This window comes from Podarcis pityusensis (assembly GCF_964106645.2).
Source record: "Podarcis pityusensis genome assembly, chromosome: 13".
Taxonomy (NCBI): domain Eukaryota; kingdom Metazoa; phylum Chordata; class Lepidosauria; order Squamata; family Lacertidae; genus Podarcis; species Podarcis pityusensis.
In genome coordinates this window covers 36332609-36474165 of record NC_138038.1, presented here as the reverse complement: position 1 = coordinate 36474165, position 141557 = coordinate 36332609, and the positions used below count along the sequence as shown (strand labels likewise).

Genomic DNA, 141557 nt, shown 5'->3' with positions numbered 1-141557 from the left:
TTTAATCTTTGTGGGAAGCCGCCCAGAGTGGCTGGGGAAACCCAGCCAGATGAGCGCGGTACAAATAATAAATTATTATATTATTAATATTAATATTGTTCTCCAAAACCACGAACTTAAGCTATTCTTCAAAACAAAATGGGTGTTTCCCAGAATTCAGAATTTTTCAGCCGTCGCCACATTGAAAGCTTGCATGGAATTACAGAAGACTCAAAGCGCTGTATTAAGGCCGTGGACACCTTAAGGGATGATTAGAGAAATCCTGCATTCAGTTAGTAAGATGTTGGAATGAATTCACGACAGACGAGTGGCAGGTGTCATATGAGAGGCGTCTCCTCGAGCAAGCCCCGAGAACTCTCTTTTATTGAATATTACAACCTTTCCACATATGTGCTTGTTGCTGATTGGTTAACAGGAATACAATGTAAGGGCATTAATCATGAAGGTTGGGAAAGGGAACACATGATTACTAATGACTGATATTGCATGACTTGAAAGAAGATAACATGAAAGAATACAACAATCACGTTCCGTAGATGTGGTCAGCAATGCATTAAGAACAGGTCAGGGTACACTGTTTCATGAACTCAATGGGAACTGTTCAGAACATTCTCAGACTCATGTGCAGAGGCAAAAACTTCCCAGCAGTAAGATACACTGCTTTAGCAGGTGGACTTTTATTATTGTTGTTGCTTAAAGCGCAGGTGGAAAACAAGTGGCCAGAAATCTTCGGGCAGTTCTGAAGTCGGATGCATGTATCAGGTGTGGAAAATGGCCATTTAGGATTGCTAAATTATTATCTGCAAAGGTTTCTGTATGGGTTTTATGACAGGTCTGCAGAAAAGCAGTAATTCCTTGTAAAAATATGGTTAGTATGCCAGCCTTTTGGTATCTATGGCTCTTCTTTATTCTAATATTATTATTAGAATTTTTATCGGTTTTACAATATTTTATACATTTTAACTTTAACCATTTCTTAAAAGACTGGAGTAAATACTGAATTTATTTTAAAAAATAATTGTAAACAGTTAAAATAATTGGCAGGTCATTGGTAATGACACTTGAAATGTGGAATTAAGTATGGTAACTCTAGATATTTAATAGATGGGTAAAGGCTCTTCCTTATTCTTACTCAGGCGGGGCAAGTCCCACAGGAGAGGTGCAATGCTACAAGGAGGCAGATAAGACAAGGTGTACTTTTTCAGGAGTCCTGCCCACATTTCTCAGAACACCTCTGAGACTGGCTGCAACTTAGAGCGCCAGCTTAATTCTTCCCTGAGACCTGCATTGCCTTCAGACAGCTCGATGGTCAGATAACTCCATACTCTCCAACATTTCTCCAATGTAAATAGGGCCATCCTACCAGGAGGGGTGCACTGCTACATAGAGGCAGATAAAAACAGATGTACTTTTTTCTTGAGTCCTGCCCACATTTCTCAGAACACCTCTGGAGACTGGCTGCAACTTCAAGCACCAAGTTAATTTTTCCCTGTGACCAGGTGAGAAACAATGCTGAGGGATCTCTTTGCTGACTGTGTGTGTGTGTGAATGGGGGGGGGGGGGGACACATGCAAGAAGCAAGACTAGGTGGTGGAGAGATGGAACAATGGAGGGGATGGAGAAGCAAAGGTCACTCCCCTCTCCCCACCACGAGCAACAGAACATGGGAAAGTTGGATTCTTTGCTGGGAACTGGATGTACAGGTAGAATAGAACCAGATATCAAGGTGTTTTGTTTAGTCGTTTAGTCGTGTCCGACTCTTCGTGACCCCATGGACTAGGGCACACCAGGCACTCCTGTCTTCCACTGCCTCCCGCAGTTTGGTCAGACTCATGTTTGTGGCTTCGAGAACACTGTCCAACCATCTCGTCCTCTGTCGTCCCCTTCTCCTTGTGCTCTCCATCTTTCCCAACATCAGAGTCTTTTCCAGGGAGTCTTCTCTTCTCATGAGGTGACCAAAGTACTGGAGCCTCAGCTTCACAATCTGTCCTTCCAGTGAGCACTCAGGGCTAATTTCCTTAAGAATGGATGCGTTTGATCTTCTTGCAGTCCATGGGACTCTCAAGAGTCTCCTCCAGCACCATAATTCAAAAGCATCAATTCTTCGGCGATCAGCCTTCTTGATGGTCCAGCTCTCACTTCCATACATCACTACCAGGAAAACCATGGCTTTAACTATACGGACCTTTGTTGGCAAGGTGATGTCTCTACTTTTTAAGATGCTGTCTAGGTTTGCCATCGCCTTTCTCCCAAGGAGCAGGCGTCTTTTAATTTCGTGGCTGCTGTCACCATCTGCAGTGATCATGGAGCCCAAGAAAGTCAAATCTCTCACTGCCTCCATTTCTTCCCCTTCTATTTGCCAGGAGGTGATGGGACCAGTGGCCATGATCTTCGTTTTTTTGATGTTGAGCTTCAGACCATATTTTGCACTCTCCTCTTTCACCCTCATTAAAAGGTTCTTTAATTCCTCCTCACTTTCTGCCATCAAGGTTGTGTCATCTGCATATCTGAGGTTGTTGATATTTCTTCCGGCGATCTTAATTCCGGCTTGGGATTCATCCAGCCCAGCCTTTCGCATGATGAATTCTGCATATAAGTTAAATAAGCAGGGAGACAATATACAGCCTTGTCGTACTCCTTTCCCAATTTTGAACCAGTCAGTTGTTCCATATCCAGTTCTAACTGTAGCTTCTTGTCCCACATAGAGATTTCTCAGGAGACAGATGAGGTGATCAGGCACTCCCATTTCTTTAAGAACTTGCCATAGTTTGCTGTGGTCGACACAGTCAAAGGCTTTTGCATAGTCAATGAAGCAGAAGTAGATGTCTTTCTGGAACTCTCTAGCTTTCTCCATAATCCAGCGCATGTTTGCAATTTGGTCTCTGGTTCCTCTGCCCCTTCGAAATCCAGCTTGCACTTCTGGGAGTTCTCGGTCCACATACTGCTTAAGCCTGCCCTGTAGAATTTTAAGCATAACCTTGCTAGTGTGTGAAATGAGTGCAATTGTGCGGTAGTTGGAGCATTCTTTGGCACTGCCCTTCTTTGGGATTGGGATGTAGACTGATCTTCTCCAATCCTCTGGCCACTGTTGAGTTTTCCAAATTTGCTGGCATATTGAGTGTAGCACCTTAACAGCGTCATCGTTTAAAATTTTAAATAGTTCAGCTGGAATATCATCACTTCCACTGGCCTTGTTATTTGCAGTGCTTTCTAAGGCCCATTTGACTTCACTCTCCAGGATGTCTTGCTCAAGGTCAGCAACCACACTACCTGGGGTGTACGAGACATCCATATCTTTCTGGTATAATTCCTCTGTGTATTCTTGCCACCTCTTCTTGATGTCTTCTGCTTCTGTTAGGTCCTTTCCACTTTTGTCCTTTATTATGGTAATCTTTGTACGAAATGTTCCTTTCATATCTCCAGTTTTCTTGAACAGATCTCTGGTTTTTCCCATTCTATTGTTTTCCTCTATTTCTTTGCATTGCTCGTTTAAGAAGGCCTTCTTGTCTCTCCTTGCTATTTTTTGGAAATTTGCATTCAATTTCCTGTATCTTTCACTATCTCCCTCGCATTTTGCTTGTCTTCTCTCCCCCGCTATTTGTAAGGCCTCGTTGGACAGCCACTTTGCTTTCTTGCATTTCCTTTTCATTGGGATGGTTTTAGTTGCTGCTTCCTGTATAATGTTACGAGCCTCCATCCATAGTTCTTCAGGCACTCTGTCCACCAAATCTAAATCCTTAAACCTGTTCCTCACTTCCACTGTGTACTCATAAGGGATTTGACTTAGATTGCATCTTACTGGCCCAGTGGTTTTTCCTACTTTCTTCAGTTTAAGCTTGAATTTTGCTATAAGAAGCTGATGATCTGAGCCACAGTCAGCTCCGCGTCTTGTTTTTGCTGACTGTATAGAGCTTCTCCATCTTTGGCTGCAGAGACTGTGTCACACGTTCTCCTGTCTTGTTCCCTATATAAAGATCTCAGGGACGAGACCATCACGCCACTCCTATCTGCCATCCCGGGCCGCTCTTGTGAAGCCAAATTGTTCTCACTCCTAGCCGACCAGAACAGCTCGACAACAGAGAAGGTTGCTAAATTTTTCGAGAGAGCAATGAGACTGAGAGCTGCTATCTGAATGACATCAGTGTCGTCACCCGGATTCCTCGCCTAGGATCTTATCATTATTATCCTTATGTTTTATTATTAGTATTTTATTATCTCTGCTAAGTTTTAGGTACTGAGATTATTAATTTATCTGCATCTGGTTATTATTATCTTTCTCCCTGTCCTGACGATTTATATTTATATTCTTTCAATTTGGCTGGTCTATTTACTTAACCGACCTGGAACAATCTACCAGAGAAAAGGCCGCCGCCCATGGGACAGAGGGTCATTGATGAATGATAATCCAGCTTTTACCTAGGGTTTTAATAGGCCATAAGATTATACAGTAACTATATTTGTAATGTATTTTTGTCGGTGTTTGTCCTTTGATGCTATGGCCTATTGGCTATGCAAATAAAGTCCTTGTTGTTGTTGTTGTTTGGCTGTGGAGAATATAATCAATCTGATTTTGATGCTGCCCATCTGGTGATGTCCATGTGTAGAGTCGTCTCTTGTGTTGTTGGAAAAGAGTGTTTGTGATGACCAGCTTGTTCTCTTGGCAGAACTCTATTAGCCTTTGCCCTGCTTCGTTTTGAACTCCAAGGCCAAACTTGCCAGTTGTTCCTTTTATCTCTTGACTCCCTACTTTAGCATTCCAATCCCCTATAATGAGAAGAACATCCTTCTTTGGTGTCATTTCTATAAGGTGTTGTAAGTCTTCATAGATCCCCTTCATGGATCACTGCCTTGCCGTGGCGAAGGGGCTTGAATAACTCAGAGAAGCTATGAGCTATGCCGTGCAGGCAGTGGCATAGCGTGGGTTGTCAGCACCCGGGGCAAGGCAAGTAATTTGCGCCCCCTAACCCGTGGATTTGCGCCCCCTAACCCCTGGATTTGCACCCCCTAACCCTAACCCCCAGATGTTGCGCCCGGTGCGGCCGGCCCCCCCTGCACCCCCCACGCTACGCCACTGCGTGCAGGGCCACCCAAGATGGACAGGTCATAGTGGAGAGTTTTGACCAAATGTGATCCACTTGGAGCAGGAACCGGCAAGCCACTCCAGTATCCCTGCCAAGAAAACTCCATGGACAAAGGCAACAGATATCAAGGTACTATGAAGCAAATAAACATTTGTGGATTAGGCAGCTGTTCCTACAGAAACTGAGAGGATCTCTTCATTTATTTCCAGGAGCTGCCAACATCACAGAAGTAGAAATGATCATGATGGAGAAAGAAAAAGAAACAGGGGAAATGATTGCTCACAGAACAATGACAGTTTTATATCCTGGGATAATCATAAAGGGTATCTGGCTCCTTATGAATCTCCCATTGCTTCAGAGACCAAAGAAGAGGACTTTAACTTAGATGGACATCTAGGATATTGTGACTCCTGGGAATTGAACCGTGTTGCAATATACCCGAATGTCATCAAAAGTGGCAGAATACTATCTTAAGAACAAGGAAGTGAGAAGACAGGAGGCCTCCCTTTTTGGCATTTACAGTTAAGAATGTCTTTAGTTATGCAAATAAATTAGAAATCTTAGGGAGAAATTTAATTTCAATGCTAATTCCAAGAAATCAGCAACAATGAGTTTAGAGACTGAGTTGATGTAAAAATGCAGAAATTTCCAAAAACACGGTTAGACTACATATGTGAGGAAATGGGAGAAGGATTTGTGAAGTGCAAAGGGTGGGTTTACTTTAAGTATCTTTCTAGGCATTTGTGTGGCGGCTTTCAGGCTTATTAATTCAATCTGGAACTTGATACACATTTACCTGGGAGTAAGTTCCATTGAAGTTATGGACATGTATGGCATAAAGGGTCACAGTGCCATCTAAGTCACTGCTGATGTACAACAGTGGTTGTGTTCTGCATGTTGATCTTACCTGTCTTTTCACCCTACTTTACTCTTCCTTTAGGTGTTCCTATTGTGCAGCTATGGATCTCCCCCAAAGATGTTCCTTCAGCCAGCCTGCCCTCTTATTCTTTTTGTACTTCTTTGGCTTCCTGTCCCTCTCTACATTCTTGTACTTGTCTGAAAAAATACCGTATCAGCAGTGGAGGATCAGCTTCAAGAATGCACGCAATTTCCCAAGGATGGGAGCTCCTGTTTCCGAAACGGCCACCACCACTTCTTCTCAGTCATACTATAACACCACTTCTTCCAGGTCATCCTCTGAGACAATGGATAGTGGTATGTGGACAGTGAAATCTGATGGCCGTTTGGGAAACCAGATGGGGGAATATGCTACCCTCTATGCCTTAGCCAAGATGAATGGACATCAAGCCTACATCTATCCTGCCATGCACCAGTACCTCTCACCAATATTCCGGATCACTTTGCCTGTGATCAATGCTGAAGTGGCTAAAAAGATCCGCTGGAGGAACTTTGGTCTGCATGACTGGATGTCAGAGGATTATAAACACATCAAAGGCAAGTACGTCCGGCTGACGGGCTACCCATGTTCTTACACCTTTTATCACCATATCCGCCAAGAGATACTTCAGCAGTTCTCCTTCCATGACCACATCAAGGAAGAAGCCAATCAATATCTTCAGGAGCTACGGGGGCAGCGCCAGGAGGTGACATATGTTGGCGTGCATGTCCGCAGAGGGGATTATGTCCATGTGATGCCCAGCTGGAAAGGTGTAGTGGCTGACAGAGGCTATTTGGAGAAAGCCATGAACTATTTCAGAGAGAAGTACCCCAATCCCATCTTTGTGGTGACCAGCAATGGGATGGAGTGGTGCAAGGAAAACATCAATGCCTCCAGGGGGGATGTTTATTTTTCTGGGGATGGGCGCGAGTCCTCTCCAGAGAGGGATTTTGCTCTCCTTGCTCATTGCAACCACACAATAATGACGATTGGCACTTTTGGCTTCTGGGCCAGCTACCTGGCTGGTGGGGAGACCGTCTACTTGGCCAACTACACCCTCCCAGACTCTCCCTTCCTTAAGGTCTTCAAGCCCTCGGCAGCGTTTTTGCCTGAATGGATTGGGATTCCAGCAGACCTTTCCCCTCTGCTGCCCAAGAATTCTTCCCAAGTCCAGAATCCAGAAGCTTGACCAAATAGTAGCTGATTCAGGTCAAATTAGATAATGTTGGAAGGAGTTGTTTGGCACTGATTCCACGAAGCATGTATGTGAGAGTGGTCACCAGCACTCCTGACAGGGGGTTCAAAGACCTAGCTTGGTCAAACACATTGATTCCACCTCTTTTAGACCTCACTTTGCAGTAAGGTGAAGAGGCTGGGTTAAAACCATATTCTAAGCCCTTCCACCACCAAGCACTTATCAGCAATATGTACACAGGCACCATTTATTCCCTCCCTGGTTCCATTGCAGAACTTTATCTCGCCCCTTATTAGCTCTCTATTTATAGGCTTTGGGAGGAGTAAGAGCAGGAAAACGTTCAATACAAAGCAAGGGAGATGTTTTGCTTTGGTTTCTAGCCTGGTCAATTGTCAATAATGCGCTCAGAGAGACCCACTTCCAGAACTCCCTACTGCTGCCTTGCTTCTTAGTGCCCCCTATGTAATCCGATTGCTTCCCCAAATTCTTAACCCCCCACCTCCGAGTTTGATTGAAGACATCACACAATATCATGCCTTGGGAGTCTCGATCTGGTGGATTGCCATGACACTGGGGAATCATGTGAGCATCCTATGATATTTGTAGGCCACCATGGACCAATAGGCAGAAGAAACTGGACATGGGTCAAAATGGAATATCCGATGCGACCGCTCTATGATGACAGTAGGTCATCATGGATCAAGAGCATGAGGTTTGGAAAGCCCTAGCCAATCAGGGGAGGGGAAATCTGGACATGTTGCAGACTGGCTTTTTCTTTTCTTTTCTTTTTTGGCATGCATAGTCATGCTGTGAGGAGTGGAAGAGACAGCAAAACCAGTCATGGTTCCTGTGGGTTTTACCTACTTTCCTGCTGATATGAAAAAAAGCTTCAGTAGTGTAGCAAGAAAGCGATCAGTACTAAGGAGCTAATCATTTTCCCCGAGCCATGAAGATTAAGCCTAAAAAGGGAGAGTCAGGGAAGTTTTAGACAATCTGTTAAAAGCTTAACAAAACAAGTATTTCTGAGCCTCCTCATTTTGCCCATGCAGCAGTTCCGGCCAAGCCTACCTGTCTTCCCTTTGACTGTCAGGTGCAGGAGAGGCAAAGCCTACAGCGCAGCCAAATTCAAAAGGAGGAATCTGGGGTGCGCTCTAACTGTGCATGCGCACTATGCCTTGAAAGCACAGGAAGCAGACTTCCCCACTTGAGGCCACCATTATTGTTGCCTTCTTGGTGTTCCGGGTAGAGCTTAGAAATAAGTTCATCAGCTTTAACTCCAGAATCTTCAGCCAGGGCTCAGAATATGGCCTCAAAGGCCTCGGCCGTCTTGCTGCGATAAAAATGAATGTATTGCCTAGAATGTTGTTTTTGTTTCAAACTTTGCAGATTGTTGACAAAATGGATTGTTTCAAGAGGTGGCAGAAAGATATTTCTAAATTTGTCTGGCAGGGCAAGAAACCCAGAATAAAATTTAAAATTCTAACGGATGCTAAGGAAAGAGGCGGATTTGCCCTGCCAGACTTTAAACTTTACTATGAATCAGCAGCCTTTTGCTGGTTGAAAGAATGGCTACTTCTTGAAAACATTGACATTTTGGACTTGGAAGGTTTTAACAATGTATTTGGATGGCATGCATATTTGTGGTATGATAAGGTCAAAGCACATAAAGCATTTAGAAACCACATTGTCAGGAAAGCGCTATTTAATGTTTGGATAAGGTATAAGGATTTGTTAGAAAACAAAACCCCAAGGTGGCTGTCACCAATGGAAGCGAAAGCCTTGAAAAAGCTCAATATGGAGGTCAAATGGCCAAAATATTGGGAAATTTTGGAACAAGATGGAGACAGATTGAAATTGCAGAGTTTTGAAAAACTAAAAAACAAAGTGCGAGACTGGCTTCATTACTATCAAATAATGGAGGTATTTAAATTGGACAAGAAAATTGGCTTCCAGGTGGAAAGATCAAAATTAGAAACAGAACTGTTAGAACCCAAAACTAAGAATTTGTCAAGAATGTATAACTTGCTGCTGAAATGGAATACTCAGGATGAAACGGTAAAATCGGCTATGATTAAATGGGCACAGGATGTTGGACATAACATTATGTTTGCTGACTGGGAACAGCTATGGACCACAGGTATGAAATTTACGGCATGTAATGCCTTAAGAGAAAATATTATGAAAATGATATACAGGTGGTACATAACCCCAGTCAAGCTTGCAAAAATCTATCATTTGCCCGATAATAAATGTTGGAAATGTAAAGAAACTGAAGGTACATTTTTTCACCTTTGGTGGATGTGCCCAAGGATTAAGGCTTTCTGGGAAATGATATATAATGAATTAAAAAAGGTATTTAAATATACCTTCCACAAGAAACCAGAGGCCTTTCTCCTGGGCATAGTCGGCCAAATGGTGTTAAAAAAGGATAGAACTTTCTTTATGTATGCAACAACAGCAGCAAGAATACTCATCGCAAAGTATTGGAAGACAAGAGAACTTCCCACGCTGGAGGAATGGCAGATGAAACTGATGGACTATATGGAACTGGCGGAAATGACTGGCAGAATCCGTGACCAGGGAGAAGAGTCGATGGAGGAAGATTGGAAGAAATTCAAAGATTATCTTCAGAAACACTGCAAAATTAAAGAATGTTAGAGTGATGTTGGATCGAAAATAAGTGGTTTCCAGCTGTACAGGTTAAAGTTATTGATAGACTAAGATTAAAGATTAGGATTAAAGATGTTTAAGGAAATGGAAATTTGGTATTTAAGAGGTAAAATTTTAATGCTATATTATATTAAGATTAAAGATTAGGATTAAAGAAGTTTAAGTATTATATATCATATTAAGATTAAAGACTGGGATTAAAAAAGTGGAAAAGAAATTGCTGGACAAACAATTTGGACTGGAATACAAAAGAGGGAGGTATGAGGAAGTCCAGAAAATAAGTAAATTCAAAAACGGAAACGGAAAAGTGATATTGTTTTTAATTGTTATGTTTCTTTTTTTATTGTTGTTTCTTGCTTTTTGTGTTTTTTTTATTTCTTTCTGGGATTTGTATTGTGTATTTGTGTATCTTTTTTATGTTTTTTCTGTTCAATTTTTGATTGAAACCTTAATAAAAATTATTTTTTAAAAAAAATCAAAGGCCTCGGCATATTTTTGGATATCATACGGATCAGGACCTTGACAAGACTAAACAGAGATTTGAATTGTTTTTAAGTTGCTTTGTATGGAAACCTATATTGAGTGAAGCAGGGGTGCCAACTTGAATCAAATATTGCGGGGGCCCAGGTAAGTCCTGCCCCATACAACTGATCACATGATGAAGTGCACACACTCAATTTGAATGGCAATGCCTATCAACTTGAGATCCAGTGTGGTGTAGTGGTTAAGAGCGGTAGACTTGTAATCTGGTGAACCGGGTTCGCTTCCCCGCTCCTCCACATGCAGCTGCTGGGTGACCTTGGGCCAGTCACACTTCTCTGAAGTCTCTGAGCCCCACTCACCTCACAGAGTGTTTGTTGTGGGGGAGGAAGGGAAAGGAGATTGTTAGCCGTTTTGAGACTCCTTAGGGTAGTGATAAAGCAGGATGTCAAATCCAAATCCAAACTTTGTGGGAGCCCAGCCCCCACAAATATTTTATTGTGGGGGCCAAAGCTCCCACAGCCCCTAGGAGTTGGCTCCTGTGTAATGAAGCCAGTAGGTTTTCATCTAACCTTGGCATATGAAGTGATCTGCTTCGCCAACTCTGTCTCTGTTGCACCACCACAAGAAAATCTGGAGGCAATTTAAAGCTCTTCCTCTCTGCTCATTGTATGGTATTGGGTACATATCTTTGTTACATTTTCATTGAAATGATATCCATCTTGATATAATAATAAAAATAAAAAACACTCTGGGTGGCTCACAACAGAATATTAAAAATACAATAAAACATCAAATGTTAAAAACTTCCCTAAACAAGGCTGCCTTCAGATGTCTTCTAAAAGTCAGATAGGTGTTTATTTCCTTGACATCTGATGGGAGGGCGTTCCCATCACATCAGGGTGCCTGTAAATATGAAATAGTATAAAACACTTTGACAAATCTGAAATGTTATTACACAAAGTAGGATGGTGCAACAGATAGTTTTGATAGAACTCAGTGTATAGAGACTATGTGTCATACAGGTGCATAGATCGCCCTCTGCCGGCAAACCCTGTTCCAGCAAGTTTGTCCCAGGAGACAGCCACACATGGGATTTGATGATGACCTGCACGTAAAGTCCAATGATCTGGATAGCCTGGTGGTGCCCCAGATTCTTTCTTCTTTGGTTTTTAGACCAGGCTCCCTTCCCTCCACGATTCCAAACACATACTTTCTGAAATTTAAAATCAGGTTCAGGCTATCTGAGATAGGCTTTTGTTATTAACATTCTTTATCAGTATTACCAGACCAACCAAAGACATTTTCGCACTTCAGGCAAACCACAAAACGGCATCTCCCCTGCCAGGGGGGAAAAGAATGACCAAAGATCTACATTGGGAACAAGAGAGGAGTGAATATCTATTTTCAGAAACAAGGCGATGGATCGAATCAACTTTATGCAGTGGTTGAATTGGAAATCAAAATCAAAGTGGGGGGATGGCATACCCTCCAACATTTCTCTGAGGAAAACAGGGTTGTCCCATTCTACAATGATAATGGTACTATATACCCCATACATCTTATTGGGCAGCTTCCAACATATGTAAAAACATAATAAAACATTAAACATAAAAACCCCTTCTCTATACAGGATTACCTTCAGACGGCTCAGGGGGGTCAGATAACTCCATACCCTCCAACATTTATCCAATGACAACAGGGACATCCTAAGGAAAAGTGGGACATTCCGGGATCAAATCAGAAACAGGAACGGCTTCTCTAAATTAGGGATGTCCCTGGAAAATAGGGACACTTGGAGGGTTTGGAATGGGCTACTCTGAATCATGTCAGGGAGGTGCAGACTCCAGAAGACCCTAGAGAACAGCTCCAACTGTTTCCTCTCTAGGGATGGGAGGAGACTAGCAGTACATCCTATTTGCTGAGAGGCCACAATACAGTCACCATGGGGGTCGGCGGCTGAGGAGGCTACAAATCCGGCCTCCAAGGAGAGTGCTGAAGCTGTTCCTGTCTCTTTGATGGTGGCAGCAGGTGGTGATGCGTTTCTTGTAGGCCGGATCTGCTGCCCCCTGTGCATACTGCCACACAAGATGGCCGCCTCTCCTTGCCTCATGGGTGGTTCATCTCTGTGGGCATGTTTCGTAAGAAGATATATAGAAATATATCGTGCTATGAATTTCCTTCACCCTTATTGCTTCATTAATACAAATGCATAAAAGTACTTTTCATGCAATATCTGGTTTCAGCGGATGAAATCCACCAGTTTTGTTGAATTTATTAAACTAAATAGTTTCCATTGGATTGTGATTAAATGTGCAATTAACTGCTTTTTATAGTTTTATTGTGTTGTTATCTTCCTGGGGAAACCCAGCCAGATGAGGGGGGTATAAATAATATATTATTATTATTATTCCTTTGCAGGTTGCGCAAACCACTATTCTGAATCATGCTTTTTAAAGGACAGGATAGGGGGCACTGTGGATGAATTTCTGGAACCGGGGGTGGGTGATGGGGCATGTGTGGCCTGAAATATTTGGGAACCATCGATATATACTATGGCTCAATTGCATTCAAAACAACAGTGGGGAGGAGAAACCTGCATAACCAAGTCAGCTGGGCAGCAGCTCCAGGAAAATACAAATATATGTATCATATGATATTTTTGCCAGGAGAGAGATGGGGGGACACACCTGCCCATAGTGATATATTTGGATTAAGAGTGAGTGGTGCAGAATGACAATACATCCTTTAAAAATAAATAAATGGGATAGTGATTCTGTGCCTTTAACAACTAAGGACATGCTGCTTTTTAAGGGACCAAGTGGCAGTGAGTTGAAGATAGTGAAAGCAGTTGAAGGTGGGATGCAGGAATGTCTAGAGCAGGTGTTGCCAACATTCCAACTCCCATCAGCTCTGACCAGCCTAGCCAAAGGCCAAGGATGATGGGACTTGCAGTCCGAGAACATCTGGAAGCCAACATATTGGCTAGCCCTGTTCTGGACCTTGGGGTATCATGGTGAGGAAAGACTTCACTTGTATTTCCCACTCTGCCTTTTCCACAGAGTCCCATCCCTGTCCATCATTCTCAATACTAGAGCAAATATTTTGCAGGAAGAAATTCCAACATTCAATCCATTGCATTCCCAGTTGAAACATATCTGGGATTAGGGCTAAGGCAGACTTTTCTCTGACCTGAAATGTTGCAGACCCACTGGCAGTCAGAGTAGATGCTCCTGGGCTCAATATGCCCACTTACAGAGCTAAAGTTCCCAATGTTTTTAGTACGAAAGGAAGCCTCTTCAAAGTGCAGTTATGTCCATGGTGCATGTGTGCATATTGTTCCCAAGTGCCTGGTGGTGGAAGGGCTTAGGATATGGTTATGTTCCAACCTCTTCACTATACTGCAAAGTAAGGTCTAAAAGAGGTGGAATCAATGTGTTTGACGAAGCTAGGTCTTTGAGCCCCCTGTCAGGAGTGCTGGTGACCACTCTCACATACATGCTTCGTGGAATCAGTGCCAAACAAGTCCTTCCAACATTATCTAATTTGACCTGAATCAGCTACTATTTGGTCAAGCTTCGGGATTCTGGACTTGGGAAGAATTCTTGGGCAGCAGAGGGGAAAGGTCCGCTGGAATCCCAATCCATTCAGGCAAAAACGCTGCCGAGGGCTTGAAGACCTTAAGGAAGGGAGAGTCTGGGAGGGTGTAGTTGGCCAAGTAGACGGTCTCCCCACCAGCCAGGTAGCCGGCCCAGACGCCAAAAGTGCCAATTGTCATTATTGTGTGGTTGCAATGAGCAAGGAGAGCCAAATCCCCCCCTGGAGAGGATTCTCGCCCATCCCCAGAAAAATAAACATCCCCCCTGGAGGCATTGATGTTTTTCTTGCACCACTCCATCCCATTGCTGGTCACCACAAAGATGGGATTGGGGTACTTCTCTCTGAAATAGTTCATGGCTTTCTCCAAATAGCCTCTGTCAGCCACCACACCTTTCCAGATCTTGGGCATCACATAGACATAATCCCCTCTACGGACATGCACGCCAACATATGTCACCTCCTGGCGCTGCCCCCGTAGCTCCTGAAGATAATGATTGGCTTCTTCCTTGATGTGGTCATGGAAGGAGAACTGCTGAAGTATCTCTTGGCGGATATGGTGATAAAAGGTGTAAGAACATGGGTAGCCCGTCAGCCGGACGTACTTGCCTTTGATGTGTTTATAATTCTCTGACATCCAGTCATGCAGACCAAAGTTCCTCCAGCGGATCTTTTTAGCCACTTCAGCATGGAGCACAGGCAAAGTGATCCGGAATATTGGTGAGAGGTACTGGTGCATGGCGGGACAGATGTAGGCTTGATGTCCATTCATCTTGGCTAAGGCATAGAGGGTGGCATATTCCCCCATCTGGTTTCCCAAACGGCCAATGGAGTTCACTGTCCATATACCACTATCCATGATCTTAGAGGGTGATCTGGAAGAAGTGGTGGTTGTGTTATAGTATGACCGAGAAGAAGTGGTGGTGAAGGAAGAAGGAGCTCCCATCCCTGGGAAATTAGATGAATTCTTGAAGTTGATCCTCCACCTCTGATATGGCATCTTGTCATACAGGTGCAAGATTGTAGAGAGGGACAGGAGGCCAAAGAAGTACAGGAAGAATAAGAGGGCAGGTTGGCTGAAGGAACATCTTTGTGGGAGATCCATAGCTGCACAATAGGAACACCTAAAGGCAGAGCAAAGTAAGATGAAAAGACAGGTAAGATCAACATGCAGAACACAACCACTGTTGTACATCAGCAGTGACTTAGATGGCACTGTGACCCTTTATGCTATACATGTCCATAACTTCAATGGAACTTACTCCCAGGTAAATGTGTATCAAGTTCCAGATTGAATTAATAAGCCTGAAAGCCGCTACACAAATTCCTAGAAGAATACTTAAAGTAAACCCACCCTTTGCACTTCGCAAATCCTTCTCCCATTTCCTCACATATGTAGTCTAACCTTGTTTTCGGAAATTTGTGCATTTTTACATCAACTTTATCTCTAAATTAATTGTTGCTAATTACTTGAAATTAGTCTTTCTGTCTAATTTTTTTCAATGTATTTGCATAACCAAAGATATTCTTAACTGTAAATGCCAAAAAGGGAGGCCTCCCCCTTCTCAATTCCTTGTTCTTAAGATAGTATTCTGCCACTTTTGATGACATTCGGGTATATTGCAACACGGTTCAATTCCCAGGAGTCACAATATCCTAGATGTCCTTTTACGTTAAAGTCCTCTTCTTTGGTCACTGAAGCAACGGAAGAATTATAAGGAGCCAGATACCCTTTATGATTATCCCAGGATGTTACACTGCCATTATTCTGTTAGAAATCATTTCCCATTTCTTTTTCTTTCTCCATAATAGTCATTTCCACTTTTGTGATGTTGGCAGCTCCTGGAAATAAATGAAGAGATCCTCTCTGTTTCTGTAGGAACTGCTGCCTAATCCACAAATGTTTGTTTGCTTCATAGTACCTTGATATCTGTCCATCCAGTTCCCAGCAAAGAATCCAGCTTTCCCATGTTCTGTTGCTTGTGGTGGGGAGAGGTTAGTGACCTTTGCTTCTCCATTCCATCCACTGTTCCATCTCTCCACCACCTAGTCTTGCTTCTTGCATGTGTTTTGGTGCGCCCCCCACCATGCACACACCCACACCGTGAGAAAAAGAGAGAGAGAGAGAGAGAGAGAGAGAGCAAAGAGATACCCCAGCATTGCTTCTCACCTGGTCTCAGGGAAGAATTGACCTGGAGCTCTAAGTTGCAACCAGTCTCCACAGGTGTTCTGAGAAATGTGGGCAGGACTCCAGAAAAAAGTGAATCTGGTTTTATCTGCCTCCCTGCAGCGTTGCACCCCTCCTGTGGGACTTGCCCCGCCTGAGTAAGAATAAGGAAAAGCCACAGGTATTAAAATGCTGACATGTTAACAAGATTTTTACAAGGAAGTTACTGCTTTTCTACAGACCTGTCATAAAACTTGTGCAGAAACCCTTGCAGATCATAATTTAGCAATCATAAATGGCCATTTTGCACACCAGATACATGCATCCAACCTCAGAACTGCCCGAGGCCCTTTGGCCACTTGTTTTCTGGCTGCACTTGGAGCAAAAACAAGAAGTCCTCCTGTTCAAACAGTGTATCTTACAATCTGAACACAGGAGTTATATAATTGCTTAGGATTGTTTGTTAAGATGTCTAGTAGCCCTCCACAAACATGTTAAATAGGCCATAGAGTGTTTAATCAGCCAAAGGCCTGCTTATAGAGAAACGTTTTGCCTGGTGCCTAAAGATATGTAATGAAGGTGACAGGTGAGCCTCCCTGGGGAGAGCATCCCACAACTGGGGAGCCACCACAGAAAAGGTCCATTCTAGGAAGATAGGAATCTGCCACATACTGACTCATTCCTCTGTTGTTTGCACTGGCTGGCAGTGACTTTCAGTGGTACACAGTGGTACAGTGGCAGTGGTACACAGCTCTTCCTGGAGATACCAGGGACTGAAAGACCTTCTGCGTGCAAATCAGTTCTTCTTAAAGGCAGAGAAAAAAATGAGGAGCGTGAGTGAGTGATTCAACATAATGAAATAGAAAGGAAGAAGTGGAAACTAAGAGGGTTGGGTCCATACACCCAGTGTCATTACACCCAAAGCTACCCAGTCATATTATCCTGAGGAACATAGAGATGGGGAAAAAATACACGCTGCCGTATTCATAGGGGAATCCTAACCAGCTCTTCCTGGGCACTCCCAGCGTAAGAATATGACCTTTCCCACTTTCCTCAGACTCAGCACAGTCAGCTTCTTCAAGGTGTGGGGTGGGGGACAATTACAGCACAGACCTTGCCAGTCTATATCCTATCATGCATAGGAGTCAACTCTTAGGGGGCGACGAGTCTTCGGGGGCCCCAATAAAATATCCTAGGGGCCTCCCAAAGTTAATGGACATTGCCACTCAAATGGTGAGCATGCACCATGTCATGTGATCAGTTATGTGGTGCGGGCTTATCTGGGTCCCCCCAATATTTTATTCAAGTTGGCACCCCTGCTGTCATGTGACCTCAGCTCTTTGCTGAGGCATCACGTCTCTGCAAGTTAGATAGGAAGAACTTCATAAAACTTTATAAAACTTAGGGAAGTGCTGGGTGAGATCCCATGGACAGTAATACTAAAAGGAAAGGCTGGGAGTTTGTTAAGAGGGAGATAGTAAAAGCACAACTTCAGGCAATACCAATGAGACGGAAACATGGAAGGTGCCTAAAGAAGCCAGGGTGGCTATCTAAAGAACTTTTAACTGAGTTAAGATTAAAAAAGGATGTGTACAAAAAATGGAAAAGGGGGGAAACCACCAAAGAGGAATTCAAACAAATAGCCAGCACGTGTAGACACAAAGTCAGAAAAGCTAAAGCACAGAATGAACTCAGGCTTGCTAGAGAGGTTAAAAGCAACAAAAAAGGCTTTTATGGGTATGTTTGTAGCAAAAGGAAGAACAAAGAAACAGTGGGGTCACTCAGAGGAGAAGATGGTGAAATGCAAACAGGGGACACAGAAAGGGCTGAACTCCTCAATGTCTTCTTTGCCTCAGTCTTCTCCGATAAAGAAAACAATGCCCGACCTGAAGAATTTGGAGCAAATGATTCAGCAGAGGAAACACAGCCCAGAATAACTAAGGAGATAGTACAAGAATACTTGGCTAGTTTAGATGTATTCAAGTCTCCAGGGCCAGATGAACTGCATCCAAGAGTATTAAAAGAACTGGCAGATGTGATCTCAGAACCACTGGCAGTCATCTTTGAGAATTCCTGGAGAACAGGCGAAGTCCCGGCAGACTGGAGGAGGGCAAATGTTGTCCCTATTTTCAAAAGGGGGGGAAGAGAGGACCCAAATAATTACCGCCCAGTCAGTCTGACATCAATACCAGGGAAGATTCTGGAGCAGATCATTAAGCAAACAGTCTGTGAGCACCTAGAAAGGAATGCTGTGATCACCAATAGTCAGCATGGATTTCTGAAAAATAAGTCATGTCAGACTAACCTGATCTCGTTTTTTTGACAGAATTACAAGCCTGGTAGATGAAGGGAACGCAGTGGATGTAGCCTACCTTGATTTCAGCAAGGCATTCGACAAGGTGCCCCATGATATTCTTATAAAGAAGCTGGTAAAATGCGGTCTTGACTATGCTACCACTCAGTGGATTTGTAACTGGCTGACTGACCGAACCCAAAGGGTGCTCATCAATGGTTCCTCTTCATCCTGGAGAAGAGTGACTAGTGGGGTGCCACAGGGTTCTGTCTTGGGCCCGGTCTTATTCAACATCTTTATCAATGACTTGGATGATGGACTCAAGGGCATCCTGATCAAATTTGCAGATGACACCAATTGGGAGGGGTGGCTAACACCCCAGAGGACAGGATCACACTTCAAAACGACCTTGACAAATTAGAGAACTGGGCCAAAACAAACAAGATGAATTTTAACAGGGAGAAATGTAAAGTATTGCACTTGGGCAAAAAAAATGAGAGGCACAAATACAAGATGGGTGACACCTGGCTTGAGAGCAGTACATGTGAAAAGGATCTAGGAGTCTTGGTTGACCACAAACTTGACATGAGCCAACAGTGTGACGCGGCAGCTAAAAAAGCCAATGCAATTCTGGGCTGCATCAATAGGAGTATAGCATCTAGATCAAGGGAAGTAATAGTGCCACTGTATTCTGCTCTGGTCAGACCTCACCTGGAGTACTGTGTCCAGTTCTGGGCACCACAGTTCAAGAAGGACACTGACAAACTGGAACGTGTCCAGAGGAGGGCAACCAAAATGGTCAAAGGCCTGGAAACGATGCCTTATGAGGAACGGCTAAGGGAGCTGGGCATGTTTAGCCTGGAGAAGAGGAGGTTAAGGGGTGATATGATAGCCATGTTCAAATATATAAAAGGATGTCACATAGAGGAGGGAGAAAGGTTGTTTTCTGCTCCTCCAGAGAAGCGGACATGGAGCAATGGATCCAAACTACAAGAAAGAAGATTCCACCTAAGCATTAGGAAGAACTTCCTGACAGTAAGAGCTGTTCGACAGTGGAAATTGCTGCCAAGGAGTGTGGTGGAGTCTCCTTCTTTGGAGGTCTTTAAGCAGAGGCTTGACAACCATATGTCAGGAGTGCTCTGATGGTGTTTTCTGCTTGGCAGGGGGTTGGACTCGATGGCCCTTGTGGTCTCTTCCAATTCTATGATTCTATGATTCTAGATAGCCCTTTTTTAAACAAACGTAATGGGATCCATTATATTCTAAATATTATTTTTGGTTGTGTGGGCCTTAATTTAAGATCCAGAGACACCCTCGTTATAGCAGTTAAAACAGTTTCCCGTTGTGTGGTCAAAACTGAGATCTCTAATTCTTTACAGTGGTACCTCTGGTTACAAACTTAATTCGTTCCGGAGGTCCATTCTTAAGCTGAAACCGTTCTTATCCTGAGGTGCACTTTCACTAATGGGGCCTCCCGCTGCACGCGCACCTCTGGCATGCGATTTCCGTTTGCATCCAGGGCCAAAGTTCACAACCAGGAGCACTACTTCCAGGTTAGCAGAGCTCATAACCTGAAGCATTCGTAACCAGAAGCATTCGTAAGCAGAGGTACCGCTGTATTCTTCTTTTTTTTAAAAAAAAAAGATATTTATTAAAATTTTCAAAATATTAGAAAATGAAAAAAGAAAAAATACAAAATACAAAATAAAAGTAGTTAAAAACAACTCAATCTTTCCATTACTTATCTTTCATTGGCTTGTTTCCCGGACCTCCTCGCACCTCCCTTTTTTGTATTCCAATTCAGTTTGTTAGTTCAGCAAATCCTCCCCCTCTTTGTTTATCCTAATCTTTAATCTTAAAATATTGTGACATTGAATTTTAACCTATTAATAATCCATTTTTCATATTCCCTTATAATATTACAGCTAAAAACCACTTAATTTCTATCCAACATCATTCTAACATTCATTAATTTTGCAATATTTCTGTAGATAGTCTTTAAACTTTTTCCAATCTTCTTCCACCGACTCTTCTCCCTGGTCTCGGATTCTGCCAGTCATTTCCGCCAATTCCATATAGTCCATCACCTTCATCTGCCTTTCTTCCAGGGTGGGTAGATCTTGTGTTTTCCAGTACTTTGCAATAAGTATTCTTGCTGCTGTTGTGGCATACATAAAGAAAGTTCTATCCTTCTTTGACACCAATTGGCCGACTATGCCCAGGAGAAAGGCCTCTGGTTTCTTCAGGAAGGTATATTTAAATACCTTTTTCAATTCATTATAGATCATCTCCCAGAAAGCCTTAATCCTTGGGCACGTCCACCAAAGGTGAAAGAATGTACCTTCAGTTTCTTTACATTTCCAACATTTATTATCGGGCAAATGATAGATTTTTGCAAGCTTGACTGGTGTCATGTACCACCTGTATATCATTTTCATAATATTCTCTCTTAAGGCATTACATGCCGTAAACTTCATACCTGTGGTCCATAACTGTTCCCAGTCAGCCATCATTATGTTATGTCCAACATCTTGTGCCCATTTAATCATAGCAGATTTCACCGTTTCATCCTGAGTATTCCATTTCAACAGCAAGTTATACATCTTTGATAAAGTCTTAGTTTTAGGTTCTAACAGTTCTGTTTCTAATTTTGATTTTTCCACCTGGAAGCCAATTTTCTTGTCCGAATTATATGCCTCCATTATCTGATAATAATGAAGCCACTCTGTATTCCAATCCTCCCTCAGTACCTGTATATCCAATTGGTTTGCTAATAGCAAAGATTTATATAAAAGGGCTGCCAGCTTGCCACTTGAAGTGACACATGTGTGCAGGTCTTGCTTCACTCTTGCCCCTTCTATCAGTGCTAACTAATCTGCAGTTTACCACAGTGCACATTTCCTTTCCATACTGCAAAGCAAGACAGCTACCAAAGTAAACGATAACGCAATCGCATTGACCAAGTGACTCACGTTCTGACTTGGAAGGAAAGAATGGAAAGGAGGTTATGAATACACAAATGTGGGGTTATCACCTGTGCTTTCCAAACTTATGTAAGCCACTCTAAATTACCTGGAACTATGCCTGTCTAAATAAGGAGCTGAGGTTCCAGGCTTACAAAGTTGTCTTCGGAAAGGAAAAGTCTCAGAAAGCAAAGGTGGCCTTCACAGGAATGTCTGATGGTTCAAAGGCACGTTTTCTGTTCACTTCCTCCCCACATGGGTATAATTATCAGCACACAAGCACCCCACATCTGCAAGGATAGGAACCAGAGGGGGTACAGTTGCATATATCTCCTATACCAATCTAGAGTTTGCCAGATGTTTTGGACTACAATGCATTAGTGAGGGCTGAAGGGAGTTTCAGCCCAAAACATCTGGATGACTCCAGGGTGATGTTGACTGTCCCATACCTTTATGGAAGTCAGAAACTCATTAAACTATTTGCTTTTAAAATGACTGCTCGGGAACAGTGCGTTTGTTACATCCAGTAGCAGCAATAAGCTTGCAGGAACAAGCTGTCTGGAGGAGGGTTTTGTTTATTAAAGGTGTGTGATCTATTTCAAGGTTTTTGAGAACCACTGGATAGCATCCAAGCTTTCCTCCAAAATTTGTCTGAAGATAAACAGCGTTTCCGTGCACTGCTCTGGTTCGCCAGAAACAGCTTAGTCATGCTGGCCACATGACCCGGAAGCTGTACGCCGGCTCCCTCGGCCAATAAAGCGAGATGAGCACCGCAACCCCAGAGTCATCCGTGACTGGACCTGATGGTCAGGGGTCCCTTTACCCTTACCTATATTATTCACAGTTTTAGAGAAGTGTGCTTAAGCAGGCTACTTTTATTCAGAAGGAAAAGCTGCCGAATGATGCCCCCAATCTGGAACGCACTCCCCATTTGGATCAGGGCACTGCTCCTCCATGGTCATACTGCTCTTTACCCTTGACAACGAAATCCTTTTTGTACCGAAAGGATACAAAAAGCAATATGAGCCATAGACCTTTTGGCAGAAAATTGGTGCAAGATCCAGATCAGAAGCATGTTCTAGATTGTGGTCCCATGGCTGTTTTTTCTTTAGAATAAAAATGCCTAGTTTATGCATTTTCTTTTTAAGCACGGATAATGTAAGGCGGGGTCTGTCCCTCAGTCTCCTAAAGCAGATATCATCGGGCAGCTCTCTTTGGTAGCTCTCTTTCAACCAAGTTAGGGCTGCGCCCGTGCACTCTGTCTTTCCAAATTCAAAGTGCCCACGTGCCTTCTCACTGCCTTTCCATTTCATCACCAGTTTCTGCTGAGCATCTCACTCCAAAGGCTATGAATCAGGGATGGGGAGCCTCAGGCCAGCAGGGCAAACGTGGCCCTCCAAGCCTTTCAATCCTGCCTTCAAAACTCTCCCAATGCCACACCCCCTCCTACTTTGCCATACGTGCTTCGCACCCTCCCCAAATGTTTTGGCCTGGCTGGAATGTGTCCTTGAACTCTTCTGGTGCATTTTGCTTGCCTGGGTGGAGACAGAGAAGTATGTGTGAAGACACCACCCACCTAAATACAAGTGAAATTGGCGTTGGTTGCTCCACCACCAGCAGCATGTGGCCCCAGAAAGTTGCCCAGAAGGAAATGTGGCCCTCAAACTGAAAAAAAAGACTCCCAACCCCTGCAACAGAGAGACATTGAGGATCACTGTCTCTTTTTTTCAGCCCCTGACCACCAACACCCACCAGTCAAGCAAAATCCTAGTGCAATAGGCCCATCTACACTCATCCAGAAGAAAGCCAAGTCTCGCCACACTTTCTCAACGTGTTGATTGTTCCTCTGAGATCTCAGTCCTCACCAGCAGCCTGCTCCCCACCCAGCGAGATTACATACCCATACTGCCTTTTGCCTTTCCATCTCAAACCCCCAGGCTAAGTTTATCTTCCTCCTAACAGCTGGGAGGGCTCTTGTTACACTGACATTCCAGCCTGGGAACAATGGAGGAGTGGGGAATGGGGTCTGCACTTGGCTGTTTCTATTCTCTGCTTGGATGATGCTGCCAGCTCCTCTCATTCTTTTAAGGGCCTCCAAATAGAAAGCTCTCTTGGTACACAGCAGGGCATTGTCACACAAGGACACTGCAATGGGCAAGCTTGTTTTGCCGGTATCCATAACTAAAGGCCCCACCAGCAGGGGCAGGGACCATATATGGAAGGTTAGGGAGAGGGCAGCGTTTGTCTTCTCCCACCCCACCCGCTCTCCCACCCACACCAATGTCAGATCATATGAGATTGTTCTTCAGACATTCCTGTAGCACCAGCCAGCTCCCTGTTGTGCTATCCCGCTATTAACCAGATACAGTCCGTATTTTGTGGTTCCTTCTGCTAGTGACGTGGGTGGCGCTGTGGGTTAAACCACACAGCCTAGGACTTGCCGATCAGAAGGTCGGCGGTTCGAATCCCCTGATGGGGTGAGCTCCTGTTGCTCGGTCACTGCTCCTGCCCACCTAGCAGTTCGAAAGCACGTCAAAGTGCAAGTAGATAAATAGGTACCACTCTGGCGGGAAGGTAATCGGCATTTCTGTGCACTGCTCTTAGTCATGCTGGCCACATGACTCGGAAGCTGTACGCCGGCTCCCTCAGCCAATAAAGTGAGATGAGCACCGCAACCCCATAGTCGGTCACGACTGGACCTAATGGTCAGGGGTCCCTTTACCCCTTTACCTTTACCTCTGCTAGTGAATCTGTGTGCAGCCGGATGCGAAAGAGGGCAGGACTCTTGCACCTTTAACAGTTGTTGTGTTGTTGTTGTTGTTAGAATTTATATCATGCCCTATACCCCGGGGTCTTAGGGCAGTTCACAGAATAAAATCAAGATATAAAACCACAAAATACCTAATAAAAATAAGACAGCAACCCAATACCAGGGCTCTTTTCCCCAGCTGGAACTCACCAGAACTCAGTTCCATAACCTCTCAGGTGGGTCATTAGAAGAGAACAAGGGAGGTGTTCATTGTGAGTTCCAGCACCTCTTTTTCCAGAAAAATATCACAGTGTAGAACAAGGAAAATCTGCAGGTGTGGCTTGCCTGAAAAGCTACCTTTGCTAATATTCTCTTTTCCACATAACTATTAAAGGTGTACGAGCCCTGTCCCGTTTTGGAACTGGGCCAATGGGCCCCAGTGATCTCTGTCCCCTCATACCTGCCTTCCTCTTTATTCGCAATGAGAGCTCTTCGGTGCCCACCTTACAAGTCCCAATGGTTACCACCTACCACTTACTTGGATGCCCTATGACTTCCAATATGTTGTTTCTAATTTGCTTTGGGGTAAGGCCTTAAAAATAGATTGGATGCTTCCCTTTCGCTGCATTAGTAAACTGACTATAAACAAGAAAAAAACTTCAGAGTCAGTTAACTTACTTAGCACAAGCTACTTCAGAAGCCGAAAGCAAGACAAACTACTGCAGAGAAAATGAGTACTTTCAACAACTCAGGTTGCCAAGTTTACCAACTGGCAACAATAGTTGTGCCTTTAATAAATATTCAATCTTTATATGAAAATGTTCAGCTACGTTCCGGGAATGTGCTCAAGCCGCAGCTATAAAGCACACAGGCTGGTTTAACAGCTGGCAACCCTGTTCATGAACTCTCTGGACTTTGTAACAGCGGAAGTGTTGGTTGGCTTACAGAGGTATGGAAAGTACACAAGACTGAGCCTCTTTTCATCTGCAAAGTGTTGGAGGGATTATCTGAATGACAGTCAGACAGAAACAAGTAAATGGGCTTATTTATCTAGAATGAATTCCAAAAGATCCATGTAAAAACCTCTTGTGCGTTTGTTTTGTTATTAAATGATTTTACTTTAATGTTGCCAAGTATCCAGAAGACTACCCAATTTAGGGCTCATCCGCACTTAACCTTTGCTCCCCATTTCTAAACTCAGGTCTGGGCTTTCTGGTCTGTGTGTTTTTCTTTTTGTCCCAGTACTTTCCCCAAGAAAACCCATGTTTTACCACCGAATTGGAGCAAATGGCAATCAGATTTTCCATGGATTATCATTCCCTCCAATTCAGTGGTAAAACATGAGTTTTCCCGAGGATAGGGCCAGGACAAAAAAATCTGCTTGAGCACCGAAGGACACAGGGGAAGCTTTTCAAAGCATAGCAATAAACAGAATCCCCAGTTAAAATTTGCATATCACACTGCTGCTAAAGTCACAGCTGCACAAACTGGCTAAAAAAGTTGGCCACTTTAAATACTCATGGCTTTCCCCCAAGAGTTATGGGAGCTGTAGTTTGTTTAGGGGACGTGGGTGGCGCTGTAGATTAAACCACAGAGCCTAGGGCTTGCCTATCAGAAGGTCAGCGGTTCGAATCCCCACGATGGGGTGAGCTCCCGTCGCTCAGTCCCTGCTCCTGCCAACCTAGCAGGTTTGAAAGCACATCAAAGTGCAAGAAGAGAAATAGGTACCACTCCAGCAGGAAGGTAAACGACGTTTCCGTGCGCTGCTCTGGTTCACCAGAAGCGGCTTAGTTATGCTGGCCACATGACCCGGAAGCTGTACGCCGGCTCCCTTGGCCAGTAAAGCGAGATGAGTGCCGCAACCCCAGAGTCGGTCACGACTGGACCTAATGGTCAGGGGTCCCTTTACCTTTACCTTAGTTGTTTAGGGTGCTGGAAGTTGTTAGGAGAAACCCTATTTCCCTCCCAGGGCTACAATTCCCAGAATTCCCTGGGAAGAGGTAGCGACTGTCAAACCACTCTGGGCAGGTTACAGCATAACAGTCAGCAAAAGTATATGGTGAGTGTCTTGTCTTTTTAAGGTTGCATTTAAATGAAATATTGTTTTGCTTCATTTTGTTTTGTTTTAATGTTCTCCCTCGCTCGGTGATGGTGTGAAAAATGAAGAGAAGTCAATAAATAATTTGAAATAAATAACAATAATAAAATTGCAGGAAGCTAAGAGCGAAACATTAAAATAGCAAGTAAACATTAAAACAGTCTTAGTAACATCACAGATAGGAACTCCATTGATTTGCAGTTGGCCTCCTGGGATCCATCCACTGAAAAGGCCCAAACAGAGAGCTATGTCAACTGCTGGCACTGAAAAGTGCATAATGTCAGCGGTAGTACCGTGAGGGAGGAGTGAGAAATCCAATCCAATTTGCATCTAAAGGCAAACATTCATCATTCATATCATTTCCAAAACAATACATCAACCAAAGCACAGCCATCCTCCTAAATTTGTGCTTCTCTGAATTTTGCAATGTAGTTCTCCAGCGAAGTAATGTGTGCAAAAATGGATGCTCTAGGATAAAATGTGCATAAAAATGTATGCATTAGTGAAAATAATATACAGAAATGCATTGCTTTAGAGAAAATGATCCCCCGAAAAATGTCCCCTTTTCAGGGCTTATGCTGGCTTAAGCACAACTGGGATGGGTTCAGCCAGCAGGCTGGGAGAGATACTCTAGCATATTTCTGGCTGAACTGAGGACGGGGAATTATGCTGGGGTAGCCCAGCTGTGCCCAGAACCTCCCAGCTCAGCAGGAGATCCTCTGGATCTCAGCACTGTGAGGTGGGCTAGGCTGAGAGGAAACAACTGGCCCAAGGTCATTTGGTGAGCTTCATGGCCAAGTGAGGATTTGAGCTCGGAAATTCCCAGGTCCTGATCCAACACTCTAAACCACTACACCATGGGTAGGCAAACTAAGGCCCAGGGGGCAGATCTGGCCCAATCGCCTTCTAAATCCGGCCTATGGACAGTCTGGGAATCAGCACGTTTTTACATGAGTAGAATGTGTCTTTTTATTTAAAATGCATCTCTGGGTTATTTGTGGGGCACAGGAATTCGTTCTTTTTTTTCTTTTCCAAAATATATTCAGGCCCCCCCACAAGGTCTGAGGGACAGTGAACCAGCCCCCTGCTGAAAAAGTTTGCTGACCCCTGCACAACACCAAACTGGCTCTCATTTGGTTAGTTCTCTACCTGAAAACTGAAAAACAGTGTACCCAAAAAAAGTTGCCCTGAGGAACATTGCTTTTCAAAAATTGTGCGTAATAGGCAAAATTGTATGCAGAATGTCAGGAGAAGCACACACGCAAATGATTACACATTTCTGTGCGGATGTTTAAAATAGAATTTGTGGAATGTTGTGGAAACAGAGCCTGTTGAACTTAATATCTGAAAGATGAGAAATGGAAAGAAAGCAGAATTGACCATCCATCGCCAGCTTGACTTGCCCTTTTTATGTTTTCATGTAGGGGTGAGGGACATGATCTGCCTCCAACTTCTTCATGGTCCTTAGAACAAAGGGACCTTCCAAGGACATGCGGGTGCTCCTTACAGGTGTCCTGCAGAAAGCGTGACGTTCAGCAGCAGGGTGACGTTCTGCTTTGGTGACATCCTCTGTTTCTCACACACGTTACTTTTGCCCCCACATGAACGTCTGAAAAGGGTTTCCAGCTTGCAGCAAAAGAAAATGTTGCTCACACAAGATTCCTCTGCTCATTTGTGACCGTGAACGTTCTGCCCCAGGAATGCAGAGATGAACTCACATGCCGGTGTCATTTTCCTCTCAGCAAACTGCATCCTCCAAATGTGAGAGGTGGGGTGGTGGTGTCTGGTTACCTCATTATAAGGCCTCACACACACATACACTTCGGCTCCTGCAGTAGCCAGTGCCTGTGGAGGGGAAGAGAGATCTCTGGACTGCCCATCTCCAGGTGAGGTCAGTGTGTGTGTGTGTGTGTGTGTGTGTGTGTGTGTGTAGCAGCCATGTTTGCTAGGTTTGATGCTTGATCTGTATAACTGGGGTGCAGGAAGGGCTGCTGAGACAGTCTGTGTTCTTATCTGACTCCTTTGTGAGAAACTAACAAATGTGATTGTTGGTGAGGTTTTTCAGTAGCAAGTCTGTGCTTGGAAGACTCATGCACACATGTAGAGGAACATAAGAAGCTGACCAGATGGCACATATCAACCATCTAGTCTACTCTGACTGGTATTGGCGCTCCAGGTTCTCTGGTAGAAAAAGCCCTGCTAGCCAAGATTCCTTCCAGATACAGAATGCCAGGGACTGAACCCAGAACCTTTCCCATGCAAAACATGTGGTCTTCCACTGAGGAAATGGCCTCAAGCCCCCGCTCCTTACAATTCATATCTTAATCTGTTTCTTTCCAAACTATGTCCCTCTTTTTCCCGATAATCTAACTCTTTCCCTCAAAGCTCATTGGGAATCATTTCCCAGTCCTTTGCCCGTGGGACCTGCTATCAACAGGACAGTCCAACCAATCATAAAAGATTAGAACACTGCTGAACATGTGCAGAGTGCCTTTTTTCACAGTGCTCCATAACCACAAAGTCCACGTGCCACTAGGAGTAGGAGGCAGGGCTTCCGGTTCACAGAAAGTGGTTTCTGGGCAAAGCATGAGCCCCACACAAACCTCTTCTGTGTAATTAAATGCAGCCTAAGCAGTTACTGAGTTCGTAAGCTCAGCCTCAAATACTTTCAGCCACAAACAATTGAACCTTCTTCCTCAAGCCAACAAGCAACCAGCCCATTTCATAGAAGGATAGCAGAGCGCATGGAACTGCATCAGTGGGAAAAGGCAACATGTTTGCTAATATTCTGCTATTATTCAGTGGGAGAGATTTAAGCAGAACTTTCGATTTGTGCAATTAAAAAAAGAGTATGATTTTTGTGGTTAGAAAAGTGATGGGAAATGCACTGAAAAGTATAGGTTGTCGGAATGAGTAATGGTTTGGGATGGGGGAGATATTGGATTATATGTGGATTAAAGGTGAAGCTACCTGATTTTCATTTTCAAAAACAATACGTGAATCAAAATGCAGCCACATCATGAAATTCGCCCTCCTCCAAATTTTGCAATGCAGTTCTCCAGCCAAGTAACATATACGAAAATGCAAATACCAGAGTAAAGTGTGCATAAAAATGCTTATAAGTGAAATTAACAAAGAAAGACACATTCTGTTAGGGGAAATCGCTTGCGGAAAATGTATATAATTAGGCAAAATTGCATACAAATGTGAATATTAGGAGAAATTCACACTAAAATTCTGGTGAATTTATCATCACACAAAAATCACAAAATGCTGTGGTAATGTGGATAACAGAAATTAAGAGTAGAAAAATGAGAAACTAGGAGAAGTTGAAATGTAAACACACTACAAGCAGATCAGGATGAACGGAGAGTGAGTGCTCATTGTAGTATCATCTCCCTGCAAATAAATCAAACCAAATACTTAATAAAGACCAGGTATAATCAGCATTAAGCTTCATGCAAACAAATCAGGATGAGTGCTCAGTAAATATGTCATCTGGGGGAGCCCTGGGCAAACATTTCTCCCATTCCTGATTTCATCACTTACAAGTCTTGAATTCTGAAATCCCTGTTTTAGTTTGACACCTTGTTCAGTCGGGGAACGAGTGGAGTTCCCAATTTGAGCTCCTTGCAGCTTACAGCAGGGTTAGCCAACATGGTGCCCCCAGGTGTTGTTGACCTACAGCTCCCAGCATGCCTGACCCTGACTCTGGCCATGTTGGCTGGAGTGAGGGAAACTGGAGTCTAACAATATCTGGACGGCCATGTTGGATACCCCTTGGCTCATAGTATCCAAAAGGAAAGTAGAGTTTGCTGGCTGGAACCCTGAACAGGAGCACTGTGATAAGGAGGTGAAGATACACCGCAACATTTTGCTGCAGATCGCCTTTCCCCCTCTTTACTGTTCCAATTTATGCATGTAATAATAATAATAATATTATATTATTTATACCCCGCCCATCTGGCTGGGTTTCCCCAGCCATTCTGGGCGGCTTCCAACAGAATATTAAAATACAGTAACCTATTAAACATTAAAAGCTTCTCTAAGCAGGGCTGCCTGTTATCTATGGGGTTGAGCTGGATGTCCTCTAGATACATTCTAACCGCTGCATTTTGGCAGCTCCAGTCCAGTCAGAGGCTTAGTGTCTGGTTCAGTTATCTTGTGTCTTTTGCACACAGGGAAGCTTGCCAGAGGTGTAGTTCGATATGTTTGCCTTTAGAGATGTAAGCAAACAAATTATAAAACAATTCATATACTTTTGCGCAGCAAGCATATGGTAAGTCAGATTTGCTTCCCGGATGCGGAAAGAAAGATATCATTCAAAACCATATCAGGGCTTTTAAAAAGGTGGCATGACTGTAAAGGGTTTTTTTCCGGTTTGTTTGTTCTTGAAGCTTTCCATTAGGTAGATGAACTTGCTTGGCACAGCAGTGATTCCTGTGAGGGAAGGTGAGGGAAGGTGGTGGCTTTGGGTTGGCAGGATACAGGGATGCCAGCCCAAGCTGGTCAAGGTTATTTAAAGATATAGTAGGAAGGGACTCAAATGGGACACTGAGAAACAATGGAAGGAGACTTCCAAAATATCTGTGACCTTTCACAACAGCTGCTCAGGACAAACGCTCCCACTGCCATCACCTCAACTGTGTCAAACAAAGCCCCAGCGGGCACAGGAAGGGCAGGGAAATTGTGCCCCAGAATGTCCCTCTGCGCAAGCCCAAACCCTGTAGGTTTATCACGGGACTGGCCCAAGACATTTTGCCACCTCAGGGAGAGCAGAAAACAAGACCCAACAGGTCAAGGCAGTGGTAGCTGGTGCCCATTGGGACTAGTGGGGCAAAAGGTAAGGAGGCCAACAGCAGGTGGCGTCAGAGCCAATGAGAGGCAGAGCTGCCAGGTGAGGACTAGCTGAGGGCAGAGTGAAGTTGGTGGGGCAGTGTCCCAATAGCCATCATGAATCAGTAGCCACTGAGTCAAGTGCTTGGTATCCAGTGCTGGCCAAGATGTTTTGGCACATTGGCCACTGTAAGAAGAGGATGTTGGATTAGTTGGGCCACTGGCCTGATACAATGAGACTCTTCTTAAGTTGCTGTGCCAAACAGAGCTCCTTGTAGATGGGGCAGAATAAAATGCCATGCTATAAACCAACCAACCAACCAACTAGAAAAGCAACTTGTTTGCATTCCAAATTGATCACCAACCGATCTTAAGTAATCCTCTCAGCAACATCTCCTGTTGACACTCATATTGGGGCCTGCCCTGCCATGTAGCTGTCTCGGGGGGGGGGGGGATATGTGAGGTACTTTTGAAGGGCCACTAATTTCTAAATACTTGTGCTTTTGTATTTTTAAATGTTGTATTTTTGTTTTGTTGGTCATATAAAATTAATTCAACACACACACACACGATTCAAAGCACCATGTGGATTTTTCTCCCTCAGGTGCCAAAATGTCTTGGGTTCAGGTTGTCTGTCACCCACCTGCCCCCGTCAGAAGTAGTAAATAGCTTTTCCAACCTTACACGTGTTTGCTCTCACAACAATCCTGTGAAATATGTCACTGTTGACATACATTTTACAAGTAAGGGAACTTGAGGTTGAGAGGTGGTGACTTGAGCCAGTTTGCACAAAGGAGCTCGTGGTGTGGCCTGTAAACATGAAGTAGTTTAATTGCCATGCCTTCTGTGAAAAGAAACCCGAGAACTGACACTTTGGGAAGGCATGGGGCATACATACCTGGTTTAAGAGTGATCCAAGGCTATATTGCCTTCCCCAACTTCCAGCAGCTGCAGCCAGCATGGCCGGGGATGATGGGAGTTGTAGTCCAACAAGAACACTGCACAGAATCACAGATGAGGGCGTTTCAAAGTTCATCGGGTCTCACCGTCTGCCGGTTTTACAGCATCAAATACTGGAATGTTACAGGGAGGTTGTAATGCTCTGCTGGGTAATTGGCACATTCATTTTGTGTTGCAAAAACCAGGGAGACAGGCAAGGCACTACTGATCTTAAACATACAGCAGGGGAATTAGCATCCACTACACAAACCCAACAAGAAGAGGATCCTCTTTGTACAAGGTGTTTCCTGTTTCACTTGCCGGTTTCCCATGACAGTCGTAGGGGAATCCAAAGTCTAGAAGCCTCATTACCAGTCAACCAAAGGATGGCAGTCTTCACCAACCATTATACGTTTGGAACTAGGCCAAGGATGGGGAGCTGCTGGCCTTCCAGATATTGTTGTCCTCCAGTGCCCATCAGCCTCTGCTAGCATGGCCAGTGGCCTGGGATAATGGGAAGAGCAGTTCAGCAGCATCTGTAGGACCACAAAATCCCCCCATCCCTGAACTACGTAGTTGCTTGAGCTTCAGACACCTCACGCCAGCCTGGTTTTGAATATGTCAGTAATATCAAAGGCAACACGATGACCAAGTACAACAATGCGATATCAATATACACTCTTTATATAATCTACACGGAACATTGAACAATATGAAATATGCACTCTCTGCAAATCATATGCATATTTCATATTGTTCAATGTTCCGTATAGATTATATAAAGAGTGTATATTGATATCGCATTGTTGTACTTGGTCATCGTGTTGCCTTTGATATTACTGATAATTGTTTGCAACATGGGTTTAATTGTTTGGTTTTGAATATGTGGCGCAAAAGTCCCTTATCGCACCAACGGGTTTACTTTGGAGTGAAGCCATTGGGGTTAAACAATTACGTACCTTTAGGCATGGATGTGTGCGGTGATATCTTTGCATCAGATCACTTCCTGCTGGTACAATGTTTCAGCATTGGCTAGAAAACGAGATTATAGCACTGTACTCACATCAATGCTTGTGGTGGCTTTGCAGCTGGAAAGGGGGTAACTAATCTTTGGGAAAGAGGGAGGAGGATATCACATCAGGGCCTCACGCCTCCTTCCCAAAACCCAGCACTTTGCTCTAAGACGGTGCCCCCTCAGCTCAGAACCCACTTGCACAGCCCTAAATCTACCCCCACCAGGATCCCTGATGGGAGCCACTGCTTCCTAGAAGGGGAATACCTTCTGTTCCCTTCCACACTGAGCCGTGCAATGACAATAGTTATAAATAGATAGTGATGGAAGGCTTGGAACTATTCTCGCCCCTAACCTTGCCCCCACATACCCCGCCTGCTCCAGCCTTTGATCACAATCCTTCTTTGTCTGTCCACTGCCCCTGCCTGCAGTTCGTACCATAAAAGGGAAAGGGATTCCAGATGGAATTAGGATGGGCTCTCAGGAGAACTGCCGGGGAAGGGGCTGGGATGAATGGCGATGACCTTTGCTCTGTGCCATCATCTCCTATTTAATTTTTGCCCTGATTGGGTACCCCTGAAGACAAGCCAGTGTGTTGAGAAGGGGGACGGAACCTCCAGCTGACCCAGTCAAAGATAGCCATATTTAGCTCTTTATTCACAAGTCCCCCTGCTGTTATTGCTGAAGCGTTTCTGAAATTTACCGTAACTCCACAATGCATCCCCCACCCTGGCCAAACCTTGAGAGTCTTTCTTCTCTTCCAGGTGAAACTCAATAACCGCCACCATGTCTGATGAGGAAGCTGAGTACGAGGAGTAAGTAATATCCAGACTGTGGTTGTTGTTGTCGTTTAGTCGTTTAGTCGTGTCCGACTCTTCGTGACCCCATGGACCAGAGCACGCCAGGCACTCCTGTCTTCCACTGCCTCCCGCAGTTTGGTCAAACTCATGCTGGTAGCTTCGAGAACACTGTCCAACCATCTCATCCTCTGTCGTCCCCTTCTCCTTGCGCCCTCCATCTTTCCCAACATCAGGGTCTTTTCCAGGGAGTCTTCTCTTCTCATGAGGTGGCCAAAGTACTGTGGTTACCCATGTGTAATTAAGAATGCACACAAGTTGGGGTTAGGGGTGGGTAAGAATTTCATTTGGACTTCCTTGTTAATTCATTGATGGTTTGGAAACTTCAGCTAGTGCAGAATTCAGCAGCCAAGTTGCTCACCGGAGGAAGACTGGTCTGACTGCACTGACTACCAATTAGTTTCCAGACCCAATTCAAAGAGTTGATTTTGATTTATAAAGCCTTTAATGGCCCAGGACTGCAATACCTCAAGGACCGCCTCTTTTCATATGAACCTACCCGGACCCTGAGATCATCTTCTGAGGCCCTCTTTCATGTGCCCAAGAGGTCCGGAGGGTGGCAACACGAGAAGGGGCCTTCTCTGCAGTGGCTCCCTGTTTGTGGAATGCTCTCCCCAGGGAAGTTCACCTGGCGCCTTTCATTATACACCTTTAGGCACCAGGCAAAAACGTTCCTTTTTAACCAGGCCTTTGGTTGATTTGATTGACATCTTATGCCCTTTTAAAATGTGGGGGTTTTTTGGGGGAAAACTTCCCTTCAGGGTACTGGTTTGCTGTTGTTTTTGTTTTGATTATATATTTTGTGGTTTTATATTTTGATTTTGTTCTGTGAACCACCCTGAGACCTCCAGGTATAGGGCAGTATATAAATTCAATAAATAATAATAATAATAATAATAATAATAATAATAATAATAATAATTGTTAAGAGAAACAAGATGATTTGTACATCCTGGACTAATACACAGATTGGAACAGAATTATCCTTCAGATTTTTCAGTTCTCCAAGTTCTGTGATATAGTTCTTGGCTCAAATAAAGTACCAAAATGTGTATTTTAGACTTTACCCCCCCCCCCCAAGTGTGTTTTAGGATTAAAATCAGATCAGAGATCACACTAAGCCACACCATGTCTTAGTTTGAACAACCAAACCTGTGAGTTCCTGGAGCAATTATCACAGCTGCTTTGCTCCTCCTGCAGTCCTGCTATTGCTGTACTTCCCAGGGCTATGCCATGTCTGAATCCAGGCTGAATGACAGGCAGAGCAACCAATTCTAGTTTTGCCCCATCTCCCTCCCTGCTGAGTTCTTCAAGGCAGCACTGAAACAGAGGAGGAGGAGGAGGAGGTTGACAGCAGTGCCACTCCCTGGACTGATTGTAGGTAGGAAAGCAAGCAAGCAGAAGCTGGGCGAGGTCAGGCCGGGGTTGGTGGGGCCGGGCCCCATTTGCCCTAAAGATCTATTAAGAAATTCTTCATGAGTAAGAGAAGAAGCTTCACATGCAATTACAAGGTGAAGTGGACACACATTTTCAAACTGTGTCGGAAGACTTCAGCAGAGATCTTGATCACACCTCACAACATCCAGCTTGACTTCAGGGGCGGACGAGAGGATGTCCACATTTAACAGACCAAAAGTGCTGCACAAAGGAGCTCGTGGTGTGGCCTGTAAACATGAAGTAGTTTAATTGCCATGCCTTCTGTGAAAAGAAACCCGAGAACTGAGACTTTGGGAAGGCATGGGGCATGCATACCTAAGATACCCACATGGACCAGCTATTCCTTGGCACATAAAAACACACAAAAAATGTTTGTCTCATTGGATGATGCCAAGGCCAGTCTAATCCAGAGTTCTGCTTTCAATGGCTGCCTGCTAAGTGCCTCTGGGCACTCCCAAGCACCACACATAGGGGTTGGCATTTCCCATTTGTGCCCAGCTGGGCTGCCCATGGAGTGAAAGTCCTGTGTTGATACCCAAATCACTAGGGATGGGGGAGAAATCTGATTCAGCTCTCATTTAAAAGCGAACCTGGTGAATTCACACTTTCCAAAACAAGGTAGGTAAAGGTAAAGGACCCCTGGACAGTTAAGTCCAGTCAAAGGCGACTATGGGGTTGTGGTGCTCTGCTCATCTTGCTTTCAGGCTGAGGGAGCCGGTGTTTGTCCACAGACAGTTTTCCAGGTCATGTGGCCAGCATGACTAAGCCGCTTCTGGCACAACGGGACACCGTTGGATGTCTGAATAACATCCAAAAGTACATTTCAAAATTGTTTCAAGACTATTTAACTGTATGGTGTTGAGATGTGCCCACAGTTCAACATCAAGGACGCATTAATACATGTCTCCATTGCTTTCTCTCCTTCTCTTTCCCTGCCACCCCGTTTCCCACTCACCAGGGAGCAGCAGGAAGGTAAGAGATTCCTAAGTCATCCATTAATACTCGTGATCAGTTGTGATCTTTTCCACAATCTTTTCTGGCTGTGGATGTTTTGCTTTTGTGTTTTTTAAAAAGGCAGTACATATATTTTATATACTGGCATCTGCTTATCAACAGATTTGTTTGTCTTTCCTGATGGCATTCCTAGGGTGCATCCAGGCAGGCAGCTCTTAATGCTGTCCATTCGTTGTTCTTCCCTTGTAAGCCACACCTGGCCTTCCACAGCTATGTGGGTGGGGACGGGGAGGGTATAATTCATCTGGGTAGCATCTCTCCCCCCCCCCCTTTTCCCGATTCATTCTTTTTTAAAAAAAATAAACAAATGACAAAGTTTTATCTCAGCTCCTCCAGGTTCCTCTCTGCCTGCCTCTGCCATGACCAGCAACCAAAATTGAAACCCACACCAGCTGAGGTGCAATGTCATCTAAGCTTCCCACAAAAAAAAAATCAGAATGAATGAAATAGTCAACTTCATCTAATCTCCCTCCAAACAAATTATGATGAATGCTGGGTAAACAGGTTGTCTGGAAGTGCCCTTAGACTGATATTTTTTCTTGCAGAGCAAGAAGTGAAATCCTCATTCTTTCCAGTCCTGAACTCTCGTGTGTGTGTGTGTGTGTGTGTGTGTGTGTTTACTTGTTTGTAAGAACTTTTTCCTCCAGCAGAATGTCTTACAGGGCAGGCCATTCTCCCACTCAGACCTTGTTCCCAAAGCATTCCCCTAACTTGCGGTAATCAGCAACCAATATCCCATATCTGTTGACACCACCCTTGCCGAACTGATAATCTCCCTCTGTCTCATTCTCTTTTTCTTTGATATCTCTCCCTCTCTCTCTCTCTCTCTCTCTCTCTCCCCCTCTCTCTTTCTCTCTCTCTTTTTCTTGAAGAAGAGGAACAAGCTGAAGAAGAAGGTGAGGTGATACCACACGTCTATTCCCTCCCTACTCTTCCTGCTGAGCATCCTTTGTTTTGTTTTGTTTTGTTTCAGGCCTAAGGCACTCTCACAGAGTTACTTAGTGGAGAACCAAGAATGCTCCTGACTCCCACGGTGGCTCCAAATCTTAGTGACTAAGATTCAGAAAAGTTGGGGTCAGGGCTCCATTTCTCTGGGAGGAGAATGGGGTTGTTTCAATTGGGAAAGGGGGCCTGTGTAAACACAGGATGTCCAGTTTCTCTCCCCCCATGCCTGAAAGGTTTGCCTGCTGTTATTCACAAATTTTCTCCCTTCTGGTTTTCAGCCTGGGATGACTCAGCCTCCCTTTGTTGTTATGAAATTCACAGGCCACTTTTTTGAGCGTCACATGTTGTCAGGATGCTGTCAGCAGCTCCCGGCTGGTTGCCCAGGAAAGTATAAAGACAAGGAAAGTTTATTACAGCCCTTTTTTATTTCAAGCTTTACAGAGAGAGGCTATAGAACTCAGCCTCTTGGATAATGGCATAGTCATGATTGAATCTACACCCTCCCTTCTCTCCCACTTCCTTATTTGTCACCATCATCACCTCCTCTATGGGTGCCGCTAAGTGCCCTCTGTCTTTGAGCTCTTTGCTCTCCTACTTTTAAGGCTCGCCGGGTTCTGGGAGGTGGTGGGTCTGGAATGCTTTCTAGTGACAATGTGTCAGCCAGCTCCTCCTCCTCTGCCATTATTTCCCAACTTTTCTCCTCATCTGCCTCTGAGCTGTGACCTCCCGCAAACCCCTGTTGTAAATCTAGACTGTCTTCCTCTTCCTCCTTCTACCTGGAAGAGTTAGGATGGGAAGGCAGTCTCCACCATTCTTCCTCCTCTTCCCAGTCCCTGACATATGTGCAATAACTCTGTCTCATAACTGGGTCCAATGCTGTTTTCTTTTTCTTTTTTCACAATCTGCATTCCACCTCCTAGATGCTTGAAGCCGGTCCCTTTATTTATGCTCATAACCTCTTTCTTTCCTTTTCAACCCGTTTGCTTAACCAGGCGACAATGCTTGATGGCGGCGGCTACTTTTGCCTTCCAGTTATAACCAAGCGTTATTTTTCCCCTTCAAATTTTTGTCCTCTGGTACCAATCCCTGTGCATCTGGAAACAGTTCTGAGGATCGTGTATTATTCTAAATGGAAGCTGAGCCATGAAGTGTAAATGGTTCTTTTCAATATTTTTGTGCCTCTTGGGAAATGGTTCCTATTCTTCTTGCCATTTTTTGTTAGTAGAAGGCATCCATTGTGGGGAAGAAGCAGAGAAAGAATGATGGCATCACAGTACCAATCAGGGATCACATAAAGTACAAAATGTGAAGGTGGCACCGTGTAGCCATTCAGATTTTGCTACATGGGGACATCGCTAAGGCCAAACAAACAATATTACTCTCAATTTGAATGGAGAGAAGTGGCCTACATATCATAGCTGTCAACTTTTCCCTTTTCTTGTGAGGAATCCTATTCGGAATAAGGGAATTTCCCTTAAAAAATGGGAAACGTTGACAGCTATGCTACATATCTCCGCTTTCCCCCTTGGCGAATGTCTTTTTTATTTTAATGACATTTCCCTCTCATTTTTATCCACAACCTGTAGATCAGGGGTTGGGAACCTTTGGCCTGCCAGAAATTGATGGACTTCAAAGCCTATCAGCCATAGTCAGCATGGCCAAGGATGATGGGAATTGGAGTCCAACAATGTCTGGAAGACTAGAGCTTCCTCACCTCTGCTGTAGATGGATTGATCTGCCTTTTCATTTCTCTCATTAATTGGGTCTCTACCCTACAACTTCCCTCTCTCTCCTTGCTCCACCTCATCCTTGCTCCATCTGTGTTCCCCGTCCTCCTGACCCCTGTGATATATGTTGTTTGCAGTGGCTGACGAACCTGAGCAGGCTGCTGAACAAGGTATCTTTCTTCTTCACTCCATTCTTCCTTTTTGGGGTGGGGGTGGGGACACATAACCAGGAGGGGGCAAGTCAAAACGTTACTTCCCCTCCTCTCCAGCAAAATCTGGCATGTCACAGCCTGGTGATGGGCAGAGCTAGGCCGCACAACCTCAGGCAAATGGCTGGAAAGAGAGCATAAACACATGGTCTCTGATGCCCTGCTCTACACATGATGAGGTGATAGAACAGGCTATATCTTAGAGACTAGGAAACCTGTGACTCTCCTGATGATGTTGGAGTACAACCCCCATCATTCCTGGCTATTGACTGTGCTGGCTGGGGCTGATGGATGTTGCAGTCCAACAACATAGATTCCTCATTCCTGATTTGGGTGAAGGGTTGCTTTTGAGTGCTCCCCTACAGAAACACTTATCTGCCATTATGCAGCTAAGACACCAGGCCTGAAGAGGTCCAGTTGCACTAGCTGTTAGTTAGTTAGTTAGTTAGTTAGTTAGTTAGTTAGTTAGCTAGGTAGTTATTTAGCTAGGTAGGTAGTTAGTTAGTCAGTCAGTGAGTCAGTCTGTCTTACTTGTAAAGAGTTGTTAATGTAGGGGAGCATTCATAAATGAGAACTGCTCTCTGCCATATGACACCCACAGAGGCAGCTATGTTTTTTTTTTACCCAAGAATATCCGAGGACATTATTCTCATGGGTGTTCTGGTCCAGGAAACACTGTCAGGAGAACGTGGGGAGCTCTGGTGCTTTTACAAGTTGCCACAAGGTTTTACAAAAGAGAATGGAAAAGACCTTGGCCGCTATGTCTAAATTAAGGCTAGCCAACCTTCTGCCCTCAGTCTTTGAGGGGGTTTTCTTTTTGCCCTTCTCACATGAAATACTAGGCCAAAAGCTCTGCCTCATTCTGATGCATAGTAGGCTTGGCTTGAGTGTGGTGCCGAGTGCACCACCTTTCTGAGTTAAATTTAACGGCTTACTTTATTTACATACGCACACACCTCTGGCAGCTCCCGTGAGGTATTTCTGACTTCCAAGAAGTTATCTCCCCAGCCATCCACACCCCTCAAAGCAGGAGGATGTGCACAGGTTCCTAACAGAATATGCCTTGTTGATATATTTTGTGGAGATATATCTACAGGCCTCTGGTGTTGTCCGTGTGCCACACATGTTCTGGATACATGCATGTCATGTGTTTTCTCTATGTATCTGTGTTGAGAACATGTGCACCCCCATCATGTCTATAAGGGAAGCAACATATCTAAGCCCAGATGTGGGTAAAAGATATTTTCCAGTACCTATGGACATGCCTGTGACCATGATCATGAAAACCGTCTTCTGTCTGGTGTCTGTCTGGACTCACCTGCCAACAGCCCTGAAATTTTGGATGGATTCCTCTAGGCCGACCCTGGAATATTTACCGGCTGTACAGCCAAGCGTTCTGCTTTCAGCTAGGGTTGAGCCAAAATTTCTCAAAAGAAAAAGTTTGTGGCAGTTGACTTTCTTTTTTTAGCTCCTCCTGAACCACTGGAGAATATCATGAGTAAATGAAAGGATTCATAAATGAATAGATAGATAAATAAATAAATAAATAAATAAACATCCCCTGAATGAGAATACTCCCCAATTTTGGGTTCTGTGAAAAATTTCACCATTCCTGAATTTTGGGTGCAACTTTGGATCTAGTTTAGGGTTGCATATTTCAAAAAGTGAAAATCCAGACACAAAAGTTGTTGAGAATTATTATTATTATTATTATTATTATTATTATTATTGGCCAGATGTGTATGCCAACATGGGTTGCATATATGTCCGGATTTTCCTGATTCCGACTGCAGTATTCTGGGTATGTCCACATGTACGGCAACCCTAATCTAGTTGTATTATGGTTTGATATCATTTTAATATCTTTGAAGAAAACAATGGACCACTCTCTTAGCCCCTTGCTCCCTCCACCCAACCAACCATATGAACTAACAGCAGAGTTTCATTCAAAATTAAATGAGATGGACATGTCTCAGAAGAGAGTTTTCTGAGAACTGTTGGAGAATTTCACCTTACTCCTCCCTCCCAAAAAACCCCCCCACAACCATTGACCCCACCTCCATTTCACCCCCACCAAACATCATGAATCATTTGAGGAGGCTGTTTTAGACCAGTCTCTTGCTGGGTGGGGCTGATGAGAGTCCTAGTGCAAAATGTTGGGAGGGCACCAAGATGGGGAAGGTTGACATGAGCCTCTGTGGACTATAGTCCACCCGCTACATCAAGTGTCATCCTCAGAGTTGCAGATGGATCGATAGGCAGAGAGACCCAGTAACCCCACTGCCATGCATCAACTCTTTCGTCACGACACAATTTCGGTATTACATTCTTCATTTCCTCCAGTTCAACAATCTATACCTTTCAAATTGACCTGCAGTCAGATACCGGTATACCGTATTTTTCCGTGTATAACACGCCCCCGTGGTTTTTTTGGGGGGGACTCCAAATTAAGAAAATGGGGGGAGATTGTCCAGACTTCTTGAGCTTTTTTCAGGGGGTGGCCCAGAGTTGTTCAGCTTTTTTTAGGGGGGATCGGCAAAAATCGCTCACCCGCCTGACCTACGCTGCCACTCGCACGCGTTGCAAAATCCACCTATCGTCTGTCCCCTCGCCGGCAGAAGCCGCCAATCACCCGCCCAATTGCCGCAGCGACAGCCAATCAACACCAGCCCTTGCCACGGCCACCAATAACATGCCCATTAGCCACTGACAATCTCCGGCTCGCGGCAGCAACCAATCCCACGTCCCCCCCATGCACTATCCGTGTTTAAGACAGCCCCTGATTTTTTACACAATTTTTAAATTAAAAATAAACCTTGTCTTATACATGGAAAAGTACAGTATATCTCTGTGAGAACGCAACGGTTTGTGCTTCACCAATGGTAGCTGAAACCCCACTTCCGCAGCTAGCTCCGGAGGGCAGCAAAGTCAGCCATTTCCTAATCCTGGCCAAGAGCCCACCAGCCCTGCAGGGGAGCTGTTCTCACTTTGCAGAGGGGGAACGCAGGACAGCTGGAGGCAGAACGAGAGAATTCTCAATGCGGGCATCTAATTCTTGGAAGCTAGGAGGGTCCCAGAGACAGTGCCTTGCTGACAGCTACAGGGATGTAAGAAGCTCCCTTATACCAAATCAGCCTATTGGTCTCTCTAGCTCTGTACTGTGTACACTTGTTGACAGGCAGCATCTCTGCAGGGTCTCATGCAGAAGCCTTTCTCAGCTCTACCTACGGACACCAGCTCCCCAACCCTCCTCCTGCCCTCCAGAGTTTTTGGAGCTGGCTGTCTTTGTAACAGCCTGTTGACTATTTGTTCTGCATCTATTAATGACCATTCTTTGCCTTCTCTTTCTCGCAGAGGAAGAACGCCCCAGGCCCAGGTAAGCAACAGGTATAAGGTGCTTCTTCCACAGAAGTTCATTGACCACAGGAGCATTGGGTGCTGATGTTCTCACTAGAGGGTGGAAGGAGCGGTGTGTACACAAAGGCAGAGTTGCTGCCATTCCCTCCCTCCCCCCCCCCGAGTCTCCTGCATCTTTGTAAGTGGCCTGACAGGCTGAAAGTCAAGAGGGTTTTCTGCCCAGGGTGGTATCATCACAGTGAGGGAAGGCAGTAATTATTGAATCACTGCCTAGAATGTCTAGTTTTTAAAAGGCCCTGAAACCTTTTGAGTGTTTCCCACCACCACCACCCCCTATAATTTTTATTAAATTTTCTGTTTTACATTTTAGAATATTCATTTAAACAACCCAATGACATCCCTTCTTCTCTTTCCATGGTTCATTTTGCTTAACATAAATCCCTGCACATTTTATGTAAACTAAACCATTCAGTACTCCATTATTACATCCATCAAATCTTATTTCCACTGCTGAATTTATCTTAATGCCGCCCACGTTTTCAAATGTACACAATTTCCCCCCATATATTCAATAAACATTTTCCAATCTTCTTTAAACATATATTCCTCTTGTTCTCTTATTCTATATGTTAGGTCCACAAGCTGTGCATATTCCATCAGTTTAAGTTGCCATTCTTCTTTAGCTGGGACCTTGCTCGTTTTCCATTTTTGGACTAACGAAAAACACAAACTGCAGTAGTGGCATACATAAATATCCTTTTTTGACACCTGGGAATTTCTACAAAACCTTCTGAGTGTTGATGGGCTTTGATTTTTATTTTTTAACTGTTGATTCTGTGGAGGCCTGATTAGATTAGCTGATTAATCTCATAGTGATCGTGTTATGTAGTTGGGAGGAGACGGTTTTTACAAAAAATAAATATGCTATGACTTTTTGTGTGATCACTAGAGCAGCTTGTTGTGACTGCACTGATGTTTTTACAATTAAATTCTAAATTTTATGTGCAGTTGTTTGTCCATTTGATATGCATTTCTTTTTTACTGTACGGTGCAAAGAGTGAGTTAAGGTGATGAATAAGTTCAGTAAATATTGATCCTTCTATAAGAAAAAAAAAAGGACAACCCAACACAAAATTGGCACTTGAAGATTCCGCTTTTTGATACACAAGTTTAAAAATTCTCTCTCCCCCTCCCCCAAAACAAAACACACTCACAGCAATTCATTTTAGCTCTGACATGTCTAATTCAAGGGAAGTGGTAGCAGAGATTTGTTTTAATTTTTGGCAGTGTTTTTTTGGGGGGTGGGGAGAAGGTCAGTAGCATTTTCATATATTAACTATATTTTTATTTCCTTGTCTGTATTTGCACACAAAGGCCGGTGGTTCCACAGTTGGCTCCTCCAAAAATCCCTGAGGGGGAGAGAGTAGATTTCGATGTGAGTATTCTGTTTTATTAAACTGTCCTAATCCCCGCTTTTTTTTTTCTTTTTTGCATCACTTCCCAGACAGCCCCAAGCCTTTCAAACAAACAGCCTCTGCCAATAGACCAGACATTTAGCCAACTAGCACAGATGCCATCCTCAGTCAACCTTAGTAATTAAATTGGTTCTCAGAAGACAAATTGGGGACCTGGTTCCTGGGGTTGCCTGATGCTCTGCTAGCAACTATACACACATGGTGGCAACAGCAGCTACATCTAGCTGGTGATAATACAGATCTTTTTTCCCCATGGGTGAAAAACAAGGTGGTTCTTAAGTGGAAAAATAGCTGGAAATGAAAATGTAACCATTAAACAGTCCTTTCTTCCATTTATATTTGCTTTTAATTTCTAAAGACAATGCCCGCAGTGTGTATAACATGTACTTTGGCCTTAACTTATTAGAGATAGTGGGCAAGCAGGCACTAGGAGACTTGTGGCCTGTCTCTGTGCAAGACCAAATGTCCTCCTGTACTGTTAGAAGTCCTGCAGCAACAAGTGGAATTTTCTTCGGCCATATACAGTGGTACCTCGGGTTAAGTACTTAATTCGTTCCGGAGGTCCGTACTTAACCTGAAACTGTTCTTAACCTGAAGCACTACTTTAGCTAATGGGGCCTCCTGCTGCCACCGCGCCGCCGGAGCCCGATTTCTGTTCTCATCCTGAAGCAAAGTTCTTAACCTGAAGCACTATTTCTGGGTTAGCAGAGTCTGTAACCTGAAGCGTATGTAACCTGAGGTACCACTGTAATACCTTTCAAGGGTCCGCCCTAGGCCAGCCCACAGAGACAGGCACAGGACTATCTGGTTGACTTTCATCTCCTTCAAGCTAACCTCTCCCTCTGCCTGATGGACAGGACATCCACCGCAAGCGTATGGAGAAGGACCTCTTGGAGCTGCAGACCCTCATTGACGTGCACTTTGAGCAGAGGAAGAAAGAAGAGGAGGAGCTCGTTGGTCTCATGTCAAGGATTGTGAGTTCTTCTTTTTTTTGTATATAATTTTAATTAGTTTTCTTTTCTAACAACAAATATCAAAACCATTTCCAAACATACATTCTTCCCCTTCCCGTTGACTTCCTTCAGTTTCCCCTCTGGTTTGTTACATTAAACGATACAATGTGCTATTCCTTATCTGTCAAAATGTTATTAAAGGATTGTGAGTTCTGGGCAGCAAAGGATTGTGTGTAGCTGGGAACAGAGGGGTGTCTGGTCAGTGTGGACACACACACACACACACACACACACCTGTGTATTGTGTGTAGACTGGCCCCCATTCATTTCACAAGGCTGTCCACACCTGAATAAATCCCCCACCAGTTTCATCTCTAGTCTTCCCCAATCTGATACCCTCCATAAGTTTTTGGACCACATCTCCCATTATCCCTGACTGTTGGCCATGCTGTTGCGACTGATGGACGTTGGGAGTCCCAGAACATCTGGAGGGCCACAGGTGTCCCCATCCCTGCATTGAGTGGCTCATTTGAAATTGGTCAGTGGTCCAACAGTTTACCTGCTCACACCACCTACTTCTAAGGGCGTCGTGGCAATCACATACAGTGGACGCTCGGGTTGCAAATGTGATCCATGCAGGAAGCACGTTCACAACCTGCAGCATCCGCAACCCGCAGTGCTGCGTCTTCTGTGCATGCGCAAAGCACAATTTAGCACTTCTGCGCATGCGCAAGCGCCGAAACCCAGAGGTAACCTGTTCCGGTACTTCTGGATTCGGCGCAGTGCGTGACCTGAAATCACGCAACCCAAAGCGACTGTAACCCAAGGAATGACTGTAGTGGTTTTTCCTTTGTTTAATTATAGGCATGGGAGGCAATATCCACTGTCATACATTTAAGGCACTCTTCCACCCCTTTGACAGTCATGGCTTCCCCCACTTGAATCCTGGACCCTGTTGTTTGTTTAAGGATGCTGGGAACTGTAGCTCTATGAAGGGTAAATTGGAGAAAACATATCGGTACAGATAGCTGCTTTTTTTAAAGAAATTTAAAAAGGCTGGCAGTTCAGGGATCTTCATTGCTATGCCCAGTTTGGCCCTAAAAGACAAATACTGGGTTGGCAAGGGGTACTGGGGGGGTGATAAGAAATGCTGGCGGCTAAGAAGCTGCCCAGAGGGAAAAGAAGTTTTTTAAGGTTACACAGAAAGGCAAATTTTTAGAATTGGAATACAAAAGAGGGAGGTATGAGGAGGTCCGGGAAACAAGTAAATGTAAGAGAAGTGATGAAAAGATGGAATTGTTTTTAACTGTTTTTTTTCCTTTTTGTACTTTGTATTTTTCCTTTTTTATTGTTATTTTTCTTATTAATGTAATCTTTTTCTTTTGAAATTTTAATAAATATCATTTAAAAAAAAAGAAAGGCAAATTTTTATACGAGAGAGAGAGAGAGAGAGAGAGAGAGAGAGAGAGAGAGAGAGAGACGCAACCTGTTCTTCAAGATTACATCAAAGGGTCTGATCTGCTTGATGTTTTTACAGGCGACTTGACTTGCAAGCGTATGTTGATTCACCCAGCAGTGGTGTAGATAAGGATCTGAGAGGTATTTTTAAGAGACATTTCAAAATGTGGGTAAAATGTATTCGTCCAGTTCCAGAGACATATGGGAAATGGCCTTTCGAAATATAAATTGGCACACTTTCCCCAGCAATATTTGAATCTTGTAGCTGCATCCTGTGTTGCAAATCATGTAGCGAGCTGGATGTTGAACGAAATAACCGCCAAGGTTCCCTTGCAAGCCTATTATTTCAATGTTTCAACGTTTCCGAGCACAATTCAAAGTGTTGGTGCTAACCTTTAAAGCCCTAAACGGCCTCGGTCCTGTATACCTGAAGGAGCATCTCCACCCCCATCATTCAGCCCGGACACTGAGGTCCAGCGCCAAGGGCCTTCTAGCAGTTCCCTCCCTGCGAGAAGCCAAGTAACAGGGAACCAGGCAGAGGGCCTTCTCGGTAGTGGCACCCGGAAACACGCTCCCACCAAATGTCAAAGAGAAAGACAACTACCAGACTTTTAGAAGACATCTGAAGGCAGCCCTGTTTAGGGACGTTTTTAAAGTTTAATGCTATACTATATTGTGTTTTTAATATTCAGTTGGGAGCCGCCCAGAGTGGCTGGGGAAACCCAGCCAGATGGGTGGGGTAGAAATAATAAATTGTTGTTGTTGTTGTTGTTGTTAACCAAACCCATTGGGTTGGCTTAGAAGAGCCATTCTGGCTGCCAAAAAGCAGGAAATACAAAACCATACATAGAGTGCCAGACTGCCAGGGACTGTACAGAGAAGGAATGGTGGAGACCGCCTCCCCCCCCCCAACCTTCCAGAGAAGAGGAAGACAGTATAGATTTACAATAGTGGTTTGAGGAAGGTCACGGCTCAGAGGCAGATGAAGAGCAGAGTTGGGCAATAATGGGAGAGGAGGAGGAGGAGGAGCGGGAAGCAGAGCTGGAGCAGCTGGCTGACACATTATCACTAGAAAACATTCCAGACCCCCCTTCTTCCAGAACCTGGCGAGCATTGAAAGTAGGAGAGCAAAGGGCTCAGAGACAAATGGCCCTAAGCAGCCACCGTAAGGTGGGTGGTGCTGTTGACGATTGAGGAGAGAAGGGGAGTAGAGTTTACTAAGCATTTCTAAGCCTCTCTCTGTGATTTTTGAATAAAAGACTTTGGTAAGAACTCTCCCTGTTGGTCTATTCCTGGTAGCCTACTGTGGGGGTGGGATCAGATTCCCTGAAGCCTGACACAGATGCAGCCAAGAAAGTCACAGCATGGAAGAATCAAGGTCTGGGTCTAAAGGATGGGTGGGGGAGCCTGTGGCCCCCCAAATGCTCTTGGAGTCTTCCAGCTCCCACCATGACAGAGAGCAAGGCCAACGCTTAGGGGTGATGAGAGCTACAGTCTGGTGAGATCCGGGTGCAGCGGTGTACCTAGGGCTCGGTCGTGTTGGCCCCCGCCAAGGTCCCAAGCACAGGGGGACACGAAAATCACGCCTCTCTGCTCTGCCTTGGAATGACTAGGAGCCTGTCTGCCCATCCACACACTGCCCAGGCCACTCCTTCACTGCTCTGGGTAGTCAGGCAATGTGTGCAGGTTCCTCTTCCAAGTGCGCAAGGGAGCTTAGGTGCACCTCTATCTGGGGATCCCACCCTGCTCTCAAGATATGCAGGGGAATAGTGTGCAGATTATGGTGCTGGAGGAGACTCTTGAGAGTCCCATGGACTGCAAGAAGATCAAACCTCTCCATTCTTAAGGAAATCAGCCCTGAGTGCTCACTGGAAGGACAGATCATGAAGCTGAGGCTCCAATACTTTGGCCACCTCATGAGAAGAGAAGACTCCCTGGAAAAGACCCTGATGTTGGGAAAGATGGAGGGCACAAGGAGAAGGGGACGACAGAGGACAAGATGGTTGGACAGTGTTCTCGAAGCTACCAGCATGACTTTGACCAAACTGCAGGAGGCAGTGGAAGACAGGAGTGCCTGGCGTGCTCTGGTCCATGGGGTCACGAAGAGTCGGACACGACTAACCGACTAACCAACAACAACAAGTGTGCAGATCTGCGCAGTATGAAAAGGCTTCTCTCTCTCTTAAACCACCACCTTCTCTCCTCTTTTGCTTTCACTCCTTTCATTACCTTTTTGACCCCCCCCCACCCTTTTATTTTATTTTCCCCTCTTCCAGGCTTAGCTATTTGGCCACCTCTTTGTTGGGTTCATGGAAATATGAACAGTGTTCAGATCTGCAAAAGGCTCGTTTAAAAAAATAATCTATAGGTTCAAACTTTTACAAACAGGTGGAGTCTGAGACAGATGTTGGCAGCTGGAAAGAAGGGGAAGGAGGGGGGAGAGAGAAGAAAAATGAAGTCTATGTTTGGGGTGAATGCACTTTGGAGATCTAGGATCTCTCTCTCTTTCGCTAGGGCAGCTTTGCTCCACCTTGCACTCTCCAGATGTTTTTGGACTACAGCTCCCATGAGCCTTAGCCAGCATGGCAAAAACACAAAGACAGACCGTGATGCAGGGAATGGTTGTTCTCTGCTCCCACCTAGTGGTTGGTTAGCTGTGTAGGCATAAGATCTTAAATGCTGAATCCGAAACAGCAATGGGGTTGCTCTCTTGCAGAATCTACTGAAGAACATTCAGATGTCGCAGGTTGTGTGACAAAAAGGGCGCTGGTCCACCAGCACTGGAAAAAGAGAAATAGCCATATACATGGTTATCCCAAGTGACAAGGGTGTTCCACGGGACCATTCAGGAAAGGAAGGGAAGAAAGACTTCATGGGTACCATGGCATTCACGCTCTCTGGTTTGGCAACCCTTGGACTGCAACATCCCAGATAGGTTCCGTGCCTGGTCTCCATCCGGCGAAGGAAGGCCTCCCATTTCCCAAGTTCTGTTGTTGAACAGCTCTTACTTTTCAGAAGCTTCTCCTGCCTAGTAGTCGGTGTTGTTTGCAAAGTCGCTTTCACGTTTCTCCTTGAGGACCGCAAAGGTCTGAGCCGTTTCTCGTGTCCTTCGGCAGGAACATCGGCGGGCGGAACGTGCTGAGCAGCAGCGAGTCCGGACTGAGAAGGAACGGGAGCGGCAGAACAAACTGGCCGTGAGTATTGCCATTGCCTGGCAGCTTCCCATTCCAGCTCACGGGTGGGGGACCTCAGGCCAGGAGCCAAATGCGGCCCTCCAGCGTTCTTGGCTCGGCCCTGGGGACTCTCCCCAAGCCACACTTCACTTCATATGCTCATATCCTGGGGACAGCCCCCAGATTTACAAATCAGTCCCGCTGTGGGTTAAACCACAGAGGCTAGGACTTGCCAATCTGAAGGTCGGTGGTTCGAATCCCTGCAATGGGGTGAGCTCCCATTGCTCGGTCCCTGCTCCTGCCAACCTAGCAGTCTGAAAGCACGTCAAAGTGCAAGTAGATAAATAGGTAGCACTCTGGCGGGAAGGTAAACAGCGTTTCCATGTGTTGCTCTGGTTCGCCGGAAGCGGCTTAGTCATGCTGGCCACATGACCCGGAAGCTGTACGACGGCTCCCTCAAACAAAAAAGCGAGATGAGCGCCACAACCCCAGAGTCGGCCATGACTGGACCTAATGGTCAGGGGTCCCTTTACCTTTACCTTTACCCCATACAAAATCCATTGAAGTTAAAGTGTCCCCGGATTCATTGAAAAAAATCTGGTAACCTTACATTAACTGTCCCACTTTAAGTGGGACATCCTAGATTTACTAGCTCCCAGGATGTCCCCTTTTGGCTCCCACGAGAGAAGGGCCCCGAAAGATGCACGTTTTTGGGGGGGTCATGATCTTGTGCGAGTTACGTGGCTCCCACGGGAGTGTAGCCCTGAAAAATGCACACGCTGATTTGACTTGGCGACATATTGGAGAGTATGAAATGAGCCCGCTCTAGAAAAGGTGAGATTTACATTGGTTGCTTCGCCCACATTCCCCCACACACACCACTGTCGTGTGACTGCTGGGTGGTGGCCCAGTTGGGAATGTTACCCTTAATCTGAAAAAAGGTTCCCTGCCCCTCCCTGTTCTGTCATTGGATAATGGATTCCACACGGTCGCCTTGTGCAGGAAGAGAAGATGAGGAAGGAGGAGGAGGAGGCCAAGAAACGGGCAGAAGATGATGCCAAGAAGAAGAAAGTGCTGTCCAATATGGGGGCTCATTTTGGCGGGTACCTGGTAAAGGTAAGTTGCTGGGTAACAGTAAAGAGGGATTTACTCTTTTGGATAATCACAGTCTTTGCTTTGCTTTGCTTTGCTTCCTAATATTTCAACCACTTGCATGCCATCCAATTGGACCTGCTCTAGAGGTGTACAGTGCTAGCTAATTTCTCACTGCAAAACCATAGATTCATAGTAGAGGACGTGCTTTGCACGGGGCGAGGAGTGTTGCTATAGGATATTTGGTGCTTATTTTTTCCCTCTTTTTTGATTTTTCACCTTTTTTTTTTTAACCAATTTTTATTTGATTTTTCAAGTGTAGAATTATAACAATACAAAATACATATCCACACTTAGAGATTTCTCCGAATCTCTGGACTTCCCACCTTCCATTCCATGGGTCCAATTGTCAACCTTTTCGACTGCATATTATCCCATTATCCATATTTTATGTCACTCCATTTTGTAGTATCTGCTACATTACCAGTGTTATTGCAATCCTGCTAATGTTTTCATCTGCTTACAGTGGTCTCCCAGATAAATTATAATTTTTTCCCATTCTTTATTAAAGTTTGGGGGATACTTGGTGTTTCTAACAGGGAAAAGGAGATGTGGGCTGAACAGTCTGGAGACACCAAATTCACCCTAACCCCAAGTAAAACCTGATGTCCACCATATCTAATCAGGTTCATCCTCTGCAACGATTCTCAAGCCTTTGAGAATCTGCTTCCCACGTGATCTTCAGGAAGGGACTGAATATATAATAGCACCGCGATGCCATCAGGTGGTTCTTTTCACAATTGCAGCCACCATCCCTTTGCTGCGATTCAGTCTGTCGGGGGTAGAGAGATACCTGTAGCCAATCCAGATGTTTCTGGACTCCCAACTAGGGCTGGAAGAATCTGTCCATCTTGCTTCTCTCCTTTTCCCCATTTATCCATTCTTCATTTTGGTTCTTCACACTGCAGCAATTTGCAAATTATTTTTGTACATATGAGGCGGGGGGAGGGGGTTCCCAATGAAAATTCTCCAGCATTTTACTACAAATTTCTCCTAATGAATTTTATGTTATTTTCACCAATATATTCATCAATGTGCACAGTTTCCAAATACATGCATTTTTGTAAACAATGTTTGGCTGGAGAACTGCAAAATTCAGATGCCAATTTTTGAAGGGTAGCTGTGTTTTGGTTCACGGATTGCTCTGGCAAGTTTGTAAGCAGCTTGCAAACACAGTAAAAATACAACAAAATTCCCAGTTACAGTAAACACAATAAAAACCTAAAAAAACAAAAAACAAAAAAAAAGCTCTCACAGATCCTTCTAACACCAAAAGAGGCCGCAAATACTTTAAAAGCCTTCAAATTAAAGGTCAAAATCCTGGTTTAAAAAGTTTTCCCTAGGTGACTCCCTTTTGTACACACTTCCCACCTGGTTTCTCTCTCTTAGGCCGAGCAGAAACGTGGCAAGAGGCAGACAGGCCGTGAAATGAAGATCCGGATCTTATCGGAGCGAAGGAAGCCGCTCAATGTAGAGAACTTAAGCGAACAACAGCTGAGGTTGATAACAGAGTGGAGCTGCAAGACTGGCACCAAGGGTCCCCTGCAGGGTTCAACCATAGAAAAGTCCCCTTGACCCTGCCCCTCCTCACCATTGCAGCTGGCTCATTCATGTGCCTCACACTTTGGCCCTGTTATAAGGGGGGGAAACTGCTCCTTTTCCCTTACGGGGTATTCCAGAGCCCGTATAGAGTCCTTAAGTGGGTTCCTTATCGGCAGGAGAAATAGCAGAAGCCAACCAGAGTACAGCCATACCTTGGAAGTCGAACGGAATCCGTTCCGGAAGTCCGTTCAACTTCCAAAACGTTCGGGAAGCCACAGAAGCCGCAACGGATGTTCGGGTTCCAAAGAACATTCACAAACCGGAACAATCACTTCTGGATTTTTGGCGTTTGGGAGTCAAAACGTTCATCTCACAAGGCGTTCGACTTCTGAGGTGCGACTGTAAATTGAAAAGCAAAGTGGCTAGTAAGCCTGATCTTTATTCAGGGAACAGCTGCAACAGGGTTCCACACTCACCACATGCAGGAGGGAGAAGAACCCAGAACATTGGTGCACAAGCCCTTATATAGACTTTTGAAATTGCCCACCCTGTAGCCCAAGACCACCCCCCTGAAACATCATACATACATCACAGAAGGAGGCGGTCTCCAGCAGAAATCTTGCCTGCCTGGATACCTGATAATGGTCACTGACTGCATTACCTGGGCAGCCTGGCCGTTCTTTTGTGATGGTTAATACTTTAGTTCCTGAGTCCAGGTCACAGGCTCATCCTATTCATACACAAATGCGGCCTTAAGACAGGATTTGCAAGCGAAAAGACAATGGGAAGGCTTTCCCCATTTGCCTCCCTTACTGCAGAGGAATACTTGAGGTCAATGGGTGAGTCAAAATGGCTTCAGGATTGCTCTCCCATACTATTCCAGACACATGGTTCATATATTTCGATATGTGTGCATTTATGAACATTTATTCTATATTTGAGACCTTAAAAGTCTTATAACAGCCCAAAGGGCAGAAGCAAGCAGTGGCGGGGAGGGAGATACTGCTGCCTGGTTGCCCCTTGGTTCTGTCTGGCAGCCAAGATGAGGCAGAGGAGCACCATCAGTCAGTGGCGTAGCGTGGGGGGTGCCAGGGGTGCCGGCCGCACCGGGCGCAACATTTGGGGGGGCGCGTTTGGCCGGCCCTCCTCGAGGAAGCAGGAACCCCACTGTCCTCGGACCTCCTCCGAAGGCTGGCGGTGGGGCGGAGAGACCTCCTCCCACCGCCAGCCTTCGGAAGGCTGCTCTGAAGCCTGGCGGTGGGGCAGAGAGACCTTCTCCCCGCACCAGCCTTCGGAAGGCTGCTCCGAAGCCTGGCGGTGGGGCGGAGAGACCTTCTCCCCGCACCAGCCTTCGGAAGGCTGCTCCAAAGCCTGGCGGTGGGGCGGAGAGACCTTCTCCCCGCGCCAGCCTTCGGATGGCTGTCCTGAAGACTTGTGGTGGGAGCAGTGGCGTAGCGTGGGGGGCCTGCTGCACCTGGCGCAACATCTGGGGGGGCGCGGAAGAGACTCGAGTGCTAAAATCCATGGGTTAGGGGGCGCAAATTACTTGCCTTGCCCCGGGTGCTGAGAACCCACGCTACACCACTGCCATCAGTTGACAGCAATGGCAAAGAGGAGGGAGGGGACCAGGGAAGGTGGCTTGGCCAAAGCCCCCACCATAGCCACCAGCAGTTCTTGGCACTGTTGAGTGCCTGGCCAGGGAGGGGCATGAGGGATGTTTGGGGGGGGGGTTAATCAGAGAAGTCCCCCAAACCCCAATACAATTTGCCTCTCTCTGTCCAGGGACACAGCCAAGGAGCTGCATGACTGGATCCATCAACTAGAATCAGAGAAATTTGACCTGATGGAAAAATACAAATGTCAGAAGTATGAGGTAAGGAGGGAGAAAAAGAAATATACTTTTGGATACGGAACTTTCCCTGCTGCCAAAATGATACTAACATCAATTTCCCTCTCTGTGTTGTGTGTTTTCCCTTCCTTTCCAGATCAATGTTCTTTACAACCGCATCAGCCACGCCCAGAAATTGTGAGTGACCTTGTGGTTCCAGCAGCAACACACACGCACAAATTACTCTGGCCTCAAATCCCATTACCCACCCACCCACCCACCGCATGTTTTATAGCCACAAAACTTGTGCATTTTCACAACTAGAATCCACAGTGTGGAAACGGCTTGAGGAACAGGTTCTAGTGTTCATGTGGAACTGTTCATGAATTCATAAAGTCCACAACTGCCAGGTTTATAAAATGTATTTAAAAAATCCTCTTTTTGGCACCTGCTAAGGACATTTTTGTTCAGACAAGCTTACCCAAATGCTTAGGAATTTGGGGTCATTTTAATCTGTTTCAGCATTTTAGTATTTTAACTTTTGCATGTTTTAAAGTACAGCTGCAATTTTTTTCTTGATTTTATTGTTATATCTTTATGTAAACTGCTTTGGGGGTTGTTGTTTTTACAATCAAGCGGTATATAAATTTTCTGAATAAATAGATAAAATACTATTTGGGAGAGCTGGAATCCAGGTCACCAAAATCTCAAGATCTGCACCAATTGGAAGCTGAAATTCAGCTGTAGCATTCTCTCAAACTTTAACATTTCATATTTGGAAATTTGCTGTGTCATATTTTGGTCTTGTGACTGCTTAGCTTTAGTTTCCCTCACAAAATATATTTCAGATACATACTGTATATATGCAAGCAGTACACAGAGGTGGGTGTGAGTCTTCTTGGATGGATAGATAGATAGATAGATAGATAGATAGATAGATAGATAGATGGTGAATGTGGATATTTTACAACTTGTACATTTCTTCCTTGCAGCAAGAAAGGTGCTGGAAAAGCCAGACTTGGTGGCCGCTGGAAGTAAAAAAGACGACACCCACCCGCCTACAGTTCATGCAGAGATCTGGGAGCTACTGTTGATTGCAGCATCCCATTGCTTCCCCTGCCCTGTTTTATGTTGAAAGCTGACCAGCCTGCCCTTTGTCCATTCTTCTTCACCCCTGTCATGTGTGCCTGTAACAAGCTCTTTGTCACAAGCCAAACCCAATAAACCAAACTCTCCCCTCAGTGGTACCTCCCCAGTGAGTACAGCCTCCCTGTGTTTTACTGGTGGAAAGAATGTAGAATCTCTCTATCTTTCTCCTCGCTTTCCAGAGAAGCTGCTTTATACTGGGTCGCACTTCTGGTCCATCAAGCTCCTTATTGTCTACACTGACTGGCAGCACAATGACGATTGCTCCAAGCACGTTAAAACTTGGTTAGATTTGCATTTGCCCTCGTCCACCTTTAAGCAAATGTTCCCCACAAAAATGCTTAGGCTACAATAAATTGCAGACCCTTAGCTTTGCAAATAAGTGAATAGTTTCCAGACCTTACAGCAAATAAGTCTCCATCCACTGGAAATAAAATGAAGAAAAAAAGGTTCCAAGCAACTTGAAAAGAAAAGTACTTGGCTTCCATACAAAGTGAATCAGGCAATCTTTGTGTTAGCTATAATAAGCAAGCTATAAAATCTCCCTTTTGGAGAGGTTCTTTTCATTTGCAGGGAGCCATAGATAGCCACGTGGCTTCTTGCTTGTTCCAGGAAGCGTGAAGAGAGGAAAAACTGAGAAGGGGGTGCTGAGAAGGGTGCTGAGAGCCTACTAAGCCATACCCACACTGGTAACTTGAACTCAGAGTGCAGGTTAACATTTTCATGTACGCCAGTGTGAGTCAGTAACTGTATATTACATGTTTTGTGGCAGCCCCTAAATTGTGACCCTCCCTCCCCAGAGAGGTGTGTCTGGCACCCTCATTATACAGCTTCCACACCTCTTTTGACACTTGAGGTCTATATTTTTGAGGACCTATCTTGTAATGTTGCTTTAAACTGTTTTTAATGTTGTCTTTTAATGCCGTAACTCACACTGGGACATTAGAGTGAAAGGCTGGTAAATAATAATAATAATCAGTGCTTTTTTTCTGGGGATACTCAAGGCCATGCGGTACTGGCAACAAAGCTGTAAGAGGTCAACTGGATGCCTTTAAATTTATAACTTTCCTTGATTTTTTTTAAAGAAGGTAAAAATAGATAATCTAAAATAAAGATAGGAACTGTTACGAAACAAAAAAACATTGAAAGCAAAACAAGGCAGTTGCTAGGCTTGGTCACATGGTTGCTATACTACTTTGGAGTGATGGGAATTCTCAGAGTTTAAAAAAAGCAGCACGGGATGAATACCTGGGAGACTTTGGTGCGTGGCGATACTCTCCCTTTAAGACTAGCTGTACCACTCCAGCAGAGGGCCTACTTATTGCAGCTAAGGAGGGAGCGCTGGAGCTCAGGGAGGAGAGAGTTTGCAGCGGGAGCCATTTTGTGTGTGTGTTGAACATAGGCCTGCAACTCCAAGATAGAGCCACCCGCATCCCATTTCAGAAGAGGCTTCATTGGGATACTAGAACTGAGGAGCAGGAGTGCGCTGAAAGCAGAGCAGCACGTAAGAGGTAGCTCAGTCTGGGCCCTTTTCATAGATGTTGCTGGGGGAAAGCCTGATAGCAGCAGGCCTGTTGCACTTCTATGCTTTGCAATCCTGCACAAGCCGTACCGCTTGGCAACTTTGCAGGGCTGCTGGCGGCGGGTGGAGGGGAGGTATGGGGCAACTGGGACAAATAGACCCAGGCCTACACAAAACCAGGGATTCCCTGCCTCGGTTCCTCTGGGTGCCGTTGGCCACCAATGGTTGCTTGAAGGATGACTTGAGATTTCCTGGCAAATGTTCCACTGAAAAGTAATTTTCTGTGGCAGTTAATACAGCAAAAGGGGGCATTAGTAGTGTGAGACCAGGTCTTAAGAGAGAAATCTTTCCTGAGTGTTGGAGAAGGCCAGCAGCAGACCACAACCAGAAGGCCAATGAGACTGAGCTTCAAGAAGCAGATAGAGTCTGGAATTTGGAGGAGGTGCTTGGGAAAAGTACAAGCTAATCTTCATTCCCTTTTCTGCTGGTTCAGAGCAAAGGTAGAGTCCAGCATTCTGTTCTGACAGTGGTCAAAGGCATGACTACAGGTTTTTGCCAGCCCTACCAGGAGATGCCGGGTGTCGAATCAGGGTCTTTTTGCATAAAGTTAGAAAAAGACCAGAGTGGCCCACAGGTTGTGTATACGCCATACATTTAAATCAGATTGCTTTCCCAAAGAATCCTGGGAAGTGTAGCTTGCCTCTCACAGAGGTGCAATTCCCAGTCCCCTTAACAAACTACAGTTCCCAGGATTCTTTGGGGGAAGTCATGGGCTTTATGCGTGTATGGCGTATATACAGCCCCACTCTGAAATTCAGGTAAAAATTAAAACTGGCATTGGCTGTGATTCTCTAGGGATGTGGCGGTGCTGTATCTGGTGACATTTCTGTTATTATTTTTATATATCTTATGGAAGTTGAAAGCCAGCTCAAGCTTAGATGCTGATTAGGGCTGACATAGTGTGACCCCATTCTTTTCATATTTCTGTGGGCACTTGCTGATTCTTTCCTCTTCCTTAGGGTTCCATAAAATCTATAAAGAAGAGGGCTCAGAGACAGGAAATAGGTTGAGAAATACACACACAGCCCACCAGTTCCTGTCAGCATTTGAAAGTGAATCTGTTTTCCACTCTCATTTCCAAGGCAACACATGTAGGGCTTTCACTATGGAGATGTTGGTGAGCTAAACAGTACTCCACATCTTCATATATATTATGCTACATATTACATTACAAGGACAGGAAACCTGTGAGCCTTCAGGTGTTGTTTGATTGCTACTCCCATCCTCCCTGACTTTTGGTCCCACCTGCCAAACATTGGACAAGTGTAGTCTACTGTCTTTTCAGCAACTAAAGACTTTCCTCTTCCGGCAAGCCTTTTGAGTAGAGATTTTCCCCAGTGTGGATCTGTATAGGAATTGTTTTTAGATGTTTCTAGATGCTTACTTGTTTATTGCTTGTATGCTGCCCTGGGAGGAAGGGTAGAATGTAAAATAAACTAAACAATAATAGTAATAGTAGCTGGAGTCCAGCAACACCCTTGATAGAAGACCTGCAGTCAGGGTTTATTATTATTATTATTATTATTATTATTATTATTCTAATTACTATATTTCCATGGTAATCCCACACAAATCTGCTGCTTCTTTTAAACTCCATCTCCCAGGAGCACTTGTGGGGGGGGGACTTCAGGCTCATCTCCCACCATGCCACACACATCTGTTTCGTTTCCCCCAAAGAGATGAAAAGTTTGAGAGTTGCGCACTATTACATCCGTAATTGGCAACGTAGGGCTAATGATTTGTTCTGCAACCTCCGAGACAAAGCAGCCAGGGCTTTTCGCCGCACAGTTGCTGCTCTCCGCCTGCAATCACGACCAGGGTCTGCTTTCTTCTCCTCGTGGTTTTAACGGCATAAACAAGTGCCCCCGCTTTCCATCCCCACCCGCACTTCTTAGGTTGTGCTTTTCGCATTTTCCCCTAGAGATTTGGGGTGCGTGTGTGGAAATGACCTCTCAGTCGTTGAAACTACAACTCCCACAATTCCGTGCCGTTGGCCGTGCCGTGCGGGGCTGATGGGAATTGCAGTCCGACGGAATGTCTGGGAAACCCCCGACGTCTGGAGGACTGCACTTCCCGTCATGCCGCGCGGCAGCCGTTCCCTTTCCCACATCCTCCGCCGTGTTGCTGCTGCTGCCGCCGCCCCCTCCCCTCTCGCTTCCGATACGGAAGCCGAGAGGCGTCGACGCCGCCGCCGCTGCTGCTGCTTTTCAGCCCAGAGCTAGAGCTGGGCCGGGAGGGCCGCCCAGCCGGGCTGGCGGCGGCAGCAGCAGCGGCAGGAGGGGGAAAATGGCGGCGCCGCTGCTGTCCCTCTCCGAGGGGGAAGGAGCCCGGGCGCGGCGGCGGGAGCAGCTCCGAGCCTGGGCGGAGGCCGAGGCGGCGGCGGCGGCAGCAGCAGCAGCGGCTGCTTCTCTGTGCCCGGCCCCGCCTCCTCCGGGGCTGCCGGTGGCGGCCGAGAGCGAGGCTGTGCCCGCGGCGGGGATGGGCTCCGGCGGCGGCAGAGGGCTTCGGCCCCGCGCCGTCCGCTTCGAGGCGGCCGCCGAGTTCCTGGCCTGCTGCGCCGGGGCCGAGCTGGAAGCGGCGCGGGAGATGCTCAGCGCCGACCCGGGCGCCGTGAACGGGACCAACGCGGACGGCATCAGCGCCCTCCACCAGGTACGCGGCGCCCCGATGGCAGCTCCCCGCCTCCCTCTCCCTGCTTTTGCCGCCTTCCCATTAAGCTTTTTCCTCTCCTTTCCCCTGGCCGAAATAAGCGACAGGATTTCAAATCTGGAAACGTAACACCTTAGCGGAAAAGGGTGCCTCTGAACGTGCGCAGAGCGTCTCCGCCCACCCCACCCCGGTTGAGACGTGTGAAGCAGGCTTCCCCCAACTTGGTGCACATCAGGCGTCTTAGACTGCAACGAGCATCAGCCCTGGCTGGCATGGTTAATGATCAGGGGTGATGGGAACTGCAGTCCCAACAACTATAGGGCCAAAGTTTGGGGGAGGCTGGTGTAGAAAGTCCCCTGCCTGCAGCCCCGGCTTTGGTATAACGAATGTCAAGGCTTGGCTTAGGGTTATATGATGAGAGTACTGTAGTTTTGAACATCTAAGAAATGCTCCCCAGCCCTTATTTTTTCTGTTGCCAAGGCCTGGCTGTGAAGTGTATAGGGATGGCCTCTGAGCATCGGCAGAGTATGTATTCTCTGCCATTAAGCAGCTGCAACCAGCTCCACCCTATCTCTCTCTACGCATACACACAGGCTCATGTGAAATTAGAAGGATCTGTTCCCTTTTATCAGCTAATGGTTGGGTAGGTTTGAACCCCAACAGCTCTCTGTAAGATGAATGCTGCTCCAGGTCCATGCTCAAAAATTGCATTATATGAGGCTAGCAGTTGTGACATTAAAATGAAGGTTTGATGATCCCCCAGTTTGGCTAAGGAACGATTTGCATGATAAATGTTAATGTAGCAGCTACCCAGTAAATGGAATTTGCACTGCCTGTGGAAACATCCTCTAGGAGGTTTGTAAAGCACATCTCAATCACTTCTGGCCTGAGATTGCTCTCGGTCACTAGATTAATTGATTAATTATATGGTACACACATACATTCTGCTTTTATGCCAAGTCGCAACAGTGGCCATTCTCTCTGTCACGAAAGTGCCTGTCTTGGCTGGCAGCCATTCTCTCAGGGTTCTCGGGTCCAGTTTATTAAGCTCTATTCTCACAGCAGATGTCAAAAATTCTGTGCCAAATTCCATGTATCAGTAAGATTGTGCTGATGATACAGGTGCTGTAGTGCTTTCCCTGAAAAACATCCCTGGTTCAAACTTCAGCAATTTCAGGTGGAATTGGGAAAGACTGCTGTTTGAAACCTTGAAGAGCAGCTTCCAGTTTAGACATTACTGAGCAGGATGGACCAATTGTCTGAATAGATATTAGGCAGCTTCCTATGTTCCATCTTAATATAATTCCACCTTTCACCTAGTGATGTAAGTCACTTCCACTGTGCAAAGTTGAGCTGCTAGTTCCATCACCATCATATAGAGATCAAATGCCACCATCTCTTACTCTTTTACTGGATAAATGATAACACAGCTCAGAAACCTTGCTATGTTTGTAAGCATAAATAGAAAGGGTGGAAAAAACCTGTTTTCTACTGCACTTTAACAGCTACCAGTCTGCTCGTAGGACTTTGGAAACACCTAACTGCAGGCTGTTGTTCTGAGAATGGTATATCCGGTGTGAATAGATACTGTAGAGTATATGGGTAAAAATTGTAGGAGAGGGAAGCAACAGTGAGCTTACTGTAGTTGTGTGCTGTAAACCTCCAAGCCAGACTGAAGACTTGGATGATGCCTTCCTACAGCAGATTACCAACCATTCAAAAAGGGGAGATATAGTAGTCATAGGAGACTTCAACTACCCCAATATCTATTGGAGCTCAAACTCTGCCAATAATGTAAGGTCCAACAAATTCCTGTGTTGCCTCATTGACAATTTCATTTCCCAGTAGGTAGAAGAAGCAACAAGGGGGTTATCTATTTTGGACCTTTTCCTCACCAACAGTGGGGAACTGATCAATGAAGTGGAAATACAGGAAACCTAGGGAGGAAGAGATTGTGGCCTCTTGGGTTTCATAATACAGAGGCAAGGAAAAGCTGAGTGTAGTCAGACATGCATTTGGGACTTCAATAATCGGATTTCAGAAAGTTTAAGGAACTGCTGGGTGACATACTACGATCAGAAATTCTCAAAAGAAAGTGAGTCCAAGGTGGATGGGGGTGAAATATTGAAGGCACATGTGCAGACAATTCTAACAAGAAAGAAATGTAACTAAAGAAATGGATGTGACTGCATAAGGAGTTTACTGATGAGCTGAGATTTAAGAAGGGCATGTCTAAGAAATGGAAGGAAGGAGAAGTTGCAATGGAGGAGTATACACAAGTATCCAACGGTTGCAGGGTGAATGTCAGGTGGGCCCAAGCTCAGAATGAGCTCTGGCTTTCATGAGAGATTGAAAATAATAATAAAAATGTTTCTTCAGCTAAGTTCAAAACAAGAGGAAAACAAGCAATTGGTAGGTCCTTTGCATGAGAAATGCTGTTGAGTGGCAAAGAGAAGAAGGAACTGCTCAGCACCTACTATTCTTTGTCTTCACCCAAAAATAAAGCAGTGCCCAACCTGGTAATGGCAGAATAAATAATTACAGGTATCCAGGGGAATGACTGCGTGCAAGCCTGTCTCCTGTGCTTGACACTGTAAATCAGCCTTTGCCAAATGTTGTGCCCTATATATGTTTTTGGAAGGCACCAGGTTATGCCTCTGAATACCAATTGCTGGGAATTGGCGCTGGACTGAGTGCTGTTGTGCTCCATGTCCAGCTTGCAGGCTTCCCATGGGGGCATATGGTTGGCCACTGTGAGAACAGGTTGCTGGACTAGAACCATTGGCCTGATTCAGCAGGTTCATATTACGTTGAGGTTAGCAGAATATCCTGTATGAACGCTTCGTGGTTTATGAATGGTTTGGTCACACCCAACGACCAAACCACGGCCATCCAGATGTTGCTTTGGTGTCATGCCTTCCCTCCTTCCCCTTGTAGTTCTCTCCATCGCTACTTGGTCCAGCCAAAATGTATTTGCCGTTTTCAGATGAAATGGCAAGCCATGCTGTGCCTGAAACAAGAAGTGAGGGAGGGAATTTTAACTGCGGGGAGGCAGTGCGAGTCCAAGGCACAGTTCCAGGGTGTTAACTGAGCCTTGCGTATGCTCAGAAGTAAATCCCACTGTGCTCATTGGGACTTACTCCCTAGTAAGCGTGTTTCAAGATTGCAGCCTTAGTCTTGATGTTATTCTGTTGGCTGCGTGGATGCATTATGCCCCCCTTCTTTGCAGTTCCCACCGGATTTATCATCCACAAAGTGTGCACAGTATAGCTGTGTGTGGAAGATCAGTTATGCCTGAAACACATTTCCCTTTCCTGGGTTTCTCATTAGGAGGCTCTGGGACTGCTGTCCCCTTCCATGCTCTTCTCCCGCCCCACATACACACTCCTGGATAATTTTCCATTACTTCATTCTCTTGATGCTGCTTGGCTCTTTGCCCTGGTCCCCATCCTCCCGCCATCTCCAAACACCAGTCTGTCAAACTCTGGCAGAGTGGGTGGTGGTGAAAGGAATGAGTCTTGGTCTAGGGAGAAGATGCAGCTTCTGCCCATGTGAGGGGTTCTACCCTAGGATTTAGAACTAATCGGGGGGCGGGGAGGTAAAGGTAAAGGACCTTTGACAGTTAAGTCCAGTAGCAGACGACTCTGGGGTTGCGGTGCTCATCTCGCTTTACAGGCTGAGGGAGCCGGCGTTTGTCCGCAGACAGTTTTTCTGGGTCATGTGGCCAGCATGACTAAGTCGCTTCTGGTGAAACCAGAGCAGCACACGAAAACGCCGTTTACCTTCCCACCGGAGCGGTACCTATTTATTTATTTATTATTATTTTTAAATAATATTTATTATTTTTCCAAAAACTTAAACAGTAAAAAGACAATACAATACAATACATTAAATTAACAAAAAAAACCCAAAAACAATAAAATAAATCAAACAATTTCATTATCCCATCTTTCATTCACTTATTTCCACGACCTCCTCACACCTTCCTTTTTGTATTCCACTTCTGTTAATTATTTCAGCAATTCCTTTCCATCTTTCTCTGTTTTCTATCCTATAATTATCTTAACTCATTCTAACCTTATTTTTTCCTTTAATGCTCTATTAATCTATCTGTACTTAATTCCTTATAACATTTCTACTAAAGCCATATAACTTCATTCCAACATTTTTCTGACATTCATTAATTTTACAATATTTTTGTAGATAGTCTTTAATTTTTTTCCAATCTTCTTCCACTGACTCTTCTCCCTGGTCTCAGATTCTGCCAGTCATTTCCGCCAGTTCCATATAGTCCATCAACTTCATCTGCCATTCTTCCCGGGTGGGTAAATCTTGTGTCTTCCAATATTTTGCAATGAGTATCCTTGCTGCTGTTGTTGCATACATAAAGAAAGTTCTATCCTTCTTTGACACCAATTGGCCGACCATGCCCAGGAGAAAAGCCTCTGGTTTCTTCAAAAAGGTATATTTAAATACCTTTTTCATTTCGTTATAAATCATCTCCCAGAATGTCTTAATCCTTGGGCACGTCCACCAAAGGTGAAAGAATGTGCCTTCAGTCTCGTTACATTTCCAACATTTATTTTCGGGCAAATGGTAAATTTTTGCAAGTGGTACCTATTTATCTACAGTGGTACCTCGGGTTACAGCTCTTCAGGTTACAGACTGCGCTAACCCAGAAATAGTACCTCAGGTTAAGAACTTTGCTTCAGGATGAGAACAGAAATCATGCGGCGGCGGAAGCAGGAAGCCCCATTAGCTAAAGTGGTACTTCGGGTTAAGAACGGACCTCCAGAATGAATTAAGTTCTTAACCCGAGGTACCACTGTACTTGCACTTTGACGTGCTTTCGAACTGCTAGGTTGGCAGGAGCTGGGACCGAGCAACGGGAGCTCACCCTGTTGCGGGGATTCGAACTTCCGACCTTCCGATCAGTAAGTCCTAGGCTCAGTGGTTTATACCACAGCGCCACCCGGGTCCCTAATGGGGGAAGCCGCCTGCAAATGGGTTGCTAAGCCTTTCAGAAATGGTTTTGATATGGAGCAGATCTCCAAGCCACAGAGCATGATGGAGGCACTTAACATACTAAGATTTCCGCAGGTGGCTTTGCAGAGATTGGCCTCACTTAATCCTGCTTCAAAATAGAATTATGGAGATGTGATAGAAGTGAGTTGAGATGTGAGGGTACTGAAGCACTTTGAAGATTGAAAGTTTGTGCATCCCACAGTTATGGAATTGCGGGGGCTGGAACTGGCTTCCTTTAAAAACACACACACAAATGAAACTTTCTAGTCTTTAACATGGTGAAATTTCAGAAACCAGTGGGAAGGTTCAGGAGGGTTTCCTGTGGTGTTGGAGTAGTTCTTCAGTATTCTTTTTTTATAGCTCTTCGCTTCTCCCTGTGACCAGCTTGAAGCAAGATAAGTGATGTACTACGTTCAAACCTGTTTATTTTCCACCAATTTCATTTATACAGTTTGAGGAATCCACATTTTCCTAGGAGCAGGACTCGATTTAACTTTGCATTGAAACTTTTTCTTAAAAGCAAACTCTTGAGTAATCACTGTGTGGAATCTTTTATATAAAAAAGAGCCTGTGTATTGTAGTCTAGTGGTTAGAGTGTCTGACTAGGACCTGGAAGCTCTGAGTCCAAATCCCCACTTTGTCATGAAGCTCACTGGGTGACCTTAGGCCTGTCATTCTCTCCCAGTGGTAAAGGATGAAGGGGCGGGGAGAACAACATTCATCTTATACCTATGGGCGCTCTCTTCATTAACCATTCAGTTCCCAGGTATCTTTAGTGCAGGGCTGGGGAATGTGCAGTCCCTCCAGTGTCATTGGACTCCAACTCCCATCAGTCTCGGCTAGTGTGGACAGTGGTTGAGCATGATGGGAACTGGAGTCCAAGAACATCTAGAGGGCCACAGGTTCCCCATCCTTCTTCTAACAGCTACATATGGCCATCCGTATTTATGGTCAGCTGTCATCCGGTTGGCCCCCACAACAGGAAACATTTGCATGAAAGCAAAACACATGTTTTATTTGTCCAGGCGTTGGGGTCATAGGTGGCAGTGATTTTAGTAAGGTGGCAGTGGTTTCAGTATGATGGCATTACAGATAATTGTCAATGCTAAGCTTAGCCAAAGTTGCTGCAATCCTTTGGTTTTTAATTAATGGCTTTAACATTGTATTCTTACTGTGTGCATGAACCAATGTAGCGGTCCATAAACTGAACAGGTTTAGGTTGTTAGCCGGAGGTGGAGCATAAAACCAACCGACTATCAAACAAACAAATAAAAGACATAGGTAGGGTTTATCTATTTGTTTCATAATGCCTGGCTGGAGAATGGGGCACCCGTGGCCCCACTGAACTGCTGCTGTCTTCTCGTTTTCTAAGCTGAACCGAGAGCCTTGTCTTCTAGCTGCCTCCCACTTGGCTTCTAGTCCTCTTGTTTCTTTGCAAACCCGTGAGTCCTCCGCTCGCCTTATGTTCCCAGAGTTATCCTTGTGCCTGTCCTCACTGCCGGGTTGTGCCTCTGATGCTCCTCTGGCTTCTGGCCAGGGCAGAATTTGGAACGGCCCAAACTTACTCTACCATGTTCTGAGAACGGCAGGGAGTGTGGTGGGTTTTGAAGCCTGTTTCTGCAACGTGTTTTCCCTGGATTTTGGAAAGGAAAAAATAAGCCTGGGAGTTGGATGCGGGACCAGTTTCCAAGGTGTAGCCATAAATAGGCAGCACGATGGGCAGGCATGGGATTCTTAAGTTTTTTGTTTTGTTTATTTATCTTATGTTCTGCTCAGAAGAGGGAATGGGAAAGGAGAAGAGAACAAGGGCAGGAGACTCTCCTTCGTTGCAGACCTGCCGTGGGTTAGATAACTGGCTTTCGCTCAGGCTAGTAGATGTCAAGGAATAAATCTCAAAATGGGTCGCAGGAACTCCAAAAAAATTGATACAAAAGGTGGTTCATGACTAAACACAACAAATCTACATGTAAAATAGATATAGATAGATGTGCACACATGAGTGATGGCCACTGTCGCATAACAACGACAACAATTTCTCCAAACACTTCATGTGGTTAGACAATATCTCCTGGGTTGCATCCTGTTTCATACCTCACCAGAACAAAAATGGAGAATTTTGCACAGATGGCCGCTGTAGAACCCCTTATGGCCTCTTGTTTGATTTTTTTCAAAATTATGTAAATCTTGCTCATTTGGTATAGCTCTGCCACAAGTGCTTAATTGTCTTCTAAGTACTTAGAAATGAGAGAGTATCAGATTAGGTTTTCCTAATGTGTTAGAAGAATCCTCAGTGCAAGGGCTGAGAGGCTAATGCATTCAGATATACCAACAATATCATCAAAATTCAGAAGACCCTATACATCTTATGCCATAGAGGGCTTTTCATCGGGGACTATTCGTATATTTAGATTCTAAATATGAATATTTCCCTGACGAAGGGCTTTTGGAAGGTACAGTTTTTGGAACAAACAAGTTTAAATAAAAGTCAGCTCCCCTCTGAATTCCAAAGAATGTACCTTCTAAATATACACGGTTCCCTTGACTTTTCTCAGGTGGGGGCTGCTGCTGAGAGGAGAGACTTGGGGTGTGGCAGAGACTTGGCCACGGTTTACCTCCGTGTTGCCTCTCATGGTTCCACTGGGGTTAAAGTGGAGGTGCAGAGCTTGAGAAGGAGGATTCCTGAACTCTTGCGAAGAAGCAGGGCCTAACAAGGAGAAATGTAGCTCTTTCGCAGCACAGCCAGTCAGGGAATGTTTCCGAAGAGCTTCAGCCAACACCAGCCGGTCTCTCTTGTTTGTGGAAAATGAAATCTTTGCATTCCAGGCAGTGGCTATTAATATCAGTGCTCGGCTGGTTGGGTGAAACAGCCGACATCTTTCTCCATGCCTAGTAACTCCTTGCCTAGTTGCACCCAGGCTGCAGGCAAGGATGACGGCATGGGGTCTCTTTGTCCCAAAGCCCATGCAATGGAGGGTGGGAGCAGGGAGAAATTCCAGTGCGTCCCTTTCTCTTCAGGGGGATCCAGTCATAAGTCCAGAGTCGGTACAGTTTGAACCAGGGTTCACCCAAACCCAGCCTTGGAGCCCAATTTGAACACAGTGATTAAACACAGTGATTATCCTGGATAAATGGTTTGAGAATTTTAAAAGCAACAGGCTAGATCAAGGGTAAGGTGTAAAGGTAAAGGACCCCTGACAGTTAAGTCCAGTTGCAGACGACTCTGGGGTTGCGGTGCTCATCTCGCTTTACAGGCCCAGGGCGCCAGTGTTTGTCCGCAGACAGTTTTTCCAGGTCATGTGGCCAGCATGACTAAGCCGCTTCTGGCAAAACCAGAGCAGCGCACGGAAACGCTGTTTACCTTCCCGCCGGAGCGGTACCTATTTATCTACTTGCACATTTTTGGTGTGCTTTCGAACTCGAACTGCTAGGTTGGCAGGAGCTGGGACCGAGCAACAGGAGCTCATCCCATCGCGGGGATTTGAACCGCCGACCTTCTGATCGACAAGCCCAAGAGACTCAGTGGTTTAGACCAGTGTTTCCCAACCTTGGGCCTCCAGCTGTTTTTGGACTACAGTTCCCATCATCCCTGACCACTGGTCTTGCTAGTTAGGGATAATGGGAGTTGTAGTCCAAAATCAGCAGGAAGCCCAAGGTTGGGAAACACTGGTTTAGACTACAGCGCCACCCGCGTCCCAGATCAAGGGTAGTCGACCTGATATCTGTCCAGTTTTGCTGGACTACAGCTGCCTTCATCCCTGACCATTGACCATCCTGGCTGGGACTGATGGGAGTTGGAGTCCAACAACTTCTGGAGAGCACTATGTTAGTTGACTTTAAGCTAGATTGTGTGATTTGTCTCTTATGTGTCTTTTCTTTCTCACACTAGCAAATGCAGACTGTCAGGGAGGGACCATTTCTCTTTTCTTTTTTTAAACTGCTTTATTGGTTTTAAAACTGTATAACACAAATAGTCAATAGATGTTAAAGACAAAGTAAAAATAAACAAACATTCATTCCATAGTTGATACTTGTTGTGTACATCAATTTGCGATTAGATTCAGCATGACCTCTGATCTCCCCATTGTGTTCCCAAATTACATTCTTTAGTTACACACTTAACTTTGTCTTTTCTACGTTATTCTAATTACTTTAAATTTATAAAGTTGTCCTATTACACACAGAAACTCAGTTAAGACCTGCCAACGGATTGATATCTTGGCAGTGTTCTTTAAGGTAGACTCTATATATCCCATTCTCTGGTAAATTTTTCATCTGTAACGGCTCGTAGTTTGCTGATAGTCTCACTAGTTCAGCATACACTCTCAATTTATTTTGCCAGTCTAATTTGGATGGGAGAACTCCCTTCCAGCCTTTTGCGATTAGAATTCTGGCAGCTGCTGTGACGTACATGAAAACTCTCCTGAAGTTCTTTGAGATTTCGTTACCCTTAATTCCTAGCAGGAAGTCTTCGTGCTTTTTAGGGAAAGAGCATTTAAACATTTTCTTAAGTTCATTATAGGTCAGGCAAGTCGAAAGTCTGTTTTGGGGGCTTAATCTGGCCCCTGTGGCAGTTTATTTCCTGGGGTAACCCCCCCCCCAAAAGCTCAACACGTATGTTGGCCCTGAGGCATGTTCACTTCATCAAATCTGGCCCTCTTTGAAAAAAGTTTGGGCACCCCAGATCATTTTCCAACACTCTGATCTTTTTACAGTTCCACCACATGTGGATCAATGTGCCTTCCGCCTCAGGGAGGGACCATTTCTCATTGGGTAGAGCACATGTGTTACCTGCATATCCTGTCTTCAGTTAAGGGATCAGATGGCGGGAGAAGCCTTACTCTGACTAGGATCCTAGAGAGCTGCTGTTAATCAGGGTAGTTGTTGTAGGTTAAGATGGTTAAATCAACTCTCTCCAAAGAACCTAGGAGTCTTTTCTCCTTAATACTCTTCAGAGAGGACTCTGGAATCTGATCTCCCAGTTCTCCATGCTTTCATTCACTTGGTGTTTCTCTTTTTTGAAAATAACTCAAGATGACCCAAATTCTTACTTCAAGGCTGCTTGATACGATACACCCACATAACTGTCGCTTGTTGCCTGAACCAGTTTTATTCTGCGTGGTCTCTTGACTGCAAATCCAAAGCCTGTTATTAAAGGCAGATGAAATCTAGCAGAAGCTGCTGCCTTCAGTTCTGACGTCTTTTGTGTTGGAAGCAGAAAAGTAGCGCAGCTGCATATTCCTGGCACTCGAAAAGACATCAAAGGCTCTTTGGTTCAAATTCTCTTCCTTTAACAACGCCTCCCCCCCCCCCCAAAAAAAATATACTTAAACTACTGCTCAAAAGAGGCTGCAGGTCTCTGTGACACTTTTTTTGAGCATGTGGAATCCTGCAGCACATCTGCTGTTCGGCATAGAATGCAGATCCGTGAGAATCTGAATTTAATCTTTTTGTTGTTGTTGAAAAAAGAAAAGCTGGTTACCCCTTTGCATTTTTAGGTGGATGTAATGCGGCTCTCCTTTGCACATAATGCCACCAAATTATGGTTGACGCTACACAAAAAAGCATTGTTTGTGTGCTCCCTGATGCATTGTTTCATCTCTAATGTAATTATTTCATCTTTGGCCCAAGCCACAGTTGACATTTCGCTCCGGTTCCCCGGTTAGAGTGCAGCCCAGTTGATGTTGTATCTGATCCAAGACAAACTGTGGTTCACTGTTGCATCCAAACCAGCAAACCGTGGCTTTCAGTTGCAATTTAGAGGGCATGTACAAGCCACAGTTTGCTGGTTGTGGTGTAACAGCAAAACATGGTTTGGCTTCTGGATCGAGCACACCGCCGTTATGGACTGTGCTGTGAGTGGGGAAGCTATGGTCCTTCTTTGGTTTTATCCATCTGCTCATGTGATATATCTCATTTCATTTTGCCCTGCCTGCACCGGGGGACTTGTGCCACCTAATGAGTGGAGCAGAGACACATTTTTCAAAAACTGGCAGCTCCTAACTTGTGCTAAACTGAAAGTCAAACGACCAACCACTCCCCTGTGCAACTTGTATAAAATACATCAAAACATTCTAAGCGGAGCTCATGTTGCATAGAGACCAAGAGACTTAAGCTATGACTCAGGAACTGCCTGGTTCAAATCTTGCAGTGAACTTACTGGGTGGCCCCTCTCTCTCTCAGCCTCAGTTCATCCATCTGTAACATGGGGCATTGTAATAAACTTACCTTGCCATAGGCAATGCACACGAACGGCTTTGAACTCTTGAAAGTGCTATGCCCGTGTTTCCTGTTGTTTTTATTGCATGGCTGGGAAAAGCCACATCTCAGCTGGGCTGAGATCAAGTTGCCTTCAAATGAGCAACCAAGTGACAAACAGCATCTGCTGCTTATCCACTGCCGCCCTAGCACTGCGATACATTTCCCAAGCCAGGGAGATGTAATGCCAGAGTTTTGGTGCCTCCTGCAGCTTTCTCTCCCAACCCCTTAAGATTAAAAGGCACAGAGAGAGCAGTAAATAGCAGCCACACTTTTTGTGCATTTGAGAAAGGGAAGGGGGTGCTTGCTGTGTCTGTACTTTCCCAAGTGAAGTTTGGGAATGGGCTGCGTTGGCCTTTTCAGACCTGGGATGTGCATTTTAGCCAAACATGCATTTTGGAGACCCTCTTCAGAATTTCTTACCAGGTCTTGCTAGTGGCTCTGCTATAGTTCCCCTTATCTGACTGCATCCCATTAGGAGACCTGGCCCACTGGTTGAAGCCCAATGATGTCTGCACCCAGGTTGTAAGTCCAGTTGAACTTACAACCAAGTATTTAAAGGTTATTTTACCCGTGTATGACCAGCCTCCTGGAATATTGGAAAGACCTGCTTCCTGCCTCTTTAATTCAGGGGATGGGGATCCTGGGACTCTCCAGATGTTGCCCAGCTATGGCTCCTATCATCCCCGAAGAGTAATTTCAGCAGGGTGTACAGCTTGTCATGCAGAGATAAAAGAAGCAACATCTGTTAAATTCCCCCTTCTGCAAAGCAGTTGTTGGTTCAGAAGGTCTGCCCCCCCTTTGCATCTGGTCACCATCCCTCCATCTGTCCTCTTGGGAAAAGAGAAAAAGGGCAAACAGAAGCACTCTTCCTTCCTTTTTAAAGAGATGGTGATAACGCCACCATGTGACTCGCTTATGGATCGTGGCAACGGGTGGGAGTGGGGCCTGGACACCAAAGGATATTCTACTCTCTTCCCCAAATGTTCAGCTTACTAGCTGCCGCCACCCATTTTTATCTTGAAAGGGTTTTTTGGGTGTGTTCACCTGTGGATAAGGAAAAGCATTAAGGCAGGATTCTCCCTCCTTGCTCAAGAAGTACCGTATTTTTCGCTCTATAAGACGCACCAGACCATAAGGCACACCTAGTTTCTGGAGGAGGAAAACAAGAAGAAAAATATTCTGAATCTCAGAAGCCAGAACAACAAGAGGGATCGCTGCACAGCGAAAGCAGCGATCCCTCTTGCTGTTCTGGCTTCTGGGATAGCTGCACAGCCTGCATTCGCTCCGTAAGACGCACATACATTTCCCTTTACTTTTTAGGAGGAAAAAAGTGAGCCTTATAGAGCAAAAAATACGGTAACTGGATTCTCCTGCCTACCATTTGTGGTGGGGATGTTTGCAAAAGAATGCACAGGGTTAACTGGTCAGCACTGGGCCCTACATTATAAAATTAGATCATATTGTACCCCTAACACAACTTAACTATTAACACATGAGACTACCTGTATTTGTGCAAATACCAGCGACTTTGTGGGCCATCCTGTTAGGCCTCCTGCCCAATGACAGCATTGTCTTTCCAGCCTCTCTTTGAAACCCTACATGGCCAGGAATTCATTGTGTGGCCTTCCTGAGCAGCTTGTTCCTGAGCTGCAATCCTCTTAGCATTAGGAAGCTTTTCTTGATGTTTACCTAAAACCTGCCTCCCTACCAGGAATTCTCCCCACCACCAATTGACATCGCATTTTGGAGCACTGAGCTGGTTTGGAGACTGTGCAGGCTCCCAGAATGGAGCTCACGGCTGCTTTGCTCTTGCCTTGCCTTTTTCGCTGCAGTGCCAAGGCTTAGTTTAGCGTGCCGTCCGAATTGGGACTACCGGTTAAGCTCTGTCTTCATGGTTTGTCCTTGGCTACAGCTTACCGTTAGCGAGGAGAGAGCTTAACCGCGAATTCCAGCTCAGGCGACGCGCTAAGACGAACCTTGGCTCGGCTTAGCACAGCAGTTGAAAAGACCAGGAAGGGGGAAAGCGGCTGCAAGCTCTTCTTCTGAAGCCCATGCAAAGTTGCTAAGCCAGGGTTTGGTGGAGCGTGTTGTGCGAATCAGGCTGCCAATAGAGGTGGGGGTTTTCCTGGGCGGGGGTGGGGGGGATGAACTGGGAAGATTTTCTTACGCAAATTAGGATAGTTTGCATAGTATTTGTGTGTGTGTGTGTGTGTGGTTTGCATCAGATTTTTTTCTGATGCCGAGATTAGATTTAGCGTGCTTATCTTCTATCTGGTAAACAAAGCTTTAGAAAAAGTATCCGCGTGTCACTTTTTTGTCCTAATACACCACAAACATTTGACCTGGAGTATCTGAGGAGAAATTAAACCACACTTACTTCTTGTGGTTTGAATGTGGTATCATGTAGCAATTTGTATTGTAATACAGTACTTGTAAAAAAAATGCAATGGCAATCGGGTGTGCTTCCTATACATTGTTTGTTTAAATAGGAAAACAAAAGTGCTGAAAACTAATAAATTTTGGCAGCTGAAAGAACTTTGCCAGATATGCTCATTTTCATCCTCACAAGGTATAATCACCTGGAAAACATTAAAAGCAGCTTTGAAGCTGACAAGCTTGCCTCGTATTTGTAGTTGTCATCCATTTACTGTTACTAATGAGTCTATGAAAAGGAAGGATTTTTATTGGCAGAAAAGTAAAGCACTTGGGGAGGAATTTCGAAAAAAGAAATCTGCCCAAACCATTGACTATAAAATTCCCAGGCAGCTGGGGTGTTATTTGGCCTACCAAGTGGCAAATAAAAAGCTCTGAAGGGGTTTGTGGCATTCACTGCCCTTCTGCTCAGGGGCTGCCAGCTTCAGTCATCATCTGCATTGCATGTCTAGGGGACAGTGGTGCAATGGGACATTTCCTTGTGGCACCAGGAAAGGAGGGCAAGGTGCTGCGTTGGGCAAGGGAGAACAATAGGGAAGTGCTCTTTTTGCTCAGGGGAGCGAAGGTTCCTTAGGAACATGAGAAGCTGTGTTCCACCCACATCAAACCATTGGTCCATCTAGCTCTGTATTGTCTACACTCTATGGTTTCAGACAGGCAGGAGACTTTCCCAACATGGAGATGCCAGGTATTGAATCTGGGACCTTCTGTGTGCAGAGAACACGCTGTACCACTGAGCTTTGGCCCTGTTGTGGAGGAGAGAGAAACAGGGAGCTGGGAGCTTCCTTGCGACAAGTCTTCTGTCTTTTCCAGGCCTGCATTGATGAGAACATGGAGGTGGTGGAATTTCTGGTGGCAAACGGAGCCGACGTGAACCAGGCTGACAATGAGGGCTGGACTCCGCTGCACGTTGCTGCTTCCTGCGGCTACATTGAGATTGCACAGTGAGTTTGGGGCTACAGGGGAGACCGCCTTCCAAAACCATGCCAGCTCACATATAACTTTATTGGCCTTGCGGTAGATAAACGCCTTTTGCCTGAAGTTATTACAGTAATAAATCCGCAGGCCGGTCTTTCAGTGCTTCTCACCTGGGGCTGAACGGCAGTCACAAAACCTGCGCCCTTCCCAACACAGGGTAGCCGGATGCAGAAGGGGACAGGGCTCCTGTCCAGATTAGCAGGTGCCAGTCATCATGCACACAACTATCTAAGGCGCAGGGGGAGGTTGCGGAAGCCTAGGGCAGCCCGCATTAGGCTTCATTTCTGAGTTGGTGGTCCTTTCTCCCCATCTGCATTTGAAAGGGAGGGAGGCTTACTGTCTGCAATCAGGAGGCAAGGGCGCAAAGGATTCCGGCGCTTGGCAACTGTCGCCCCACGAGACGGGCTTTTTTTGTGTGGTCTAATCCAGGGTTGCAGGGGTGGGGAGCTAAATGGGCCCATGGATCTGACCCTGGGCATCACTGTCTGGCCCAGATACCTCTTGGACCACGGTGCCAACATCGCTGCAGTGAACAGCGACGGGGACGTGCCATTGGACATTGCGGAGGCTGACAACATGGAGGCCTTACTGCGTTCGGAGATTGGGAAGAGAGGTAAGGAGAGAGCAGGCTGCCGCGCATGGTGTAGCTCTGCTTCCTCTAATGCTCTGTCCCTCTGTAGACCCTTTCGGGGCTTCACCAGGCTTCTCCAACCAGCCCTCCAGGTTGCTGGGTTTCCCCCCTTCCTTAGGGGTCGGTGCTGCAGAAAGATTATAGAATCAACTTTGCAGGTTTTCACACACACACCCAGACACTCAAATGGATTAATTAAATGGATCCTGGTTTACACCACAGGGTTGTAATATACGGCCCATCAAAATATTTTCAACTTGGATTATTTACTGCAGATAGAGCGAAACGACGACTTCCAAAACCTGTTAAGTTCTCTGGCTGGAACAGTTTAAAAATACAGTGTCTACTAAGATTATATTTGCACATATTTGCTTACTGTACATAATTTATTCTGCATCGAAACTCAGTGAAGGTTAAGGATGGGGAACCTGGGACTCCCCAGATGTTGCCAGACTGCAACTCCCATCATACCTGGCCATTGACCCATACTGCCTGGGGTTGATGGGAGTTGCAGTCCAGCCTCATCTGGAGGGCCACAGGTTCCCCATCCCTGAGCCGTATGTGTATGATGTAATTTTGCCCTCCACCCATAATTACATCATGCACAAATTCCTCAAAGCAATGATGACTACGTGTTTTTTTGGAAGAGGAAGGACTTTAAAAGTATCCAGTTGCTAGGATTCCTCGGCATCGTTAGGAGAAGACATATTTCTTCGCAGCTCTCTAGTGCGGCCGCAGCTGTTCAGATTCGTAGTCGTCGCCTTCTGGGCTCTCCCGTGATGCCTCCTTCTCCTTTTCAGGGATTGATGTAGAAGTAGCCAAGCGAGAGGAGGAGGAGGTGATGCTTCGTGACGCACGCCAGTGGATGAATGGTGGGAAAATCTCTGACGAGCCGCACCCCAAAACAGGGGCCACGGCCCTCCACGTGGCAGCTGCCAAAGGCTACATTGAGGTCATGAGGTGAGAGCCTGCTCCTCGATTCCCCCAGCCCTGAGGGACGTCCATTCTGAGCACATAAAACCCTTTGATAAATCCCCTTTTGGAGCAGGAAATGGGATCCCATGTCTCCCTCTCACAGTTTTAAGCTAGATGTTGAACGTCATAGAAGCACGTAGGTTTACAAAATGGCTGCCAACATCACACCTCAGGTTCCTATTTGCCTCAACAGGTTTGGGCACTTGCCGTACCCACTCTCCCAGCCCAGGTGGTTAGTTGCGCCACTTCTTCTGATTCCCCCCCCCCCCCCGTGCCTTGCCAAACATCCCCTGAGCAAAGGCGGGGCCTAGGGAAAAGCGTAGGCCAAGTCAGTGCCAGTCCCCACCCCAGCCTCCTGATGGTGACTCGGAGCCGATAAGAATCCAGGATATCGGCATCCTGCTCCCAGCCATCTTTCTTTGAACATTTGGACCCCTCCCCTCAAAAAAGAAGAAAAGAAAAAGAGTGGTGACCCCATGAGGTTTCCAGCAAGTTCCATCCACGCTGCTTCTCTAACTCACTCGCTCTTCCAAAAGTCCCAGTCTCCTGTCCCCCCTGTTCTCCCTGCCACGAGAACCTCAAATTCCTGGCCCTTAGATATGTACCTCACAGAAGAATTGAGGAGAATTCTTGTCCCTGGATAATTTGGGACCCTTGAGTTCTGTATCTCCCTTGGATCACTGTCCCCACCCCCACCCCCAGCCCTCACAGAAGACCCTGTAGCTCTTGTATCCAGCACCATCTTTGCTCTGTCCCATCCAGAGTCTGCCTTTCCCCTCTTTTGTCTATTAATATCTAGTTTTCCCATAAGGCACCCTGCCCGCAGTCCAGGAAACCCCTGACGGCTGCTTTCTCTTCCCCTGTTGCAGGCTGCTCTTGCAGGCTGGATATGACCCCAATGTGCAGGACAAAGACGGCTGGGCTCCCTTGCATGCGGCAGCCCACTGGGGAGTGGAGGAGGCCTGTCGCCTCCTGGCAGAGCACTTCTGCGACATGGAGGCACTCAACAACGTGGTGAGAGCAAAGGAGGTGGCTGGGGTGTGTGTGTGTGTGTGTGTGTGTGTGTGTGTGTGTGTGTTGCAGAACCCAGGCTTCTTGTGGCTCCAGTTAGAAGAGCCCACACAGCAGGGCTGGAGAGGACTTGGTGTTGCCCAAGGCATTGGAAAGGCCCTGCCAGTCCGAGTAGGTTGGCTGAGCTAAGTGGCCCAGCACTCCAGCCTGGTCTCAGGCAACTTCATATGTTTGCAACTGTTCTTGGTGCAGAGGGGTTTCTAGGACAGCAAAATGAGGACCGTCACCAGATTTTAAGGAAATTTTAATGGACTAGTGTCAAAGCATTCTGATGGGTCAGTTAATTGACTACATCTGTATACATTTTCTTTTGAATAAAAATATGGTTCTGAAGGAGGGGAAAACATCAGGTTGTTTTTAGATGGTGCGTTGTTTTAGATGGTGTCACAGCTGATACCGTTGTGGACGAGGCTTGCTCTCTTTCACAAGGTGAAGGGAAAATACCTTTTCTGAAATGCCATCTGCATTTTTTTTTATAATTGTGTCCTAAGCAGGTTGTTTAAAATAAATTAAAATGTTGCCTCTTAAGGTTACAGAGTTTTTTGTTTTATTTTTTAAAAAAGAAATAGATTATTATTCTGCGTTGTTCAGTTAAAGGTTTACAAAACCAAAACCCAAAGGGGGAAGAAGATGTGGGAGGCTGGAATTCTAAATCTGCTGACTGCAGCCACAAATAGAAGCTTGTGGATCCTGCAAAATGCTGGAGGAAGGACAGAGACCTGGAAAGGCTTGACTTGGTTGTGGAGTACGACAGAGGAGAACGTTTTGAAATGGCTGGGGATGTTTCTCCCATCTTCGAGGGTTTTTCCCCCCCTTAAGCTGTGAGAGGGTAGCCCCTTATTTCTCATTCCCCTCCCCTCTAGATTATTTTCTGAAAGGGCTACCCCCTTGCTTAGAACCAGAAGCTCTCCATTTGTACCTACCAAGGTGGGTTTATTTCCTCCCCTCATTGAAAACAGCAGCCAGTAATTCTAAGCAGGTGGGGAATCGAGTGTAACTCGTAGAAGCCCTGGATGTTGCTTTCTTCAGTGGGTGGATGGGCTTGGAGGAGGGAGGCAGGCAGGACAGGTGGCGAGTTGAAAGAAGATGCATCTACACCAGAGGGAAGCTGCTTCACCCACCATGTTTCCCAGTTTTATTCTGATGGCAAACCATGACGAAAGGAGCCCTTCTCAGCCCCAGCTGTTTCCTCCCCATCCTAGGGCCAGCGTCCCTGCGACCTTGCGGATGAGGATACTTTGGCTCTGCTCGAGGATCTCCAACGCAAGCAAATCGACGTGAGTGACTTTTCTTCTTACCCTTCTCTCCCCCCACCCCCGTGTGTGGCAGATACAACAGAATCAGGACTGTTGCCTAGGGTCTGTGCAGAAAGCGTGTGGAGCGTGGAGCCCTCGCTCTTGTGTGGAGCTAGACAGCGTTTGAACGCCTTGTTTCTGGAATGGGAGGGAAACCTTGCAGGTGCCAATTTGAGGAGTTGGGCTGAGGGAGGAGCTGCTTTGGGGGAAGCTTGCAAGACCCCTAGTCCCAAATAGAAGCTGCTTGTGCCCCGTCATTGCTGCTGTCAATCCCATTAAGAGGCGGTTGTATGGGTGGCATTGTGCTGTGTGCCTGCTTCACAAATGTCTCGTGCTAAAATCTGAGGTACAAAAAGGTGTCCCTGAGCCAAAAAACCCCAGCCTCTTGACCCTTTTCACAGGCGGGTCCTTGTGGCTCCCACCATCGGCAGTTAGTCAGGCAGCGACGGAGGAAGAAGCCATTTGCTTCTTCCTCCATCAGCTCCCTTAGGGCTGCTCACCTGGCACCTCACCTGATGAGTTTTAGGTGCCAGCTGAAGACATTTCATTTGCCCAGGTGCTTAATGAATAGTTGCAATTTATCTAGGACTCCCATCTTAACAGCTGTTGTTGTGTGTGTGTATATATATGTGTGTGTTTACATAGAAGCATGTACACACAAACAATATTTTAAGAGGTTGTGTGCTAATTCAGTAAACTTCAGGGGTAATTTTTCTCCTGCCCTCCCCATCACCCTTTATTGGGTGCATTAGGACAGACAAAAGTTTCTTGCAATGGTTGACTAGACTCATCCAGACCTGTGTAACCTTTGCAATTTTAAAAAGACCATAATTCAGCACCAAGTGGAGCTGATTTCTGTGTTGGCTATGTATATGGCATGCAAATGAAGCAGCAGCCTATATTTTCTTTGTGTAACTGTTTCCTCTCATCATGGGGGCATGGGTTAAATTTTTGTTCCCTTCCCAGAATTTTTTGTCGATTGACTTTTTTGAAATAAATAAAAATGCTTGAGGGGTGCAGGGGAGGCTCAGTCTTGGTTAATGTTATTTTACACGGCCTTCCTACCTTGTGCAGCATCAGCCACAAGAGCAGAAAGTAGAGAGGAATGGCAACGACTCCACAGGGCAGGAGGTCAGGGAGCGAGGCCAGTCCTGCCTGTCAGCTTAATTTGAGTTTCACCAGCCCAGGGCAGCGTTTCTGAAACCGCAGTGTGGGCCTCCTCGGAGCGGCGGCTGCTGGCGAAGCCCACACGCCTCCCTTTTCCAGTGCTCCCGGCAAAAACCTTCCGCGGCAAGAGAGGCTTGTTCCCAAGGGGATGGAAAGCAGCATGGGCTTCTCCCACCCGCCTGTCAGCTGCATGCTCTTTTTCCACCAGTGGACTGAAACCAGATCAGCCTCCAGGCCCTTTGGAAACCTTTTAAGGGCTTTCCTCCTTCCCTCTGGGAGTTTTCCTGTGAGAACCAATCTTGAGAGAGCCAGGTTGTAAGCCATAGAGAGGGAAAGAAGCCTTGGCACACAGGACACGTGAAGAAGCAAGGAGCTGGAGCAGCGTCCCAACAGGCAAAGGCCTGGAGCAGCCCTGACCCACCTGGCCCCTTCCAGGTGTTGTTGGAGGGCGCTGGCTGGGGATGATGGGAGTTGTAGTCCAACAGCACCTGGAAGGCACCAGATTGGCAAAGCCTGGCCTTAAAGCGTTTGGGGCGTTTTGATTTAGAGGGACATGGTGGAGGTTTCCAAAATCACGTGTGGCAAAGGCGAGAAGCCTGTGGTGCCCTCCTGGGTTTGTTGGGTCTCCCATCTCTTATCATCTCCAGGCAGCGTACCAGATTTGAGTCCAGGTTGATTCACAAGCTGCTTTGAGAGCCTTTTGCGGTTGTAGAGCAGAACATAAGTATTGTGTCACTGGTTTCACATCATGACGGCTGTCTATGCTGCCTCCACTTCCAGAGAACATAATGTAATACTGAATACTTGTGGCTGGGGGTGGGGGGGAAGGTTGCTGTCATTTCCTCTTCGTAGGCATCCCTGGAGCATCTGTCTGGTTGCTTCGGGAACATGAAAAGAGCCCTGCTTGATCAGACCAAAGGAACACCAGTGTCCACTCTTCTGATCCAGCAAGGCTCTTCCTGTATCCATGACCATCCCTGTGGTGGACCTTTCTTAGCTCCTAAGCCGTGCAAGAACTCTGCTCCTTCTCGGCTGCACTCAATGCAAATGCCAACTGTGGGCACATCAGCGCTTTATTTTCCCAAACACATCGCCCTCCCCCTTAAATTCAGCAGCAGCGTTTCAGCGTGATTCCCACAGACTGTTCAGTGCAGATCTCAGCCATTACTGCTCTTCTGCATTTGGCGGATCCCTTGAAGAAAGCAGAAGCTTTGGGGCAGTGCTCTTGCCCCAGGTATGTCTGCCCAGAAGGGCAGGTGCCATTGCCCTCTGCTCCCCTGGCAAAATCTGTTCATCATTACGAAGGTCACAGCCAAAGGGAATGAGAGCTTGACCCTCACCCCCCATCTCTCTCCCTAACCTTCAGCTACGCAGCAAGAAGGAAGCGCACCTGAAGCAGGCAGTGATTGACACCAGCTTGGAGCAGCCCCCATCGTACACGAGCAAGCACCGGAGGTGAGGTGTGGGCATGGGGGGCATTTGTCTCTTAGGTTCCCAACCTTTTAATGCCGCATTTCTGGTTCTAAAATCCACAGCTTCCACCCTTGTACCCAGCCGTCATTTCCCACGAGTTGGTAAAGGCCCTGGCTTGCAGCTCTGTCGGCTATCGGTTCTTTAATCTAGGATGCAGCTTATTATGGCTCAGCGGTATGGGAACAGGCGCATGTGAACCCCACGCCAAGTACACGTTGCAAAACGGGTTTAGAGAGAAGTCTTTATTTGGCGCACAGCAAGTTTGGCAGCCCGGTTTGCTGCAGAAGTGTTTACTGTTACAGACTGCAGACGTCAGGTTGGGCTATCCAACTGTTTTGTGGTTACAGACGTCGAGCCTGTACAAATTGCAAGTGTCTCCTGTCGTCCCACAAACATTAGCAGGGAAGCAAAGCCTCTCCTGTTAGCAGGAAGCATCGGCTCACTTGCCTCAAACTTGCGTTGGTTGGGCATTTCGTTACGAGACGTCACCAAGGCAACCTCGGTGGTTGTTTTCTAAAAGCAAGCCATGCGCTAGCTCGCGCATGTTCAGACATGGAGGCCATCTGCCAGCTCAGACACCTCTCCCCTGTGTGAAGTTACGAAGCGTGTGAAGTGCAAGGTTTGGGGGCGCAGCCTCCACGTTGCCCAGTGAGTTGTAGATACTCTTGTTGTTGCTTAGTCACATTGCAGGCCTGAGGATCAGAACAATCTCGATTTCCACTGATCTATCTGTCAGCCGCTGCGAGAGCTTTTTTGGCTGAAGAGCCGGAAAAGATTTAATACGGAAATACAGGTGTACAGCACTTCCAGGATTGGCACATAGGAGCAAGCCCTTAGGCTTAGGCTGGTTGGCAGCATCTTGCATGGTATGAAAGCCAAATTTCAGGAGAAATGGCATGTCATGTGCCTGAGTTGTCTGAGTTCTAGAGCAGCTGTTCATGCAAGAAACCAGTCTTCCCCTGCAGGGCAGCTGCCATGAGGCCACGCCTGGCCTAAACCAGTTCACCAGAGTATGCCAGCCCAGCCCAGGTAACCTCTTTCATCTCGAGATCTCCGCTTGAACCCGATCATAAATAGGGAAATGAGGGCTGTTGGAACGAAGCAGTTTTCAGTGTGGCTGAAGTTTGCAACCTTCCAATGGCTCCCATTGGCTCTGTCTGGGCAAACGAGCCATTGATGTAATTAACCATGGTGGGCTGAGCAACTTCACTTCTTTTAAAACGATCCACTTTCCTTTAACTCCCCGCATCTCCTCTCTGCTTCTTAGGAGCTCTGTGTGTCGCATGAGCAGCAAGGAGAAGATCTCTGTCCAGGACCAGTCAAAGGAGCGCAAGACCCTGGGGACCATTGCCGTCGGCGAGGAGGAGACCAGCTCTGCCTCGGAGGGGGAGGAGACGCCGCATTCCAATGGTAGGCGGAGCTACATGGTGGGCAATGGCCCTCATTGGCCCAGATCTCGGAAGGGTCTGGCACAGCCAATTAGATGCTAACTGCTTTCTCTCCTTTGGCAGAGGTGAAGGCCGCTCCCCCAACGGACAACAGTGCAGTGAATGGCGTCTCCGTGACCCCTGTCAGCCCTGTCTCCCCCAGTCCCATGGGGCAGAAGGTGAGGTTTTGCTCACCTGCACGAACCCTTAGCTTCTCCCTTAGGTGGAAAGGGGGGGGTTGGCACATCTCCATGCCTCACCCCCCCCCCGGTCACCTTTCACAGTGTAGGCCTGGGAGCTGCTGGACTCCTATCGAAATCCAGCTCTTAAGATTTGAGAGGTGACGAGCAGCAGGGCCTCTTAAAGAGACGTTTCCAGACACTTTTGCATTCATGGTGTTGGACTTGAGGCTGTAGGCCTCAGCTTACCCGTCTTGAGTAGTCACTTCACTAAGGGGTTCTCTTGGGAGGAGGGAGAATGAAGAGTGAAGGTAGTTAGGGCTTCTGTGTCCTGGGAACCAGGACTCAGAGTTTCTATGCAATCGGCTTTTCATGGGTCCTTGCATGAATGCTCCCCTCCCCTCTGGCACGCAACACTTGCTGAGTCCCCATTTATAACTTCTCCTGTCTTAACTCACCAACACCTTCATCTTGCATGCTTGATTAACCTGTCACCTCTCTTGCACCTACCCTGGGATGAGGCCAGAATAACCGTCGTCCTGTTTGGGACGCCAGCACAGGCGAGTCTGGTGATCTGATTGGCAGGTGGCTCTCCAAGAAGAAGCCTCCTAAATAAGTTGGCCGAGATGGTTGGGCCTTGGACACACGGACATTCTGGTGCCCGGTCGGCCATCCTTTCCACCGCATGCCATTTCTGCCTGCACTGTGTGAAATACGTCAGACTTTTGTGTTTTCTTTTTCTGCCTTTGTTTTCCTTTTCACATTTCCTCGTACGCTTTCCATCCGCTTCTGGCTTGCACCTCGTCCTGCTTCTTGCTTCCTTCCTTCCGCCTGCCCACTCCAGCCACAGTTTGCCTTCATCACCCCTGTTCTGCCCATCCCCAGCCCTCTGGGGCCTTCCATGTGGCGGCAAAGCTTGCGCAAAACAGGGATCATTCTGGTGCCCCAGAAGGAGCAAAAAGCTGCAGTGAGTGTCCCATGCAAGGAGGGGGTGTGGAGAGAATGTGCCATTGTGGGTGTCGTTTTCCCCATTAATGGTTTGGCACAATTGCCTCGTAAGCTGGTACCTTCCAGATGTTGGGCCACAATTCCCATCATTCCTGTTGGCGCTGTTGGCTGAGGCTCATGGGAGTTGGAAACCTGACTTCTGGACGGCACCAGCTTGGAGAAGGCTGGCATTGTGAGACCAAGGCCTTAAAAGAAGCTGAGCATTTTCTTGCCTGGTGAGTCACCACTGGTTGCGTGTTTTGAGAGCTGCTTTAATCAGATTATTGTGGCGGACCAGGCCCCACTCCTGGTTGGGAGGCTTTTGCAGGGGCCTTCAGTACCTCCAGTCCAAGCCACTGCCACATACAGCAAACACGTTCTCAGAGCACCAACTAGTGTGTATACAAGAAAGAGGTATTGGGAGACTGGAGGGAAACCTCAAGAAATTATTAGAGAGCCAGTGTGGTGTAGTGGTTAAGAGCGGTAGTCTCGTAATCTGGTGAACTGGGTTTGCGTCTCCGCTCCTCCACATGCAGCTGCTGGGTGACCCTGGGCCAGTCACACTTCTCTGAAGTCTCTCAGCCCCACTCAGCTCACAGAGTGTTTGTTGTGGGGGAGGAAGGGAAAGGAGAATGTTAGCCGCTTTGAGACTCCTTCAGGTAGTGATAAAGTGGGATATCAAATCCAAACTCTTCTTCAAATCCAAATTCTTGGGATGCAGGGGAACTGTGGCGGGGCGGGTGCTAAAAGTGCCCCAACAGTGGGCATGAAATGAGGACTGACAGTGGGGGGATGGGGTGGCATAGTTGGGGGAAACAACTGGGGTATCCTTGAAAGGGGCCTGACAGGCTGGCTGGAACCCTGGAACAGGAGGGTTCGAACCATGCAACGTTTTCTTGCAGGTCCCTTTTGTATTTCCTAAGGCAGATCCATTTGCTAGAAATGGGAGTACTTGGGATGACCATAGACCTTTAAAAATATGCCAGCGAAAAACCTGAAAGTGTCTTTTTGGCCACTGAGTGGAACTGGGCTAGGTGGGTGTTCAGTCTGATGTGTGCAGCAGGGGCAGCTGGTGCTTTGTGGTTTCCAGCGAGTGCAGGTGTGGGATTTTATTTTTATTGATGGAGAAGGGGGTTCCCCCTGCAGATATAAGATTGCTGATACTTGGGAAGAGAGAGAAAGAGGTAGAGGTTGAAAGTGAGCTGCTTGTGGCCTGTGGGATGGGGTGTTTGAGGACCAGGAGTCCGGTGGGCTATTCGGGGGCGGGGGGCAATACTAGGTTGGGGCAGAGGCTGCTGGGAACCTGGACACAGAGAGCAGCACGGCTCGGCCTGAGCCTGCCTGAGTGGGACGGGGAAGCCTGGCCACCAAGCCAAAGGCTTCCTGCGAAGGGAGGCGATGCGGAATGTGTTCCTGAAAGGGCTGCGGTCCAAGCCTTCCTCAGCAGGGAAGCCGATGCAAACTTCTCAAAGCTCAGCAACTTCCTGACCAGCTTTCAATGCTCCATTCTGCCAAGGCAGCTTTCCAGGCCTGCTCACCTGCCATGAACTCTGCTCTGAAAGCTTTCCAAGATTCCCCAGGGCGGATGCATTATGATGTGGCTCTTGACGGTCCTCCTCATTAAAAGCGTTGGCTGCTCTGCTTTGGAATGCCCAGTCAGCAAGAGCCGCCGGGGGCGGGGAGGGAGAGAGGGGGAGCTCAGGGCAGCCTCATTTTGAGAGAGGCCCCCCAAGTGCATGGAGGTGGGGGGGTGGCCCCTGGCATGGCATTTGTTGCAGCCCTGATACACACATCCCCCTCCCTGCCCCACATGCCATGTTGGACTTTGATGCTAAATATCCATATGCACCCTTCCTTGTTGCAACCTTGAGTGAAGCATTGCTTGTTAGCACTCCCAAGAATGTCATTATGCAGAGGAGAGAGCCTCCATAGCTTGTCTGTTTAATAGAAGCTGTTCCACAGTTCTGGCCAGATCTCTCTTGTGAATGTGGTGGGAAAGCTACAGAGCTGCATCCACCCAGCGGAGCCAAAATCCAGTCCTTTAACCTACTTCCATGCCAAGACTTTGGCCTGGAACATGCAGAGCAATAACAAAACGTCTCTTGAGCATGTGCAGGGTGGCTTTCTCCCAGCAATCTTGGCAGCATGCAAATCTTTTTGAGGTGAGGATTCCAGGGAGTTGGCGGTTTTGACCTTCCCTGTAGTGCCTCTTGTTTGGGGAAATCAATGCTGGGCACTTGCTTTTAAATCTGTCTTCCTGTAGAGACAATCCCAGGAGGCCTGGCTCTCCCCTAGTTGGCTGCACAGCACCCCAAACTCTGGCCATGCCTCTGTTGCATAGGTGTTGCTTCCTTCCCAAGGTCTGGTCAGGAGGTCTGGTCTCCCAGCTCTTGTCTGCACCCTGCTGAGCCCTCTTTTCTTGATTTAGGACTCATAACATCCTTCATCTCCACCCTAGTCCTTCTCCTAGATCAGAGTTTCCCAAACTTGGGTCTTCAGCTTTTTGGGGGGCTACAATTCCATTCATCCCTAGCTAGCAGGACCAGTGGTCAGGGATTATGGGAATCGGCGTAGGAAGAGGGGTACTCGGGGCCCCGCACTGCCCGAAACGGCAACGTGGGGCTTGCATCCACCAGGCGGACTCCGTGGACAGCTCGCCACACTGCCCCCCTGGGCAGCTCCCCCCCCCCCACTGCTCTAGGTACCGGAGCAGCTAGCTACACCCTGATGGGAATTGTAGTCCAAATACAACTGGAGGCCCAAGTCTGGGAAACCCTGTTCTAGATAATTGAGAGCCCCGTTCTCTAGCAGTGCTTGCTTGCTGTCCAAGGAGCCGTCGGGTTCTGTGCAAAGGATCCCCACATAGCCCTGCCTGGTTATTCCCTGCCTGTCCGCTCCTAACTCCATTGTCCCGAGTTTCTCAAGTTCCCTCCATCCATCCTGACTCCCCTTCCTTCCTCTTCTCCCCACTTCCTCTGTCTCTTTTCTCCTCCCCTCCCACCCCAACAGTTCTCTGGAGGCTCCAGCCGCACCATGGAGCCAGAGGACACGGCAGCTCCTGCCATCTGGAAGCAGAGCCTACGGAAGACCAGCAGCTTTGGGGTGCTGCAGGATGCAAAGCTGGAGGAGGAGGCAGCTGCCAAGGAGGGCAGTGGCATCAAGCGGTCGGCATCCAGCCCCAGGCTTGATACGGAGGAAAAGGTAAGCTGTGCCGTTGCAATACCTGAGTTGAGTAACTTGGGGGGGGGCAGCATTTCAATTCAGCTTGGCAGCATTGGATTGGAGCAGAAGCAAAGATCTTTCCATTTGCTATGATGAGGCACTGATGGAGCACTTTAAGGCTCTGTTAGGTGCAATTAAGATTCATTCTGTTTCTTTCCACCAATTGGCCTCCTAAGCAGTTTATGGTTTGGGTTGTTTTTCTTTTAAGGGTGAGATTAGATTTAAAACAGTGTCAAGTAAGATAAGAAGGAAACCAGCAACAGACAAAACAGTGCAGTAGACAGCAACTGAAAATTACCAAGCAGTCTCGGGTTGTATCTCATCTGGCAGATTGAGAAAGCACGACAAGACTTACCCTAAAAATGGAAGAATATGTAACAGGCAGATGTTTGGGGAGGACATTTCATCATCAGGACAGGGGTGGGGGCACCCAGAGCAGGGCAGCTGCTGACAACCTCAGTGCACACACAGGTGCATACAAGAGAATTTCTGTTTGTACATTGCGTATCCCTAGCAACATCTTGTGATACAGGCAGGCTTGTGTGCATTCCATTTGCTTTCTCTCACTTGGAATTTAGCTTTTGGTGTTCATTTTCTTAATGTTTAAAAATAGTAAGCTGCTAGCCCTTAGGGCTGCACAGGTATTCCTGAAAGCATTTTGGAGAAACCACAGCTGGAGGAGGGCAGGTGGGTCTTCCAGGGATCCGAAGGCAGAGTCTTCTGCATAGGACACCGCTAACAGAAGCAGTATTAAGTTATAGGAAGCAAGCAAATAAGTAGAAGCCATAACCCAGTGGTAGAGCATATGCGTTTGCGTGTGGAGAGTTCACTCTCTTAGCATCTCTGCTTGGATAAATGGATCTTGGGAAGCAGAGCTTGGAAAGTCCTCTGTCTTGAGGCCTTGGGAAGTCTCTGCCAATGAGAGGAGAAGATACGGACGAGAAGGACCAATGTCTTGGCTCATTGTAAAGCAGCCTCATTGGCTCACCTTTTGCCTCTTTTGGATATCATGGCATAGCACTTGAATTAACCTTGATGTGGGTAAAGATAGATTCTTCTAGTGCTCTGGTTTAACTCTTAAAGCTTGCAGGCAGCTTCAGAAATAGCCTCTGCACATGCTCAGAGGCGTTGGCTGTGGGATCGCCCACATAACGGCTGAGCACCTGTAAGCTGAGCGACTGTTTTCTCTGAACAAGTGCAGAATGCCTTTTTTGTCTCCTTCAGCCAGCCTAAATATTTCTGGAGTCTTAAACAGATACGGCTTCTGAGCTGGGGAGACAAACACACCTTGTATTGTAACTTAAACACCAGGGCAAAATTGAAAGGAGGCCAGAGAGTTCCAGAAGAGGGGAGGCTTTTTTCTGACCTTCTCCCCAGTTTCCATCTCAAGAATTAGCTGCCTTATGGGAAGAGAGCCTGCAGTTGTGCAGGACCCCTCATTCCAGCTGGGTGGCTTCTCAAAAGGGGATTTCAAGGCGTGTGGGGTTCTGCCACGAGTGTAGCCTCTTCTTTGCCCTCTTCTCTTTCTCTTTCTTTCTTTCTCTCTCCCTCCCTCCTTCCTCCCCTCTCCTCCTGACCCCAACCCATCACTGCCTGTTACACCTGCAGCAAGACATCCGGGAGCTCTTACGGAAGTGGAACAAGAACCCCATTGGCCCAGGGTTAGCCAATAGGAGCACAGCTTCTGAGCCAGCGGGTGATGCGGTAGGAGCCTCTGCCCATTAGAGGGTGTGGCTGATTACCTTGCTTGCTTGCTAGACAGCTTGTTGCATTTGGGGGGGGGTAGGCGTGTGGGGCTTAGTTTGAGAGCCATGGGTTTGTGCGGGATGGAATTCCCTTGGGCAGGGATCCCCCCTACCGGGGTCAATTGGGGACAATAAAAATCTTATCCGGAAAGCCCTTTTCCGTTCCGTCCTTTGGTATGGTTTTCCTCTTAACTCTGCCCTCTGCCCTCGCTCCCTTGTTTCTTTGACCTTTCTCTTGTCTCTGCCACAGCTACTCGTAAGCGTCGCTGCCGTGTTAGGCATCGGGCTCAGTGCTGCTCTCTGGTAGAGCAGTGCCTCTGGTATCCGTCAAGAAAGTCATGAAGCATCGCTTTAGACAGCCAGAGCTTGTGGTATCTGGCCAAAAGCACAGTCCAAGCTTCCCAGGTCTCCAGCTGGCTTCTGAGCTGCTCCCCCTCTTGGGCAGAACGTGAATTCACAGTGTTAACAGTAACAGCACACAGGGATTCCCCCTCATTCCCTCTTTCCCCCCTTTTTTACAGAGCAAAGAGCCACGCCTGGCCCGCGTAACTCCGACCCCGACTCGGCGGATATTTGCCCTCCCAGACACGGAGCCCCACCGGGATCCCAGGCGAGCGTGAGTAATCAACCGGCGGCAAGCCAACGTGTAGCACTGACCGTTGTCAGGGAGACACTCCGGTGTGAAGCTCTCTGCACGCCGGGATGGATCTTCCCTTCTGTTTCATCCTCACATGCTACCCTGGGCGTTAGAAAGAAATGTGATGAAAAGGAACAAGCTGAGCTGGTAGTAAGGCATTCTGCCCTTGACTCTGGAGGAGTGCAAGAGGAATACAGGCCATGTTCCTTTTTGTATTCCTCTCTGCGCTCTGGAGACAGGAGCAATGTGTAATCCCTTCCTGAACCGGGTCGCCTTTGGACGTCATTGGGCTTCCTGCTCCCATCAGCCCCAGCCAGCGTGGCAAGAATCAGGGGATGATGGGAGTTGTAGTTCAGAGACCTCTGATGGGCTCTAGGTTGGGAGACATAAGATTAAACCATGGAAGCCTCGTTGCCAGGTCAGCTGGGATGAGCCTGGAGTTGGGTTCACCTGAGAGAGAAGTGTGGTATGAAGCAAGGCTCACTTGTAGAATCGAGACAGATAGGAGGGGGAGCAGGGGAGCCTCCGGGAATTGCTGCTGCCTGACCTTCCTGCAAGCCCCACTCACCTTACTGGTGGGTAAGAGCATGGGCCGCGTTCCTTGGGTACTCAGTTTCTTGGGCGGATGTGAACTCTGTTGTCTGTCTTCAACACAGCTCTTATCTTACCTTTTCCTTATCTTGTTTTCATTTCTCTTTCACCATCTGTAATTTGGGGCTGCTGACAGTAGTGTCCAAAGTGACAAAAGGTCTGAAGTGGATTTTAAGGGTGCTTGGGTTATTTAATTATTTCATAGAACACTCTTCCTAAAGTTTATCACTGAGCACAAATGGTTGGCGGGGGGGGGGCAGCATAGACTTCGAAGGAGGAGTTCTGAGACTGAGTATCTTTAAATAGAAGTCGGGTTGCTTTGGGAATGTAGCTATGTCTTCCCTTGCCCATAAGACAGGATTAATTAAAGATTTGCCTTGCTGCAGTGGTGGCGAATAAAATACTAACATTAAAAATAATTTGTGCATCAGGCATGCTGTATATAGCCATTTCAAAGGAGGACCAGCCAGTGAGGAAAAGCCTCTGCGGTCAATTCTAAGTGGTTTGTGGCTCATACAAGCAAAAGCCTGTACCAGGGGTGGGGGCTTAACTCACAAGGGAGACCCCTGGGTCACAGCAGGAGTTCTAGGTAACCATGGGGTTGTTGGGAGTGCAAGCGAAAGGCCTTTTCAGGGACCTCCTCTGAACACACTCTCTTCCGCGTGCTGTCTCTCTTTCTCCCTCTTTCCTTTCTCTCCTCCCTCCCTCCCTGCAGAAACTTAGAAGGTGGCCTTCAGATGAAGATAGACACAGCCCTTGCCCCACACCAGCCCCCTTCTTCCACTGCCATCAGCTCTGGCATGGATCCCCGGGACCGCCGAAGGTGAGGGTTGGGGGGGCCCGGGGCAGGCAGACTACGGAAAGCAATTAGGGTCACGATAGACGGGCTCGTCTCTGTATCCAAGGAGCGGGGTTTCCTTGTTGATGCGGCACAGGCCGGTTCTCTGCTGCTTCTCTTGTTTCTATATAATCTTTCCTTTTCTGTTGACTCTTCATCACTGTTACGACGGCAGCCACATCTTGGTGCCGGGGGGGGGGGGAGCAGTGCTTGCTCACCACCTGCTTTTGCTGCCTCTGATGTTGTAGAGTTGGGAGGGGGCTGAGGGTCATCTAGTCCAACCCCCTACAGTACAGGAATCTCAACACATACCCCCCATACAATTTGAAACCATACCAGTCCCTGATTCTTGCAATCGTGCTAGCAGTGCATGGAGTGTTAGGGGAGGGGTAGTATCTCTGGTGGGGGACACGTCATTCTCCTTCAGGGGTAGTTTGTCCCCCTTTGGTCCCCACCCTGCACTCTGCTCTCACCGTGTGGCTCCTAGAAGCTAGGAGTGAGCTTATCTACGAGGCATCTGACCTGTCTCAGAGCATTCTGTGCCCAGTTGGGCAGGCTGAAAAGGGCATCAGAGGGAGGGCAGGCTTGCATTTTCCCACTCCACAGTCAAGAAGGTTGGGAGGAAACTACCAGGGTAGGCAAAGGGACATGCCTAGCATTGCAGTCGTACCTTGGAAGTCAAAACGAAATCCGTTCGACTTCCAAAATGTTCGGAAACCAAAGCGTGGCTTCTGATTGTCTGCAGGAAGGTCCTGCAGCCAATCGGAAGCTGCAGGACCCGTTTCGGACGTTTGGGTTCCAAAGAACGTTCACAAACCGGATCACTCACTTCCAGGTTTGCAGCATTCGGGAGCCAAAACGTCCGGGTACCAAGACGTTTGGGATCCAAAGTACGACTGTAGTAGTAGTAGTAGTAATAATAATAATAATAATAATAATAATAATAATAATAATACCATTTGCACCCCACCCATCGGACTGGGTTGCCCCAGCCATTCTGGGTGGCTTCCAGCATATATAAAAACATAGCAAAACATTAAACCTTAAACAGCTTCCCTATAAAGGGCTGCCTTCAGAGGTTTCCTGTTATATAATTTACCCATCTCCTTAACATCTGATGAGAGGGCTTTCCCCAGGGTGGGTTCCACTACCGAGAAGGCCCTCTGCCTGGTTGCATAGTGCTTCCTTCCCATTACTGAAGCAACCAGCCAGGGCACAGGCTCTGAGGTGGTTGGCAAGTAAGAAAGGGGAGGCCCCTTGGAGCAACGGAAGGGGCACGAAGAGAAAGCCTTGTAAATGGTGCCCAAACCCTCCGTTCCTCTGCCAGGTCGTACCAGACGCCCGTGCGGGACGAAGAGTCAGAGTCCCAGAGGAAGGCCCGTTCAAGGCTCATGAGGCAGTCCAGGCGTTCCACGCAGGTAGGTGTTGGTGCAGGTCATGGTGGTTCAAGCGTGGAGGTACCACTAAGCAGACCGGAAGAGGGGATGGTCGGGAATAAGGGAACACACTTGTCTGGCCTAGCTCAGAGACTTAGCAAGGAACTCTTGCTGTGTTGTGCCAGCATCAGCCTCTAGGTGGCGGGGTGGTTCTCTGTTTGGCACATGGTTTTCATGTGTCTTTCCTTCTCTTCTCACTTAAGGGTGTCACCCTCACGGATCTGAAGGAGGCTGAGAAGACCATGGGCCGGGCTGGGGACTCCAGAGCAGCCCCGGAGCAGCGAAACAAGGAGGACGAGAAGCATGACAAAGATGGAGAGCAGCAGTCCCAGGAGACTACGGTAGAGATGGCAGGAGGCATAGGGGCTCTGGTGGGGTGGAAGGCATGGAAGCCAAGCCAGTGGAGGAACTTCTGGCTTGCTCAGAGGGAACCACGATAGGTGTATCTATTCCGAGGCTATTGCTCTGATCTTGGGTGATTAGAATTGTTACCTGCCTTTCAGGATACAGATCTTCCCAATACAGGTAAAATCAGGCTAGGTCATGGCAGGCATTGTGTGTGGTATCCACTTCCAACCTTTGTGACAGGTGCTGGGTTATTTCTATCCATCAGACTGCACAGTGTGGGTTCCTTGTCTGCACTGGGTTGGGTGAGAGCCTGCTGTGTTTTTGCATGGTGCAGTGGCGCCCATCACCCAGTCTGTTTCACTCATTCCTTGCTTTCGTTTGGCCCTCCGCTAATTGGTGCCCTGTTCCCTTGCACCCACGTGCAGCCTATGTGTAATCTATCTCCCTTCTTGCTTTTCCCCTGATCCTAACCCTGCTGCCTCATGCAGGACTCTTCTAGGAGATTCCGGCTTCCGAGTTCAGAAGGTTCTTCGGTTTATACTGTGAATCCGTTAGTGGTGAATTCGCAGCCCAGAAAAGGTAACAACTTTTGCGCCCTCTTTCCCTTTCTGTTTTTCAACTCCCTCATTTGGCATGTTTAGCTTTGGGCCTCTAGGAACTTCTGTACTACTGCAAATTTCTTCTAAACCTTCCACAATCTCTCCTGAGCTCCATTGCTGATATTGTGACATATTCAGTCTACTGGCATGCAAGGACCTGAGCTCAGCTGCATGTCTTTTTCTGTCCGCGCCGCAGTCTCAGAAGCCGAGGATACCAGCTCAGAGGCAGATTCGGATCTACGGAACAGACTCGCCATCAGGGACCGCAGGAAAGGCCGACGGCTCGTCTCCAGACTGGGAGAGAACTCGGAGGTGAATGCGGCAGTGGACTTAGTCGGGGCTGTTGCGCTGAAATGAGGGCAGAGTTTCAGGACCATCTGTATGAGGCTTTGTGCCATTCTGTCGTTGAGAACGCAGCAGCTGCCTTGTACAAGCACCCAAGTTGTCTGCACAGACAATTTAGGGCAGACCTTAACCCCCCCCAACTTCTCTCCCCCCCCCCTTTAGGGTGAGGATGATGAAGACAGCGAGCAAGTCAACAATGAAGATCCATCAGGACATGGCAGGTAGATTCCTCTTTGGGATCCAGCACTTCAAACTGGGGTGTGGAGAAGGGGCTTAGGAGGGTAGGTTGACTCACAAGTTGCTGCCTGCCTGCCTGCCTGCTGATGCTTCTTAGTACTCGTGCCATTCATATTGTAAGGTAAAGGTAAAGGGACCCCTGACCATTAGGTCCAGTCATGACCGACTCTGGGGTTGCAGCGCTCATCTCGCTCTATAGGCCGAGGGAGCCGGCGTACAGCTTCCGGGTCATGTGGCCAGCATGACTAAGCCGCTTCTGGCAAACCAGAGCAGCCCATGGAAACGCCGTTTGCCTTCCTGCCGGAGCGGTACCTATTTATCTACTTGTACTTTGATGTGCTTTTGAACTGCTAGGTTGGCAGGAGCAGGGACCGAGCAACGGGAGCTCACCCCATCGCAGGGATTCGAACCGCCGACCTTCTGATCGGCAAGTCCTAGGCTCTGTGGTTTCACCCACAGCGCCACCTGCATCCCAATTCATATTGTAGAAAGACATTAATGCTGGCCTCAAGAGGATGGTGGGGTTTTTTAACGGTGACCCAAAATAGTGCAAGATCCAATAGTCTTAATATGCAAATTTCAACACGAGGTTTTGCTTATGTCCCAATCCTTGTGCCTTAACTTTCAGACCATTCTTAAAGTTATATACTGCCCACCTGGATTGCAGTGTGAGGAGCCACCCGAGGGGTGATATCCCATAATATTGGTCCCCCTTTTCTTTTTCAGCGAACACCTAAACAGCGTCCTGTCAAACCGGACAGCTCCCTACAGCTGCCAAAGACAGAACAGCAATTTGGGCTGCAAAGAGGAACCTGATCACTATTACAAGAAAGTTAGTTGTTTTGTTTATGTTTTCATTTCAGGCATTTATACCCCACCCTCTGGCCTAAAAGGGTCTTGGAGCAACTTACAGAAATCAGTACTAAGATTTCTTAAAACGTCATGACACACAAGGAAAAAGGAATGGGAGGGAGGAGGGAGCACAAGTTCTATATCAACTCACATGATTGGAAGTTGGGGCTCTTGGGTTGAAGGGATATGGGTGGGAAAGGGATTCATAGGGATCTCAGTACCTTATTCGGTTTATTTTACCGTGTGTGTCTGTGTGTGTGACCCTAAGCTGTATGAAGATCTCGTGATCGAGAATGAAAAACTGAAGGAGCAGCTACAAGAAGCACAGCTACAGCTGACGCAGATCAAGCTGGAGCTGGAAAGAGTGACCCAGGTAGGGAACCGGGCAGAGCAGAAGCTTCTCGGCTGGGTGGCAGCTGGGACACAGTGGGGACATGAAGAGCAACAGGCAGCTCTGCGATGGATGTGGTGTGTTTTATATGTACCTGGTTTCCATGCGTACCTATTGAGATACAGCGTTATTGAGATAAGGGGCGTGTTGAATTTTTCAAATCCCAACAGTGAGGGGTGCTAAAAAGTTGTAACATGACCTGGGAATTCAAAAGACATTTTAGTTAAATTAATATAATTTAGTTTAGCTTGGTAATTAAAATGTGTGTAAAATTCCATATAAATCATTAAAAATGATTGCCACATACTTGGAAGTTGTTGTTGTTATTATCATTATTAATTAATGTAGCATTACCTGACATTTTCAGAAGGTAAAATTTAAATCCTTTGGTTTCCTGAAAGCAGTTTATGTGCTCCTTCATCCCGTGCTGCCTCCCGCCCCCATTTTTAACACAGTCTTTGAAGGGGGTAGAATTTTTGTTTAATACAGGCATCCCCAAACTCGGCCCTCCATATGTTTTTTGAGACTACAACTCCCATCATCCCTAGCTAACAGGACCAGTGGTCAGGGATGATGGGAATTGTAGTCCCAAAAAATCTGGAGGGCCAAGTTTGGGGGTGCCTGATTTAATAGATAAACAAACCCCCTCTCCCCCTCAAAGGTTGGGAGCTTCATTGTGTTGGGTACCTTATGTTGTGTGTTTTGTTTCGTTGTTCACCCACAGAGGCAAGAGCGTTTCGCCGAGCGGCCGGCTCTCCTAGAGCTGGAGAGATTTGTAAGTACCTATTTTTGCCTCTCTTTTTCTTCCCTTGCCGAGTGTTAAGGATTCTGCTGCTACAAACAAACTGAATTGCAAGACATGTTTGATGCCTTCCGCTGGAGAAGCCTGGGAACGAGCCCAGCTCTTTGATAGTCACAGGAAGGGAAACTATACTAGCGTGAATCCCTCTGCTGCCCCCTGTGGGCCCGGAGGGGTTATCCTTTCGTTCTTTAGCGGAGTGGGGGGGTAGATGCAGGTGTACCCCAGGGGTTTCTGAGATTCTTATAAAGTATGCTTTGGTGTGTCGACCTTGGTCTTACCCAGCCAGATGCTTCTTATGATCTTAAGCAAGAGTGTATGTTCAGGATCACTTAAAAGTAGGTTAGTTACTGCTAACCTGTAAAGAGCTTCGTAAAGCTAACACACACACAATACAGATGGTACCTGACCCCGGTCAGGCTGGCAAAAATGTATAAAAACTAGTGATGTCTGATGGAGATACAACAATGGGGCAGGAACCTTTCCACATATGTGGTGAGAGTGCAAAGAGAGAGTGGGATTCTGGGAAAATATAACGAACTGAAAAAGATGTTTTGATTTTCATTTGAAAAAAAACCAGAATCCTTTCTCCTAGGTATCATGTCAGAGGAAATAAAAAGAACGGTCAGACCAATCTTTATGTATGCAATTACGACGGCAGGGTTATTGATTGCCAAAAATTGGAAAAGTAGCAGCGTCCCAACTAAAACAGACTGGTTATCTAAAATGATGGAATACTTCCATATTGCCGAACTAACAGGGAGGATAAGATGAGATACGGTACAAAAAGTGAATAAGGAGTGGGCTATCTTTAAGGAATACATCAAAATTTATGTGGAAAAAGCAGAATTTCTAACAGATATTGAGTGAATCCAGAAAATGATTAGAGCGAAAGGAGAGTAAAGTCAATATAGAAGAAGAGATTAAAGAAATAATGAAATGCGTTTAAGCTAGTTGGAAAAATAAAGTAGCGTAACAAGAACAGCTGGAAGTCAGGTCACTTGGTGGGTGTCCGTGTGGGGTAGGTGTGTAGGTATGTTGACATGTACAGTATAAAGGTAAAGGGACCCCTGACCATTAGGTCCAGTCGTGATCGACTCTGGGGTTGCGGCGCTCATCTCACTTTATTGGCCGAGGGAGCCGGCGTACAGCTTCCGGATCATGTGGCCAGCATGACTAAGCCGCTTCTGGCGAACCAGAGCAGCGCACGGAAACGCCGTTTACCTTCCCGCCAGAGCGGTACCTATTTATCTACTTGCACTTTGATGTGCTTTCGAACTGCTAGGTTGGCAGGAATGTACAGTATAGGTAGGTATTATATAGAGTAATGTAGGTATGTTTTATGTTATGAAAATAAGGTAGTGTGTTGTGTATGTGTAAATGTGTATGTATGTGTTTTATATGTTAATAAATTTTATATTAAAAAATAAAAAATAACGCACACACATAGGTGGCATTTTAGGACACACAAGAGTGAAGTCAGCCCACTTCTGGCCTGAAGGGACTGACTTTCCCTAAATACATTCTTGGAGCTCCCCTGCCCCCTTTCCCATTATCCTCACCTTTGCCTCTTCTCCCTCCAGGAACGCCGAGCTTTGGAGAGGAAAGCAGCAGAGCTAGAGGAAGAATTGAAGGTAATTCCCACCGGGTTGTATCAGCCGTCAGGTCTCATCCTGGAGTTTGACGGAGAGAAGCTGTGGCTTGGTCGGGGAGGGTGGAGGATTTTACCGGTGGCACAGGTTTTGTCTTACTCGTCTTCTCTCTTGCAGGCTCTTTCGGATTTGAAGGCAGACAACCAGCGTCTCAAAGACGAAAACGCCGCTCTAATCCGTGTGATCAGCAAACTCTCCAAGTGACCGCTGCTGCCACCGCCCCCCGACGCCTCCCCCCCCGGGGGGGGGACGCAGGGGCCTTATTCCGCACCCCACCTCCTTGTGAACCAGATCCTCAATCGGAACAGGAGACATAACGCAAGGATAGGGGTGGCCAACTCCCTCTTTCCCACTCAAAACACTCCAAACGTGGGGGATTCTGAGCCTCAGCCAATCAGACACCCATCATCCATTGTTTTACACAGAGGGGCCAAGTTTTTCTCACCAGATGTGATGTCTCCAATCCAATGTCCTCCCCATCCCCTCTCCCCCCCCCTCCTCCTCTCCAGAGACAGTATTTATTTTGTGGCTTCCTTTTAAAAGTGATGCTAGTTGCTTGTTGCTTTTCCTTTAACGAACAAAGGGAGAGGGAATGACGGGAGCCAGTCTTTCTGGGGGCTCAAGAGGAGCGAGGGGGCCTTGAGGTCGTTCTCCTGACACCAGGCAAATAAGCGTTTGCTTTACAGGTTGGGAAGTTTTTTGAGGCTGTGGGCAAAGTCGAGTTAACAGGGGTTCCCTGTTAGGGGTCATCGGTGTTGCTCGCAGCTTTGGCCCCATAGCTCTGCAGCTCAGGAGGACCGCTATCTCAAGGCTGCATAAGGGAAAGGGTGGCGGGACTCAATCCAAGCACCCACTCACATCCTGCCGAAGCAAACCAGTGCATTTGACAATTGGGTGAGTTCTCCCAAGAGGGCAGCAGAGTTGAAGGTGGCAGACGGGTTTTAGAGCCGAGGCTGGCAGCTGGCCTGGAAGTCGGAGAACTTGAGCAGACGAGTTTAAAAATGGGATGTGGTAGCCCTGGGTGTGTGGGTGTGTGTATGTGCATGTACGAGAGCGAGAAAGAGAAGCGCCTTAGCACTGTTTAATCAGCGGGGAATTGTGGGTAACGATTGGGGTTTTTTTAATGGTCTTTTGGGGTTGGCTGCCACTCTCTGGAGCCCGACGGACAGGAGAGTTCTGCAGTGGCCTTAATTTAGGAGCCGAGATAGTATTGCCTGTGAAGATGAGGCTATTAAGTGCCATAGCTTGGGGTTGGGGGAGACAGCTGCAGGGGTGGGGCTACATGGGGAGGGTCTGGATCTCTGCTCCTGTTCTTCACTTCCCTCAGCATCTCGATTTTTCAGGTGCGAGTGTGGCTTGGTCCCTTCTTGGAAACTCCAGTGTCCTATAGCGTCCAGCCTGGCTCTGAAAGATGCTTCCAGTGTTCCCTTGCCTGAATCTGAGGCCGAATCCCAGGGAGACGGTCTCATTCCCCTTCCTGCTGTCTGGACAGTGCCCCCGTCCCCACAGCCTTCTGCCAACGCCCAGTCCCGCTGTGAGGATCTCCTAGACGTCTATAACCCTGGGCTGTGCAATGGACAGCATTGGCCGTACAAGTCCACATTTGTCATTGTCCCATTTGCCAGCTACTCCACTCTTCCTCCTCCTCTTCCAGGACCTGTGCCTCCTTGACCTCTCGTATTCCGGTTTGTTGGATTCTGCCGCCGCCGCTTTCCTAGAGGATGCATTGGGGTGGGGGGGTGTCCATTTACATGGCTCTCCTCCATCCCTCTTCCTGCACGCACACAATCAAATATTTTCAATGTTAAAACTGAGGGCTAGAAGTACTTCCAAGTGAAACTGAGGGCTAGAAGTAATTCCAAGAGAAACGGGTCCAAAGTACTACCCTGAAAATCCTGTCTGTGTGTGTGTGTGTGTTGTTTTTTTCCTGCGCTATCATGAGCCAAGATTTCCTCCGCCAAAATAAATAAGTCCCTTCTTTTCTACCATGTCACCCCTTTCTCTTTTCTTCGCCCACCCCTTTTTATTTTTATTTTTTTTCTCTCTCTCTCTCCCTCCACCTGCCCTGATCTGTGAACTCCCCCTCCCCAAACATATCTGTACATAACAGAAGTATTTTCTATATGGTTGCATCGCCAAGAAAAAAAAACAAGAAAAAAATGCAGAAAAACTTAAATGTGCAATATCGCATGAGTATTTTTTTTCCAAAGAAGTCTCTATATTGTACTTGTTTATTCAGCAGCTCAGCTGCATATGTTTTAAAGAACAGGGAATTGAAATTACCGTGTTGAATATAATTAAAAATAAAAAAGATTGCTCCTTAGATGTGTTCGTTTCTTTTAACATGTCAATGTACATGGTTTTGGTTGGTATAGTGCGGCCTTCCTCAACCTGCTGCTTTTCAAATGTTTGGATTACAATTCCATCAGCCCCAACCAGCACAATGGGAATTGTAGTCCAGAATTTCTGGAAGGCTGTTTTAGTGGATAATGCGTGTTGGATTTGGTTCTAATTCTTCCTTAAGTCCTAACTCTTCAAGCAGTCACTATCCACACATAGCCCACCTGGTAGAAAAGGGCTTGTTTAATCTGTTTTTAATGGATCGTTAACTTTACAGGGATTGTGGGTTCAACAAACCCAGATAGATGTGTCAATGACTCTTCACTGTGTTGGCTAAATAGAGCCAGCTCTATTCAAAAGACTGGATGTTGCTGGATCCCAGTTGCTGTGGAGCAACAGTAATAGTAATAATAATAATTTATTATTTGTACCCTGACTAGTAGCGGAGGGCTGTTTCTTGTGCCCTGCCTCGGCTTTCCAGAGTCATCTGATTGGCTGCTGTGCAAAATGGGATGCCGGACTAGATAGACCTTAGGTCTGATCCCTCTGTTTTTTATTGATAAATGCATGGCTATACAAGGGGCTCCACATCAGAAGGCATAAATACAGGACCTTATAGCAGTTATTAGCACCAGTACCTGAATCAACACTTTATGCTCATGCAGGTGTGCTCTTTTGGAAAACCCTGGCTGAAACGGCCTGCCGACTTTGGAAAACCCAGGTGTCCTGGCTATAACCTAGAGCACCTGAGTCAGTTTGTGTTGGCTAGGCCTGTCTGCTCTCGCTTGCTCAGCTACACCTGTTTCCTCCTTTGCAGTTGGCCTTGTCCCTCTAAATCACAGTTCTTTCCAATTACAGGCTTCTTGCACAGATGGGGCTCATGTCTCTTGTCTCATTCCGCCTCCTTGCTTTTGATCATTGCTCTCTGCCAAACTCAGACCAAAACGACACTTCTCACTGTGCCAAGACCTTTGCCACAAGATTGCGTAACTCTTGCTCCCGCACCCCCAGGACAAACAAAAGGTAGCTCTTCAGATTAGGTTCTTACGTCTGGGTGATTCAGGCTGTCCTTAAGCCTCCTTGGGCTAAAATTAGAGCTGGTCTCGGCCCCACCCTTCCTCCCCAGGCCAAACCTAACCTTCAGGAATGGTAAGGATGCTGTGGCAAGGTGTCACCCTTCGAGTAAGGGTGATCCATTGGATCTGGGCATCCCTCTAGGCAGGAAAGGCGGCCTCCCTCTGGTCCGAGCCGTTCCTCTTTGGCACCACCTCATAGTCTTGGCTTCTCAGATGCGAAGGACTAGAGCCATGGTTCCCAACGTGAGGCACACGCCCCACAGGGGGGCAATTTTATTTTTAAGGGGGGCAATTCGAGAACAGCGATTTTTTTGCATTTCTTACAGCTCTAGGGGCTTCATATGCAGTATATAAATACATATTGTGACATACACATCTTTATTACATGTTTTGAAACTTCATTTGCCATTTTTTCATATCACTTCATTTCTTCTTAACAATTTATTTGTGGTTTCTTCCTCAGTACTTCAACTGTCCTTTCGTTCTTCTCTTTCATGGCTGCCATGTTCTTTGGAAGCTTGTTTAAGACCAAGCTAATGGCCTTTTGGGACGCAGGTGGCGCTGTGGGTTAAACCACAGAGCCTAGGGCTTGCCAATCAGAAGGTTGGCAGCTCGAATCCCCACGACAGGGTGAGCTCCCGCTGCTCTGTCCCAGCTCCTGCCCACCTAGCAGTTTGAAAGCACGTCAAAGTGCAAGTAGATAAATAGGTACCGCTCCGGCGGGAAGGTAAACGGCGTTTCTGTGCGCTGCTTTGGTTCGCCAGAAGCAGCTTAGTCATGCTGGCCACATAACCCAGAAGCTGTCTGTGGACAAACGCTGGCTCCCTCGGCCTATAGAGCGAGATGATCACCACAACCCCAGAGTCGTCCGTGACTGGACCTAACGGTCAGGGGTCCCTTTACCTTTATCTAAATGGCCTTTTAGGCTTCCTCCACATGAATAGGAGTTCACTTTTTGAATAATAAAGAAATATATGTTACCGGGGGGCAGGCAATCAGGATTTTAGAGGTACTTAGGTGGGGCATGGCCAAAAGAAGGTTGGGAACCACTGGACTAGAGGCAGGGTAGAGGTTTGGGGGTTGCTAACTTGCTCGGAGCCCTAATTTGTTTTCCACCTCTTTTCTAATACATTTGTTTTAGATCACCTTTGTGATCTGTGACATAAGAGCTCCCACTAAATTTTTTTGACAGCTTGGTGTCAGAAGGGGGAGGGAGAGTCTCTCTTTTTTATGCTACCCCCAACTCTAGTAATAGGGTTGTTGTCCTTTTTTTCTCCCCAAATTCCGCATGCTTAGGTTTCTTCCTGTCTCAGGGTGGATCCTCTTTAAGACCCCCCTCCCCTATGGCATGCTTTCATGATGTGGGAAAGCTGGCTGTCCTGCAACTCTGACAAGTTGCATGTCAGGTTCATGGGAGCTGCATTTTTAAGGTATTAATCAGCATTAGTACATTAAAATGTATGGTGGTGTTTTGTTTTTTAAAAAAAGAACTTTATTGTTCCGCTTGTGTGTTTCCTGTGCTATAGCAACCCAGAGGCGTTAAAATGTACACAGCCAGTTTTGGTGGTTTATGAGGAAATGATTTCGCTCTGCAGCCCCACCTAGCAAGAGAGGCCTTGCTGCAGCCTTGCCTACTCGACTCCAGGGCTTTGCCCCACACTCAGGGCTCCCATCTCCCAATAACTGTGGCTGCATCGCACTAGTCAGTCAGGGGAAGGAACTGAAATTTTTCTTGTCAGAGAGCATGCTTTGGATGCAGAAGGCCCCAGGCTCAGTCCCTGCCTTTCGAAAGGAAGGGTAGAAGATATCCAGGCTTTTAGATTTGTGGCATCAACCTTTTTTAGGATTCCCTCTTGTTAAATATTAGACTGGCTGTTCTTTTCTCAGCTCCTGTTCACAACCTTTCTCTCCCAACAAGCCTTTTAAGTAGAGATCGTTCCCAGTCTGCATCCGTACTGGAATGGGGGTATGTAGCTTTCCATGTTTCAATTATTTTATTGTTTGCTGTTCCTTTGGGAGTTAGGGCAGGATGTGAGTAAGCAATACTAACGATCACCCTTAAAAAAAGAGAGACACCCCATAGCTGCTGCCCGTTAGAGTAGGCATCACTGAACTAGATGGGCAAAGAGTGTGACCTGTTCTGAGGCAGCCTCAAGGATGTTGCTCTGTTACCTACAGTATAAAACATATCCCTGCCCACTTCACTCATGCCTGCGTCTCATTGACACATTTTACACATCACTTGGGAAGACAGGCAAACTAATACCAGTGTACTGGAAGAAGCAAAGATCACCAGTGTTGAAGCAATGATTCTTCAACACCAACTTCGTTGGATTGGTCATGTGCGGATGCCTGATTATCGTCTTCCAAAGCAACTACTCTATTCCAAACTTAAAAATGGAAAGCGTAATGCTGGTGGCCAACAAAATAGGTTTAAAGACAATTTTTTTAAAATGCAGTATAAACACCAACCATTGGGAAGCACTTGCCTGCGAGTGCTCCAGTTGGAGAACAGCCTTTACCAAAGGTGTCATGGGCTTTGAAGACATTTGAACTCAGGACGCAAGGGAGAAACGTGCTAAGAGGAAGGCACACTTGGCAAATCCACACCGTTCTCAATTCCCGCCTGGAAACCAATGTCCGCGCTGTGGAAGGACGTGTGGATCCAGAATTGGCCTCCACAGTCACTTACAGACTCATTGTTAAAACCGCGTTTATGGAAGACAATCTTACTTGGCTACGAGTGATTGCCAAAGAAGAAGAAAACATCTCCCTGCCCACTTCATTTATGCCTGTGTCTCATTGACAGCGGGTAAGAGACCCTACTGTAAATGAGTATGGCAGGCTGGAAGTGGGAGAGTTGCAGTGTTGGGTAACAACTAAACAATGAGAGTGTGCGGTAGGAATGTCCTTTGATACTTTTTTTTATAGCCTGCGTTGTATTGACACCTGAAACTGGCTGGGTGGGGACACACCTGGGCTGCTACTGTTCCTGCGTCGTTCTGGATCTTTTCAAAAGGAGAACAGAGAGCATTCTTTTCCTCTGTGAACACACACAGAGAATAATTTCCTTACTTTGGTGGGTTGGGTAGCTGCTTCAGGCAGCTGTCACTCAAATGTTTATATCCTGCTTTTTCTCTGCAGTTAAACTCAAGGGGGGGGGGGTTAAAGGAGGCTCCCAGGGGTCTCCCACTGGCTGAACTCGAACCCGTGTAGCTTCTGCCAGTGGCTGCCTCGTGTACCCTCTGACCTTGGCACTTCATTGGTCTGTTCTGATGGGTCATTTCTGAAGCACACAAGAGGAAGTTGCTGTACATAGGAGGTTGCTGTATACTGAGTGAGGCCATCTAGCTCAGCATTATCGACAACTGACTGGCGGGTGCTCTCTGGAGTTTTAGCAGGGCTGGATTAAGCAAAAGAAGCACCTGCTTAGGGCATCAAGGGAAGAGGGGCACCATAGACATTTTCCATTGCTGGATTTACCATGGACCATATGATGCAGCTGAAAAAAAAGGCTCCAAGTATAAAAGAAAATCATAATAATAATGTGTTACCTCGTAAGTCGAACGAAATCTGTTTTGGAAGTCCATTTGACTTCCAAAACATTCGGAAACCAAGGCGCGGCTTCCAATTGGCTACACGAAGCTCCTGCAGCCAATCGGAAGCCACGGATGTTGTGTCAGACATTCGGGTTCCAAAGAATGTTTGCAAACCAGAACACTCACTTCCGGGTTTGTGGCGTTCAGGAGCCAAAACGTTCTGTTCGCAAGACGTTCAACTTCCAAGGTACAATTGTATATATTAATGATATACATTAATCTTGGGAACAACGAAATGAGAATCTGGTAACTGGTAAACTGCCACCGAGGCTCATGTGTTTGCATTTTGAATTAGATAGATAGGGGCACCAAATACTTTTAAGTGCTTAGGCAGCTAAAGGTCTTAATCCAGCCCCAGGTTTTAGGCAGGGTCTATCCCAGCCCTATCTGGAAGCAGCAGGGATTGAAACTAGAACCTTCTACATGCAAAGCAAGTGTCCTGCCACTACCCTTTTAGGGATCACACACACACAAGCACACAAGTACAGCCAGTGTTGGAAATCAACACAGCCTAACACCCTTTTGATTACATGGCTAGCAGGTTAGCTGGATAACCATTCAATACAGCTATTTGCCTCTTCATGCAAACACAGAGATCAATTTACCGTATTTTTCGCTCTATAAGACGCACCAGACCACAAGACGCACCTAGTTTTTGGAGGAGGAAAACAAGAAAAAAATATTCTGAATCTCAGAAGCCAGAACAGCAAGAGGGATCGCTACGCAGTGAAAGCAGCAATCCCTCTTGCTGTTCTCGCTTCTGGGATAGCTGTGCAGCCTGCATTCGCTCCATAAGACACACACACATTTCCCCTTACTTTTTAGGATGGAAAAGGTGAGTCTTATAGAGTAAAAAATACGGTAATTGACCTCAGCTAAGACATGATGTGTTCATGCAGAGCAAATTGTTCCAGGCGCCTTGAACAAGCAAGAACCATCACATGCTATAACAGACCAAAACAAAAAAGATAACAAAAGTCTATAAATGCAAATGGAAGTTTATTGCCTAGGTTTCGGGAAACACCTATAAAGCAGCTTGAGCCAACAAGAGGACTATCCAAAACTACCAGAAACCTACCTACCTCAAAAGTTACGAGCGAGTTCAGCAACATATGGGTTACCAGAGAGAAATACTAAATAAGAGCTTCCATTAAGCCTAAATAAAAGAAACGAAATTACATAGCTACCCCAGACATGTTATATAGACCATGCTCATTGGAAAAGGGTCCTAAACTTCTGCCCTTCTCTGCAAAAATGCATTGGACAGCCAACGCTTCCTTTAGAACCCAGAAAGTTCCCCTTCCCCTTTGCTCTGCCCAACTTGACTTTGTGCCACCCCCGCAAATCAGTGTTGCCTTCAATGTTAAAACCGGACAAAACTGAAATGCCTTTCCCCCTCAATTTTTATTTTATTTTATTTACAAAAGTATTTTTTATATATACTCCTACCAAAACAAAACTTCAGGGTGGTGTATAACAATAAAACAAATGAAAGTAGCTAGCTGGGGTTGGGGAATTAAACAATGGCATAGGTCTGTTGCTGTGGAAGTCTTAGACATGCCTGAAAGTCAAAAGTTAGGGTGCCTGACCAGTCTCTGCTGGAAGCACAGAATGGGACCAGTGGCACAAAATACCCAATACAGTACCTCTAGTAGAGACCAGGCAGGCATCTGTAATGCAGGGGACAATTACCAGTATTCCTCCAGCTGATTTTCTCTTTCCATGGCTCATTTTGCATATCGTAAATCCCTGCATATTTTACAAAAACTAAACCATTCAGTATTCCATTATTACATCCATCAAAACTTATTTACACTGTTGAATTTATCTTAATGCTGCCAACCTTTTCAAGTGTACACAATTTCCCCCCACATACTCAATAAACATTATCCAGTGTTCTCTAAATGTATGTTCTTCTTTTGCTCCTATTCTGTATGTTAAGTCTGCAAGCTGCGCATACATTCCGTCAGCTTAAGTTGCCATTCTTCTTTAGTTGGGACCTCGCTCATTTTCCATTTTGGGGCTAACAAAACACTGTCCACATTAGTGGCATACATAAATAATCTTTTTTGACACCTGGGAATATCCGTCTGAATTATCCCCAACGAAAAGGACTCTGGTTGTTTTGGGAAAGTACTTTAAAACATTTTTTTCAATTCATTATGGATTATTTCCCAAAACTCTTTTAACCTTTTGCAGGTCCACCAAAGATAAAAGGTCCTTAAGCTGTCTTGGACCCAAGTTGTTAAAGGGCTCTGCACGTCGACATAAGAGCCTTGAACCATCTGAATTGATGGGCGTTCAACAAACTCTGTAGATCTGTCATGTATAATGAGCACATATACAGGCGTTTTAGTGCATAGACACATGCAACGAAAATGACCACAGCTTCTCACCAGGCACGTACAATGCCTGCAAGCACATTTTAAAGCATGCCCTCATTTCCCTCTTCCTCCAACCAGCTGCCTCCAGAAAAAGCCCTGCCACTTTTTTCCCCTAGCAAAAGTTTCGTTTCAAATACAGGTTGATGTGTGTGTTCCTGAGGCTTTAAAAAAAAAAAAAAGGCACCTGGTGAGTGACTGCTACCTGCCCAGGTATGCAAGGGGTGTGGTTCAGCTGACAGGCTCGCTCTCATAGGGACTGGTAAGTCTCAAGCCACATCGGTAGTTTCTACTTGCCATGTCAGATGCCACCAGCTGGGTGCCCAAAGCAGAGATGGTTGAGAACTAAAGAGAGGGACTGCTGCGTAGAAGGTAAGTCTAAAAGTATGGTGGGAGCTTGTGTGGGGGAGAGGGAAGGAGGGAAGGGACAAGGAGGGAGCCTGGGCTTCGTGGGGATGGAGCCTAGTTAGTTGGTTGCACCAAGGGAACTTGGTCCTCAACTCTCTGGTGTAGAAGGGGGGGGGGGAGGCCTTGCTCACTAGAGCAAGAAAGTTGGCTTTCTTCTGGCAGGGTAGATTTTTCAGTTTTTGACAAATAGAAGCACTTGATTTGCAGCAGGGACCGTGCTGTGGTTCCTAAAATGGGAACCCTTTTATTTAGAAGAAACCCAGATAGGGGTTTAACATGGATCTTATCAGTTGCCAAAATGAGATCGCATTGTTTTTCTGGTGAGATGGCGCTGGAAAGTAAGGGTGGGGAGGTCTCTTGCAAAGCATCCAGAACTTAAGTTGTGTTCATTGTGTTTCTTAGCAATTGACTAGAACACTGACCAGGCACTTATATTTCCACAAATAAAAAGGGTAGAGACTTTGTTTTTAATTGAAAGTTGAACATCACAGGCAGACCTGGAATACCTGCAAGGGGCCAGGCCCCCAGAGCGTTGGTTGTGTCATCGATCCTCCCCACCCACAAAAAAGCTTCCACGTGTACCTATAGTTTTAAAGAAAGATTGAGCAGAGATAGGCCTGCAAATGCCATTTTTTTCTCTTAACGGTATTCTGCGTGTGTCAGTCACATTTCCCCACTGCCGCTACAATCCCCTTGAGGGTGCCTGTTCTGCTTCTTTTTCCTCAGTGTTGGCTTAATCTCTTTTTACACAATTTCTTGCCGTGAGATCCAGGAAGCTCTAGCTCAGGGAGCTGCTATTTTGAGGCTTTTTGGTTCTGAATAGAAAGATTACAGATTTGCGTGGAACAGAAAAGAGATATGTTGTTTAAAAAAACACCAAGTGTGTGTTTTTTTGTGGTGATATCTCATGTAGTAATGAGAGAACCTCTAAACATACGCAGAAAGACTTTCCTTGCCAAAGCATCAAAAGCTAGTCCTACATTTCTTGATTGCAGCTAAGTCATATTCAGAGTAGACCCACTGAAATCTTAGTCATCATAACTGACTTTTGTCCATTGGTCTAAATCATGGGTAAGCAAACTAAGGCCCGGGGGCCGGATCCGGCCCAATCACCTTCTAAATCTGGCCTGCGGATAGTCCAGGAATCAGCGTGTTTTTACATGAGTAGAATGTGTGCTTTTATTTAAAAGCCATCTCTGGGTTATTTGTGGGGCACAGGAATTCGTTCATTATTATTATTTTTCCAGAATATAGTCCGGGCCCCCACAAGGTCTGAGGGACAGTGGACTGCTGAAAAAGTTTGCTGACCCCTAGTCTAAGCGTTCTCATTAGGGGGTCATAATTGTAAGTATTGAGCTTCAGCACACATATGCCCCTCTTTTGTTAAAGGCTTTGACAGCAAACATGGGCAAGGATTAAACCTGAAAATATTTGGGTATCTGATCCATTTATTTCATTTTTACAGTTATATCCTACCTTTTTGTCCAAGGACAGTGTTACTTGGCTTCTTTTAGGCAAATTTTCTCTATTAAATCCTTGGCTTTATTGGTATATTTCCCAGAATGGTTGCTGCATCTTTGACTTAGTTTCTTTATGGCTGCCTACCCTCCAATATATCAGATGAGATGTCCATTTTTGTAAGCCTCCTACTCTCGCCTCAAGGATCACTGCCTGATCCTCACCACCACCAGAACAGCACAATGCACAATTTATACATTGCTGAGAGTTTGTGACCTCAGCAGTGACAAACTGTAAAATGGGCTTTGTTCCCTATGCGGAAGCTTATTGTTCAAGCGCATGTATTAATGTGCATCTCTAGCAGAGACAAGAAGGGGGAAAGCCACAGAAAAGTGGTAGAACATCTGCTTTGCATGCAGAAGGTTGCAGGTTCAATCTCTGGCATCTTTAGGTAGGCCTGTCAAAAACCCTGGAAAGCCACAGCTATTCAGTATAGACAGTACAGAGCTAGATGGAGCAACGGTTTGGTTTGTTTTAATTCAGCTTCCTATATTCCTATGATAAACTTGGACCAAATGCCGCATGACATTATTCCGACTTTTTAAAAGTGCCTTAAATTGGCTGCATTAATTTCAAAGAACAAGTTGCTGTGGGGCCCCACTCTGGAATATGCTCTAATGCCTCATTCCCCCCTCCACACTGTTTGCCTCCAAAGGTGATGTTTTTACTGCCAAAGCCCTGGAGCTGGGGCTGAGCCTGATAAATGACAACTCGAGCAATTTGCACTAGCAACATACTAATTAGGCATCCCCCAAAGGCAAAAAAAAGAGAGAGAGAGAGACATTTAACAGAGAGAAGAACCAGGAAACAGGGGCTGCCCCCATTTTGGGGGAATATGCTATTTCTTGCAAACAGCCTTGTTTGTGCCCTTTTGCATCAAAAAGCAGGATGTATAGATGTTTTGGAAATGAAAGAAATGTGTAAGAAGAGAAAAAGTGGGGCTAACATGTAGATAGTGTATACTTTCTCCACAGACAGGTTGTGGAGCTCTCACCTGCCTACAGTTCATACCCTCTCTCAGAGGTGAGGGCGAAAACGCATTATGCATGCTTAGAGGTGCGCCTATATTTTGTCGCTTCATTTCACACATCCAGGATTAGGCAGCGGCTTTCAAAACAGATTACCGAATTCAGAGTTACGCTTTGGGTATAGTAATCAGATACAGCAGCGTCATCTAGCAGTTGGCTAAAATGACCCAGAAATCATGGGGCCCTGAGCAAAGAATTTTCACCTTGTGCACGGCAGACAGAAAATCAACAGGTGCAGTTTCTTTGTGAATGGAGGCGCAACACTAGGGAAATCTTAGATTTCTGCCTCTTGGGTTCTAAAAGGGCAGAAACCCTGCAAAAATTAAAAAGGGATACACCACCTTCTTGAAACCCACCTAATTTGGATGTGGGTGGGCAGGTAATGTTTTGGGGGGAAAGCGGTGACATATAAGCAGTAATCCTTTTTCCTTTCTGGCCTAAACCCAAATACACAGTCCAACTGAGTCAATATTGACCATTGTTTCTTCATATCAACCACGGCTGGCGATAGACCTGTGCATAAATGAGCATTGCTTGCAAATCTGTAGCTGGGATATTTAAGCAAATATCGGGAAGAGAGTATCCTGTTTCTCTTGCCACCACCCGCACTATTAAACACTACGACCTCTGCTTTAACCATTAAGCCACTTGCTCCTTGTGCGGCTTCTTCTCTGAAAAAGAAGCATGGTTAGACGAGAGCAGGTTTGCTCTGCTCCAAGCATAGCAGGAGGTTAAATCCCACCTTTAATAAACAAAGCACCTTGCCAGGTGAAACGAAACAGGTGTGGCCGTTGGCAAGAGATGCCGCAGCATTCTTGGGCAGGAGCGAGGCCTACTTACTTTACCATGTGTGCATGATCGCACACCCTTGTACTGTAAATGATCTGGGGTTTTATTTATTTCGTCACACACAAAAAACAACCCTATACTGCCCACATGTAGGTACATCATGCCAGTAAGCATAATAAGATCAGAATACAATGAGGTACAAAATACCATTGTGGCAAAGTGGTTAGAGTGTCAGAATCGGACTTGGGAGACCACGGTTCAAACACCAAGCCCACTGGGTTGCCAATTGCGATCTCTTTTAGCCGAACCTGCCTCGCAGCGTTGTTTTGAGGATAAAACAGAAAGGCATCCTGGAAGAATACATGTGACGATAAATGAATAAATAATCAACATCAGATTATTACAGGGGTCACAAACTTTTTCAGCAGGGGGCGGTCCACTGTCCCTCAGACTTTGTGGGGGGCCGGACTATATTCTGGAAGAAAATTAATGAACGAATTCCGATGCCCCACAAATAACCCAGAGATGCATTTTAAATTAAAGCACACATTCTACTCATGTAAAAACACGCTGATTCCCGGACCGTTCGGGGGCCGGATTTAGAAGGCAATTGGGCCGGATTTGGCCACCAGGCCTTAGTTTGCCTGCCCATGGATCAGTACATCAGCACAACTGGGTTTACCTTTTACCCAGCCCCACTTTTTCCAGGCTGCGCTTTAATGTCCAAACATAATGGTTTGTTGGGGGGGGGGTTTGCTCCAAATATTCCCCACAAAAACCTGCTCCTTAAAGCTGAATCAGAGCAGGATTGAAATGGTGATTGAAATTAAGCAAATATGTAAATAAATTAAACCATTAGGGCAGTAAAGTCGGGGAAGAGAAGGGAATAATGATCCCTCCCTTCTCTAACATCAGGATTTTCTTCCTTCATCACAGCCAAGACCTTAAAAAAGTTCCTTTTTGAGCCTCCCTCTTACTAAGGCCCAAAGCCTGACAGTACCCACCTCAGGTGTGAAGGCATGCAAATGTAGCATCAAGGTACCTGAGCCACATGCAAAGCATTCACTTCTCAACTAGCATTGTCAGCTTGAATTTGCTAGTCATATAATATTGTTTAGGACGCTTCGGCGAAGTGGATTCTAACTGCAAGAACAAGGGAAATGCGTGCAGAGCTCAGAGTACGTGTGTGTGTGTGTGTGTGTGTGTGTGTGTGTGTGTGTTGGGGGTCGGGGGTAATAATCCCTGAAATCAAATGTCCGCTGGGTGTCCATTGGCAACTGCCTGGGCCTGCTTAATGAATTCTGAAACCACTCTTCTAGTGGGAGAACAGACATTTGCCGTTGTTCTTTTTAGCACAGGGGTAGGGAACCTTTTTCAGCCCCAAGGCTGTATTTCCTTATAGGCGACCTGCTGAAGGCCACATGCCAGAGGTAGGCAGGGCCAGAGGCAAAAGTGGGCAGAGGAGTAAAGGCAAATATTACTTTTCCACAGCACTTCCCTCTCCGTCCTCCACCCAGACAAGCCACAGAGTTTTTAGGGACACATCCCAGCCAGGCAAAAACACTCTAGGTGCAAAGCAGGATCGGTGTGAGGAGAGTTCCGGGGGCCAGATAGAGAGTGCTGGAGGGCCACATATGGCCCCTGGGTCTGGGGTTCCCAGTCCCGGATTTACATATAAGCTAAACAAGCTATAACTTAGGGCCCCACTCTCTTGCGGCCCCCCCATAAAATTTAAAGGAAAAAACTGGATGTACATTTCCCAAATATAAGATAAAAAACAAATAAAACAAAACCTACATACAGGAACAGTGTTTTGTGTTGTGTAGGCTCCTATGATGTAAGTAATGGGCCCCGCCTGCTAGCCTGCTCCCTAAAATATCACTGGTTTGCTCATTTCTATATATAGGGTGCCTACATTCTGCATGGACTGGTTGCATGGCAACACGTGCAAATGGCTTTAGATACCTGTTAGGTCCATAAATTACCATATAGCATATATTCAGCTCAGAAACAGCGACAGTTTATTGTTGACAAAGGACAGTTGGACATATAAAGGGCCCCATTACCTTCAGTAGCTTAGGTCACACCTAAATCCAGCCCTGGGGGCTTCCCACCCCATAGAGCAACGAAAGCTACTTGCTTTCTCTATGCAGGCTTGTCATGAAACGGATAACCTTCTCTTTTTTCTCTTTTCTTTTTTGAATTTGCATTTTATTTATTTGTTAACATTCTTATATTACATCGGTAAACGTTGTCATATTACATTACAGGACTTACTATAATATAATTTCCAACATGTATACAAAAATTATATACAAATTTTATATACCTAGAAAGAAAATGAAACAAACAAACAAAAAAAGAAAGAACAAAGAGAAAAAACAAAAACAATCCCCCCCAATCATATACATACCAACACACTAGACTTCCTGTCTATCCCGTTGTATATTCCTTTTTTACAAATGAATGTACTCTTATTATTGTATATTTCTTTACATTTTATCTAATACATTCCTATATCAATATGTGCTCCTAGTATTATTTCTCAACTCATTCTCACTCCAACGTCAAATCAAATGCTAGCATAGATAGCGAACCTTTACTGTATTTTTGAACATAAGTTTTATAGCTATCCCACTTTTCCATAAGTTTTTGTTTTGAATTGCTTCTTTGAATGGCTTGAGAGCAGTACATGTGAAAAGGATCTAGGAGTCTTGGTTGACCACAAACTTGACATGAGCCAACAGTGTGACGCGGCAGCTAAAAAAGCCAATGCAATTCTGGGCTGCATCAATAGGAGTATAGCATCTAGATCAAGGGAAGTAATAGTGCCACTGTATTCTGCTCTGGTCAGACCTCACCTGGAGTACTGTGTCCAGTTCTAGGCACCACAGTTCAAGAAGGACACTGACAAACTGGAACGTGTCCAGAGGAGGGCAACCAAAATGGTCAAAGGCCTGGAAACGATGCCTTATGAGGAACGGCTAAGGGAGCTGGGCATGTTTAGCCTGGAGAAGAGGAGGTTAAGGGGTGATATGATAGCCATGTTCAAATATATAAAAGGATGTCACATAGAGGAGGGAGAAAGGTTGTTTTCTGCTGCTCCAGAGAAGCGGACACGGAGCAATGGATCCAAACTACAAGAAAGAAGATTCCACCTAAACATTAGGAAGAACTTCCTGACAGTAAGAGCTGTTTGACAGTGGAATTTGCTGCCAAGGAGTGTGGTGGAGTCTCCTTCTTTGGAGGTCTTTAAGCAGAGGCTTGACAACCATATGTCAGGAGTGCTCTGATGGTGTTTCCTGCTTGGCAGGGGGTTGGACTCGATGGCCCTTGTGGTCTCTTCCAACTCTATGATTCTATGATTCTATGATTCTATGGTATTTGTTAACTGCGCCATTTCAGCAAATTCTTGTAGCTTGTAATGCCAGTCCGTTATTGTCGGGGCTTCTTGTTCCTTCCACCCCTTTGCCACCAAAGTTCTCTTCTTATGCTTGCCAGGTTGCATTGGGACTTTTGGACAAGGCCGCTGACATCATGAGTGACTCAGGAAGGTAAGATTGGCTGTCAGAGAACTCCATCCAGCACCTACAGATTTGGGAGCAAGACTACCTAGGGAGGCACTGAAATTCAAGGTGTGCCCAGATTTATCTGGGATGTAGAGCTTAAGCACAAAGTTCTTTGCTTTCCAGAACCTTCTGTGGTGTTCTGGGCATGCACTCACTTTTTGTACTGAGGGTTGAGAGAGCCCGACCTGCAAAGAAAAGGTGTTAGGTGCGATCCCTGACATTTCATAGCTCCAGGTTGTGCTGGGAAGAAGGCCCGGCGACTGAAACCTTGGAGAGCCACTGCCCTCAACAAAAGGTGGAGACCCCCAGGCCTGGTGGGGGGCAAATGTAACCCTCCAAACCTCCCTTTCTGAACCTCAGGATTCTCTCCAGGCCTCACACCCTTCCCAGATCTTAAGGTAAGGGTGTCTCCTGTGCTTCACCTGCTATTTTTCTAGAAAAAGAGCTGCCGGAACTCGCCAGGAACACCTCCCTTGTTCTCTTGCCCCTTTCGTTGTGATTTTTGAACTTACTGAGCATTGTCAAGGGACTGCTTAGGAAACAGCCATTGGGGATCATGTAGAGGCCCTGCTGGTATGGCAAGGAAGTCTTGCCATAGTCTTGCCTCTCTTTTTCTTTCACTTCTGGGTTGACAAAAGGGGTTGGTGGCTGTGGGACTAGAGTTGACATGGGCTGGGGCACTAAGGGCTGCAAAACCTCTTTGAACAGAAACTGGGCTGTTTCAATATAGCGCCATGGCCTTGTTTGGGAGCTGAAGTAAAATTTAGTGGCACAGAGTACTGATAGATAGGATTTGGACAGGTTCCCCAGCCCTAGAAGATACTGGCATCCAGGATTCATGGGCGGAGGGGAGCCTGAGGGCCTAGCAAGCTTTGAGAAGGATGTATAGTAGTCTGGAAATGTGGACCTGAGGTGATTTCTTCCGGTTGTTGAATAACTAGTCCATTTTGTCTTGCAGCCTCGGCAGTGACCGCTCCAAGCCCAGTGCCAGAGCCATTTATGGTGAGTTTTGGAGTATAGGAATGTATCTGGAAGATTTGTTTATTTATGAGTGTGCTGGTACGTTTCAAATCTGAAGACCTTCTCAGTCCTGAAGCTGTAGCATCCTCAACTTTTTCAAGGATTACCAGCTCTCATAAACGGATCTGCTGGTGATCTTTACACCTGGAACTCCCTTCCTGAGTATGTCACGTGGGATCCCTTTCTCACATCAACACCTTATCTGGGAAGCCTTTGGCCTAACTCTTTGCTTCTCACCCTCAATAACCACATTTGTTTACAATTAATCCCTTGACTCGCCCTCCCCTCTCTTCCTTGGTTGACTTCGCTACCATCAAAATGCAGTTTATTGCTTTATAATCTCCTTGAGTGCAGGCACCTCACTTTTTTTTTAATAATAAAGAACTCGCACAGCTTTGAAAAGTGCTGCAAAAAAAATTATATGGGTGATCTTTTGCAAAATTTGTCTTGCTCATAACTGTTTCTGCAGAGCTTTCAAGGCTGGTGTGGTTCCCCCTCATGTTCTGCTGTGTGCTATGAAACTAAAAGTTTTTTTCTTCCAACGTTGGGATCTTGTGTATGATACCACAACGAACTTCTGCTCCTCTGCTGCAAACTAAACCAGGAAACCCATCAGTCTTTCAGTTTACATCCTCTCCGTGTTTCTCCCCTTTGACTTGAGGAAGCTTGAACGTTTAATTTTCCTGGGATTTAAAAACCAAAGATTCTGTGCCGCGTGAGGTGGGGAAAGAGCAGGAATCAGCAGAGAAGCAGTAAGAAGGGAGGAGATGGGTGTGTGTGTATTTCTCACAAGCTAAACTGGTTCCCGTAGGGAGAGGCAGTAATTACATCCCTCCTCTTTAGAAGAGGTAATAATTTCTTAAGAACTGAAAAGTGTTCCTTAGAGAGATAAATCCCTGAATGTTCTTATTAAGAGTTTTAACCTGTGCTAGTCCTAGTCAGAGTACACCCATTGAAATTAATGAACCTAAGTTAGTCATGTCCGTTAACTTCCATGGGTCTACTCTGAGTCAGATTAGCACTGGATACAACCCATTGTCCTTTAAACTAGGCAAACCCTCACTCACTGAATGTGTGCATGAGTGAGAGATATAGTAATATGTATAATGTGTGTACATTCAGTCGTACCTTAGAAATCGAACGGAATCTGTTCCGGAAGTCCGTTCGACTTCCAAAATGTTCAGAAACCAAAGCACAGCTTCTGATTGGCTGCAGGAAGCTCCTGCAGCCAATCAGAAGCCGTGGAAGCACCGTTGGACGTTCTGCTTCCAAAAATAGTTTGCAAACCAGAACAGTCACTTCCAGGTTTGCAGCGTTTGGGAGCCAAAGCATTCGAGAACTCAGCTGTTTGAAAACCAAGGTATGACTGTATATACATTTATGCTTATTTCCCGTTTTCAAGCTGATGTTTCTGTGTCTTGAAAATGACCCTGGCATGCAGCTGTTAAGCATGTGCAATTTTCCCTAGGATGTAAATTAAATGACGTTTTATTTGCTGAATTTTCGACTGTCACTCCAATGTCAGGAGCCCTGTCACAAAGAAGGCAGACCTCATGTGCATTGTGGCTGGGTACACACCATAGTTAAAGCACTGTCCTGGCTACTGTAGGTCACTTTTCACAGGGTAACAAACAGCAGTTCCCGGGATTTTTTGTGCTTTGAATGAATGTGTGCATATCCTGTAATCCCATCCTCCCTGCCCATTTGTTCTGGATAGGACATGGCCCCCAAAGACGGTGCTTCCCTTCTCTATCCCCGCCCTCACTGCCACCTTTTTAAAATAAAAGTTGCCGCTTGATGCTAAACAGACCCAGCTGACAGTCGACACTAAAGTTTCAGGTTTCATTTGCTGGTTTAAGTCAACATTGCAACACAATTCCTCCTCCTTAAATAATGTTTTGTCTCTTTCTGCAGAGCAGAGGAAGAAGTATTCCAGCATTATCATGGCAGACGTCTCACAGTATGCCGTCAATGTAAGTTTGGGTTTCGGCTTTGCAAAAGCGGGAGCAAGAGCTGTGGGACATCAGTGGCTAGTGAATTAGAGTGGGAAAAACTGAGTGATATTAGGGAAGAGGTTATAAAGATGAGGGCTTCCTGGTTGCCTCCAGAGTTATTTTGAAGAAACCCATTGCATGGGAAGCCTATGTGTTGCAGTGGATTCTGAAGAACATTCTGGAACAACTGTCTTCAATTATTTTGACTTGTCACTTGACTCTGACTTCTTTTTTTACCACACACGTCCTCCTTAAGTCTACACCTTTCCCTCCACTTCTGTTTGCCTGCCTGCCTGCCTGTCTCCTCTTTAAAAGACAACAGTCTTCCCTCCAAAACAAATTATCTAAATAATCTGTAACTCACTCTGTGGTTGGCCTACAAGCTAGTTTTGGGATCCTGACTCACGAGTTGGAAGATGGGTATTCTAGTTCATTTGGAATGTTGCCTAGGCCTGTATAAAGTTTTTGCGTTCATGTTTCTTCTGGACTGTCCTTTGGTAGAACTATATGGGGAACCAAACAAGAAAATAATTTTTAAAAAGCATCCCTGTTATACAATCCACATTGAAGCAGTAAGCGCCAAGGAGAGCCATGGCACAGGGCAAAAATCAGCAGAGTGAATAAGCTCATGTTTAATACTGGAAGGCCAGGACAAATGCATTCCTCACAATTATTTTCATACAACCTTTCATAACACAAATTATTCCAAGGGCGTGTACAAGTAAAATTAAATACAGTCTTTTTAGGGGAAAAAGCAATGATCAGAAAGTTGTTGTTGTTGTTGTTGTTACTGTAATACTCCACCCATCTGGCTGGGTTTCCCCAGCCACTCTGGGAGGCTCCCAACAGAATATTAAAAACACAATAAACTTCCCTAAACAGGACTGCCTTCAGATGTCTTCTAAAAGTCAGATAGTTGTTTATTTCCTTGGCATCTGACGCGAGGGCGTTCCACAGGGTGGGCGCCTCTACCAAGAAGGCCCTCTGCCTGGTTCCCTGTAACCTCACTTTTTGAAGTGACGGAACCGCCCTCCTAGGAAGCCCTCCTGGTTCAGGCCAATGGCCTATCTAGTCCAGCATCATGTCCTCAAAGTGGCCAAAGAGATGCCGGTGGGAAACCCTCCAGCAGCAGCCAAGCACAAGAGCAGCCTCTTCTCCTGCAGCTTCCAGCAACTGGTACTCAGAAGTGTACTGAGTATGACTGACAACATATAAAATGTCACTGAGATGCTTCCCACAGAGCAGCTGGTAGTAGCAGATGGCTCTGTGGAGGGAGAGGACAGCCCAGCTGGAGTATGAGCTGGTCTACCATCAAATAACCAACATACTTAGTGCCAAGTTAGCCTCTCTAGGGAGAGCCCTCTCCAAAAGGCCCACTCTCTTCTCTGCCCACCAACCAAACATCACATGACGGAGAGACCCTGTTAAGGCCTTTCTTCCTCTCCCTTCCTCCCTCGCTCCCTCCCTCCCTCTCTATCTATCTCTCTCTCATTTATTTATGTATTCATTCACTCACTTTCAGACTCATTCACACACACTCACACTTTTGGGCACCTTGATGTTCTAGGTCAGGGTTGGTTTTGGTAGTCATACTGATGCCCATGAATACTTGTCTACCATATCTGAGACCGTATAACAGCGGTCCTGAAAGACCTACATTGGCTCCCAGTATGTTTCCGAGCACAATTCAAAGCGTTGGTGTTGACCTTTAAAGCCCTAAATGGCCTCGGCCCAGTATACCTGAAGGAGCGCCTTCACCCCCATCATTCAGCCCAGACACTGAGGTCCAGCTCCAAAGGCCTTCTGTCGGTTCCCTCCCTGTGAGACGTGAGGTTACAGGGAAGCAGGCAGAGGGCCTTGTTGGTGGTGGCACCCACCCTGTGGAACGCCCTCCCATCAGATGTCAAGGAAGTAAACAACTATCTGACTTTTAGAAGACATCTGAAGGCAGCCCTGTTTGGGAAAGTTTTAAATGTTTGATGTTTTAAATATTCTGTTGGAATCCACCCAGAGTGGCTGGGGAAACCCAGCCAGACGGGGCGGAATGTAAATAATAATAATAATAATAATAATAATAATAATAATAATAGTTGTTGTTGTTGTTGAGGAACCCTTTCTGATTGTCCCCAGAACCATTTTCAAACTAGCGAAATAAAGCTACAAGTAACCTCGGTGACTTAAGATAGATTTGCACAGGCTTCTCTCCCTTCTGTATCTTCCAGCACTTGGTTACCTTCTCCATCGGGGACGAGGATGACTTGGCAACCGTGGAGGATGCCACCAGGAAACTGTCCGTCATGGATGCCCAAGGGAAGATCTGGGTTCAGGAGATGTTACTTCAGGTCAACGGGTCCGCCGTCAAGCTCTTTGACATAGACTCAAAGGTAGAGGAGCAACCCAAGACTGTGATGTTGGGTGGCGAATAGGGACCCAGAGGTTATTGGCTGTAGCCCTGTGATCCAATATCTCTTATTTGGAGAGGGGTTGTCTGGATTGTTTGGTGACTTTGTCTCCCGCTACAGGAGGAGCTAGAGAACTACGGATTAGCAGCTGTGGCTCGTTGTGAAGCCGTTCGACCTGAGTCTCGATCCCAGTCGCTGCTTCTGCTTGTGTGCCAGGAACCCCACCAGCTCAAACCAGATGTCCACTTCTTTGAATGTGACCATGTAGGGGTAAGGAAACTGGACACTTTGGATCCATAAGGGAAGTTTGAAAAGCCACTCTTGATAGAGAAACCCTCTTCCAGCTGCAGGAAAAGTAACCTAAAGCAGTCTTTGCCAACCTGGTGCCCTCCTCTGCTGGCAGGGGCTGGGAGTTGAAGTCCAAAACATTGGGAGGGCACCAGGTTTGTGAAGGCTAATGTGATGCCCCAAGGCATATTTTGGAGCTGGGGAAGGGAGAGAGTTTTCTCTCTCACTGCCGAGCTTTCTGACTTGGTTTCTCTTCTATTTTACAGGCAGAATTGATCCAGCAAGACATTAATGGAGCTCTGTTGGACTTCAAGTCTGGCGGAAATGCTCAACGGAAGGAGGCGCTCAGGTGAATGCAGACCCATAAGCCTGTATAGCCACAGGTCTTAGGGAAAGGGGAGTTCTAAACTACGAAGGCTGCAAAGTACACACACACACACACACACACACACACACACACACACACAATGTACAGTGGTACCTTGGGTTACAGACGCTTCAGGTTACAGACTCCACTAACCCAGAAATAGTACCTCAGGTTAAGAACTTTGCTTCAGGATGAGAACAGAAATCATGTTACAGCGGCGCGGCAGCAGCAAGAGGCCCCATTAGCTAAAGTGGTGCTTCAGGTTAAGAACAGTTTCAGGTTAAGAACAGACCTCTGGAACGAATTAAGTTCTTAACCCGAGGTACCACTGTATTTCAATCCTGCTGATGGCTTTTTCTAGGGAAGAGCAGCTGTACAAGGAATGGCCTGTGTGGTTTTTCAGTAGAGACGTTTGGGTGGAGGCATCTGACCCTTTCACCCACTTGCTATTTTTCTAATGCAAGTCCCACTAATTTCCCCCCTGCAAGTTTCCTCCCATGCTTCTTGAATCCTGCGGAGTGGAGGTGTGGGGAGTGGCTTGAAGTGGGAGTGAGTTGCAGCAAAAGAGCAACGGAAAAGGGTTAAGCACCCACATGCGCCACTTCTCTGCTAAAATAAAGCAGAAACCTCACCAAAGCTGCTTTCACCAGTAAAAGCAGCTGCTGGAGTGTCAGTACACCTGTTTGTGAGTGACATAGTTTGGGATATGGCCCCGCCCACTTTGGTTCTGGCCACACCCACCACTGGCTCCAGCCCCTCCCACACCCAAGGGACTGTAGCCCTTAACCAGAAAAAGATTTCCCACCCTTGAGCCAGAGGAGAGCTAGAGATGTCTAGTATAGTATTCTTTCTCAAGGTGAGAGCCCTTCCTTTTTTATCTAAACCCCTTGCTTTTCATCTCTCATCTTCAGAGCTACCCAGAATTGGCTTGGCAGCCAGACCAACAAGGCTCCAGAGACCCTGCCTCAGTCTCCTAAACAGGTGCCCTCCAGGACAACAGTTATTGTGCCAGAGCAAAAGGAGAATGGTGAGAAGCCAGGAGCCCTGACGCTTCGCCAAAGGCTGCAAACCTATGCACACCTTTATGCCTGAGTTGAACACCACTGAACATTAGGGTGGGCAGAGGGATAGTGGAGCGTGTCTAACCTCCTGGCTCTTTCTGCTTCCAGATATCTCGGCAGCTGAATCTGACCTGGCCTTTGTTCAGTCCGAGCAAAATGTGGTAAGTTTAGCTGGAAAGGTTCTGTGTGAAAAACCAGGTGGCCTGCAAAAGAGGTTAGAATGATTTGTGGGAGGCAGGAGTGATTGCCATGAGGTAGGATTTGTGGATTTGCCTATATTTGCATGCACCCAATAGGACCCGTCACCTTTTGTCTCTGAAGCATAGTCAGTGCCCTTGGCAGCTTCCTGACAGGTATGTGCAGGTTTGGACAAGTAACAAAACAATGATAGGGAGAGATACACCTGTGGTGGGTTTTTCCCCCTGCTTGTTGTACAGCTGTTAAAAGTACAGAATGTATTGGCATATCTGGACTTTAAGAAACACACACACAACCTATTGAATATATTTGGGGTGATCTCTTAAATACTATTTTTTTTCTTCCTATATATATTTTTTTTAAATACCGTTCCCTCACCCCCCCCCAAAAAAAATATTTAGGGAAGTGTGTTTTCATTCTGTTAAAAGTATTGTTGTTGTTTTGCAAACCACATGTAGTTTTATGTTGCTGTAGCTCAATGGAATGCTGCCGTTGATATAAATACCTTGAAATCCTTCAAGGAGTTCAAGATTGAGTAGATGGTCTTTGCTGCTTTTCCAGGAGTAAAGTGTAGTTAGGGCAAGGGAACATCACTTCATACGATATGATAATCTTTACAGTATTGTCATTGTTCCATACAGAACAACGAAATTGAAAAAATCTACATCAGACATTCAAAAACCAACAAGCCTGCTATCCCAGCCTGGTTAACCTGCTAAAAACTCTGATACCCCATAATTAAATACAATATACTTCATGAATTTGCACAGAACAGAGAATTCCAGTACATGTAGTTCGCATGCCACAATTCTCTCTCTTTCTTTTTAGAAATTGAGGCTGCACTGCTATACCCGCTTACCTAGCAGTAAGCTCCACTGAACTCAGTGGGACTTACTTCTGAGTAGACATGTACAGATCTGTGCATTTGGTTCTTACACAGAGGGCTCTATATAGAGTGTTCAGCTGGAGCTGTCTACTGTTATCTCCCTTCCTCTCTCCATCTGACAGGAGCTGCTGAACCATGTTTTTGACGATGTGGAAGCCTTCATAGGGAAGCTGCAGAAATCGGCTGAAGCTTTCCGTGTCCTGGATCAACGCAAGCGCTCCGCAAAGGGCCGTCGCCGGGGGCCAGGCGGTGAGAAATATAGATCGAACCGAGCTCCAGGAAACTACATTCTCCCTCTCTTTCCTGCCACGATAACTGAGGCGGCTGGAAACTAGAGAACCCAGTGTGGTGTAGTGGTTAAGAGCGGTAGACTCGTAATCTGGTGAACTAGGTTCACGTCTCCGCTCCTCCACATGCAGCTGCTGGGTGACCTTGGGCCAGTCACTCTTCTCTGAAGTCTCTCAGCCCCACTCACCTCACAGAGTGTTTGTTGTGGGGGAGGAAGGGAAAGGATAATGTTAGCCGCTTGGAGACTCCTTCGGGTAGTGATAAAGCGGGATATCAAATCCAAACTCCTCTTCTTCTTCTTCTGAATGCTGCTCCTGTCTGGCTGAACATTTTGGTTCTGCCCTCTGGACAATTTTGGAAACCCACCAGAATGCAGAAAGTTTCACTGGGCTCTGAAAGGCTTCCCTAACATAACAGGCCCCAGGTCTCCTGTTTCGGCATAGCACCATAGCAGAGTTGTCATGCTTTGCATATACAAAAGGTCTTTTTGTGTGTGTTTTTTTCACTCATTTGACGTGAGTTGCTCTTTCAGAGAAAACCTGGGGCAAGGGGCCTTTCTCCAGAACCCTCAATGGATTCCCATCTGCAGGCAGAAATCCTGCAGCTTTGGTCATGGATCCAAAAGGCTTGCTGACACGGTTGCTGCGCACCGTGTGTGCAGCTCCACATGTGGGCATCTTGTATTGACATGTGTAGCACATTAATTTCATTATGTGGAGCATTTACAGGAGGCCTTTGGCACCTGTGCTGAGGAAGCCTCTAAATCCATCGGGACCAGGGGCTCTGCTCTCCAAAACAGATTCTGGACTAGTGAGGTGGAAGTGGGATGTACACACATGCCTGAGTCTGTTTTGGCATTCGTTCACCGTTTCATGCCTCTTGCTTTGTTCCGCTGCAATTCCAAGAGGAAGTATACATAATTTAGGTTGCATGTAATGTCATCGTAGAACAATAGACCAAGGTGCAGTACAGGTGTCAATATCTTCTTACTCTGCTGCATCCGCAGAGGGACTCCTGACAATCCGATCCCGGCCTCCTCCCCAAGAGGAGTTTGAAGATGCTCTGGCAAAGATGAAATATTCCTTCAGTCTCCTGGTGAGTGTGGTTGGGTGCGCTTTTCTCACAAGAAAGCAAGAGGGCGCCTGCCTGGCTCATGCTAACCACTAGGATATGCTTTTGTTCCCACCACTCAGGCAAGGCTGAAATCGAACATTGCAAACCCTACCTCAGAGGAGCTCATACATTTTCTCTTCAACCCCTTGAAGCTGGTAAGCAACAGATGGGGCAGAGGGGAGGGGAAGATGAACTCTCAGGCAGCTGAACCAGTGGTGATTAAACCCTGGAAGGTGATTTGCCCAAGCAGCAGAATGAGAGGGTGAACTATACCATGCGGATGGCAGACATGGGACTGAAACCCATTTTTTTTAAAAAAATCATTGCATGTGGAAAACTGGTGTATCAAAGGGGAGCCTAGAACAGGCATAGGCAAACTCGGCCCTCCAGATGTTTTGAGACTACAATGCCCATCATCCATGACCACTGGTCCTGTTAGCTAGGGATGATGGGAGTTGTAGTCCCAAAACATCTGGAGGGCCGAGTTTGCCTATGCCTGGCCTAGAACATATATCCCTGGCATGCTAGGCATCTGTATGTGAAGTCTCCTTTGTCACGGGAGAGCATTAAAAGTGCAATCCCCTCCCCGCATCCTTGGAGAGCAGCGTGGTACAATCCATGAAAAGCTTCATCGTGCAATGTTGCTGCGTGTGCAGATTGGCTCTAGAGCCGTGGTTCCAAATGTGGGGCACACACCCCACAGGGGGACAATTTGATTTTTAAGGGGGCCAATTCGAGAATGAGTTATTAACAGTTAATGGCCTTTTAGACTTCCTCCACATGACTTTTTGAATAATAAGAATTATGTGTCATGGGGGTGGGGTGGGGGCATCAGGATTTTTAGAGTTGCTTAGGTGGGGCATGGCCAAAATTAGGTTGGGAACCACTGCTCTAGAGTCAAGCACCTCCCGTGGAGAACTTGGGCCCCCTTGAGTCCCGGACTGGGATATAAATAAATAGAATAACAACAACTTGGCATTTTTGACTCTCGCATCCCACTTCAGGTTGTGGAGTCTTCGGGGGGACCAGCGTTTGCTTCTGAGCTGCGCAGCCCCATGCTGACCCTGGAAGCAGTGACCCTGATGCGAGGCTGCTTGGGAGACCAGGAGACGGAACTGTGGTATTCACTGGGTGAAAACTGGACCAGGCCAAGGTAAGGGGGGTTTGTTATTTCTTCCCCAGTGCTGGATTTACACATAAGCTAAACAAGCTATAGCTTAGGGCCCCACTTTCTTGGGGCCCCCCCAAAAAATTAAAGGGGAAAAATGTACATTTTCAAAATATAAGATAAAAAACAAATAAAACGAAACCTACATACAGCAACAGTGTTTTGTGTTGTGTAGGCTCCTATGATGTAAGTAATGGGCCCCGCCTGCTAGCCTGCTCCCTAAAATATCACTGGTTTGCTCATTTCTATATATAGGGTGCCTACATTCTGCATGGACTGGTTGCATGGCAACACGTGCAAATGGCTTTAGATACCTGTTAGGTCCATAAATTACCATATAGCATATATTCAACACCAATTGTTTGTCAACACCAACAACAATTTGTTGTTGACAAAGGACAGCTGGATATATAAAGGGCCCCATTACCTTCAGTAGCTTAAGGTAAAGGTAAAGGGACCCCTGACCATTAGGTCCAGTCGTGGCCGACTCTGGGGTTGCGGCGCTCATCTTGCTTTATTGGCCGAGGGAGCCAGAATACAGCTTCCAGGTCATGTGGCCAGCATGACTAAGCCGCTTCTGGCAAACCAGAGCAGTGCATGGAAACACTGTTTGCCTTCCCTCTGGAGCGGTACCAATTTATCTACTTGCACCTTGATGTGCTTTCAGACTTCTAGGTGGGCAGGAGCAGGGACCGAGCAACGGGAGCTTACCCATGACCTTTCTTGCCTGCCATTGGCTGAACTGAGCTGATGGCACCAGAGGAGCTTGGTCACTGGAGCCCAGCGGTTCATTTCAGGCTCGGAGGTCACTGGAAACCTTGGGGATTTGCATTCCAAGGTCTTTGATATGTTGCTGATAAATTAGACCCATCCATTTGTGACACTGGCTAGTGGATCGGTTTGAGGTCAATCAGTCGAGTGTTTTTGGCAATTTTAATCAGAAATGAATGGGCAAGTTTCAGTATGTGACTGAGGGTTTCATGATTATTATTGTTTATTAAATTTGTATACCACCCTATACCTGCAGGTCTCAGGGTGGTTCACAAGATAAAGCCACAATATGAAAACATGAAATACACAATAAAAACAAAAACAACCCAATAACCCCCCTCATTTGATGATTTCACTCATTCTCAATTGTATTATTTTCTTCTATTCATTTCTACCTCCTTTCTGCCCTGTGCGCCCCAGAGTGGACTTCCCCCGGGGCTACGCAGATCCCTACAACCCAACTTTCCAGAGTGGCTGGGAGACACCACGCCTAGATGCTTCTGGCCAGCCTTGGGAAGACCCAGTGGAGATGCAACACCGACACGAAGAACGTCGTGCCCAAGTGAGTGATGAGGTGGAAAGCAGGCAGGATAAACATTTGCCAAAAAAAAACCCACACCGAGGGCAAGAGGACAGCTGCAAAAGCATCTGATGCTCCTGGGAGAAAGACCAAGTTCTCCTTGTGGGTAGAAAGTGGCTTGAAGGATCCATTCTGATGTATTTAGGGGCATCCTAATACATTCTGGGTGGATCCAATAGCTCATTTCTTGTTTGCAATTGCTACAAATAAGAATCTGGTGGAACCAACTTTTCTAGAAGAGCGTTATGACTGTTTAATTCCACAGCCGCTACTCACTGCATAAATCAGGCCATTTTTAAAAAACAACCACTTCCTACAGTTCCACCTCTCTCTCTCTCTCTGCTATAAGAATAGACCTGCTGAGTGAGACTAAAAGTCATTATAAACTAGCCTTTTGCTTCCTTCTGTGGCCAACTAGATACTTCAGGGAAGCTCCTCAAGCAGGCTGTTAAGGCAAGATCCATCCCACATTGTTTGTCCTCCCCTCTTCTCCCTAATATTCATCACCATAGTGGCACTGAAAATGGGGGCTCTATTCAGCCAGTAATAAAACTATCTATCATAAATTTGTCTAGTTTCCTTCTAGAAGTGTCCTATCTTGTATCTTCCCGTGCATCTTAATTACACATTAATTAGGCTTGCCCCGGACCACCCAGGGAGCTTCATGGGCTACATGAGGATGTGAACGCAGGTCTTGCTGGCCAAACATTCTAGCCACCACTTCGCACTAGCTCTCGTTACGGTTGGGTACGCCAGAGGCAGAGTGGATCTGAATCGGCCTTTCCCAACTTGCTGCCCTCCAGACATTTTGGCCTGCAAATCCCATCAGCCCCAGCATCATATGGCTGTGCTGACTGAGGTTGATGGGAACTGTAGTCCAGAACACCTGGAGGGCACCAGGTTGCAGGAGGGAGGTTGGCTCTGACTACAGTCAGTATGACTTCAGGCCTAATCAGTTAGAGGTGATAACTTGGGGAGGATACTGCCTTGAGCTGGATGTTGGGCTAAGGTGACTGCGCAGTCTTCCTAGTTAACCATTTATCCATTTCTCCTCCCCACTCTCCTCTGTTACAGCAATCAGCTCCCACAATTGCAGCCAATGGGTAAGTCCCTTTCAAGCCTCTGGCCAATCAATTTTTATATTTGGGAAGGTGTGTTGAGATGTTTGGATGGATGGATGGATGGATGGATGGACCTTGGAAGGCAGGGTTGGAAATTGGATCTGAGAGGCAAGGAGAGAGGAAAGATGGGAGAGGGGGGAAGGTATTTCAGGCTTCCCATAGGCATCTGGTTGGCCACTGTGAGCACAGGATGCTGGACTAGAGGGGTCTTTGGCCAGATCCAGCAGGCTGTTCTTATACTGAAGGATAGGATGGGATTGCCAAAGTTTTGTTAAAGTTCTCCCAAAATTTCAGAATTTGATCAGCATTGTCTGTTTTCTGTCTTACTGTGTCTGGAGCCGCAAAATGTCAGCTTTCTGAATAGGGATATTGGCTTTCCCTTTTTAATATATATATGAGAGTCTTAATAAAAAAAACTAGTTAAAAAGAAAGAATTATTATTATTATTATTTTATGTTACTACATAGAGGAGGGCTCCCATAAAACCTTAAGAATATTATTTCTGTGTGCAGCAGATAATATAGGGACCCCTGACCATTAGGTCCAGTCATGACCAACTCTGGGGTTGCGGCGCTCATCTCGCTTTATTGGCTGAGGGAGCCGGCCTACAGCTTCCGGGTCATGTGGCCAGCATGACTAAGCCGCTTCTGGCGAACCAGAGCAGCACGCGGAAACGCCGTTTACCTTCCTGCCGGAGCGGTACCTATTTATCTACTTGCACTTTGACGTGCTTTCGAACTGCTAGGTTGGCAGGAGCAGGGACCGAGCAACGGGAGCTCACCCCGTCACAGGGATTCAAACCGCCGACCTTCTGATTGGCAAGTCCTAGGCTCTGTGGTTTAACCCACAGCGCCACCCGCATCCCAGCAGATAATATGGACTATTGCTATTTTGCAGATGGGAGAGTCTGTAACATACCGACACAATTAAAGTTTGGTGCTCTTGCACAAAAAAGCCACTTTCCTCTTAAATCTGACTTTTTGTAATAAGGAAAATGATGGGGAAATGTACCGGAAAGTATGGGATATAACCATGGCTTGATGCAACATCCTATAACCTCCGAACATATAAATCAGAATGAATGTTCAATAAACAGGTTGTCTGCAAGTGACCTCAGATGCATGGGCCCCTGTGGAACACTGGTGGGGGCAGCATAGGGGAATCGAAAGCTAAATTTATACTGGACTGAAAGTACCGGCCATTGTGTTGCCTCTCCTGTGAGTGACAAAAGCTCTCCAGTGTCACAGGCCTTTCCCAGCCATGCTGCACAAAACCCTTTCGTGCTGGGCTCTCATCCAGGCACCAATTAAATCACAGCTTCACAGACCTCCGGAGCCTTTGCTGGACCCTAAGGGTGGGGGAACTTGAAAGAAGTGTGTGTGTGTGTGTGTGTGTGTGTGGAGAGAGAGAGCGTGCAAGTGCGAGCGCGCAAGGGCTGGGATTGGAATGGCCTTGGCCGTTGTCATGATGAAGGGCTCCTTCTCAGCGTAATATGCCTTTCAGGCAGAGAGTTCTTGAAGGTCTTCCCAGCTGGGAAAATTTGTGAGCCATTTGATCACGGGAAATTTAGATAAATTCTATGTTGTTCTTTTCTGTTTCTCTCTCTCTCTTTCTGTTGTTCTCGCTGTCTCTCTGCATTGGGTGAAGCTGGGTCCGGTGGTGAGCAGGGAAGTCAGTGATAGGACTAGTAAGCTGGTGGTGGTGGGAATGGCTGGGAGCTTTGCTAGGTGAGGGTGGTGTTCTGTATAAATTGCAGGTGGCTATTAGGGTAAGTGGGAGGTAAGGGAGCTTCGGGTCAGTGATCAGCAGCCGTTTAACGTTGAGTGGGGACTTAAAATTACCTCCCCAAATCGGAACCTGTTTGCAATTGTGGCTAAGAACCTGCCTAGCCACTGTCACATCAGTGAATTCTGAATGCAAAATGTTAGCAGCTGCCAAAGAATCCAGCTTATTAAGACTTTAATAATTTTATCTGCTTAAAAGAAATGTTCCTAGTCTTCTTCACTGATGGGAGAAGTACTTTAAAAAAAAACTGACACGAGATTAATAAATCACTGAAGAGTAAATTCAGATCCAGTGTGGCCAAGAAAGAGGTTTCTGAGAAAACATACAGGCCTTGTTGGTCATTAAACCAACTCCCATGCTTAGTTTAATCCTCTGCTCCCTAACTGTCCAGTGAGTCCTAATACTTGCCAGGAACAAGCATAGTGGTAGACTGAAACAAAATGTTCTGGCACCTCAGCTGCAAACTCATTAATTTATCTTTAACCAGTAGTATAGCAGTTAGATAGATAGATAGATAGATAGATAGATAGATAGATAGATAGATAGATTTGTCCTTACGACCACCCTGGGATTTGGGGGTAATTCAGTTCTATAGCATTCCAGCTATAGCACACACACACACACACACACACACACACACACCAATAATCATGAGAATTACATTTTGATGAGGATGGTGAGAACTGTGAGTGGTCTCTAGCTCCCTCACCCCAGGAACCACCTCTCAGTCATAGAATGACTATTGAACTTTCTTCAAACATATTTAGTATAGATATACCCATAATGATTCACTTGAGATCCACAAGATTGAAATATAACCAATTTAACAAAGGGAGATGGAGCAACAACAAATATCTTGAATTAAAGTAGACATGTACAATGGGGGTGGAAAAACACTTCTGGCCCCATAAGTGTTGGGGTGTGTGTGCACATACTGCCCCAAAATGAGGAAATGACTGTTCACTGATGCATACTGTGTCAGGGAGGGAGTGGGTTCCCTCATAGTTCTTGAAATAAATTAAAACCAGATGCCTCTTTTTTAGCTGAACCAGAAATTCTGGATTTCAGGCAAGACAAAGATAGACTAAGGTCCCAACGGGTCACTGAAATAATCTAGGCTAGTGACCTCTCCCCTTTTTATTACTTAGGGTGGATTTTCCACAAGTATTTATGATGTGATGTTGTTTGCATAGAGAAGTCACGAAAAGGTTCCAATAAAGTGTTGAGATCCAAGGTCTCCACTTCCTGGAAAACCCTTCAGAAAAGGAGCCGAGCAACACTTACATTAAAAAGAGTAAACAACTTTGAGTCCTGAGCCATGTCTTCCCAAAAAGAAGACTGGGAATTGTACTTCTGCAAAAGTGCCGGGAATTCTTGGCTAAAGCCTTGGCTTCACATTACGTTCACTACATAATAGAATCCCACAATTGGACACATGCGGTAAAGGAGGAAGCACTGGTAGCCTCTGTCTGACTACCACTCCTTGGCAGCTGATTTTCTCTGTTTCTTTCCCCTATCAATTGGGAGGGGGAAATAGCAGCTAGAGAGAGAGAGAGAGAGAGAGAGAGAGAGAGAGAGAGAGAGAGAGAGAGAGAACTCAGTCATTAGAGCCTGAGGCTCTTAATCTCAGGGTCGTGGGTTTGATCCCCGTGTTGGGCAAAAAGAATCCTGCATTTCAAGGGGTTGGACTAGATAACCATCGTGTCCTCCCTTTTAACTCTATGGTTCTACGAAAGGGACAGCTGGCAGCTTCTCCTTCACTCTGTGTGTGCAATTCCTGTCCCTTCCAGCTCCCTTTGCCTGTTGATGGCAAGCCCTTTAGAAGTTGCCATAGGAAGAGTTCTCATTCATTGGGATTCCCCTAATACAGTGAGTGTAACATGTACCCAGACTCTTTAAGTGCCATGTGGCTGGATTGAAGACACATGCGTTCATCTACGCATACGTTTTTGCTTGCCTGTGCCCTCCCCTTTCAGCACTGGACAGATGGCATGAACAGGTCCTAGTCACATACACCAGATCGTACAACATGTTCTATGTACAGAGGAGCTCCTGTCAAACACACACACACACACACACACACACACACACCCCGGATTAAGCCCAGTGTCACCACATTTCCACTCCATGTCACCCTTCCAGCCCTTGCGAAGTTTCACTCTAGGAAATATGGAGGATGATTAATAATGCTGGGAGTAATTATAGGGTTGCTACCTTTCCACCCATTAAGTGGCTGCTGGAGGAGTAGCCAACATTTTTGCCCTCCAGCTGTTGTTGGACTTCAACTCCCATCAACCCCAGCCAGCATGGCCAGTGGTCAGGGATGATGGGAGTTGTAGTCCACAGTGGAGGACAACCATGCTGGACCTAGGCTGCTGCATGGTTCCCAGTTGTTCCACTGAGGAGTTCAAGCAGGGAAGCAATAAGAGCACAGAATTAATATGCTGGATCCTACACAGTTTGGCTCTCTGCACACATTACAGAAGTAAGGCCCGCACAGTTCCTTCTCAGAATGCATCTGCGCACCACAGAGAGTGTGGGTGTGTAAGCAGTCGGGAGCAGAGCCAGGTAGACTTATTGGCTATATCCCCAGGTAGACATTGCTGAACATGATGTCCCCTTCAGTGAGGGCTTGGAGGACATTGAGGCACATTGCCCTCCTAAATAGGCCTCCTGTAGAATTACTTGTTTCCACTTAACGTTAACACGAATGCCGCCATAGACAGGAGCACACTGTCTATGTAATTTGGGCACAGCGCACAGGGAGTTCTTGATGTGGAACAGCACACAAGTAGCAGGCTCAAGAGAACATGCCAATCTCTTCAGCCCCTGGATAGCCATGGCTTGGCAGGAAGCTAAATAAACACAAAGGAAGTCCATTCCAGGCTGTGTGTACAATGTGGGAGGACAGAACTGGGAGAACTGGGTTTTCTAGAAAGTCTGCGGGAATGAGCCAGGGCAGCAGGGCTTGGGAACAACGAGGCTGCCTGGGTTAGCTTGAAACAAAATGGGGTTTTGTTAGGGCTGAATAATGTAAGGAACAGACCAGGAATTAAGGGCTCTTGAGTTTACTGGGATAAAGTAGCTTAATAGGAGCTGGCTGGTTATAACAGGGAGGTATAAAGGAATGTAGGTATCACAGAAGGCAAGGCCAGGTGCTCTGGTGATGGGTGCAGAAGGGAAATATAACAGGATGAAAACAAGAGGACAGCGGTTAAAGAAAGATGGCGCCCAGAAGAGAGCCAAGAGGGGGACGCTAGGCAGCCAGCTAAGGTAGGATTGGGGGGGGGGGATGAAGGGCTCTAATTCCTTTTCTTCTCCATCTCCTATTATCTGTTCTGAAGCGCTTGGCAAGCTTTGTATCCCAGCAGGTTCCAGTTGCGATCCTCATCTAACTGGGAGGAGGACCGCAACATGGAGGGGCGAGAGACTCTTTTGTCTTGCAGGAAATTCCATTCACTATAGAAAAGAGGCAGGTGGTGCAGGGGCCAATATCTCACATTATCTAGCCCTTCCTTCAATATTACATTTTTTCCCCTGTCATCATGAATTTGCATCATTGCCCTCATTCAACTAGATAAAAAGTGATGAAAAGCTAGAGCTGAATGGTTGAAATAACTTTCGGTTGATTCATTACCTGACCTTTTTAGCAGATTAGTCAAGTGATAAAAATTTCAGTGAACTTTCATATTGCCAAGCCCAAATTTGCATGCCTTTCTGAGATATTGAAGGAAGTGTACAATATTTACTTACAACATTTACCAGTAACCACTCTTTGTTAGAAAGGCTGTGTTTAATAGTTTCTTGTTCATTCCTCTTATGTCACTGAACCCCAAAGTAACCTTGAAGAAAGTGTTCCACAACTTGAACTAAAGCTTTAATTGATATCTTAATTGGTTTTAAAATAGATTTGTCCCCCAATCAACAAATCCCGCATTGGTTTCAGAATTGACATACCTCATCCTCTCTCTTTTATTGTTCTGGCCTCTGAATTTGAGGCAAAGTCCATTACTTCAAATGTAACCACAGTGCCAGCCTATCTGCTGTGGTCAGGAAAGGTTCTGTGGAGGCTTTTCAGGGTTACTGTGCCTTTAAAAGCTTCCATCTTGTGTCTCTAATTAATTGCTTCCTGTTCAGCACAGCCAGGGCATCACTGATGAATTTCCCTTTGAATGGTTCAGTTCCTGTTTCCTGCGAGGGGATCTTAATTTATGGTTTCCTCCGCTTATTTTTCTTATGAAAATTATTATCAAGTAATACTCAAATGAAGGGGGTGGGAATTAATTCTGCCAACAGCTAATGGTGGTAAAGTAAATGGACCTCAATGTGGACCACTAGTTGGTTAAGACTACGGGTTTGCAAATAAATGAAACAATAGTTCTGAGCAAAATGCATACTTCCTTTGTTTTTAGACTGCAAGCACGTATATCACAGCAGCATCTTAAAAGAGGTTCCTTTTTCCACCCCTCGTCTTCCCTGTCAAATGAGAATATATATATATATATATATGTATATGCACACACACACACACACACACACACACACACACATCTGCCCCATGTATCAAGAGCACCCTTTTAATTAGTCAAATTGTTTTTATTGGATTTATCTATCTGATTAATTAACTAAACGTTGCAGCTCTAGATTAAACCAAATGAAGATCGCAGAACTACATAAATGCCACAAGCATGCAAATCCAGGAGAAAGATTATTTTGGGAACAGCAATGGACAGAGTGAAATTAAACTGTTTTGTTGTTCGTTTGGAATACGTACAACCTGCCCATCATCTATATGGAAACTAGTGCGCAGTACAAAACCTAAAAATAAACAAGCTGGACGATGATGAGCTATAAACAGCACAACACATCACCCAAACAAATAAAGACAGTTTAAAAAAAATGTGACACAGAGGGGGTTGCATGATCATCAAATTAAAAACTCTTGAAATGTCTGTGTAAAGTAAGTCTTGACCTGGCACTGAAATGATAGCATCTGTGCCAGCCCCACTTCTAAAAGGAGGGCATTCCACAAGCACAGTGATGCAGACAGAGCCTTCTGGATGGCCATTTTTTACTGTTTAAGCACCCTAACCTGCACTGATATTCTAGAAAGCCCACAAGTCATGGACCTTCCTGCCCATAACCCCATGTGCTTTCTTCCCTCCTGACAGGCCTAAACACCCAGAGAGCAAGTCTGTGATCTCCACCCACAACTTCACAGCCAGAAACAACAACGAACTCTCAGTACTTCATGGAGAAATGTTGCAGGTGAGTTGATGTCCCAGAACACTTGCAGTGCCAGAAGATTCCCACCCCCCCCCCCACCCCTACCCCGCTCCTGATCTGGCCAGAATAGAAAGGAATGTGATTTGCAGATTGGACACGGCTGTAGGGAAGCTGCTTTCATTGGGGACTCAGGGCATTTGGAAATACCCTATTGCCTGGTCACCTGTCCCAAGCCAGAATATCCTAGGCAATGAAGCAGGCTTGCACATTAGACGTCTTGGATCTCGCCTCCCACCACACTTGTAGGCCACGAATGAGCCCTAAATGGCGTAACAGAAATGTGAATGGGTTGGGAGCCTACCAACAACATTGTGGGTTAGGTAACATTTATAGAATTGTTTGTGAAATGGAATCGGGACCTCCCCTGACAGGGAACTTGAGAACCAAGTTTTTGTTTTTGGTTTTCTCCCCAAAAATTTTTATTGGTTTTCCAAATTTATAACAGACATAAACAAACAAACAAACATAAATCCTAACTATAATAATTCCGCTTTTGTTGACATTGTTAGGTGACTTCCTCCAATCCCCCTGGCTGAGTTTCAATGTATATCATTGTAACAGTTTTCCAAAACTTAATTTCTCATAAAATTTACTTGGTCAATTAACGTCTTTCTTTCCTTTCATATTACCTTTAAACATATTATTCTATAACATCACATATTTAAATCCAAAGCCAGTCTGATACTTGCAAGTATTTCTACTTAAGTTATCTTAGCATATTTAGCTAAATAGTCTTTAAATTTCATCCATTCCTCCTGGTGCTCCTCCTCCTTCTGGTCGCGGACTCTTCCTGTCAGGCCGGCCAGCTCCCAAATGTCCATCATCTTCATCTGCCATTCCTCCACTGTTGTCACTTCTTGTGCTTTCCAATTTTTGGCCAACAAAATCCTAGCGGCAGTTGTGGCATCCAAAAAAAATCTAGCATCTTTCTTGGGCAATTCCAGACCTAGAACCAAGTTTTTGCTTAGCTAGGAACATGTCTCCTTTTTCTTTGCCGTTAGGTCCTGGATGACAGCAAGAAGTGGTGGAAAGTTCAGAACCACTACGGTCAGGTTGGCTACGTCCCTTATAATATTCTTGCCCCAGTTCTAAACCACAACAGCGCTCCTCAGGTCAACGGAACCAGCCCAGCGATATCCAAGGTGAGGCTTAGAGCACTAATTAGAGCTTGTCTGTTTGCTTGCTTGCTTTTATTTGTTGTAGAGCTATGTGCCACTTTTCTAATAAAATACCGTATTTTTCGCTCTATAAGACGCACCAGATCACAAGATGCACCTAGTTTTTGGAGGAGGAAAGCAAGAAAAAAAAATATTCTGAATCTCAGAAGCCAGAACAGCAAGAGGGATCGCTGCGCAGTGAAAGCAGCAATCTCTCTTGCTGTTCTGGCTTCTGGGATAGCTGTGCAGCCTGCATTCGCTCCATAAGACGCACACACATTTCCCCTTACTTTTTAGGAGGGAAAAAGTGAGTCTTATAGAGCAAAAAATACGGTATCCAACATGACTGGCTGGCTGGAACAGTAAACAGGAGCACTTCAAATAGCATCGTTTTATTACAGGTCCCATTTGTACCTCTGCATAGCAGAAGCTGGGCAGAAACAGGGAATAGGTGTTGCCTTCCTGCCCTGCATGCTTTCCTGATTCCCGGAAAAAAATGTCTACATGCTGTTGGAAAGATGATTTTGGACTAAATGGATCTTTGGTCTGATCCAACAGCACAACTCTTATGCCCAAATGATCCTGGCCATGGAATCTTGAACAAGCCTGGGAAATGTTAGACTCACATGGGCCGGTTTAGGGAATGGGTACAGAAGATTTTTTTAAAACATATTTTTAAATAAATAAGATTTCCCTGGAAGGTTGGAAGAGGGACACTTTTAAAATCCATTCTCACCAATGTAGATTTGCTGGAAATGCCCCAAAGAAAGCAGTTTAATGCTTATGGCCATTTTTTAAAACCAACACGGCATAAGAACATGTATGGGACCCAAACTGTTCAGACATGCTTAAAAACCCAGACAGTCTGGAAGGCAGTGGGAAGCAGGGGAGAAATTCAATCCAGTTTGCAGTTGAAGGTGAACCTATCAAATGTTCGCTTTCCAAACCAATATGGGAACTGAAACACAGCCGTCCTGCGAAAATTCACACTTAATCTGAATTTTGTGATGCAGTTCCCCAACCAAATAGTGTTGACAAAAATGGATACAGGAATGGATACATTGGTGAAACTGATGTCTAAAATGCTTACTGTTAGAAGAAATTGCTTGCAAAAAGGCGTACTGCAGACCGAAATGTGCTTATTAGGAGAAATTCACACTAAAATGAAGAATTTTAATGGGAATTGTTTTGGGTTTTTTAATTCACAAATGGATGCAGAAATAAGGAGGACTGAATTTAAGACTGGGAAAAAATGTGAAACTGAGAGACCTGAAATTGTCAAATCCTTCCATCCCTAGTGGGAAGGCAGATGTACTGGCACTTGCAATATTAGCGTAGCGTGTTCTTTTGTGAGTTGACCTCCCACCAGGAGATGGGCTTTTCAGGAGGCCGAGCTGTTAATATTTGCTTCTTCCCTCCGCCTCTACTTAGAAAAGTCCACCTCAGCCGCCACCCAAGACCAAAAGTCTGTACACAAATGGCAGAAATTGGGCCAGCACAGAGGCACTTAATATGGACCTGAGTGAGCGAGGTAAGCCTGCCTTTGTATGTGGAACTGGGGAGCTCTGGGAAGCATAAGCTATTTTTCACCGTTTTACTGGAACTTTAGTTCAAGCAGTGTAGGAGAAACCTCAGCACAGAGCAGGGGACACAATAGCTTATGCGGCAGGTCGCAAGGATTATAGGCAATAAAATGTGTTTTTAAAAATCTGCATATTAAGTGAAATTTGCACTAAAATTCTGACGAGGGCATTTTTTTAAAAAATGTGAAAAATTTAAGGTTGGGAAAGCATAGAGGAAACAACTGGGGAGAGGTCTATGAGGTGCTCACACCCCCATTAGAAATTGTGGGTTTCGTGAATGTTTGGTGAAACATTCAGTGCCACTTGATAAATTGAAAGCCTCCTATACTGTACTTGGAAAGCTTATACTTGAATGCATTGTCATTCTAGATCCCTAAAAATGTATTAAAACCCGCTTTATGAAGGGGGGAAAAGAGTTATTTGCAACAAATTCGCTTAATGGCTTGGATCTAAAGAGGGTCATGCAATGAGTTTCTGCTACCAGTGAAATTGATGTTCTTAACACATGACCAACTGCTTTTGAAACTTTCCTCGTTGCTATATGACATGGGGAACATGACTACTCAGCCCAGAGTTGGTTTTAGTTAAAATTCTTCACACTACATATATATATCTATTTATATGAGTTTGTGGTATAGAAAGGAATTAATAATCATAATAAAAAGGCCACATTTCCTAAGGGACGCCCAAACCTTGGCTCTAGGGCAAAGCACTTTCTATTACATGATTTTAAACAACTGAACACTAATTGGTGGTTGTGACTAACAGAGACTAACAGGCTCTAAGGGAAGCTGAGCCTCTGGAATATTGGTAGCTGCCAGGGCCTCAGATTCTGCTTGCTTTGAAGTCAAAAGCACATCAAAACTGCTCATGGTTGTCCCACCAACGTTCCCCGGGCTCTGAGCTTTCTTCCCTTGGTATGTTTCTCAGCTGATTCCTCTCCCCATTCCTTTCCGTCCAACCTGTCCATGACAAAGGGGTCTCCTTTTGGCTCCTGTCAGACAAGCTGTCAGCGTCACTTAGCATTTTTCACAAGAGGTTTTTTCAAGCTTGAAAGGTATAAAGAGTTGTTCTTCCCTCCCAGAAGCACAGTACAAGGATGCAAAACACTCGACTTATGTGAGAAGTGGAATAGAGTCGCATGGATTAAGGATTTAGACTGAAATGTGCAGTTTGAGGTGTGGTGGACTGCCTTTTTGCTATCTGAAAGCTGTTATACAACTGTCCTTGTGTTGCATGACACAACACAGGGTTCTGTGGGAGAATTTCTGAACTGCGCATATAGCGATTGGAGTCCGTTGTATCTGATTGTGGGAAGTAGGGTTAATTGGTCTGCCTACCCATCCAAACATTGCGCCGTGTGTGACATCACTTCCTGCCCCGGCAGAGCGCTTCAACACGGTGAACGAGGAGCTCGCCCTGAGACTGGCCAATGGGACAACTAGCCATAGCAGGAACCTTCACATCCAGCGGGCTGCAGACACCAACCTGCCTTTAGGATACGATTCAGATCCTGCTCAAGTTCGGACCTGGCTGGAAGCCAAAGGATTCAGCCCATTGTGAGTTGGCCTCTGTTTTCCTTTGAGAAGATATGTAGGTTGGCCATGAAAGTCCAAACGTATTCCTTGGTATCTCCCAGAGCAGCTTCTTGCCTTTCCTGTATTGTCTGCAATTACCTTCTTCAGATTCATGTTGCACATTCGCCAGTCGTGAGGCTTGCATGTGTCAACTTAACCTACCCAGTTTTCCTCGTTGGCCTGTTTTATGAGCACCTTCTTTAGTGGCCTCTATCTGAAGCAGCTTCCACTTTCCTGAATAGCTCAATAGCTCTTAGCTTCTTAATGATTTGCCATTGCCCAGTTGTTAGCTGTGGTTCCTTTTTCTATGCTCCTGGTTAAGGTTTCTGATTGGCTGTGGTGACTCCCTATTCCCTCATTAACCCAGCACCAGTTTTCTGGGGTCCATGAGATGCCATACTCTCCGATGGGCTGCTGTTTGTCTACCGTGGATATTTTAATTGATGTTTTAGACATTCTGCTATTCATCTGCATGGATATTCCATCCCACAGCTTAAGACCTGTAGTGGTGCGACTTAGTTGTATGTACATACCATACAAATGCAGTAATCCTGGAACTTTTGTTAACCCCTCACAGAACTACAATTGCTGGCACCCTTAGCACTTGTCAGGATTCTTGAAGGGCAGGGATGTGTTTTAAATGTATGGTGTGTATCCAGGCAACACTTGTTTCCTGCTTGTTTTCTGTTTAAGGTTTTATGAGTGTAAATAGCAGAAATTCCCTTTCCCTCCCATAACCCACCCCCCATAACTCACTCTTTCTTCCTCCTCACAGGACAGTAAGTGCCCTGGGGGTCCTAAACGGAGCTCAGCTTTTCTCCCTGAAGAAGGATGAGTTCAGAGCTGTCAGCCCAGAGGAAGGAGTTCGAGTCTACAGCCAGGTCACAGTCCAGAGAGCCCTATTGGAGGTACAAGGAGCCCTGAAGCTTCTCCTAAGGGTTGGGAGGGTGGTGATGCAAGTCAAGACTTCTTGTATCCCTGAGCAGGAAGCAGTCTACCGGGCTTTAGCAAAAACACAAAACCAAACACCAAGGAAGGCTCCTGGGGTCCAGGAAAGCCACAAGCTAATTTTCTATGACACTACAATTTTCTGAAAATTAAATGCACCACAGTGGGACTGGGGAAAGTTGGGGCGTGCTTGAAGCCAGAACAATATTATATCCATTCTTCATTTTCATTATTTTCTTCCAGGATTCTGGGAAAGTATCAGAGCTAGAGGCTGTGATGGCGAAACAGAAAAGGAAACTGGAGGGTTTGAATCCGTAGCTGGGAGATCGCCCCGTTTGGTGTGGGAGTGCCCCCTGTTGAAGCATTGAGGAACTGCATGGTAACAGGCTCTGAAGTCGTACCATCATCCCAAACTCTCCCCACATCACCCAAGATCTGCATTCAACAGCAGCGCTTGTTTTGAGCTAAACGTTGTTGAGCATATGTTCCTGTAAAGCAAATTACCGCCTTCAAATCATATCCCAGATTTTCTCTCCAACTCCCTTTTGAAATAGTCATCAGAAGAAACCTCTCTTCTCTCAGTCAGTAGAACATGAGACTCTTAATTGGAGGATCGTGGGTTCGAGCCCCACGTTGGGCAAAAAATTCCTGTACTGCAGGGGGTTGGACTAGATGACCCTTGTGGTCCCTTCCAATTCTACAATTCACCTAGCCTTCCCTCCCCAAATGCGGGGGGGAAATGGAATAGCAGCAACTCTTCCTCATTATAAGAGAGAGCATTCATGCCGCATTCATTTTATCTCCTTTCATACAAAATGAAATAATGTTTATCTTTTACAGAAGGTAATGGACCTAGGTCTGGCTCACTAGGAAAACTGGATTGAATTATTATCATTAATTAAATTTTACAAGCTTTGCAACAGATCTCCATGGAAATTCCACTCACCAAATCAACCGTTCTTCTATTTCTGTGCATTCCTGTTTGCTATCTCTTTCTTCCCACCCATCCCCGAATTTTTCAGTTAAATCTAGGCATGGATATGTGTTATTTGTCTTGCAGTTGCACTGCATCATTATCCTTGCAGCTATAAATCTGCATTTTTACACACTGCATCATAGCGGTTGTAGTCAAAACTTTTGTCTCCACTTTCCATCAGGGTGAGTTGGCAACTCATGAGTATTTTTCAGCAAGAAATCTTCTGATGCCAGGATTTATCCATCTATTTTTACTTGAATAAGAGAATAGCTCAGCTGAAATGTTTTAAGTATCTCAGGAATGCTTCCTCCTTCAGGAGAGACATGGGAAGCTATGGAACAAGCTTTTCTACAAGATCATTCCTTCACCCTTAAAGGATTTTTCCCACTGACAAACTCACACTTTCATTCCATGGAGTTAATGTAAGCTGACATTGGGCACTACCACCTCCTGTCACCAGATGGCAGTCTCTATTTGAGGCAAACCAAGCCTTACCCTTCACAAACTGTATTTGGAAAACGTCATTTCCCCCACTTTCATTGTGTACATAAAAGTTTTGCCAGGTTTTAACAACTTGGCCCTTTCATCTCTAGTTGTATCTTTTTTAGGGGGGGAATTGAATCAGATCAGCTGCTTTCAATGAGTCTTGTGCAAGAGAATATGATATTCTCTCTCTCTCTCTCTCTCTCTCTCTGTGTGTGTGTGTGTGTGTGTGCTGAATTTCCATTGTGGTGGATTGGAAGGAGAGGAGTTTGGCAATATAACCACACTCCCCCCCCCAACAGTTTTCACACTCGTTAAAGAATTTGTTGAAGAACACAATGATTTCGACTGCTTTAGAACTGTTTCCATTCAAACTTCCTCTGTTTAGTTTTAAGCTCTGCTCAGATGGTTTACCCTTGATGTGTGCCTTTTAAAATTAACATGTCAAAGAAATTTTGGCCAAATAGCTCAAAGCTGTTTCCCCCCCAAAATTAATCTAGTGTTAAAGGGAATATTTATTTGAAAGGGTATTTGTATTAATTTAACATTGGCTGCCATTAATGTTTTGTAAAGAATAGGCTGCATATCTTTTTTACGGTTATTACCCACCTCCACCACCTGCCGTAGCCTAATTTTGACAGTTTCCATAAAGTACAAGTCAGTAATTGGCCGCCCATTGGCCAAATACAGTCCTCTGAGCAGTGCAGTCTACTGTTGCAAACCT

General features: G+C 46.0%; 4 protein-coding genes, 2 long non-coding RNA genes and 1 pseudogene across 15 annotated transcripts in view; 4 read left to right on the top strand and 3 right to left on the bottom strand.

The window, feature by feature from the left end:
* The first annotated feature begins 6277 nt into the window (after positions 1-6277).
* Positions 6278-7168, top strand: LOC308460878 (galactoside alpha-(1,2)-fucosyltransferase 2 pseudogene; annotated as a pseudogene). Its single transcript has one exon. The product of its transcript is annotated as a galactoside alpha-(1,2)-fucosyltransferase 2 pseudogene (transcript).
* A 6667-nt stretch (positions 7169-13835) lies between these two features.
* On the bottom strand, positions 13836-14780 carry LOC308461052 (galactoside alpha-(1,2)-fucosyltransferase 2-like; the record flags this gene model as incomplete). Its single annotated transcript, XM_080977638.1, has 1 exon — positions 13836-14780. The coding sequence occupies one exon, from the start codon at positions 14778-14780 to the stop codon at positions 13896-13898; it is 885 nt and encodes a 294-aa protein (XP_080833764.1). The 3' UTR covers positions 13836-13895.
* Positions 14781-27939: 13159 nt separating this feature from the next.
* Positions 27940-55364, top strand: TNNT1 (troponin T1, slow skeletal type). 6 transcript variants are annotated; one of them, XM_080976300.1, is made up of 14 exons: positions 27940-28077; positions 33743-33793; positions 36231-36244; positions 37159-37182; positions 39096-39128; positions 42522-42543; positions 43899-43959; positions 44857-44973; positions 49527-49604; positions 50586-50699; positions 52125-52234; positions 54060-54150; positions 54263-54303; positions 55098-55364. In XM_080976300.1, the coding sequence occupies exons 2-14, from the start codon at positions 33765-33767 to the stop codon at positions 55141-55143; spliced, it is 780 nt and encodes a 259-aa protein (XP_080832426.1). In that variant the 5' UTR covers positions 27940-28077; positions 33743-33764; the 3' UTR covers positions 55144-55364. The 6 variants fall into 6 exon arrangements, with proteins under 6 accessions (XP_080832426.1, XP_080832424.1, XP_080832428.1 ...); XM_080976298.1 differs by having other exon boundaries at positions 36228-36244; XM_080976301.1 differs by having other exon boundaries at positions 27984-28082.
* Positions 29437-33207, bottom strand: LOC308460236. Its single transcript, XR_013978514.1, has 3 exons — positions 32926-33207; positions 31926-32025; positions 29437-29590 (listed from the first exon to the last, which is right to left on the bottom strand). It is a non-coding gene; the product is annotated as an uncharacterized lncRNA (long non-coding RNA).
* A 3488-nt stretch (positions 55365-58852) lies between the features above and the next one.
* On the top strand, positions 58853-99396 carry PPP1R12C (protein phosphatase 1 regulatory subunit 12C). Of its 4 annotated transcripts, XM_080976130.1 has the most exons (23): positions 58853-59485; positions 74012-74142; positions 74671-74789; positions 75608-75767; positions 76652-76796; positions 78056-78130; positions 80682-80770; positions 82056-82198; positions 82300-82394; positions 86391-86582; positions 88212-88307; positions 88870-88964; positions 90292-90399; positions 91742-91832; positions 92054-92191; positions 92687-92777; positions 92994-93109; positions 93305-93363; positions 94106-94211; positions 94500-94604; positions 95347-95397; positions 97005-97055; positions 97191-99396. In XM_080976130.1, the coding sequence occupies exons 1-23, from the start codon at positions 58868-58870 to the stop codon at positions 97275-97277; spliced, it is 2961 nt and encodes a 986-aa protein (XP_080832256.1). In that variant the 5' UTR covers positions 58853-58867; the 3' UTR covers positions 97278-99396. The 4 variants fall into 4 exon arrangements, with proteins under 4 accessions (XP_080832256.1, XP_080832257.1, XP_080832258.1 ...); XM_080976131.1 differs by lacking the exon at positions 88212-88307; XM_080976132.1 differs by lacking the exon at positions 90292-90399.
* A 7285-nt stretch (positions 99397-106681) lies between these two features.
* On the top strand, positions 106682-140936 carry EPS8L1 (EPS8 signaling adaptor L1). The gene is made up of 21 exons (XM_080976170.1): positions 106682-106841; positions 113714-113766; positions 114740-114783; positions 116716-116774; positions 119018-119179; positions 119318-119467; positions 119752-119834; positions 120764-120879; positions 121022-121074; positions 122120-122246; positions 123292-123380; positions 123479-123553; positions 124403-124551; positions 125758-125899; positions 126992-127020; positions 133995-134091; positions 135111-135251; positions 136698-136797; positions 138237-138408; positions 139202-139334; positions 139618-140936. Exons 2-21 carry the CDS (start codon positions 113750-113752, stop codon positions 139690-139692), a joined length of 2013 nt encoding a protein of 670 aa, XP_080832296.1. The 5' UTR covers positions 106682-106841; positions 113714-113749; the 3' UTR covers positions 139693-140936.
* A 130-nt stretch (positions 140937-141066) lies between these two features.
* The window catches only part of LOC308460234, a 204987-nt gene continuing 204496 nt past the window's right edge, over positions 141067-141557 (bottom strand). The window contains exon 3 of the long non-coding RNA XR_013978512.1: positions 141067-141557. This exon is cut by the window's right edge and continues 1272 nt beyond it. This is a non-coding gene — a long non-coding RNA (uncharacterized lncRNA).

Bases quoted from the DNA above. Each gene is read 5' to 3' on its own strand.
- TNNT1 (XM_080976298.1), top strand. From the start codon at position 33,765: ATGTCTGATGAGGAAGCTGAGTACGAGGA. The intron at 50,700-52,124 runs GTAAGTTGCTGG...TCTCTCTCTTAG, and splicing joins TTGGCGGGTACCTGGTAAAG to GCCGAGCAGAAACGTGGCAA. The intron at 54,304-55,097 runs GTGAGTGACCTT...TCTTCCTTGCAG, and splicing joins ATCAGCCACGCCCAGAAATT to CAAGAAAGGTGCTGGAAAAG.
- PPP1R12C (XM_080976130.1), top strand. From the start codon at position 58,868: ATGTCTGGGAAACCCCCGACGTCTGGAGGACTGCACTTCCCGTCATGC. The intron at 80,771-82,055 runs GTGAGGTGTGGG...TCTGCTTCTTAG, and splicing joins TACACGAGCAAGCACCGGAG to GAGCTCTGTGTGTCGCATGA. The intron at 93,364-94,105 runs GTAGATTCCTCT...TTTCTTTTTCAG, and splicing joins GATCCATCAGGACATGGCAG to CGAACACCTAAACAGCGTCC.
- EPS8L1 (XM_080976170.1), top strand. The intron at 119,468-119,751 runs GTAAGGAAACTG...TCTATTTTACAG, and splicing joins TTGAATGTGACCATGTAGGG to GCAGAATTGATCCAGCAAGA. The intron at 136,798-138,236 runs GTAAGCCTGCCT...CTGCCCCGGCAG, and splicing joins TATGGACCTGAGTGAGCGAG to AGCGCTTCAACACGGTGAAC.